Here is a 127,839-nt window from a genome sequence, read left to right as displayed (position 1 = left end):
TATGCCAGGAATTAATAGAGAGATAGCTCAACACACAATACCATTAATTCCAAGAATGAAACCTGTAAAACAAAAGTTACGTCGAATGAAACCCGACGTAGCTCTTAAAATAAAAGAAGAAGTGCAAAAACAAATAACTGCAGGTTTTATTAGGGTATCTAAATACCCCGAATGGGTCGCCAATGTCGTCCCGGTTCCGAAAAAAGATGGTAGAGTTCGAATGTGTATCGTTTATCGAGATCTAAATAAGGCAAGTCCAAAGGACGACTTCCCTTTACCACACATCGATATTTTGGTAGATAATACAGCAAATCATGCGCTTCTCTCGTTTATGGATGGGTACGCGGGATACAATCAAATCCTCATGGCTGAAGAAGACATGGAAAAAACAACATTCATAACACCTTGGGGTACTTACTGCTACACGGTAATGCCATTCGGGTTGAAAAACGCGGGTGCTACTTACCAACGAGCAGCGACTGCCCTACTCCATGACATGATGCATAAAGAAGTGGAGGTTTATGTGGATGACATGATCGTAAAGTCAAAAGACCGCCCAGGACACCTAATAGCCTTAAAAAAGTTCTTTGAAAGGCTAAGAAAATATAACATGAGGTTAAACCCCTCCAAATGTGCTTTTGGAGTTACCTTAGGAAAACTCTTGGAATATGTCATAAGCTCTAGAGGAATAGAGATAGACCCCACCAAAATCAAAGCAATCATGTCCATGCCACCACCCAAAACCGAAAAGCAAATTCGAGGATTCATTGGCCGGTTGCAGTACATAAGTAGGTTCATATCCAAGCTAACCACAATATGCGAACCAATATTCAAAAAGCTTAAGAAGAATGTACCGATTATATGGGACGATGAGTGCCAAAAAGACTTTGAAAAGATCAAAGCCTATCTCTCGAATCCTCCCGTATTAGCTCCAGCACTCCCTAGAATACCCCTAAGGTTATACTTAACCGTCACCAAAGAAACAATGGGAGCCATGCTTGCACAAGAGGTAGAAAATAAAGAAAATGCTATTTACTACCTAAGTAAGAAAATGCTCGAGTATGAAACACGCTATACACCATTGGAAAAGTTGTGCCTCGCATTGGTGTGGGCCACGACTAAGTTAAGACATTACATGCTTGTACATACCGTTTACGTAGTCTCACGGACGGACCCTCTTAAATACCTATTCGAAAGATCTACACTTAACGGGCGTATCTCAAGGTGGATAGTGAATTTGGCCCAATTTGATATAAGGTTCATGCCTCAAAAAGCAATCAAAGGGTCAGTGGTCTCGGATTTTCTAGCAGATTTCCCAATAGAAGATTCGACACCCTTGGAAGAGAATGAATTCCCAGATGAAAGTTTAATGATGACAGAGGATGATACATGGAATTTATATTTTGATGGAGCCTCAAACCAAAAGGGATGCGGCGTAGGAGTCTTACTAGTATCACCTAAAGAGGAGCATGTTCCTATATCCATTAAGTTAGATTTCGACGTCACCAACAACGCGGCCGAATATGAAGCATGCGTGGTAGGCCTCGAAACTGCTTTAGCCTTAGGAGTAAAGAAACTCCGGATATTTGGAGATTCTTCATTAATCATTAATCAAATCTCCAAAGAGATGGAAGGTTAGGAGTGAAAGCTTAGCTCCCTACCAAACATATTTGGAAACCCTCACTGATCAGTTGGAAAAGGTAGAATACACTTATCTACCTAGAGAGGAAAACCAATTCGCCGATGCCTTGGCAAGACTAGCCTCAATGGTTAGGATTCCTAAGGAAATTGAGCAAATGCCTTTAACCATAGAAAAAAGGCATAAGCCAGCATACATTCAAGCTATAGAAGACGATGAAGTGATTCAAGAAGAAGAACATGAAGAAGAACCATGGTTCACAGATATACTAAATTATGTCACCAAAGGAGAATATCCTCCTCATGCTGACAAAAGAGCGAAAAGAGCACTAAGACTTTTAGCTTCCCAGTTTGTACTCATAGGAAATGAACTACACAAAAGGGTACCTCAAGGTCGAGCTTTATTATGTGTAGGCAAAAAAGATGCTTAAAGAGCTATAAGAGTAGTCCACAAAGGGATATGTGGAACACATGTCAACGGCAAAATGCTAGTCCAAAAGATAATGCGAGAAGGGTATTATTGGACTACCATGAATAAGGATTGTCATCAATATGTAAAAAGATGTCCCAAATGCCAAATTTATGCAAATTTGCAACATATCCCACCATCTCTCCTCTACACCTACACTTCACCATGGCCTTTCTCTACATGGGGAATAGACATAATTGGAAAAACCACACCTCCCGGAACAGGAGGTCATGAATACATCTTAGTCGCAATAGATTACTTCACAAAGTGGGTAAAAGCACAATCATATGCTAAACTCACCGCCAAACATGTAGCACTCTTTATCGAAAGAAACATAATTTGTCGATACGGAGTCCCACATGAAATGATAAGTGACAATGGAACTCACTTTCAAGCCGAATGTGAAGAATTGCTACAAAAGTATGGTATTCAACATCATCATTCTTCTCCTTATAGACCTCAAGCAAATGGAGCAGTTAAGGCCGCTAATAAAAATTTAAAGACAATTATTGAAAAAATGACCGAAAATTATAAGGATTGGCCTGACAAACTTCACTTCGCACTATGGGGTTATCGCACGTCGATCCGAACATCAACTGGAAATACGCCATTCAACCTAGTATATGAAATGGATGCCGTACAACCTGTAGAGTTAGAAATACCTTCTCTACGAATTGCGTTAGAGAGTAAAATTGATGAAGTTGAATGGACTAGAGCACGGTATGAAGAGTTAATTCTACTCGATGAAAAACGACTAGAGGCTCTACATCACACCCAATGCTATCAAACCCGCATGGCTAGACATTTCAATAAGAAGGTCAAGATTAGAAATATCAAGGTTGGGGACTCGGTATTGAAAGCATTAAGGAAAAATGTTTTGGACCCAAGAGGCAAATTTAGGCCTAATTGGTCCGGACCATATATTGTCAAAACAATCCTGTCAGGAGGCGCGGCTAAGTTAACTGACATGGATGGTAACGGATTTTCAAACATGACAAATCTTGACCAACTTAAGAAATACTACCCATAAGTACTTGAGTAAAACTCTCAAAAGAGCTACGTTTGGCCTGATTCCTTACACAAAGGATACGTAGGCAACCCTGACGGGTGCGGCCACTTTAATTTTCCAACTTTCTGTAACCCAGAGATAAAAAAAATATATATATGTCTGCAAAATTTCAAGACTGGCGCCAGAAGATAGCCTCTGTCGCCAGACGACAGTTTTGTCGCCAGGCGACAGCGCCAATTCGACAGCGACAATGAATCGGATAACAGCGCCAAGTTTCTGCGAGTATCTGGGCAAATTTCGTATATTCTGGAAATTTATTCGACTTCCTTACTCGAATTAATTCTCCGAAAAATAAATATTGTAATTGTTTTCATTGCTTTAATTGAAAAGTTAATTAAAAGCTGAATTAATTAATAAAGAAATTACATTATTGATGAAATGAAAGCTGAAAAATTAACTAAAACAAATTAACTTTGTCTAATAAATCAAAATAAAAGTAGTGCTCTAATCTTTTTTCTCTTTCTTGATTCTCTTCCAATTTTTGTCCTCATTCTCTTCCTCCTCTTGATCCATAACCTTTGCTAGGAGACATCCATTAGAAGATCTACACTCTATTTTAGTATAGATAGTTTCCCCTTCCGCTAAAACCCCATGTTTCTTCTCTACCCAAGCTTTCTTTTCCGTAGAATCAATTTTCCTTTTTCCTTTGTCTTTCTTAAAACTTTTCTTCTTTGGCATAATAGAATTTTTGAATTCACTCCTTTCCCCTAGGCGTTCCTTAGCAGGGACCTTTTTGTCACCTAGACGATTCTTCACATCGGTCTTCTCAACTTTGACTTGGGATTTCTGAGATTTTCCATCAAGCCATTGTTTCACTTAGTTTGACAAACAAGGTGGATCCCTATGGGTAATCACCTCCCATAAGGGCCTACCACTCCAATATTTGTCAAAGCGCTCAATCTCTTGTGACACAGGAAATTCATAAGGACGGCGGAGATCTCCTGTAGGGATGGTTTGTGCAAGACCATATTGTCTCCTAACTCTACAAGGAAAATAAAAGGTCAATTTTGATAAGCTCGGGAGACGACAGTATGCTTGGCTATTACAACCAACCATCGTCTCAATCCTCTACCAAGGGATGACCCAGTTTATGGTAAAATCACCAGCAGCAAGCACCTTGCTCCATTCACGGCGACCTATCTTCAAAAATCGTTTCTTTCGCCGGACTATGCAATTTGGAACGTATGTGTGTATATCGTCAGGAGGATTAATAAATTTTAACCTCTCCATGAGCCATATCTGTAAAATATACATTTGATTAGTATTACAGTGTAAAAATATTTTTAGTTCTTTGTAATTAAGAATAGTATTATTTTATACCTGTAATAAAATTGGAGAACCTCGAAAGGGTGCTCTTGGATTCTTTCTCAATGCATCTAACCACAGCATGGTCTCTCCAACAATTAGCGGCATTGGATTTCTCCCGGATTCAACTTGTTCTATAACAGATATAATTATTGCTTGGCCTTCATTATCTTTACCACTAACTAAAAGGAGTTGGCTAAACATGCAAAAGAGGAAAGCTCTTCTCTTATGGACACGAAATTCAGGATTGGGATTGTCATAAAAATAATGTGCAAATTCTGTCAAATCAACTACATTGCCATGCACTATATTCTTTAAAGCCATACCCCTTAGATCAAAGAAGCGTTCAAAATCTTTATAATAATATTCACTTACTCTAGGCATTACCGCAAGTTCTGTGGAATAATAGCCTATAATGGCTCCAAATTCTTCCGGTAAAGGGCATATTTCATCATGGAAAAATCTAAAACAGTGAGTATTAATGTCCCAATAGTCTATGGCGGAGTAAATAAAGTCCATGTCAAGACTCACCCCCTTTATTCCAAACATACCCCCCATACGGAAAGCATCTAATGCTTTTTTCTCTTTAGAAGTTAAAAGACGACACCATTCATTCATGTATCCACAAAAGGTTCTTTTAGCTAAAGGCATGATTACTAGCTAATTAATTAATTAATAAACTGGTTAAATTATGCAGAAGACGAAGGATTCGGGTGCTATTTATAAGCCTTTTTTCACGGAAGAATTCAATTCCTGTAAGAAATAGGAAAAGTGAATCTGTCGCGTGGCGACAAAGGCTGTCGCGCGGCGACAGACCTTGTCGCGTGGCGACAGGTTTAATTACGTGGCGCCAGTATTTTTCTTCGCAGCGACACCTATTACGCGTTGGAAACCGTGTTTTTACTTGCTCGAATTCGACTTTGACTTGACTTATTATTTTCCCCTTTTCTATCCATACACTTTTCTTACCATTATTATCATTATTATTATTATTATTATTATTATTATTATTATTATTATATTTTATTAAGCTTAATTAATTTTAGGCTTATTTTTGGTAATTATACTTTTGTTCCTTCATTTTTTCATTTCTTTTTTTGGGGGAGAGAGTCGGTACCCTCCACTAATATTAAAAATGACGGAAAATTTTGCGCAAAAATTACACTTTCTCACACACTCACATGCACAATAAAAATTAATAAATAAAAACAAGAGATAAAATGTTAATAAATAATAAGTGCATATATATACAGAGTATCTAATACATAAGTCATGTAAATAAAATAGACAAAGTCCTACAAAAGTCAAAATAAGTAAAACACAGGTACAACTACGGTGCCGGAGGTCGCAAGTCGTGAGGGACACCAAATGTATCAAAGAAAGTCCTACTCCGTGGAGTATGTCCATCACCGTCCCCTGAGCCACCAGGCGGCGCAAACTGCAACTCAGGTCCAGGCCACCTAACCTCACCCTGGTACCCGACAGAAAGAGGCTGGGGCTGCAAAGGCTGCTGCGACGACAAGCCAAACTCGTACGTCCCACCACCCATCCCACCTCGAATGGTTGGCCCAGTCGGAGCATCCTCAGGCGATGACGCCGAGTCCTCTACAGCAGCGGCCTCAGAACGACCACCCCGACCACCGGAAGTAGTCCGGCGACGCCTCGAGTCGGACCTAGTAGTCTCTCTCCTAGGCTCGGGTCTCGACCGAGTGCGTGGAGAAGGAATAGGCTGCCCCTGCAAAAGTAAAATCAAAGTTAGCAAGTGCAAGTAAAAAAACAAGGCAAAAATGCTAAATGCAAGAAATAATACCTCCTCAGCATCGTTGCTACGACAGGTAGCACGGTTCCGCAACCTCACGAGCTGGCTGCGAAAGGCGTCTATGCACCTAGCCATAGCTGTCACCACCTCGCGAGAAAACTGCCAAAGTAACCAAGTCAGTAACAGTTGCGAAACAAATATAAAGATAAGATATGAGAAGTTACTTACTCGAGTCTGGTGACGAGGAATAGAACGCTCCACAAATTGCTCCCCCTCTGGAGCTGGTGGAATGAGCTCCTCGATCGGCCCATACATGCCCTGGTAGCGTATGGACATCCTCGGGGGAATGAACTCCCTAGGGCCAGCCTGTTAAGAATAAAAAGGTTAGAAAAAATACTTGGGGGCTACCTAAAGAAAGATAAACTAAAAGAATAAAAGCATACCGCTGCCTCCTCTGAAAGGACAGGAGCCGGCGCTAGCAACGGTAGCAAGTCCTCCTCATAGCTCTGCTCGAGGAGAACGTAGGACCTCCAAGGAGTACCCCGAGTAGGTCCACTGGCACGATCCCCGCTACAGGGAATCATGAAACATATGCCGGGGTGGAGGAGTAGGAACAACAAAAACATCTGAGGAGTGCTGGATGGCTACCCTCTCCCCTAGGTAGACCACCGCGTCATACGTCCCCAGAAAGTAACGACGCTCAGCTGTGTACTGCGCCGCCAGCGCAGGGATAGGAAAAGTAGCTGTAGGGAATATTTCAAGCATTATGATCCCAAACTTGAACCCCACTGTGATCATACACTAAAGTACGGTGGCGTTCCAAAGGGAAAGAAAAAGAGCAAAAAGAGTCGCCAACAAGTTTTAGGAACTTGTAAACCCAAAAGACAATCCAAAGGACCATCAACTACTCCATAAGGTCTTGAACCAAACAGGGTCCGGGGATGAGGGTACGAATCCAATCTACAAAAGAAAGGACCCGCCCTATAAAATAGGCCTCTACTTTGTTCTGCTCGTATTCATGCGCGCTTTTCGAATAACATACAAACATTATATTAAACCTACCCTGTTTATCTATGTTGGTTGAAATTAATGCACAAATAATACTATTATCGGCGATCACTTGAGTTAAAATCACATTAGCCTAAACCAAATTAATAATTATCTTATTAAGCGTGATTTCAAGTACAAATTCCCTTTAACAATCATAAAAGGTGTGATCAAACAATAACAATAAAACATAAATAATATCAAGCAACATAATAATAAATCGATAACAATAATGATAATAACATGATAAGGCATAACAAAGCTTAATAATAATAGCAAGATCCTAGGCATGATACTAACAAGATTAATAACAAACCCTAGCATGTCACTAAGCAATAAAGATCAAAGCTTTAAACCTAACATGGTACTAACATGATATTAGAAAGGATAAAGGCACCCTAAACATGATTCTAGAAAGCAATAAAATAACATCCTAACATGATACTAGAAAGCATAAAAACATTCTAACATGATACTAGGAATATTAAACAATAATAAACATGCTTTCTACATTGAAAGAGAGTAATAAGATTACATACTTTGAAGCCTCGTACCTCTTTCTAATAACAAAATACACAAGTTAGTAAACTTCAATGAAAATAATAAAGAACAATTAAAGAATTAAAGAATTAAATTAAAATCAAATTAAATAAAGTTTAGACTAGTTTTGGACCAAACCCTCAGAAATTATCAACCTTTCACGTCTAGGGCGAAGGTAACTTCGAACTTGGCTAAGAGACTCTAAATCTTGTGAATGCGGAATATTGTATGTAAAAATCTAGTTTAGAAAGAGAGAGAGAAAGAAAGCATATATTGCTCAAGAGAGAGAATAGAGAGAATTGATTGGGAGAATAGATGAGAGTTGATAAAAGATCATGAATAAAAACAGAGGTCGAGGACCCTATTTATAAGGAAAATAATCCGGAAAAACATAGAATTTGATAAGGAATAAAACTCCACGCTGTCGCCAGGAATTGACTCTGTCGCGAGGCGACAGACTTGTCGTTTGGCGACAGCCTGTATTAGCGCGTTTTTCTTCACGCGGAATCCGATCTTTAATCAACTTGATCTACGAAATCCGTACAGAAGATAAAATATATTTTTAAGATAACAAAACGATATTTTATTCCAAATAAAAAACTATTAAAAATAATTAATTATTAAATCTAACAATATTAGAATTAAAAAGAACCTTCTAGAAACTTCTAGAAAACTATAATTAATCCTAATAATTTTAGGAATAATAATTAGCATTGGACCCTCCTCTAGATCATTGGGCCGCATTTAAAATAATTAACCAGGTCCAGTTTAGTATTTTGGCCATAACTTCCTCAATATTCATCGGAATCGATCTTATAATATATCGTTGGAAAGATCTTTTCAAGCCCCATCCAACTACACTATTATTGGACCTTTATCATGGTCCAAACGTAAACTGGTTCGGCTATTTTCAAACAAATAAAGTCATTTTCAAAAACAGAGAGAAAAGAATTTAATTAAAACTAAACCGCAACACTCGACTTCCAAACCACTTTCACCTAATTCGATAATAACACAACGTGAAAGGCATTCATCACTGGGTTTGGTTTTGGGGAGACACAAATGGGTGTCTACAGTAGCCCAAGGCCGATAGACCGGGCTGGGCTCCTGCAAAAATCGCTATATAAGGCGCTAACACCAAAAGATGATAAAAGAAAAGTATGAGTTATGGGAACCTACCGAGAGGATCATCTCTCGAAGCCGTAGCACCTCCGATGGACCTCTGCGGCCTCCCCAACTGGCAGCAATGGGGAGCACGCGAGGAGAAGGCCTCGCAGGCGCAAGAGAAGGGAAGTACTCGTAGAACCAAATCTATATGAAAAGACAAAAGTCAGTAAAGACTATGCTTCTAAATCTAGAGTTAAACCTCAAAAAGGAAAAGAGATGTACCTCTACGACCCTCCGAAAGCTGGAAAGGGCCACCTCTCCAGACAAGGCCTTGTGACGACAGGAATGCCGCAAGCCCAGTAGAAAGTCCGCGTAGGCCATGCTGGCCCAGTCATATGTCCCGACCAAGTGAAGGTCGCGAACAGCGGACAGGTAGTAAAGAAGTACTCTACTACCTCGATCAGGGGAAAACGTCCCTGACAGCAGAACCAGCACAAAGATGCGCACCCGCTGCTCTCGGGTGGTGGCATCATCCTCAAAAGCTGCAGCCAGTGTGCAGCGACGAATGCATCGGGAACTCAGCTGTCCCGACTGAGCCTCAGCCTGGGCCCGAATAACGATCGGCCCCAACAACTCCTGAACCTCCGGCAAATAGACAGTAACACCGGCGTCGAAAGGAAGAGGAGTAGACTGGAACTCTATCCCCATGATGAGGCTGAAGTCAGCTGGAGTGACTGTCATCTCACCCCAGGGAAAGTGGAACGTGTTGGTGGTGTCCCAAAAGAACTCCACCAAAGCTCGGACGACGAGGTTACCCCCATCGTATGAAAACATGGCCCGGGTGGCCTGCAGGAGAGGAGTCAACCCACATGACTCCCAAAGACGACGAAGACCCTCATCACGACTGATGAAGTTGTCGTACAGAGAAATGATGGTGGAATTACCCGAGCGGTGGCTACAAGTCCTCCCACTCGCAAGACCTCGTCGGACTCGCTCCGACAGATGATGAGTCGGCGCGTAGAACAGGGTGCGCTCGTCCCAATCCGGCATGAGACCCAGCCTGGAAGTAGAAGGCACGTCCTCGCCCTCACTAGTGGGCTCGTACTCTCGACGCGTGTCTCTCGACCGAGAACCAGAACCACGTCGTCTAGCCATGCTAAAGTATATAAAAATGATCAAATTTAAGGCTCTACGGTATCTAAGGTTCGCCTAGGCCGCACGATACTATGTTCGCAAAACAGAGTACGTAGTACTAAAACAGAGCAAAAATTCAAATAAGCATGAAGGCATTTTTCAAGCAAATAAACAATTTCTTGCAAACATATGATGAATATTGTGACAAATTGTACAAGCAAAAGCAGTAAAAATGCAAAGAAATTGAGTCAAACAATTTCTTCACGACCTTAAGAGGTCCGACAATGGTGAAACGTTCGTTTCTTCACCAAATTGAGTCAAACAAATCTCAAAATCCTCCCAAGGTAATATACAAACATAATTAAACAAATTCAAGGCATAAAATTCAACGAACAAAGCAAATTAAGCAAAGTAAGTTTTGAATTTTTCGAAAACTCGTGAACAAGAGCGGATAATTCATCAAAAACCGAGTAGAGTTTCAGCAAAACTTACATAGATCGGGAAAATAGATGAGAAAAGCTTCGATTTGCAACAAGTTTGAGCGAATTTGGTTGAAAAAATGAGCAAGAACGGGTGAATTGAATTTTTTGCGAAAATTTGAGAAGCAGAGCAACAGCGGAAATGAAGAAGAAGACGGTTTTTTTAAACCCCGATTCTGTCGCCAAACGACAGAATTGTCGCGAGGCGACAGGAGCAAATGCTCGCGACAGGTGTCTCTGGCCGGCGCTGGAGCGGCGATAGAATGCTAGGTCCCTCATTATGACTTTCTGGGCCTATTTTAGCAGTTTGGGTTCCTTGGTACGCCAGTTAGCCCCTTTAAGCAAAATTGACTTGATTTAGTCAGCTTGATTGCAGTTACATTAAGTGATCGACTTGATGAAATACCGTCTCACTTAGCTTAAAGCGCCTAAGTATTGGCTCATAGCAAGGCACCGAAATAATGGTTCAATAGAGGCACCGAAATAATGGTTTACAAAGGCAAAAAGCACCGAAGTATTGGCACAAACACAAATAATAACAGTAATATATTAAGGGTCAATAAGTAGAATGATTCTTTGACGATATCCCAACATAGAGAGGAGTTGTCTAGTGGCAAAGTACGGCCGTGGCGAGGTAATGTCACAAATTTTGAAGATGGCGAAGTAAGGTCACCTTCGACGGTCCCTCAAGGTAAAGGAGAGATTGTCTTTAGCGGCGATGCACTGCCGTGGAGACATACTGCCACAACCTTGAAGATGACGACATACAGTTATTTTTGACGATGTTCCCGAAATACTGTGGAGGATTGTCACTAAGAATATTGAAGACGACGACACACGGTTATTTTCAATGATGGCGTTCGCGAGGTACTGTGGAGGTTGTCACAAACAACAAATAAAGCAACAACAAACGGTTACGTTCAGAGACGTGTGCTCGACGGTGCAAGATACGCGTTTCTTAACTCTTTTATCTGTTTAACTAACATTGTTTGCAGGTATCGGCGTTACAAGAATGATTTGGAATCGCAGAACGTTCTGAATCATTCTCCGTCCCTATCGCTACTTTGACTTTTGTTTTCGAAACCTAAGTTTCTCCAAACTCAGTCAAAGTGGGGGCTTCTGTAGACACCCATTTGTGTCTCCCCAAAACCAAACCCAGTGATGAATACCTTTCACGTCGAACCATAATCGAATGAGGTGAAAGTGGTTGAAAATCAAGTGTTGCGGTTTAGTTTTATAAAAATTCTCTTCTCTCTGTTTTTGAAAATAACTGTATTTGTTTGAAAATAGCCAAACCAGTTTAGTTTGGTCCATAATTAAGGTCCAATAATAGTGTAGTTGGATGAGGCTCGAAAAGACCTTACCAACGATATATTATAAGCTCAATTCCGATGAATATTGAGGAAGTTATGGCCAAAATACTAAACTGGGCCCGGTTAATTCTTTACATACGGCCCAATGATCTAGAGGAGGGCCCAATGTTAATTATTATTCCTAAAATCATTAGGATTAATTATAATTTTCTGGAAGTTTCTAGAAAGTTCTTTTTAATTCTAATATTATTAGATTTAATAATTATTTGTTTTAAATAGACTTTTATTTGGAGTAAAACATTATTTTATTATCTTAAAAAATACGTATTTTATCTTCTGTACGGATTCCGTAGATCAAGTTGATTAAAGATCGGATTCTGTGTGAAGAAAACGCGCTAATACAGGTTGTCGCCAAACGACAAGTCTGTCGCCACGCGACAGACCCTGTCGCCTCGCGACAGAGTCGATTCCTGGCGACAGCGTGTAGTTTTATTCCTTATCAAATTCTGTATTTTTCCGGACTATTTTCATTATAAATAGGGTCCCGAACTTCTGTTTTCATATCATCAACTCTCATCATTAATTCTCTCTATGCTCTCTCTAGGCAATATAGCTTAATTCTTATTCTTTCTCTCTCTTTCTAAACCAACCTTTTTACAAACAATATTCCGCATTCACAAGATCTTGAAACACCTAGCCAAGTTCGAAGTTGCCTTCGCCCTAGACGTGAAAGGTTGATAATTTCTGAGGGTTTGGTCCAAAACTAGTCAAAACTTTATTTAATTTGATTTCAGTTTAATTCTTTAATTATTGTTTATTATTTTCATTGAAGTTTACTAACTTGTGTATTTTGTTATTAGAAAGAGGTACGAGGCTTCAAAGTATGTAATCTTATTACTCTCTTTCAATGTAGAAAGCATGCTTATTATTGTTTTATATTCCTAGTATCATGTTAGGATGCTTTTAATGCTTTCTAGTATCATGTTAGGATGTTATTTTATGCTTTCTAGAATCATGTTTAGGATGCCTTTACCCTTTTCTAATATCATGTTAGTACCATGTTAGGTTTAAAGCTTTGATCTTTATTGTTTAGTGACATGCTAGGATTTGTTATTAATCTTGTTAGTATCATGCCTAGGATCTTGCTATTATATTTAAGCTTTATTATATCATGCTATTATCATCATCGTTGTTATTGTTTATTGGTTATTATGCTTATGTTGCTTGATATATTTTATATTGTTATTGCTTGATCACACCTTTTATGATTGTTAAAGGGAATTTGTACTTGAAATCACGCTTAATAAGATAATTAATAATTTGGTTTAGGCTAATGTGATTTTAACTCAAGTGATCGCCAATAATAGATTTATTTGTGCATTAATATTCAACCAACATAGATTAAACAGGGTAGGATTAATATAATGTTTGTATGTTATTCGAAAAGCGCACATGAATACGAGCAGAACAAAGTAGAGGCCTATTTTATAGGGCGGGTCCTTTCTTTTGTAGATTGGATTCGTACCCTCATCCCCGAACCCTGTTTGGCTCAAGACCTTATGGAGTTGATGGTCCTTTTGGATTGTCTTTTGGGTTTACAAGTTCCTAAAACTTGTTGGCGACTCTTTTGCTCTCTTTTCTTTCCCTTTGGAACGCCACCATACTTTAGTGTATGATCACAGTGGGGTTCAAGTTTGGGATCATAATGCTTGAAATATTCCCTACAGATGCCTTGCTTTTCAAGCAAGCAACGAGAATGCATCTTAATCCACAGTTGCTACTTTCAAAGGTGCACGGAGGGTGTCAAAAGTGTGGCATTTGCAATATGGTAAGACAATATAAGGGCATTGGTAATCCATCTTTAGGGAGATCTAGTTTGCAGAGATCCATTGAGGCCTTCAAGAAAGGTTTTTCCTGGAAGGTTGGAAATGGGATGAGTATCAAAGCTATGAGCTCGCCGTGGGTTCAAGGGGAAATTCCGACTGTTAACTCGACCCAAACCTTGAGAGCAGCAATGCATTGGAAGGTTAGTGATTTTATTGATACTAGTACAATGGCTTGGAAAACAGGGAAAGTGAGAGAATGCTTTGAGTGGAAGAGTGCTAAGGCTATCTTAGCGATGGAGCTTCCTCTAAATCGGGAGGATGATTATAGTTATTGGAAACATCATCCATCGGGGAATTACACTGTAAAAACAGGATACTATTTTCTCTCCAAAGGGAAGGGTTTGGAAAGGAACAACTTTTCACCTACAGATCAAGACTTTGTGAAGCTCATATGGAGATTAAATATTCAACCGAAATGGAGGCTCTTCATGTGGAGGCTCTTTCATGATGGTATTGCAGTTAAGTCAAATTTAGCTAAGAGGGGGATTCAGGTGGAGGAAGCTTGTGTTTTTTGTGCAGTGGAAAGAGAGGGAAGTCAACACATCTTTCAATATTGCAATCTAGCAAAGGAAGTCTGGGATAGTGGGTCCCTTGCTATTTGCTCTGAGTATCCCGAGTTCAGTTCATTACAGAAATGGATTCAGCATTATATCCTGCTCTTTTATAGCGAGGATGGTAAGCATAGTATGTGTATTATAACCTTTATAGCAACCCTGTGGGGACTGTGGAAAGCCAGAAATGAGAAGGTTTTCAAAGGGGCTAGTGGGAGCACAAGTCTGGTGACTGAATTCATCAACAGGGCCTTGCAAGACCATGACACTTTTGTTCAAGCAGAAGAGTGTGAGAATGGCATAGAAGGGGATACTATGAGGGATCATAGTCACCCCCCGGGTTTCTTTCAGGTAAATTTTGGAAATGACAAAATCGGATATGATAGGTTCATGGTGAAGGTTGATGGTGCATGGGATAAACACTATACACGGTCAGGGATAGGATGGGTTGTCACTGGTAGTGGAAACGCCAACACAGGTACGCATGGGGGAGGTAAGCATGGGGCTGCTTCCTCTACACTACAACGTGAGGCATGGGCATGCTTGGAAGCTCTAAAATGGGCTAAATCAAGAGGAGAACAAGGGATTTTAATCCTAACTGATTCAGTTGCACTAATCAACAATCTACAAGAAAGGCTTGGTAAGGATGTCTCGATAGCTTGGACGATTAAAGAGATCAAGGAAGTGGGAGGATCTTTCCAAAGGTGCGCAATCTTAAAAGTCCAAAGAGATCAAGTTCAAAGGGCTCACGACATTGCAAGACAATGTAGTCGAATTACGTTAACTAATTTTATGTCTAGTATTTAGTTTTGTTTGGTCTTTGCTCTTGTCAAAAACAAAAAAAAAAAAAAAAAACATACAAGAATTTGATCTAGTTTGTTTATTTATTGCATTTACACGTAGTCACACTAGTACACTACCATAGCATTTATAAACATGCCATGGCATAACTTATGTAGTAGTAATGAATTGGTCAATGGTTATTAGTTTAATGTAAATGGACAAATGGTGGTAGAAAATTCGAAATGACATTTTTGTGTGCCCCCTTCATTTACTCCTACAATGATATTTTGAAATGTGTATGGAAAAATCTTTTTTTTTCTAGTAAAACTCATTTATAATCGGGATAAATCTATTACGTATATCATTTTTTCAAATTGTACTTTATATCACAAGATTACATAAATAAAATGTATATCATCTAATAAGAGTATTCTTTTTTAGGAGACTAGTACAAGTGTTGTATATACTTTTATTAGTTTATACGGAGTATAATTTTTAAGATAGTAATAAAAAGGAAAATTTGCAAATCGCAGTCATTTAAAGTTAGTATTTTGTAAATTACAGCCATTTTAAATTTTTTTTGCAAATTGCAACCCAAAAGTTCTTATAAATTGTAAATTGCAACCCGATTAAACTTTTTCATTAGTTTATGTGTCGCAAAATATTTGGTTAAGGTTTAAGGGGCCATTTTATCCCTTAAGAATCCAAATTGAGCTCAGAATCAGCAAAAAGTTTATACATCAAAAAATAGTTGCCCACAAATAGATACATTTTTTTTACGCAAAACGAGGCACTTACGTTTAATTTCGAGTTCAATTCGGACTCTTAAGGGCTAAAATGACCCCTAAAACCTTAAATGAATATTTTTCAACACGTAAACTAATGAAAAAGTTGTTTTGAGCTGCAATTTACAATTTATAAGAACTTTAAGATTGCAATTTGCATTTTTTTTAAATGCCGCAATAGTGCAATTTGCAAAATATAAATTTTAAATGGCTGTAATTGACAAATTTTCCTTATAAAAAAAGCAAACATTCAAGCATGATAGATGATACATATTAAGATAATTTATGCTCATTTTTTTTTTACACAAATTTATGCTCAAAATTAACCATTCCATAATAATGGTTGCTACATTATTATTAGGGTTTTTCTACATAGTACCCCCAAGGTATTGCTTTTTCTATGTTGTGCCCTCCTAAATCTAAACTTCTACACGGTGTCCATTAATTTGATGTATTGTTTAATGTATGTCCTTCATAAACTATTTTGTTAACGATAATTAACGTATGGTTAAATTAACCACCCATCTTAGTTTAGTACTACTTAAATTTAAAGGAAATAATTAAAATTAAAATAGAAAATTAAAACCCTTCTGATCAAATCCTCACATTCATCCCTCGCCCCTGTTTATTTCGAACACTTATCTCATTGAATTCCCAATTGTTTCAAACCCTAAGATTATTGCTCAAAAAATCAAAGCTACTAAGGATTGATTAATAAACTAACATCTCCAGAATTCTTCTTTGCCTTTTGTTCGATCAGTTTTTTGGTGTTCATCGTTTGGGCAGAGGTATGATTGAACTACTTTTTTCATCCTAAATTGATAATTAATTTCTTGTTATTATGTGCAATAATTAAAAATGATTACATTAACTAAAAGAGTTGGTATTTTTCATATAAGTAGTTGTTGGTTGATAGTCCAATTAAAAAGGATTACATTAACTAAAACCATAAAAATATTGCTGATGCTATGTCCTGTTATCTAATGATTTTAGTTTTTATTTTTGGCTTTGATTTTCGTTTCTATTTTCAGTGTAAAAATCCTTGCATGTGTCCTTTATGTTTGTTTGAGTGTAGTTGAAGTGGCTTACAATAAGTATTGAATTTTAAGGTTTGTTGTTAGAAATTTAAGTTTGTACATGGTTGTTTGTGAATTTGATGCAGAATGAATAGGAGGGTATTAAAAATTAATCATGATGGTAACGTTGTCGATGTTGTGATTGATGACGTTGATCAATGTGTGCTACTTGATGTGATCAGTGATATGTGTGATGAGTTCTTGAAGAGAGGTTTTGTCTTGCCTTGATACCCAAGCCTATACTACTGTGCTAGGCAAAAATCAATTGACCTCACCGATGATAAAAGCTTGTTGAAAATGTTTGAGGATGTTAGGGAGAAGAGTATTGATTTATGGGTTGGTTGCTTGACAAAACCTTCTTTCATTTGGAATTTGGCAATGCAAGTGAAGGTGAACAACACACCAACTATACAACCTAATACCTCACAACCTAGCACTCATAAAATACCCGTTCGAAGGAAACCAACCAAAGATGCCTCAATTCTCCCTGCACATCAGAATAGAAGGTTACCTGCAATGTTGGAGGAGTTATCAACTTCACCGCCTCATATTTCTCATTCACAAAATCAAACAAATGTGACACTTGACACTCTTAAAATTCCTCCCCACACTGAATATAATGATGCCATTCCTATTTCCCTTGATGAGTTGAATCCCTATCATCACAAGTGAGCAACTCACCTACAACCACAAATCTTAATATTGTTGCCTCAAAACCTAAGTCCTCTAGGTTTTTGTGTTTTCACTCATGGTAAGAAGATGCCTAAAACAACAGCTATCCACAAAGGATTATGGAACCCTACTAATGACAACATAGAGGTGGAAACACAAGAGGTGTCTGGTTCAAGGACTAGGTACAGGGTTAGGGAGAATGCACTTGTTGGTCGGTAAATTGTGGAAGTACATGAGAGTGGTAGTGGGAGTGGAAGTGATTATGAGTATGAACCTTTGGAGTCTGATGAAGGAAGTGACCAATTACTTGATGTTGACTTAGAAACTGAGGAGAACACAACGGAGCTGCTTAAGGAAAATTATGTAGATGGTGGATGGGAACCTTTCAGTTTGAGAGATGACGTGTATGTGGACGACAATGGGTATTTGTCAAGGATGTATAGAAATGGGGAGGTTTATGATGATGCTGACATTGGAAAAATAAAGTTAAGAGCATGGAAACTATTCGTGGATAAGGACCATTTCAGAGATGTCCTTAAAGACTTTTGTGTGCAAGACGGATTCTCGATAGTGGTAAAAAAAACTGATAATGATAGGTATACTGCTGAATGTGAAAATATTAGATGCTCTTGGAGAATTCATGCAAGTAAACTAGTAGATGAGCACACTTGAGCAATTAAAAGCATTAGAGAAGGACACAAATGTGACCCCTTGGTTAACAACCCAATGTGTAATTGTGATTGGGCTGCTTCAAAACTTCTTGAGGACATTAGGGCCAATCCAAATATTAAGGGGAAAGCTATGAATGCTTTGATATGGGAAAGGTACGGAGTGACTATGGCTACCTCTACAATTTACAAAATGAAGGGCAAAGCGTTACAAATTATTCAAGGGGGGCATGATGAATCTTACAAGAATCTTGTAGCCTACTGTGAGTTGATTAAGGATAGAAATCCAGGATCCATAGCTTTATGTACATGGAAACAACTTCAGGAGGAGCTTGAGAGACCACTACAGTTCAAGTCAATCTTCATTAGCTTTGTTGCACAATTCAGGGGGTTATTGAATGGATGTAGAGGTCTTGTTGGGGTTGATGGATGCCACCTTAAGGGCAACTATGGCGGCATCCTTTTAAGTGCCATATCACTTGATCCGAATAATGAGATATTCCCGGTAGTTGTTGCAGTGGTTGACTCAGAGAACAAGACTATTTGGTCTTGGTTTTTTCATCACTTGAAGAACATCTTGACTAAGGATGGAAGAGATGACTGGACGATAATGTCAGATAGACAAAAGGTATTGTGTACTTCTTACATTGTCTTTCTTTTTGTGACACTTGATTATTTGTTGTTTTAACAATGTATTTGCATTTGTTGATACAGGGTATTGACCCTTCATTGGATGAGATTTGGGCCAAAGTTCCAAGGAGATATTGTGCTAGACATTTGTGTAAAAACTTCAAGAAAGATTACCCCGGAGTATTAATGCACAAACTTTTTTGGGGAGTTGCAAATGCATGCTCTGTGTTCACATTTTGAAAGTCAATGGAGCATATTCAGAAGTATGGTGGCCTAGGTGTTGTGAAATAGCTTAAAGAGATTGGACCAATGGAAAGGTGGACCAAATGGAGGTTTGATCCTCAACTATGCTCAGATGAGAACACAAACAATTTTGTAGAGAGTTCTAATAACACTATAGGCGTTGAAAGGACTTACCCAATCTTGACACTTCTTGAAGGTAATTAATTGTGTTTAACATGACTTATTAACTTGTATAAATGACATAAATCTTATAGCAACTTGTATCATCATATGTAGGTGTTAGAAGAATCACAATGGTTAGACATGCAACTAGGGAGCAATTATGTGAGGATTGGAGAAATGACGGAGTTTGTCCTAATGTTGTTGCTCGAGTTAGGGTCCTGACAAAGGATTCAAGGCAGTGCAATGCCTACCTTGCAGGAAGAGGTGAGTATGAGGTGTCAGATGGGAGAAGTATGCTTCTTGTATCGTTGAACAATAAGAGTTGTGTTTGTGGTAAGTGGCAAGTTAGCGGTATTCCTTGTAAGCATGCTATCAAAGCTATTTTGCATGCTAGCAAGGATCCACTAGACTTTGTTAGGAAGTGGTACTATGTGGCTAGGTACAAGGAGGCATACAAGGAGAATATTTTACCAATTCCTGACTATAACCAGTGGCCTGAGCTTGCCATCCCGAAGTTAATCCCTCCTACTATGAAAAGGAGCGTAGGCAGGCCTTCAAGAAACAGGAGACGAGAAAAGGGAGAGCAAAGGACGAGAAAGAGGAGCGGCATAGTTCAATGTAGTAAGTGTAAGGAATTTGGCCACAGTGCTCTCACATGCAAGGGAGGAGCAACACGAAAAGAAAAACTGATGCAACAAGAAACCACAGATATAAGTTCAAAAAAGGCAACTTCAAAGGGGAAAAAAATGTAAGAACAAGAGAGGGCACAGATAATGAAATGAACATGATTGACCTCATGATTGCAGAATCACAAGCATCTAACCACATGACACAACCAAGGTCAAGCCATCAGCATCTGCATCTGCATCAAACACGGTCAAACTTAACTCAACCTTCATCAAGTGTTCCTCCCACAAGTTGTGCTAGCAAGAGACAGAAGACAAGATAGATTTGGTTTCCCTAATGTGTTGGTCTTATTGCTAGTACTGTATTTCCTTGTGTTTGATATGCATAAGGTGTTTTATATGCCTTATTCTTGTTGGCTTTTACAGTTTTTAGACCTGATTGTTTTTTGGATTACAATGGTAGTAGTGATAACTACTATATTTTTGGTCAGATACCGTGTTTTTGGTAATTTACTGTGTTTTTGGTCTATAATACTGATGACCCAAGCATAATTTTTTTGAGTGTTTTGAATTGCTACTGTCAAAGATAGCTAATGTCTAATATTGCAGATATATTTATTCTAATATTGCAATACGTAATCTACAGTTTTTTTTAGACAGATTTTTTGCCAATCTGTAATATGTAATCAGATTTTTAATGACTTATTTTTTTATTTTTTTTATTTTTTTTTTGTGCAGATATCTTGAGTCTAAATATAGCATATAGTTGTCATTAAAGAGTAGAGTATTTTGCATGTATGATTAGTAAAATTTGAATCACAGTTGGATATTTACAGATTAACTTTTTGGCTCAAATTTTAGGTCTTGAATCACTGCTAACACAAGAATAATTGATATGATACATATATCAAATACACTGACCAAAACAAATGGTGCGTTAAATATGATGAACAAGGCAAAGAAAACCAAAATGACAGAGAAAAATGAATTAGCAAAAATTTGAATTTTTCCATTCATGATGTTCACACAAATCCACTTACAAAACAACCATAGCTAAATCATCCTTAACTGTACTTACTACAATCACAACTAATGCATCCCTAATTTACTTCCACAACAAAATAACCAACAAAATACTATACATCAAAAACTAACTTTACAATTTCTTTACTAGATGTGACTAATTGAGCCCTCCTCTTTCAATACCACAATTTCTAACTTCAAACGAAATTGCGATCTCTAGAATGATGATGCGGCGTTTTGGGGTTGAATTGGAGTCGTTTTTGGGGCTGAATTGTATTCGTAGCAATCGTCATTTTTCGCATATTTTGGTACTCCGTATCTTGCAATTACATTTGAGTCGCTTTGAAGTTGGAGAAATGAGTATGCGACGAACTGTGGTGTTGAATTGAGAGGTTTATAGGGAGAGAGATTTCTGGGTTTTTGGGGAAGGTTGCAGGTATGGGAAATGAATTGGTTGTGGTTTTTGGGTTGTTACAGAAGAATAAGAAAGAATAGGAAAGAAATAAGAATGGAGGAGGGTCATGACACGTGAGTTTGGGAAAGTATAACCACTCTTTGTTTTAAGAAAAGGAAAAAAATAATATAATGCTAACCATAGTTAGTAGTTAATTAAGAGTATTTAACATTAATTTAAAATAGGGTTAAAATGGATTAAGTTAATTAAACTTATGGGTACCGTGTAAAAATTTAGATTTAGAAGGGCACAACATTGAAAACGCAATACCTTGGAGGTACTAAGTAAAAAAACCCTTATTATTAATAAAAAATTAGGAGAAGGGAATATTTTTAAGGAGATTGAAAATGGAAAGGGTGGGAAAAAAAATGGAAGGAAAAATAAAATTTCGAGCGAAATTTCAGAATTGCGCCAAATGTCTTTGCGAAAAAATTGAAATGGCGGGAAGTTAGCGGAGACATTTATTAATCTCAAATTCTCAAAAACCCCAAAAAGTTTTTTTCTAGAGAGAAGAAAGATACAGAGAAAATAGCTAGAGAGAAAAAGTTTAAGAAGTTCAATCGCCATTTCAAGGGTTTTTTTTCATTTCATTTCAAATTCTCTCTCCTCTTTTTGTTCTTAATTTTGCTAAAATTATCTCTCAATTTCTTGTCATTTTACTGTTTTTCTGCTAAATCTTCGTATTTTTCACTTGGAATTCGGCCATTTTTGTTCAAATTTTGTTAGCTTTGGTAAACCCTAGATTTTGTAGTTTTTGATTTTCGATTTGGGGAAGTTAGGGTTTCTGAGCTTTAATGGCGGATCCGATGGAAATCGATGAGGCTCCGAATCCGACTCCGAAGCAGCCGCCATTGAAGCGAAAGAGGGAGAAGCAGAAGGTTCTAGTGTTGAGTCTGGAGGAGAGAGAATCGAGGTTGAAATCGTTGAATGAGGAACTTGAGAGCTTGTTCAGGTACTTTGACGAGGTTTTGAGCATCGATTTAGGTTTAGCATTGCATTTCAGTAGTCTTTTGTCGAGTAATAATGTGAATTCGATGATTGCGGTATTGTTGGAGGAGAAGAGGTGCTCGTACTCGAAGTTGGTGGGAGAGATTTACGAGAAAGTGAAGGAGAGAGAAAATGAAATTACGATTGCGAATGTGAAGAGCAGTGTGTTGTTTGCTGGACAGAGAGTTGCCTATGGAGTTCCGAATTCCGATGCCGATGTTTTAGAGGATGAGACTGGATCTTGCCTTTGGTGTTGGGAGGTGATGGTTTTTTTGAATTGTTCTTATATGTTAATTTATGTAATGAAGTACTTTATTGATTCGTATTGATAGTTTGATTGTGCTTGCTACAATTTTGGTAGGTGATGGTTTCTTGAAATGTTCTTAAATGTTTATTTATGTAATGAAATACTTTATTGATTTGTATCGATAGTTTTGTTGTGGCTTCCTATAATTTTGGGAGGTGATGGTTTCTTGAATTCATTACGCTTTATAATTTGACAAGAAATAGTTATCGATACCGTGATCTTGGATGATTTTGATCTTTAAGTTCGGCATGCTTCATTTAAATGATATACGTATTTCTTATTTATATAGAATTAAATTAGATATGATAGAATAGGTCACTGTTTTGCGATTTTTTCTCTAATTTGGGATTTTGCAGATAATTTTTACGCGTTTATATGTCTGGGATCCTGCACATTGCCCTGGTGCATATTGCTGCTTTGTTACACTTATCCAGTAAAGTTGTTTATTTAATCAACAGATTTATTGTGGATTTCGTGGTAATAGCATTTGTCTGGCTTGTTATTTTGGGAAAGTGCTAATGTTATACTTTCTGCTTCTAGTATATTGTAATGACCAATTGGAGACTATTCTTCATTTTTGTTCCTTGAATGAATGGATGAAGATGGTATTTGTGAATGACCATGAATGATGAATTCTTGTTTATGCAGCCGATCCTATTCTTTTGGGAATAGGGCATTGGTTTTGTTGCTGTTGAATTAACTTGTTTGTAACTTTCTGATGCAGACTAGGGACATGAAGCTATTGCCAAGTTCTTTGCGTGGAGCATTAAAAATCCGCCGCACTTGTCGTAAAAAGATTAATGAGAGGATCACTGCCGTCTCAGGTAAGAATCTTTTGCTGTCTAGGGTTTACCCATCTACTACGATCATGTTATATATGGATCCTTGAATGTGAACTTTTACTAATCTTCTGGCCCGACAAATAAAAATAATATTTTTGAAATTAATGAAAGAAATATAAGGTTTTAATGCTACTTTGAATTGGATATATTATTAACTTTCTGCCTTTCTGGAAGCTATGTCATGTTATAACTTTCTCATTTAGGATCACTTAAACTGATTGCTCTAACCCTGCATTCAACATTCTTGAATATCATAATCAGTAATTACTTTTGTTTCTGACATTATATATACCTGATCTCAGACGTAATATCTTTTCTGCAAAAATCCGAGGGTGACCCAACCTGCAAAGCTGATATGACAAAAGCAGCAGAAAAGCTCAGTAAAGTTTTAGCAGAAGCAGATATTCGTTTGCTTGTGGAAAGCTTGAATCAGAAAAATGATTCTGAACTGTAAGTAGATCCAGTACTGATTGTTTGGAGTTGGACTGCAAATTTCCATTTGTAAACCATTATATTGTTTTTCAGAGCTGAAAAAGAGGCAAAAAAGAAAGATTCAACCCTTATCAAAGAGTTTGAGAAAAGTAAACGTGAAGTAGAGAAGGAGAAGAAAAAGATGGATCGCGAGCTTCAGAAGGAAAAGTTACAGAGTGTATGTGATACTCCCTCTCTTGTCCAAACCCCTTCACCTAATGTAAAATACAGTTAGGCAATTAAAGACTGAGTTTGCCTTTTGAAAAGAAATATCGCAAAATAATTACTGAATCACATTTCCGGGCTGTTGCTTGAGTATTTATGTTGTATATTAGGAAGAGGTGGTATCAATAAACAATAGCCCTTCATGGAGGAAATTTATGTTGTGGCTTGTGGGTCCACAGATTATGTATGCTTTCCACTTCAAGAGAAAATGCTTGCCTTCTCCATGGGCATCAAGCCAACTTTGTATTCATGAGACTATAACAATATTCAAATAACAATACAACATGTAAATATGATGGAAGTTGAGAAGGTTGCTCATGATTTATATTTACAGCGATGCTTGTTATTTCTTGTGTATGGACTTCATTGGTGCCTAAACTTAACTTTAGTTTAGTTTTTTCTATAGCTTGACGTCTTTGAGCTTATTTATTCACTGAGTGGATCTCTACACATGATTTTATTTAGCATTATTTACCTTCTTGCAGGAGAAGGAGAAGAGGCGTCTGCAACAAGAGGCTGAAAGGGATGAAAAGCGTCGTGAAAAAGAGGAATCTGAAATGAGGAAACAGCTTAAAAGGAAGCAAGAGGAAGCTGATAGGGAACAGCGTCGAAAGGAGAAAGAAGAAGCTGAAATAAAGAAGCAACTTGCCATCCAAAAGCAAGCTTCAATTATGGAACGATTCCTTAAAAAAAGTAAGACGACACAGACATCCCAGAGTGATCAACCACCAAAAGCTGCTACTCTCAACTATCCACCAAATGAAAGTGCTCTTAAATCAGTTTCTCTTCTGATGGATTCTGCTCTGCAACAGCAGGAAGAAATTGACGTGGATGAGATTCGCAAGTATGCCTATATGACTTAAGTCACATTTGTTCATCTTATTGATCCCCCTTAATTTTTATTTCACTTTTCTTGTGGTAGGTATATATGTGATTGGTTTTGGTACATGTTAATTACTTAAAAAGCTTTTATCCTTCACAGGTCTCATATGAGTTCTTGGCGCTCCCTAGGGCATTCTATCCGGTCAAACTCCAAGCAGAACTGGGGCTTACGTCATAAACCTAAGGGCGATCTAATTAAAGAGCTAAAACTCACCTCTAACAAAGGACCAGCTCGTGATGATGACTTGTGGATAATAGATAGCATTGCAGATGAATGGGGACAAACAAGTACTGATGATAAATCATGCCAAGCTAACATAAGTGCTTCACCTAGTACCAGCAAGTACATGGGAAGAAAACAGCTCCTGCAGTTTGATAAGAGCTGTAGGCCTGCATTTTATGGTATTTGGCCAAAGAAAAGGTAAGGGTTAGTTAGTGGTACTTGTTTGACGAATTTTCATATTCAAATTGCTTGCTAAATACTTGGTGTTTCATGCTTGACTTTTGATGCATATTGCAGTACTGCATGTTTACGTTTCCTGACTAATACATTTACTTAAATGACTAAAAACATGAGAATATGAGATGCCTTGTTGAGAGAGAGGAAGAGGAGAGGGATGGAGGAAAACAAAAGTAGGAACCCCCTTTTTTGCTGGTTGTTGGGCTAATGTTATCACATAAGATTTTAAACTAAATTTTTTTAAAAAAAAAATCAAATCACTGTTTGCTATTATCAACGTCAAAATAATATGAAATGGGGTTGGGCAACCTGAACAAGGAGGAGAGTTTGGTTCACAAACAAGGCTAAGGAGCTTCCAAACTAAAACCAATTGGCAATAGTAGGAGTAACTCCTCTACTTTATAAAGTGGAACCACCTCTCCTCTTTCTCCAATATGGGACACTCACAAATGGGCTACAATGGGTTTCAACACTCCCCCTCATCATGCTCTCTCTCTCTCTCTATGCAGGGTCCCAGACTCCCAGGGGTGATTTATGTGTTAATCCTTCCCCCTCCTTATGATGGATTATTTTTGCTTGAGTTTATTGTTACTTTTTCCTTATACGATCATATGCAAGTGAAACATCTTACTAGTATTTACTTAAATTCTGGAGAATAACATGATTTTTATTGACACTTGCAGTTATGTTATTGGACCACGCCATCCATTAAAAAGGGATCCTGATTTGGAATATGAAATTGATAGTGATGAAGAATGGGAGGAGGTAGTTACATATTTTTTGTTTTAACTTTTTAAATTTGTCTATCTATAGCACAGTAATGTCCATACTAATGTGATGTATTAAATTTGTCATGGCAGGAGGATCCAGGTGAAAGCCTATCAGACTCGGAGAAGGAAGAGGAAGAAATCTTGGATGAAGGATCTTTGAAAAATGATGATGATGATGAGGAGAGTGAGGATGACTTTTTTGTACCAGATGGCTATCTCTCGGAAAATGAGGTACACAACAATCAGCACATTTTCCTAATCTTATCCTGAGAGCGCAACCCCCCCCCCCTCCCCCCACAACCACCACCACCATACACACACACACACACATGAAAATTGATTTGATAGATTTTATTTCCCTTGGGTGTGTCTTTTCTTTTCTTTCCTTTTCCTTTTGGAAGCAAGATGAGAAAGTTCTTAATGGTTTTTAAGTAGCTTTAATTTATAATATTTTTCCCTTCTACTGTGACAAGGGTTCAGATTGAGGAGTCAGAAGGGAGTCTATATGATTCATTTTATAGGCTTGTGGACTTGTGGTAAAGAGATGCTACTTGTATTTAGAAACTTCTGCTTTCAACACATGAAAGTTTTGATGATGATTGTTGACATCATTAGATTAGATGATTTGATCATTTGGGTATCCACAGGTAATATTAGAAATTTGATCTGTATGCAATGGGTGATAGCATGCCCTGATATTTTCGTTGTAGTTTGTAAGTAGGGTTAGAGTCCTTAATCCTTCCCAATCTCTGTCAATAGCTTTAGTCAGTGTGAGGGAAGTGTAGAGAATGGGCCAAAAGTTCCATTGAACTCAAATTGGCAACATCAGTCTCATGTCTGTGGAAATTTAGCTCGCTTGAACCTTGGTGATGCGTAAAACAGGTAGACTACACATATCACTGAAGGGTTTACCTTTTCAGGTGGGATAGAGATGGTTTTCAGAGCATACTAGCATAGTTTTGAGCCACCTTCCTATGCTATTTATATAGATTATCTTAATCTCAGAGCTTCTAAGAACTTTAAGAGGTGGGCTGGCATATTTATTGTTAGCATGACAATTTTTTTTATGTATTTGATCTGCTATTGTATGGCTCTTTGGATTTTGGTAGATCTTTGCTGAGAGAATGTCTCCAATGCAGGGAGTTGACACCGATAGAAGTCAAAGTAACCTTGAGGCAGGTGTGACCACCAGTCCACTTGGTTGCAAGCCAGAAACTCTAAGTGAAGAGTATTCATCTTGGATGCGACAACAGAAATATCTACATAATTTGACTGAACATGCTCTTAGAAAGAACCAGCCTCTTGTCATTGTAAACATGATGCATGATAAAGCTCACTTGTTATCAGCTGAAGATCTTACTGGCAGTCTCAAAGTTGAGCAAATGTGTTTGCAAGCTCTAAGTATGCGTGTTTTTCCTAGTGGGATGTCTATTGAGGTACCATCTGACAACAATTTGTGTGAAGAGAATCAAGATGCTTGCACCTCAAACAGCAAGGGAAGCACAGCAGCAACAATGGTTGTTACACCAATACCAGATTCTGACCTTCCTAAAATTGTAAGAGACTGTGCTGGCATTTTCAGTTTGTTTGAAAGATATCAATGTTTCCTTGAGCTGTAGATTTAGTACATTGTGTGGTTTATTGTGTTTGCAGGTATCAATTATTCAATCCTGCCCTCAGGGTATAAACAGAGTGCTGGAATCCTTGCAGCAGAGTTTTCCTGATATCCCCAAGACTCACCTGAGAAATAAAGTCCGTGAAATATCTGAGTTTGTAGATAATCGTTGGAAGGTTAGTGGAATTTATGCATTAAATTATTTTTTGTCCTAATAGTCTGTCGTATTCTTAAGGTTGGTTGCATAATATGAATGTGTTTCAGAAGTCTTGTAGTATAAGTCAGAGTGCCTTTTTTTTATGGTTGTGGTCTCATAAGGTTGTCAATATGAGGCCAAATTCACCTGTGTAATTCTTGTGGCTGTAAAACAAGACTTTTAGACCATAAAGATTAAAGCATCAGTTGACTGAGCCATTCTTAATTAAAAATGAAACTAAAACATGTTACAATAATACTCTCACTTTCGTTCAAAAAAAAGTGAACATTACTGTAATTTTCACAACCACTTAAGATCTTTGAATAATGGCAATGTAAGATTTTATTTCTGCAACGAAATCCTCTTTTCTTGGCAGTTAAAGTGAGAATGTTTATTAATTATGTTACGGTAATGCAGGTCAAAAAGGAGATCTTGGTAAAGCTGGGAATGTCAAGCACACCAGGTACATATGCTTATTTTGTCTTTAAAGACTATTTTTTAAAAAAAAAGAAGCAAAAAGTTGGACTATTTTCAAAGAGCTTCAAGCTCCCTCAATTCCATAGCACGCATTCACATTTCATCTTTCCTATACATCTCCTTTCTCCAGCTAATTTTGAGAAATTGGCTATTGTTGTGAGTTTTGAAGACTAAGCCAGATGCTTCTACATTTTTTATTTTTATTTATTTTTTTTTTATTTTTTTTTTTTGAAGACAGATGCTCCTTCAGTAATTATTGCACATATAACATCTTTGACAGATTCCTCATTTGGGAGAAGGGCTATCTTCATCCTGCCATTACTTGTTTCCCACCCATCCAATTTATAACCCACCTCAGCGTCTACACTTCCACATGTCCATTGGTTCTGATCAAACCCTGTTTCTATTATATGCTACTACCACACCCTAACTCTTTGATCGAATAGCAGTATTACCATGGTTGATAATTAAAATGAACTAGGGTATGCTATTGGGCATTCCACAATGTTAATCACTACCTACCTATTATAACTTGGCCCTTGGACAGTGCCAATATGAAGGAGTTGAGGAATGTACTTAGCATTACACTACTGTAACCAGATTCCATTAAAGCTGAAAGTTAAAATAAAGCAATAAATGGAATTTTTAACTTTCTGAATTTCTAATGGTTTGTCCCAAAGCTGTTTAATTTTACTAAATAGTAGCTTTTTGACTAAACTTGCAGAGAAGAGTGGAGGTAGAACAAGAAGCATTGCCACATTTTTTTCAAAAAGGTGTTTGCCACCAGCTGGTAATGTTGGCAACTCCTGTGACTCATCCCCTGAGTCCATAAAACCCACTTCGTCCAGCCAACAGCCGCAGCAGCAGCAGCAGCAGGTACGCTCAGAGAACGTGTAATCTCCTTGCCTGGAGGGTTTTCTTTTACGCTTCTGGTCCAATTTTTGCTCCTGATATATTCTGGGGCTTGTATCTAGATTTCCTATATCCGATGTAGAATTGTAGATTACCATGGTTCATTTTGTTGCTTCTGATAAAGACGGATGGATTTTTTTTCTTTCTAAAGAACCCTTTTTTCAACAATACAACTACTAACTGGTTAAGCATAATATGTGAAAGTAGTTGAAAACAAACATGTATAGTATATACTTTATGATGTGAGGCTTTCCCTACCTTGATTTCGATGTCTTACTTACGTGCTATTGACGTAAATCTTCATATGAAGTTGCCCAATTTGGGAGTTCACACGATTATGCATTCTAATATTGGGAGCTTTGTTCATCGTATATAGACTGATGACATGATGTAACGCTAGTTATAATTATACAAGTACACTAGTACTTTAGTTTTCCACATTTTTTTGGCAGGAAGCATTGCAACTTTGCAAAGACCACTTTAAGAATCCTACATTAAGTTCATATACAAGTATTTACTATGAGCATTTAGTACAAGATTAAGTGACTATATTAAGACAAAGGTTCATAGGAAGCCGAATATAGGATATATTTCCTCAATTTTTAAATACCTAGTTTTTTTGTTTATTTTTGCTCAAAATATGTATTTTTCTATACATAAATATAATCATATAAATCAATATCATACAAGTATGTTTTCTCATGTAATTATGTATCTTGATTTCACACAAGGTTAAAGTTTATCCTTTAATTTGTTCAATCCAAAAATATTTCATGAACACTTAAGAATCATATAATTTGCATGAATTATTTGTAAAGAAATTTATTGGATACAAGAAACGTATAGTAGATACTAATATTAATCATGGGATTATCATGAGGGCAACCTAAATTGTTAAACAAATTTAATTTAATCTCCACATCACAAACTCTATTCCTTTGGTTTAGGAATTTGTTGACAATTTTTTTATTAAAAAATTTTACTAAAATTGCCACTAATCGTCTCAAATCATCATACTACAAGTCACAAACCCAAGATTAGAGCATTTTTCCAAATGTCAATTTATGTAATTGCTTGAAATAAGATGGATGCATGGTTTCCACGTAACAGGTAATAAGGCTTGAAATATGGACAAACACAAATTAGAACTTTTATTGTTTGGGTATTTTGGCCTTTTGCTAGAAAAAGTTGCTGTAAAGTAAGATCTTTTAAGCTGATATGATTGCATGTGTTTTTTTTTTTTTTAGTTACAAAATGTCATCATCTTCACCATTAATGTTTCCATTGTTTGGTTATGTAGGCTATTAACGAAATACATAAATCCATTGTTGAAAATTGACCGAGTCGTACTCTTTTTATAGACTAGGTTTTCTTTCTCTCTGTGAGAGTTTAGGGTTAAAGTTTTCTCCTTTCATTACTAAAAGTTAGATTACTTATGGAAATTTATGTGGTTTTATGACAATAATTCTTTATCTACATTTACTGGTGGATCGATTGATACCCGGTTCTCTCACCTAAAAAATAAAAATATTTAGTAAAAATAATTTCAATTTAGCAAAAAAATTTAAGTTTAATAAAATTCAGTAATTTTAATGAAGAAATAACAGAAAATCAACAAAAATAATTTCAATTTGACAAAAATAATATCAATTCAACAAAAAATAATTTTGGTTCAGGAAAAATAAGGTGAAGTGAACAAGACCCTTTTCTCAACTGATTAATAGAATGCATCCTTTTTAGGTTCTGTTCACATTTATAGAACTGAGTTGAACTGAACTGATTGGAGCTGAACTGGACTGAGCTGAAATGAATATTTTTTGAGAGAAGGAAATTAGGAGTTGAAGTGAACAGGCTCTTAGAATGCCATACAAAACAAGATATGTGAAAATGTTGATCCAATTTACTGGCTCATCATATATATTGGTTTCTATCATTTTATTATCTTGTAAGACGATGAATAATATAGGTGAGATTTGATCCCATAATTCTCATTGAAAACTAATAACTTAAAGTCGTTAACATCCACTTGTTAAATAAATTAAGTTGTGGAAAGCTGGAAAGTATATTGCATGTTTGTGTGACATTGTGAGGCTGTGAGCTCATCAAAAATCAAAAGTTTGGTCAACCTAAATTACTAAATTACGATATAAAATTTCCATCCTACTTTGTTGGATTTTTGTTAAAAAATAAATAAATTTGTACAACGTTTTCAGCTAAATAGTACTGTATGTACCTGTGGGTACTAGTAGATGGACTTAAATCTGTGGATGGTTTTACACTTTTACATCATTTTTATTAGGAAATTAAATTAAATAAAAAATTAATTTGAAATGGTCTTCTTCTTCAAATTCCCTAAACTGTGGACTCCTGGAATATTGGTTATAACTCTTATACATACCTTTTTTGGTACACTGAAAAGTGAAAACTGTGGGTGGTATTGTCCTTAGTTTTTTGAGCTTAATTGTACTTGAGCGAAATCTCTGATAGTAAGATCTTTTGTCGGCAGTTGCATGGTTTTCTTTTAGGGTAATCGTGAATTCGTGAGTAGCGCAAAAGTATTGAATAGGACAATGTTTTATGAACGAGTATGTGTAAGAATCACGGTATTATAATAGGACAATCTTTTATAAACAGTAAAATAGAGTCTGTGTAAGAATCACGGTATTATAATAGAGCAATTAAAATACTACTTCTCCTGTATTTTATTACTTGTTCTATTTTTTTCTGGACAGGAATGTCAATTTAAACATTTAATCGGTAATATCTTTAATTATTAATAAATATAAAGTAAAATAATTGAAAATTAATAATTTATTTATTGAGACGATTCTAACAAGTATTCATGATATTACAATTTTTTTTCTTCTTATATTTAAATCACAAATATTAGTTAAAATAGGTTAAATGCAAATGAGCAAGTAATAAAACGAGAAAGTATTCCGTATATGTACAATTGGTATAAATATGCCAATGTTTTAAAGACGGAATGAGTACTAAACTTCTAAACAAGTGTAAGCTTTCACTTTCGGATTACAAGTGCCAGGCTGCCAGGTTGTAGTAATCACTTGTTCACCTGAACTATATAGCGGTTTTTTACAATTCCATGAATTTTTTTTTTCTCTGTAAAGATTTTTGTGTGGTAATGTATGCATGCAAATTTAATGTACCAAAACCGAAAGCAAGGTGATTATTTATAAGTATTTAAAAAAGTCAATATTGTTGTTTGTAAACTAGTGTATTAGTGAAGAAATTAATTTTACTATGGCCCACAAATGCTTCAAATTCTCACCCTTGAAACAATTTCAATTTCTTCATACATCCATTAGTAATGTTTGAAAAGAAATTTTAGGCGACAAAAACTATGATGTGCTTTGGATTTGGGGTTTAAGCCAAAGTTTGCTATATATCCGGTTGTAATTCTAATAGGAATAGAGGATACATTATCAGTAAAGTAAGCACCACGCATATACAATTTTTTTTTTATTTTTTTTTGTTGGTAAGGAGAATGATCCTATTAGGTCGTCCTCCCGATCGGGTTAGTGAACTAGACACTTTGAAAGTGAGGGAGAAAGGTAAGGGAATCCCCACCCCCAAAGTGTCTCTAGTAGGGTTTGATCCCACAAGCTCTTAGTTTTGAGATACAAACTTGACCATTAGACCAAGCTATGCTTGGTTATGTCAATATGTATACATATATATTTTATACACTAGCACATGTACAACACGTATACGACCAAGCTAAATTTGGTTTAATGAAAAAGATTGTAGCTTTTAACTTTGAGGTTGGGATTCAATCCCCATCAGAGGGACACAACACCCATGCACTCCAATATAATATGATCCTTTACTCATTAGAAGATACACTTTGAGGATGGTGATCCCTTACCCATTAGAGGATACACTTTGAGGATGATGATCCCTTACCCTTCCCTCTTTACTCTCAAAGTGTTTGACGCAAAAAAACTGGACCAAAAAAACCGTCAAGGTTGATATACAATCAGATTAGAGTCTTTCTCTTTGCCTTTTAACACAAAAAAAAATAAAAAAAAATAAAAAAAATAAAAAAAATAAAATAAAATACTACATATATAACACATACAGAGGTACTCGACATATAATATGTACACACCGATCCATGATCCATACCAAACAAAGGTTGGTGGAGTTGGTGGGGGAACTCACCTTGTGACTTTGAGGTCACAAGTTCAAGCCCTACCAACTACAAAATGCTTGGGAGTAGGGGGATTCCCTTACCTCCCCCCTCTACTCTCAAGCGACGACCTGCGGAGCTGGACTGGCTAAATTTGTGAGAGACGCCGGCTCAATAGGATCCTTCTTGTTACCTTGAAAAAAAAAAAAAATCCATGATCCATGATGTGATCGCTTGTCATGCACACAACACCCATGCACTCCAATGTACAATAAATCGAATCGAGGGATTTGAAATTAATAGATTTAAAATTCATTTATATTGACTAGAACCCAAGATGCCAAGCATACAACCTCAAATTAATTGGACTTTAATTTATCTAATAATATGCTTGGAGCATATATTGGCAAATGTTGAGATTGATGTTGATCAGAAGTGTAAATTGAAATCTTAATACTGCGTATATATGTAGTATCATCTAAGTCATTATCTTTTTCTTTTTTTTTTTTTTTTTGAAAAGAAGTCATTGTCTAATTAAGGATCAATGGAGCCTCATAATAATTGAACCCATATAGTACCATAATCCCATTTTAAAAAAATAATTTAATGTAGTACCATAATTATTCATTGACTCTACTAAACATAATACATGTCCTTGAACCCATGTAGGTGCATGCTAACAAGTTACAACAATGTTCTCTTCATACACACAAGGTCACACAGCCATACACCAACAATTGTAAACCTCATAATAATACACACGTCACATTATTTGTCATACCTCCCACTTAATATTGCATAGTGATCGTAATTAGGTCGTTAGATTAAGGAATTAATCGAGAGTTATTTAAATTCGGAAGTACTCGTAGTACTTTTACTATGACCGATCAAGTAATCAGTTTAGGTCGAGTCATTTTCTAATCTATTATTTTTTTGATGAAAAATTTCTAATTTATTACTACCTCCGTTTTTTTTTTTTAAATTGTCACTATTTGACTTTTACACTATTGACAAACTACACTTTGACTATTTGTTGTGATTTATAGCTACGTAAAACATAGTCGAGTGGGATCTTGTTAAAATCGTCTCAATGTATATTTTATTAATATCCACTTTTTATAATTTACAATGTTGAGAATCAGAAATATTAATCGTTAAAATAGTGTGTTGGCAAGCATGGAAAGAGAAAGATGTCAACTAAATAAAAACGGAGGAAATATTAATTACAGTATAAAACTTGATTTTAAATTTTAGTGTTCACATTGTGTAGAATACTCAATATTTTTCTAATTCTGTTCAGTTTAAGCTTGAGTTATAAGGGCCTATTTACATTTACTGAACTGATTGGAGCTGAACTGTACTGAATTGAACTAAACTTAATTGAATATTTTATGAGAGAAGGAAATTAGGAAGTGAATTGAACGGAACGGATTGGAGTTGAGTTGATTTTTTTTTTTTGACGAAAACAGGGGACTTTTACTACTCAATTAGGGAAATATCATGCAGTACAACAGAATTAGCACAAGCAGGTGTTTTCTCTATCCACACCCGTAGACCCTCGTACTCCCTACTACATTTTGCTAAAACATGAGCCACTCTATTCCCTTTCCTACCCACATGATCGTAACTACAATGAGTACAGAGAGAAGCAAGATGTTTAATGTCCCTAACAATCGCACCATAACAGGAGGGCTCGTTTTTATCCTTCACCAAATGATTGAAAAGCTTTATGTTGTCAATCTCAAGGATGACATTCAGCAACCCAGCTTCTATAGCAATCCCAATCGCATGTCTTGCTGCCATAGCTGAGCTGAAATTAAGCTGAAGTGAAAGTCGGATTAATTTTACAAGGTTTGCCCATCCAAGTGTACATTACAATTTACAACGTGACAAATTGTGCCTAAAACAAATTAGGGGCAAATTAGTACTTTCACAAAGTATGAGCATTACAATATTTCCATTTGAAGGCGCAACCCTTTCCTTTTTTTTTTTATAAACCGCACTAATTTGCCTCTCTTTCCTCCAAAAAATCCCAACCATTTTGATACTCTGCTCTCTGCTCTCTCTCTCTCTCTCTCTCTCTTCCTTCCTTCCTCGTTGAGATCGTCCTTCTTCTCTCTTTCTCTCTCTCTCTCTCTCTCTCTCCTCTTCTCATTTCTCTTTCTGGAAAATTTAATCAAGCAAACCTTTTTCACACCCAAAAAATCTAACACTACTCAAACACACAACAAACTCTAAAAAACCCAGAAAAAATGGCATTGAAATTTCAACACCCATTGACATTTCAATCATCAAAATCACCTTCTTCCTTTGCTATCTCTCGATCTCGTCTCCCCAGATCTTCTCATCACGTTTCCATGGCTTCCACCATTGGAATCACCTCCAAGTTAGCTCCCTTTTCTCTTCTTCTTCTTTCATTTACTGATATTTTTCTTATTTTCATTGATTTTCGATGTTTTTTTCATGTGGGTATTACTGTTGTTGAATTTATTTTTCTGGGTTTTGAATTTGTGATCTTGGGTTTTAATTTCTGTCATTTTATACCCCTCTTTCAATTGGGTTTATGAATTCGGAGCTGAGTATAAGCATTAAGTACTGTATTCTGTATATTTTATTGTAAATCAGTATTCTTATTAAGTTATGAAAGAGTCACGTGTTGATCGGTGTTATTTATGCTAATCGTATCGAGTTTTAACATTCAGGTTTTGATTTTTGATTTTTGATTGTATGATCGTTGTTCAGTCTCATAGTTTGTATTTTTCAATGTTGATTTTTTTTTTTATTTTTTTTTTATTTTTTTATTTTTTTAGTATTTCATTATTTGGGAATTTAGTGTTTTTGCATGTGGGTATTTTAAGTAACCTGGAGAGTGTCTGCTATGAATGTTAGGTGAAGAAGATTCATTTCGTTAATTTCTAGGTGTATTTTTTTTTAATTATTAATTTTTAAAAATTTCATCCTAATTTTTTTTCTTGCCCTGTATATTTTGCTTAATTCTGTTAATAATAACACGGAGTAATATTTCTTCCCAATATTTCTGATTTTTTTTTTTTTTTTTTCATAAAATATGTATCTTAATTTGAAATACGCCAATTTTGTGGAGATATCGTATCAATGGATTAAATACAGGTCGTTTTTCTATTAATAGCTCAATATTGTCATTGGATTTTACTTGATGTCATCCTAATATGACACATTAAAATCTTGATTGCGAGCTTATATTAAAATGAAACAATGATTTTCTTATTTGTTATTTGGGGATTGGTCGTGTTCCGTTGTCATTTTCATTGAAATTTATGTATGTCATTTGCCGACTCAAATTGCTGCATTTTGTGACTAATTAATTTTGATATGTAGTCCTAATTATTAATATTGGTGTTAATGGTCTTGGTTTGTTGACCATGTTAGTTGTTTACTTTAAAGTACTTGGCTATTAAGTAATTATAAGAGGAAAATGACATCAAAATCTACCTTCCTTTCCTTGTGACACGATTGTTTTCTGATTTTGACCGAGTTTTAAATTTTTGGGATTTTGTGTTATGAAGTTTGTTGATATGTAGGGAATTAACTGTCTTTCAATGACGGCGATGGGATTCCGTGCATTAGTGTCTTGCTTACTTGCTACGACGATATGCTTTCTAAATCAATTGTCTCTTCGAGTTTTTTGTTGGAGTATATAATTTGGACTCTTTAATTTACCTCAAGAACCAATGTTGGATACCATGATAGTGACAATCTGCCTTGTATAGAATCTTTGACACATTATTTGGGCGAAACCACACAAAATTATCAAAATGGCCGGGTTTGACTCTTGGACACGTACCTTGTGTTCAATACTCAGAGCCAAATCTAGGTGACATAGCTTTGGTAGAGTATGTATATTCTTGATCTTTATTTGATCTCCCTTTTGCTCACTTGGAGCCTTGCAGGTTGTGATCGTGTCCTCATTTGAGATTCCAAACAAAATGAATTTGACATGCTATTAACTTATTTGTTAGACCTAGCTGATTATAGTGCCTTCATAATACGTCCATTGTAAAGGACTCCTGGTGATTAGAATCAGTAGCAGAATTCTGTTGTTAAGATTCATTCGATAATTTAATCTTGTCCGCCTTCCTGCTGGGTTTAGAATACAACCTCCGCATAGCCCCTTCTAATCCTCCTCCACCTTTCCTTTACAGGAGGGAGATGGAAACAACTACCAGTGCTCCGTCCTTTGATTCTTCGTCTTTTTAGTTTAGATCACTTCTAGATGCTGTCTTATTGTCACTGGCTATACTTTACTGTTTTGAATTCATACTATGCTATGCTGGTTTGTTTGGGATTATATTATATTTATTAAACAAAATGACGGTGATTTTTGTCATGCGTATGTAGTTCATTGATGTTATTTGTGTTGAATCCTTTGCCCCATTCGAGTTTCATATATTGCTCCACAAATTCTCTTACCCCTTAAGTTGCCTGATGAGTCTTCTTGATTTAGGGAAATTCCAAATGGTAAAAAGCCATTCATGCCTCCGAGAGAAGTACATGTGCAGAAGACTCATTCATTGTCTCCACAAAAGATTGAGATGTTCAAATCTTTAGAAAATTGGGCTGAGGAAAATATTCTGGTGCTTCTAAAGCCTGTAGAGAAGTGTTGGCAACCACAAGATTACTTACCAGACCCTGCATCAGAAGGATTTGATGAGCAAGTCAAGGAGCTGAGGGAAAGAACTAAAGAGCTTCCCGATGACTACTTTGTTGTTTTGGTTGGGGATATGATTACAGAAGAAGCCCTCCCAACGTACCAAACTATGTTAAACACATTGGATGGAGTTCGGGATGAGACTGGTGCGAGTCTGTCTCCTTGGGCTATCTGGACCAGAGCATGGACTGCTGAAGAGAACAGGCACGGTGATTTGTTGAACAAGTACCTTTACCTCTCTGGACGAGTTGACATGAAGCAAATTGAGAAGACCATCCAATACCTGATTGGATCAGGAATGGTGAGATTCTTATCCACAGTTGATTAGGTTTCTATAAAATCCCCACCCCCCTCCCCCCCAAAACACCCAAAAAAAAAATCGAATCACACATGCTTTCACTTCTGTTTACACATAATAGTGTCTCTTCAAGGCTTGTACACGTGGCTTAAATCATCACCAAGCTGCAGGTTTGAAAGCACAGTTAGAAATGGTGCACTTTGTGACTTGGTATGAATGATCTCGAATTATGCATAACTTAGATCCATCCCCAAATCACAAAAGAAAATGTGTGATTGGAGTGGCTTTTTTTAATTACAAGTTCACATAGGCGTTTTTCAGACAGAGAATGAAAGCCTAAAGGTAAAAGTGATTCAGCTTCTGGTGGCAAAATTTATTATGTAGTGAGTAGTTGTATGGTTTGAAAGCTTTGCCTCTTCTGTGAGTTCTTATGATCCCCTAAAAGCACATCCCTCTCTCCTTCATGGAAGTTATTCAGTAATTCTTTTTACCTTCTGTTTGGTGTACTGATTTGGTTTCATCTTTTAATGTCTTTGTGTTGTTTGCAGGATCCACAAACTGAGAACAACCCTTATCTTGGGTTCATCTACACTTCCTTCCAAGAAAGAGCTACCTTCATCTCTCATGGTAACACTGCTAGGCTAGCCAAGGATCATGGTGATCTGAAATTGGCACAAGTGTGTGGAATTATTGCTGCAGATGAGAAGCGCCATGAAACTGCCTACACTAAAATAGTAGAGAAGCTCTTTGAGCTTGACCCAGATGGCACAGTCTTGTCCCTAGCTGATATGATGAGGAAGAAGGTGTCGATGCCTGCCCACTTAATGTATGATGGTGTGGATGACAACCTTTTTGATAACTATGCATCCGTTGCTCAACGCATTGGAGTCTACACTGCAAGGGACTATGCTGACATCCTGGAATTTCTAGTTCAGAGATGGAATGTAGAAAAATTGACAGGGCTTTCAGGTGAGGGACGTAAAGCGCAAGATTTCTTGTGTGGACTAGCTCCAAGGATTAGGAAACTCGAGGAGAGAGCTCAAGCTCGTGCTAAACAAACATCCCTTGCTCCGTTCAGCTGGATCTTTGGCAAAGAATTGACTGTTTAATAGTTATGGCTGTAAAATGAAAAGAAGACTACATGCATCTACCTTGCCAGTTTCTCTTTATAGCTCAGTTTAAGTGATGTAATCCTTTGTCTTTCAAGATGATGTTGGTTGAAAGAAGTAATAGTCATTGTAGATACTTTTGTTTGTCTAGTGAAATGCATAAGCATTTTAAGAATAGGGAAACCTGTAGTTTTAGTATGCTTAATTTTGTCCCCCACATCCTGAGATCTGTTGTATGAGTGAATTGAATTTATAATCTATGTTGGATCGTGCCAAGCTTAAGTTAATGACTTGTAAAATTCAATCTGCAATTGTTTTTTTTTTTTTTTTTTTTTTTTTTTTCTCTTACAATAGAGTAGTCAAATCTCGAACGAGTTACAATTATGTTTTTTTTTTTTCTTACACCATATGTCGACTAGCCTCCCAAGCTCAAGGTACTAGAGAAGATGGTGATTTGTAACTAAATACATAGCTATTGAATGAGCTGAACCATTACCATTCCTCAGACCATGATGAAAAGCAAAACTTAAAATTAAAAGGCACAATTAAGACCAAGAGCTGTGTTCCGAACATCATGTTCAAAAAGCTTTTGAAACTAAAGGCAAGCAGTCACTCTTGAAGCAGTACGAGTCGCAAAGAATGAACATGCATGCCCTTAGTTTCTTCCACTTGATCCCTACTCCAGTCCATCATACTGCAAATCGTAAGCAGCTCCTTTCCAACTCACATTGTGTCGAGTCAAAATTTTATACTCTGTATTTTTTCTCATGAAGTATGCAGCAATCAACTTCAATGTGCTTTGATCTTTTTTTAATTCGAAAGTACTAAAACTGGCAAGGCAACTGAAGCACAAGCTTATTTCAGATTCACAAGCAGATGCTGATTGTCTACAATAGTTTCTACTCGAAAGCTTATTTTAGCTTTGCTTGTCCTGTACAGTTATAAATGATAAAACTTAATCAGATACTGGCACACAGAATTCAGCCCAATTTTTATCACGGCATTACTTTCATTGTAATACAGAATGTCAGAATACAGACAGCAAATCAGTTGATTACGAGTAATAATCATGAACAACAACGCTGAGATTCTGAAAAAATTGGTATGATTGGTGATCTGAAACCAACTCTGACTTAGCTTTCAGATTGGTAACTGGCCAGATTCTGAGCTTCTGAAAGCCAAGGTAATCAAAATAGAGTATAATACCGAAAAATCTGAATTCAACAAGCGAAAATAGAGTTGAACATAATTTACTTGTAGGATATATCCTTATTGTACACAGACAGCAAATCAATTAATATAAACAAATTGGAATTGAAATTGAAATTGAAATTAAATTGAGATAGCTATTGATCATATATAGCAAGCAAACTCATATATTGCTCATAATATATATAGCAGTAAAATAACATTACAATCTCTATAATAGTAAGATCATTAACCAACATAATAAACTTACAAAATTAATAGCATAAAAAAAGATTCAAAGAATAAAAAAATTCCCAACATTTTTTCCTCTTAGACATTGAGAGCACCAGCAGAAGGGTAAGGCAAGTACCCCATCTCTTCCTCAGAAGATCCAACTTTAGCAGTCTTTCGAAATCCTCCATTGAAATCACTACCAGATCCTTCGACGACAGCGTAGTACTTCAAGAAGAAGGCAACGGTAAGAACAACCCATTCCAAGCAAAACATCACAACACAAAGACCACCTGCCAATTTCAGAATCATCACACCACTATGTTCCTCAACATAGGATTTTAGGCTGACCAAGAAATCATCACTCCTAGTAAAGATCAACACCGCAATCGATCCTTGAAAGATTGCGGTGAGAACGGTGGCTGCCATGTGGGCACCGTACCATCGGGTGCCACCCGTGCTTGCGGCGTGGCACCCGGCTAAGGCGCCGAGGATGGTGAGGAGATGGAGGCATATGAAGAAGAAGCCGCAAAGCGAAGGGATTAGTCGGAGAGAGAGTGTGAGGAATATGCAACTTGAGGCTGCTGCTAAGAGGATGTAATTGCTGAAGAGGAAGAGTTTTTTGGTTTTGAAGTGGGGTTCTGAGTTTGATGGGGAAACAATTTTAAGACCACCCATTTTTTGTATTTTTGAGATTTTGATGAAGATTTTTGGTGATTTTTGGAGAGAATTTAGGGGAGAAAATGAAGGGATTTTTGATGTTGTTCAAGATGTCTTGAAGCAGTGAGAGAGAATTGTGAATTTGTGAGGAGAAAGGTGGGAATTGAGGGGAAGAAATAGGGGGGAAGGTAACGGTCAAATTTGAAAGTTGGGGGAGAAAGGGTGTAAAATGTGACCGTTGGTGGGGGCAGAGTGTTGGAGGACAGCAAAACTAGCAAAGTGGTGCAACGGCTAGAATTACAAACAAAGTGTGGATTTGGATCTTGGTTTTTGTCTTAATTAATTTGATATAATCACGTTATTAGTTTGTGTTTGTTGCTGGTAATAATTGGAGCTTTGGGATCTAAAATGGTTATGTAGGGGAAAAAAATATTTTAAACCTTTAGTTTTTATCAAAAAATTAGGGGAAAAAAATATATACATATATTAACTAGAGTATGAATTGATAGTTTCAAATTTGGGATTTGTACTTTAAAAAATATCCAGCAACTCTAATTTGTGTTTTTGGAAGGTAAATCTCTCAATAAATTGAGGAGTAAAGCTGAGCATGAGTCAGATCAATACGAGTTTGATATACTCCGTATTGAGTAGCACAAAAAGCACGTTAATACGACATAGTAGTTTATACTAAGACACGTTAGCACAGCACGTGGACCTTTATAGCTTAGTGTGTGCCTAGCTCTAAATGAGGGGTATTTTGACAACAATTTTAAGGATTATCTTCCAAAATAAACTCAAATCAAAATTATTATGTACATAGAGAATGTAGAAAATGGAGGTCCCAACATAATGAGAACCTTAAATACTTGCTTTTATTACTTGTTTGATAGTTAATGTAAAATGATGATAGAAATGTACTTGGTGAGTTAATCAAGTATAGGTCAATAATATACCTTCAAAAAAAATATGTACATTAATAATAACACTAAAAATTACTACCACAGCTACCTTCATATTTATATATTTTGTCGAACATGGCCTTAATATTGGGTTGTGATAAATGACCTTTATTAAAAATAATAATAATAATAATAATAATAATAAAAAAAATAAAAAAAACATGATCAATGAGAAGTGTTTCGGGTTTTTTTAGAATCCCTTGGGATACTGGTTACGCTTCGCTGGCAATGAGACTCGGACACCTGCAAAACTACGGAACTCCGGTGATCGGAGATCCGCCTCCAACGATCAAATTAGTGATCGGAAAACGGAGTAAGACTAGAGAGAGAAAGTAGAGAGAAGTTGGAGCAATTTAGTGCTTTATTTAATGTTATGTCACAATTCACCCCTCTCATCATCAATGATTGTGGTATTTATAGAGGTGAAAATTTGTGCCTCTTAGGATAAGTGACCTAGGAATATGTGCTCTGATTGGCTGCGCAATCAGTGTAGGACACGTGTTCCTCTAGGGCGCCGTTTTGCGGTTTTCAAGGGTAGTTGGGCCTCCTGATGTAAGGAGACCTTTACTCTCTTTATTTTTCAGGTGCTCTCACGCTCTTTATACGTGTCATCTTCCTATAGTGACATGTGTCGCCTCTTGATTGGGTCACGTGTCACCATGGGATTAGACCACGTATTTGGGGTATTTTTTTACCCTAAACAAGAAGGGTATCTTTGAAGTTGTATCTTGTATTAATACACTTAAATAAATATGAAAGTACTTTAGTGCAAATTCAATAATAATAATTTTTCTATAATCGATATGATATTTGAGTATAGAGGATAAAAAAAAAGTTCATAATCTCTATTATTAATAATAAAAATAGAAAATTATTTTAAGCAATATTATGCAAGACACTTAGATAATGAAGAGACATGAGTATGAATTGATAGTTTTAGATTTAGGATTTGTACTTAAAGAAAACTCAATAGCTCTAAGTTGTGTTTTTGGGAGGAAAAGCTCTCAATAAAATAAGGAGTAAAATTGGACATGAATTAGGCCGACATGAGTTTGATCTAGCACAAAAGACACGTTGATGAGGCATATATAAGACTTATTTTGACCCATTCGGCCATGACCTGTTAAAACACAAGACACGTTAGCAAAACACGTGGACCTTTATAGCCTAACATGTGCCTAGCTCTAATGAGTGGGTATTTTAACAACAATTTTAAGGATTATCTTCCAAAATAAATTCAAAACAAAATTATTCTATGTACATTAAGAATGTAGGAAAAGGAGGTCTCAACATATTGAGAACCTTAAATACTTGCTTTTATTACTTGTTAAGGTAATAATGATGATAGAAATGTACTTTGTGAGTTTGCAAGTTAATAAAGTATATGTTAATAATATACTTTCAAAAAAATATAGATTAATAATAAAAACACTAACAATTAATAATTATTCGCACAACTAATATTTATTACCACATGTATCTCCACATAGCTACCTCCACATCTATATTTTTCTAAATAGGGCCTAAGTGTTAGGTTACGATAAATCTATACTACAGTATATATTAAAAGGCGTTCCTAAAGAAGTTTAGATGTCCCCTCATTTAATCCGATTTTCACTCCATGTCTAAAAATATGATTCTTACAAGATTTGAACCCACAACCTCAAGTTTAAATTTCAACGCATTAGCCACTAAGTTATTATCATATTACATGCCATTTAATAAAAATTAAATATTAATAAAGATTTTTGTCATGGAAATAATGCAGTAACTCGGGACATCGTCCGGGCCTAACACTAGTTAGCCAATGAAAAGGGTATTTTCGAAGTTATATTAGTACACTTAAATAAATATGAAAGTGATTTAAGTGCAAAATCAATAATAATATTAGTTTATTCATATTTTCTATTACTAATAAAAATAGAACATTATCTTAATCAATATTTTGCAAGCAATTAGGTAATAAAAAAAATTTATCATGAGTGCAATTGAATTTTTGTTTTAATTATTAAACACAATGTTTTACATATTGTTAGTTTGTTGAGATCCGTACTTTAGGGATACAGGGTGTACCTTGAATATCATTACAAATCAAGGGTCTTCTTCCAAATATCTTGACAAATTACAACATTGATTCATAATATAAGGTAGTTGTCTAATTGTTTTTCGACATTTCAACATTTACACATTTATCGGAAAGGTGATTAGATAGCTAACTATGGTCCTTTCATTTCCTCTAATAATCGGAATTTTTTAGATGATGTATTTTCCTACTTAGTTTCTCATACGTGATACAAAAATAAGTCGTCACTTAAGGACTACATAATATGGCGTGACTGCGTGAGCATTACCTCATAGGCTGACATGTGTTTTAGGGACGACACGTCATAAACAAACACCCTCCAAAAGAGAGATATCAATAATCCAAGCACGACACGATCGATCCATCAGAAGAGTTGTGTTGTGCATAGGGCCTGGGCCGGTACAGACACATTTTTTCTGGCCCAAACATGGTCAATCTAATGCCAAATCTAAACTACCACAGTAGTAATTTTTTCCAGCAATTAACTGAAAAAAAGGGGCTCAATTTTATTGTTCTCCAATCTCCACAAAACACACTACCATGTCGAGGTTTCCAGAAAAACCATAAACACAAAGAAATCGCACTGCAAATTAATCGGCAAATACCCATCTTCAAACCCACCTCGCGTTCATCTTCTTCGAGTTGAATAACAATGTCGTCGGTTGATGATTCGAGCTTACAGCACCCCCAACAATTTCTCATAGGCAAGTGCTTTCTTTTCCCTTTCATTTTCGCTATCTTATTTCCTTTAATTTATGCTTTTAATTTGATTTTTTTGATTATACCCTTTAATCTGCCAAAAATAAAATTAAAAATTGATTCTTGATTCTATTTATGCTATGGTGTGTGATAATTTAATGTTTTTTGACTGCCCCTTGAGTTCATATTCAATATATTCAATGAATTTATTGCTGTTTTGTCAATGTTATTGCGGTTTTTTTTTTTTTTTTTTTTTTTTTTTTTTTTTTTTTTTTTTTTTATGAATTTGTGAATTGGGTTTTGTACTTCGATTATATAGAACCCTAAAGATGAATTATTTAGGTCAAAATCAGCATGTTATGTTGGAGATATTGTTATGTGTACTATTTTAGGACGTTTGGAAAACCTCGTGATTATCAATAATGTGGGAATAGTGGTATAGTGAAATCATGTCATGTCATATCGTTCGTTATGGGGGGTTGGGGTGATGTGACAATTATTTCTAGATGGAGGGAGTAGAATGATGTGTGTGAAAATGATTAAGAGTAATAGGGCTTTGCTTCTAGGGTTTACGGTTGCTACGGGTTTTAATGTAATCGGGTTTTGTTTGAAACATTTGTGTTTCGTCGAGGAAGGTCTTACTTTCTTTTCACATGTATGGGGTTTTTATATTGTCTATTGTCTTTGTTTGTTATCAGGGACTGAGGGTACAACAACTCAGCATTTACCAGAAAATGCTCTAGTGGGATGGTATATAATTGATCCAAACCAGCAGCAGATCGGCCCATACACATTGTCAGAATTGCAGCGTGAGTTTTACCTTATCAACTGTGTAGTTATTTGTGATTGATCACTTAGTTTATGGTTCTGTTCTGCTGGAGCTTGTAGCTCAGGGTACTTAATACTTTATTATTGTAAATTAAATGAGATTGTCGTGTATAATGATTTGCTTGTGAAGTAGGATGTGACATCAAATGACTTGTGTGTTACACTCCTCGTTCATGTTGTGTGTTTCCAAAATTATTTTGGTTATAAGATGAAATATTACCTGTGTGTAAGTCATAAGCTAGTAGTCAAATTGCAGGTTGTAGTTATATAGTCTTTGAAGTTTGAACTTTTGATGTAGTGCTACCAGCAAATCTAGATTAACTCAATTTAGGGATTTCTCCAATTCTCCTAAATGGAAAATTTAGCTAAGAATAATAGAATTTTGGAGAAGTATGAGTGCGGAAATGACTTGGGAATTGAGAAAGTCTAAGCAGGAAAAAGAAGTTAGTAGTATCTATATTCATGCTGGAATGGCTTACAACCATTTAACTTACTCTCACTTTTCATCTCTTTGTACACGAGGAAATTAAGAAAATTCAAGATACTAACCAAGAAGCTTGTAAGTTATAGACTAGTTGAGAGGCATGAGTGAGTAAATTACTTGAAATTAAGAAAATGAGAAAGGAATATTCCTCATGCCTAATCTGCTTACCACCACCCAATTTTTGTTCTCAAACTCTAAATTTTCTTTTGTGAATTATGGGTATGTATCTCCTTCTTCTTCTTCTTCTTCTTGAACGCCTTTATCCCATAAGTGGGGTCGGCTACATGTAACCAATATGAGGACTTTCTAGGAGGTTACCCATCCTAGTACTACTCTCTATCATTATGGCTCATGAATTATGGGTTTGTATGATTCAGTTAAATAACCATGCCAGCATAACTAATCAATCATATTCATGTTTTCTCTTAAAAATTTCAAACTTGGTTATTTTGGTATCAATTACCTGCACATAGGCTGTAACCATTCTCATGTATTCTCGTATTGCCACTTCTTCATTTCCACTAGAGTAGCATTGTATTTGCATTGGGTTTTCATTGGCTTTCCACGGTGAAATTTGATGTGTATATTTGGTTTATATTCACCTCTTATATATATAATCACAGATTTTCCTTCAATCATCAGTTGGTGTCACTTAGAGGCATATCCTGTCCTCAAATATATCATTTCCTTTTATTCTTCTTTTGGTTGTGTTTTTTTGGTCATCTGTGTTGGTCAGCATTTGCCTTTTGGAATTTATTAGTTCCTCTTGTGTCTCTTTCAATTACAGTTATACCAGTTACCAATAGCACGGTTACGTGATCTGTATCATGTTGAACCAACTACTTAGCTTGTTTACTTCGCCTGAGCAGAGCATTTTCTAAACGGATACCTGACAGAGAGCACCTTTGTATGGGCTCAAGGAAGATCTGACTGGCAGCCACTTTCATCGATTCCTGAGTTGATGACTGGAGTACAATGTCATGCAACTGATTTTTCAGCAGGTCAGTATTTTTATTCTCATTGTTATCCAGGAAAGACGGGTCTTATACATAGTGATTTCCTTGCAGTACCTGCCATCAGAGATGATGAGTTCGAGAAATGGCAACAGGAAGTAAAAGAGGCAGAGGCTCAAGCTAAAGCTGAGATGCTGAATAATGGTTCAGCTTCTGTTGATTTAGGTGGACTTGATCAGGAGAGACCCTCAACTCCACCTGATGGGGAGGAAGAATTTACTGATGATGATGGAACTACTTACAAGTGGGATCGTAGTCTTAGAGCATGGGTACCACAGGAGAATCAAGGAAATGAGGAAGAGGGATATAGATTGGAGGAGATGACATTTGTTGAACAAGAGGAGGTTTTCCCAATACTAACTGTGGATGATACACTTAAAAATATAGATGATAATACCATTGTTGGGGTTGTAGAAGAAAAGGAGACAAAACCTTCTAAGAGAAAAGAGCCAGATACAAAGACTGAGAAAAAGGTTAATGCATATGCTTTTAGTTGTTGCTACTATTCTTTCACATAAATAGCTAGCTACTAATGTTCATATATTATAGTCTAGCATCACTTATAGTTTACATAGAACCCATGATATATTAAAGGGTAGTTGTGTGTGTGTGTGGGGGGGGGGGGGGGGGGGGGGATTGTAGGGATTGAAGATGTTATAATAGCTAAACCTTTTGTGCAGATAAAGGGCAGTTATGCTACCGATACTTTCTCAGTGTTTCTTCTGTACAGTACCTCTTTGATGTCTTCAATTTTGTTACTTGAATTAATTTGTCCATATTTTCTTATAATGCTCTTTAACAGGAAGCAAATAAACCACCAGACAGCTGGTTTGAGTTGAAGCAGAACACACATGTTTATGTGACTGGATTGCCGGATGATGTTACAATCGAGGAAGTGAGTCCTTACCCATTAATTAGATTTTTTTTTTTTCAAAAAAACCTTAAAGCTTACATAGAGTGATAAATAATGTATGCTTGTATTAGCTTCTGGATAAGTTTTGTTTGACATATCTGTTAATTTTGTGCAGATAGTAGAGGTTTTCTCTAAGTGTGGCATAATAAAGGAGGTAAAAATACGATTTCTATAGTTCTATGCATAAAATTAAATCTACTCTATGACATATGGCACATGTACAATTCCTTTGCTTATTAAAGTTGGCTTGAATGCTGAAGATCGTGTGTATATATCTTAATTGCTAATTTTGAAATCATCATTGTGTAAATTGCTAATAAGAAAGTTTAATTTGTTTTAGTGTATGTAGGCTAGGAAATTGGTGTAGTGCGGTTCTCTTATGTTTGGGCTCTTATGGGCTTTTTTTTTTTTTTTTTTTCCTTTCCGGGTAAACTGTGTTCTCTCTATGTTGTCTTTTTGCTTTATGCTTTTCCAACAATTCTTAGCAAAAATATTTTTCTTCTTTCTCCCTCCGGTAATTGGGATAATGCTATGCACTTGATTAAAGTGTCTTGTTTACTTTTTTTATTCATGATCTAGTCACTTTTGGGATCAACTGTCTAATGTTAATAGCCTCACATCATTTGGGTAGCACATCACGCATCCAACCTACCTTACCCACATTGGGCGGGAGCCTTTTTACAGGAATTGGGCTAATGTTGATGTTGTAGGCGAAACTCTTTATATGACTAGATTACAAATTCGATGAAGCTGTATAGAGCAGTGTACAAAATTTTCAGGCACTTCAGCCTTTCCATAAGTATCTGTTCCTCTTTGTTTTAAGATTTAGAAGAACTCCATTGAGGTATTAAGTGGCTGCAGTTTTGAGCATGCCATCTCCTGACACCAGGGACAGTATCATTGAAGGGCTTCCTTTCCAGCCTTAGCATGTATGCAAGCACTAGATGCTGCTGATCGAACTTTAATCTTAGCCATCTTTCTCCTTTTTGATCCTTTAAAGAATCCAAACTCTTGTGTTTGTCGTACTGCTTAGGCAAGCCAAAGTTTATCTGAATCCTCACTTGCTTGAGTATTTTGCTTGAATAAATGCTCAGGAAATTATAATCCAATGGTTGAAGGGGTACAAAGCCTAGAATAATATTTTTTTGTACGACTAACAAGCTTCACTCTTGTATTTAGAGATTGATCCCAGGTTATTTCCATTAATTCTTCACACTGTAACTGGCTGCTTGCTTTACATATTGAGATGTTTGGATGCTTCTCAGCTTTTGAGACAGTTAAATAATAGGCCATAACTGGCTGTTAGCTGTTTTTTTTACCTCCGATATCATGTGCTAAAATGACGGTGAACTGAATAGTGATAAAGGCTGAAAGCAGACTCATCTTGCTTCATGAATGTAGCCTCTTGTTTGGAATATTAGATGTTGACAACTTAAATATTTTGATTCTGTCATGGGTTTTTAATATTTGCATACCGTTATATTATTGCTGTGTTAGCTTTTAACTTGGAATCCCATTGACACCAATTATCCCAGGATCCTGAGAGTAAAAAGCCTCGTGTGAAATTGTATTTTGACAAGGAGACTGGAAAAAAGAAGGGGGATGCACTTGTTACATATCTTAAGGTATTTTTTTTTTTTTTTAAAAAAACATTTGTTAGATACTAAAATTAATGCGCAGTAAAACTTTTTTAGTAATTCATGATTTTAAATATGTTCACGTTTTGCTAAATCTTACTAGGAGCCATCAGTAGCTTTGGCAACACAAATATTAGATGGGACACCTTTCCGGCCTGAAGGGAAGATACCAATGTCTGTAACCCCAGCAAAGTTCGAGCAGAAAGGTATATGTGGGAATTAGTACTCAGTTTTCAGATGGAAAGTTTTTCTTTTTGGTCACCCCCCCCCCCCCCCTCTCCTTAATATGCAATGCCCTTAAGGCAATATCTGGTCTTGAGTTGCAAATTATGATTGCTTGAGGACCACATGTTTTTGATGTGTTTTATATTATGTTTTCAGGGGAGAAGTTTATTCCCAAACAAACAGATAAAAAGAAGAAACAGAAACTAAAGAAGGTTGAAGAGAAGATGCTTGGTTGGGGTATTATTCTTGTCCTTTCTCATCCTTTTTTGAGCTTTACTATCAATATGGCAGGAAGGATCTTGAACTTAATGGCTGCTGAAAAGCCGACTAATAGAGTAGTAGATGTTTAATTGCTGATATATAGGGCTATATTATGCTCTTGTTTTGGCATCTCTTTTCAGTGTTGGGTTGTTTCCTGGTATTACACCATTGCGCTCTAAATCTGCTGAATTTGATGGGCTCATGGATTCATGTCCAATTATCCTTAATACTAAGTGCTTCTTGTACTTGATATTCTTTGTCATTATGTTTTTCTAATTGCTGCTCCTTTTGGTGAACACTACTGCTCTTGCTGTTCCATTTGTGACTCTCTGTACTATCATTTTAATTTGATGAGGAAATACAACAAATAATTCCTTATTGTTAATGTTGCCTTTAGGTTTCTTGTGTGTTTAAAAGCTATGCCTTTCATGTGTGTTTAAAAGCATTGTTTTGGTGCTTCACTTATGCATTAATCTTGGAATATTATTGGAAGATGGGATGAGGCCCTGAAACCAAAAAAAAAGGTTGAAGTTGAATTCTAAAGCACGATCAGTTTCTTTTCCCTCTTAAAACCTACCATGTGGTTGATGCGGATGTTTCATTTTGGACATGTCATTGCATTTTTCATGGCTACCTTCTCACTTCAACTTACCATCTTTATTCTCTGCATTTATTAGGGGGTCGTGATGATTCAAAGCTTATGATCCCGGCTACAGTTGTCTTGAGCAACATGTTTACAACTGCGGAAATGAGAGTAAGTCTAAGTTACTCTATGGTTCATATTTCTGTATCTCATCTCCATTATCCTTAAACCACATGTTTTAAATTAGTTGGTGTGAATAATAGTACTGGTCTACTGGACTAGTCAAGCCTTTGTGGGCCAAAATGATTGTCGCAAGCATTTTCCTTAATGCTCCTCTCCTGACATAAACCAAAGATAAGGTCCCTTTGGAGGAAGGGAGAGAGAAGTAAATGTTTGCATGAGTGGATATCTTTTCTAGGGCAGACTCTGTTAAATCATTCACGCTCAGAACTTTAATTTGTTGATGATATTGCTGCTACTTGTACAGGAAGAATTAAGTTTACGTGATGAATTGGAGGTAGATGTCCGTGAGGAATGTGGAAAGCTTGGTCCAGTGGAATCTGTCAAGGTACGTTGCTTTATTAACTCTTATAGAATTGAGACGACGAGCTTGTTTGCTTTATGTTCAGTTTGAATGTAATTGCTCTCAACGTAGTCATCTTATGAATCTCATTTTACTTGTTTTATGGGTTTAACTTGAGATTCTTATCATTGAAATTTTTGCGAATTGCATACATAAACAATGGATCTTAGAGCTTTACCTTGGGTTGGGGGGGGGGGGGGGGGGGGAGATAATTTTACAGTTCCATTTTAGCTCTAACTTTATAACACATGATAATGAGGAATTATGAGGGCAATAAAGTCTACCAATAACTCTGTATATAGTATGGTTCTTGATTTCCCTGGTTCTTGCATTTTGTTAATCATTTTATCGCTTTCCTATTTTATGTATAAGTTCCTTGAGAATTGTCCGACAGCTTTCCATTTACCCCATGAAACAAAGAAGGTTGTGATGTTGTCTTTTTGATGCTTTATTGAATGAAGGTAGTAATTTTGTCTATTAGTCATAAATTTATCTCTAATTAATTTCCCACATCATGCATGTTGTCTGTAGAACTCATGCTCGTATTATGGGTTTTGTGCACAAGCATATGATAATGGTGGCCATCTCCACATTATCCTTTCACGCTTCAATTTTGGTTTGTTTTGATATCTGATTTCCTTTGATTTGACAGGTCTGTGAGAACAACCCACATGGAGTTGTGTTAGTCAGGTACAAGGACAGAAATGATGCTAAAAAGTGTATAGAATTGATGGATAGAAGATGGTAAGTACAGACATTTCTTGTTTTTGAATGAAATAACGTATAGAATATTTAAAAGCTTTTGAAGCAAATATCGTGTCTTGCTAATTGTAGTTAAATGGTACCCCCAAAATTCTTTCACGTGGATACAATCCTCAATTGTGTGTTTTTAACCCAAAAAGTATGATCTCTATAATCATCATATGGTAATATGATCAAGAGTAAGAGCAGATTATTCTAGGAAAATGTTTTGGATGTTTTGCCTCATAAGACAACCTGGACTTCTGAAGAATTAAGATAACTATTTAGGCAATGCTTGCATTAGCCGTCTTCCTGATATAACTGTCTTCACTGAGCCTCTATATTGCCAGATGGTCCATTGAGAGTAGTCACTGTCTGCACTGAGCCTTTAACTTGTATCTTTATAAATAACTTAAATTGATTCTGCTGCTTTTGTAAGCAAATTTTCCTCTACCCGTTTTTTCAGAACTTGTTTCCTGGCATCATTTATTTCTCATAATTCTTTCCGTTTCTGTGAAGGTTTGGTGGGAGGCAGATACATGCTGTTGAAGATGATGGTTCTGTTAATCATTCTTTGCTCCGGGACTATGATGATGAGGGACAACGACTCGAGAAGTTCGCTGCAGAACTTGAAGCTGAATGAAACCATTATGTCCAACTTTTTTAAATAGGGATGCTAAAAATCTACAGTTTTTTTTTAAGATGCCAGTTCCCGTTTCTTGTTCCAGTTAATGTAATTAATTTGTATGAATATATAGACTATAGTGACTGGAATGGATTTGAAGTGCTATGGAAATAGGTCAGAGTCGAGATGTACATACTTGAGGAAGCTGATAATTTTGTACGTTTGGCTAGCTTAAATATTCTTGATACTGCGTATATGATATGCATACCTTCGCAATCATATTAACATCTCGATGAGATTTTTTTTTAGCAAAGTGGTTGGTGTTTATCTAGCTGAAAGGCTGCTGCTCATTTCTTTGAAGTTCACCGGGCTAAGTCCTCGTTGCTAGTCTTTGACACGGCATGCTACTGTTCAGCCCCCTCTTAGCATAAAGTTGCATACATATGCGCTGTAGAATCAATTATCGACTGTCTTTATGCCATTGTTTCAGCCTTAATATTAAACAGTGCCATAAAGACAGTCCATAACTGATATTATGAGTTAACGAGGATATGACATGATTTTATGAGTGTAATTTATCTCTCTTCCCCATCACTTATTTCAAGCAAGGGCAATAAATGTTATTCATATATCCTGTCTTGCTACAATATATGGGATTACAGCCATACAAGTTAATTAAAGAGAGGATTTATTTATGGGAATTGTACGCTAAAATGCAACTATGCTAGTGTGTCCCTTAATCATATACTTTGTATTGTTGCAAGTTTCACAAATACAATAGAGCTCTATTTTCCTTGTATCCAAAGACGTGATCTATCTGACTACATCATTTACGTATAGCTTAAATTCATGCTTTAAATTTAGTAGATCAGATCCGATCCGATCCATCATATGAAGTATATCAGAGATAAAAACAAAAGAAAGTCCCTTCTTTCCACCATCTTAAGTATCACCTTTTCAAGTTATAATCCTAAAACAAAAGAAAAGATTATAAATGCCAGTCTGATACTGTAAAATAAAGATTCTGCACCAAGTAGGAAACTCAATTGCTGAAAAATACATAATGTGCAAAGAACAAAAGAACTAAGCTTTATTTTTGTTTAGACTGTGCATGAGAATTATGAAACAATACATCCAGCCTACAAAAAGGTAAAATTACACGCGCAAAACCTTGCCGCAGAGGGGAAAAAAAACACCCATCTATAGGGGACCTCATTTGTTCGTCTATGCCATATTGCGAGCCTCAACGAGCTGACACGCATACTGTTTATTAGGGGATATTGAACAACAATCAATCATTTAAACATATCATAAATATCTAATGACATAGTGAATCCGCCTAAGCACGCTGATATCTGCGTAATTTCTTCGGATAAATACATTTCAAACTTGCAAAAAGCTTGCATACTTGGCTCCCAAGAAAAGCCTTTGAATGCAGAGTAAAGCATTCTTGGTAACCTCAGCGTTTTCATGATTCATTAACTTCATCACCCGCTCCTTAGCCTTGAGATCATTGACAATAAATCTCCCGGATGGGTGATGTTGAATAAACTGTGAGAGATCAAAGCAAGCCACAGCAAGGGATCTTGGGTCATTGGAGGTGTCCAAAATAGTGATGAGGACTCTCAAGATCTGCATCCATGAAGCAATGTAATAACCAAGACGTCAATAGCTAAGTTGAGTATTAGTCAATCAATGAGGTACATTATTGAACGAAGTTGAAAAGAGGTTTCAAATATAGATATAGTGTGCAATATCGATCAGATTAACAGCTGGAAAAGAGATTCACCTGGAAATCATTTTCCTCAAAGTTTTTGATATTCTCTCGCCAGAAGAAAGCGTCTTTGTGAACTGGGGACCAGTCAAGATGGCCAAGAAGTACTTCCTGTTTATACTTATCAAATGAACTCAATAATTTGACATTGTCTTTCAGGCCTTCATCTAGTTGATTCAAAGCCTCCACAAGGTCCTGAATTAAATTAAGGATAAAGAACAGCAAAAAATGAATATTCACGAAAAAGAAAGTGTAGAATCTAAAATAAAAAAATTTCAAAACTTTAATGTTCCTAATGAATAAGGCAAGTATCACAGTAAATTCCGTAGTGACAGATGCAAAAGATGTTGCACACTTTAAGTATTTCTTGTCAGCCATTGTAACAACATGCAAAAATATTCACCTCATCACCCCAAGCTTGAGCTTTCAAGTTTTGGACAATCTGAGGCAACCCAAGGTCCACCATCTGAGGGCCAAATGTCCCTTTTGGAAGCAGATTCTTGAAAGTCATGACAATAACCCTAACAACCTGACAGAATTACAAACATACAACTCACTTAATTGATATTTAATAGTACAATCTACAATGCATACAAAAATAAACCAATACATTACAAAAGCAGAGATATAAGACGTGTTTGCTATTTGCAAGACTGACTTTACAAAATCGCGAGATTAACCAATTAAGCCAATAGGATTATATGTCCTTGGTAAATCCTCCAATAAAAAAACTTAAAAGCACTAAACATTACCTTCTCCTTTGTAGAACTCTTGACAACCTCTGTCATCCGGGGCAGGGATCTGGAAGTAGCCAAGTACTCAATTGCAGGTTCGTAGAATGACAATAGCCAGATACAGAGACAGGTTTCATAAAGGAGCTGTTGATGTAAAAGGAAAAACCATCCACATAAGAATGTGAAGAAATATACAAATGTGCACTCATAAGTTGCCATCAGCAAAAATCAATGGAGGAGCATAGATGCACTGACAGAAAGGATACTTGGTTCTTACTGAAATAACAAAAGCATTACCTGCATAGATTGTTGAGTGGACTGTGTAGATGTTAAGGGTGTAGATGGATTGGCTACCGGATTAATAAATGGAATAAGTAGCTTTACTCCATCTGCTTGAACAAATGACGATCTGACCAAAGGTTCTTTCAATAAAGTAGCAAGGCAGTTCACAGCAGTAGGGATACCACGAACCGGATGAGAAGGATTCCTTAGCTGCAGAATATTGATAAGCAAAGTTATTATTCACTAAGACAAATCTAGAGCATCGATCTCACTAGATTTTGAATACTTAATAAGACTAAGCTGACTAAAGTAGACACATAAAGCATTGTTTAAAAAGAAAAAAGAAAAAAAGAAAAAAGCCAAAAAATGACAAACAGGCTACAGATATATTAAGACCACATCAGCAAATTTGTCCAGATGCATGAAGTCATATTAAAGCAAACAGATTTGCAAGAAGATATTTATTTTTATTAAAAAAAAAATGATCGAACCTGTGTGCAAAGCCACTCCACCAATCCTTTTAAGACATCATCTATGGTGGTCAATTTGCTTTTGGAATCCGAGGCCTCACCATTCATAGCTCCACTGTACTGAGTTTTAGGTCTAGCACTAGAATGATCAGGCAAAATTACTTACAGGTACAACAAGAAAGTCATGTAGCCACAAACCAATTATTAGCAAACAGATTATATTTCAGTACCTTACAATCAATGCAAGTATCTTGCAACTCTTTTCTTGTATGAACCATTTTCCTTTCCATAGCAATCTGGAAGAATTCATACAAGAATGTTAAAGCAGAATAAGGAGACTTTGGAATGAAAAATTGTAAAGTATAAACCAATAATAGAATGTGCAGAGTGGCAATAGTCTCACTACAATTGCAAAGGTAAGGCTAAGCACCTCTTTAATAGTGGCTTGACATTTAACCCTTGGTTCACTCTCAACCTAGGTGCCTTCACTGGAAGCATTCAGATAACAGTATGGTAATAGAAACTAGCTTCATTATAATTGCTACTCTTTCATTCATAAACAATAAAATCTAGTATGAATCTATCACAAGCAAGGTATGGCAAAGGTCCAAATGTAAGCAAACTCAGCTTTAAGACAACCCAACCAGTTCAGAGTCTGATTTCAGATGCTACCCTTTCTACTCTTCTCGTAACTTTAAAAGCCAACAAAAATATCATTCTCGAAATATGGGGTTTCCTAGCTCCAAGGCAGTCAAGAGAATCGCAAATGTTAACAAGCTAAAAGGTGAGCACAATTTTTATACGAGAAATTTAATTGTAACCTTTTAAACGGCACTATCACCTCAAGAATTCCATAAACTCTACCAATTGATCGCCACATAAAATAATTCCCTCATAGTAGCAGCCCTTAAATCTTAGTGGTAGCAGCATAGAAGAAAAATCCATGAATTTATGACGGTTCCATAGATTCAGCTAAGAGCTGAATATTTAACAAGACGTAATTAAGAAAATTAGAAGGTGAAGCTATGATTGAACAAAGAAAGTTGTTACAATCTACAAGCTTTTAATAGGGTTTGTTCCCTCCAAAATGCAAAAACAAAAACAAAGCTTTTGATAGAGTTTGTTCCCTCCAAAATGCAAAAGAAAGTTGAATGACTCTCTCAGTCTACACTCCAATATTTATACACAAATTAGATTCCCTCTCTCCCCTGTAAACAACTATCCATCTTCCTTCACAAGCTTCTCATAAATAAAGTATAACCTTATAATGTGCTACCATTGTAACAAACACCCCGCCCGCCCCGGGAGTAGGCCAATTTCCGTCCAACATGCTCCAAACATTTTCAATTGTCTTTTGTCATAACCCACGGCCTGTTCATCACTAAAATATAGCCACTTCAAGCACATAGGTCACATTCATTATCACATTGCCACAACATGAATCACTCACATTCAACCATGCACTCCTGGTTTCAAAATGATTTCTCTTAAGTCCCTAGTCATACCCTGCCCTCACCAGGACTCAAACCAACCATTACACATTTATATCTACTGGTCGAACTGGGAATTCCAAATCTAATTGGTTAAAATTCAACCATAATTAGATGATGCTGTATCATTAACAGAAAACTGATATTCAATCTTCTCAACAAAACCATCAATAAAGATTACTAGCTCAATGAGGATGCAATTCTACATTAAGTGACAACCAACAAGGATCAAACTCCTATTTGTTTGTACAGGGTGAGGAAAGAAATGGACCAGCAAATTTATTTTCATATACTTGCCTTAAAAATGGTTCATAGATATCCTCACTTGCAAGTGATTTATCATGAAACAGCCGAGCTCTTTTTGGGTTTGCTGCAGAAGGGGGGAAAACAGAAAATTAGTCTATAGTAAGTTATACAAACGCAGATGGCTTAAAGTCTCAAGCATTTACCAGCGAGCATTTCATCAATTAAAGAAAGTACATATTCCACTGTCTCTTCTTTGTGAATATCACGCAGAATGCTCACAAAAACCCGAACATAAGATGGACCATCCTGTTAAAAGTACAGCCAGAAATTAGAATTATATATACCCATTAGCTGAAGACATCACAATGCAAAACCATGTTCTTGTCCAAAAGCCATATTACTGGTTTCAGTATCAGAAAGATTAATTTTGATGGTAATTTACTGGGCATGTCCCTTCTCTACTGAAACACAATTATTCAATAGAAAAACAGGGTAGGTCATGACAGATAACACCAAAATAAAATTTCTTGAAAAGCCAACAATTTCTAAGAAGCAAAATAAAACATTACATCATCCAGCAAAGAAGCTCTCTGGTTCTCTGGTTTTTTATCATAACGCCTTAGAAGTTGGAGGGCTGTCCCAGTAATCAACTTTGTTGTCATGTATGTCTCCCATGGAATATCCCTTTTGAGAACCTTTGAAAAAGACAAGGAAAAATATACAAAAACATAATTAATTCACACTTTACACCAACATAATAGATTACATATAATGAATTACAAATCAAGCACAAATATACATGGTGCCAGGAAACCAAAGGATTTAAAGTTCTCGTGTTCATCTTTAGAGAACATCCATGTACAGCTTAACACAAGATCAACAAGTAGTACAATTAATAAACCAAAACTACCTCAGGCTTTCTTTTTTGGCAATAGATAGTATGCAATCAAATGGCTTGACTCAATGTGGTTAATCTAACCATAATTTTTAAGGGCATCATTAATACAAAATGAAAAACACAATGCAATTCCTTACAAGCATCAATAATAGCTCGAGCATCAAAAGGTAGAAAATTTTCCATCAACAACATATTTCTGTTGCCACAACACTAATATGGTAGTCAGCATTGCTAGACAGCTTTAAAGTGTTCACTAGTCGAATCAAATATGGTAGTCAGCATTGCTAGACAGCTTTGAAGTGTTCACTAGTCGAATCGAATGCTCTCGGACCACAAACCCCCCCCCCCCCCAACACACACACACACCCCAAATATCTTATCTATTAAGAACCATTGTAAAAGCAATGCTAGAGTTTCCAACCGCTCAAAGCAATTTCTAGAGTACAACTTAAGGCGTTCATTTATTGCATTTTACCCGGAATTTGCCCGAAAACCGTAATGTGGATTGACTGAGACAAAAATTAGCCCCATCAAAACAATGACAAACTGCTAAATCATTGGTAACTTCCTAAATTTACCAAAGCAAAAAATTGACACCATTAACTAATAATTCCTGGAAATTTCAGCAACATTACCACTAACAATCAAATTCGATTCAGATCAAGTAACCCTACAAAAATTGAAAATCCCATCATAAAAATTGAATGAGGTCAATTAATTAAAAAAATCAACAATTCTGAAGATAACCCATACAAATTGAAATCAATAAACTAAAAATTAAGATCAAAACAATAACCAATCAAACCAATTAGTACCAAAATCAAGAAAAAGATGAACCAAGGTCAACGAATCAATGATTCAGGAAAATTTGAAAGAGGGTATTTCAGAAATTTTAAAAAAAAAATAAAAAAATCAAACCTGGTCAGTGGTGAGTTCGGCATGATCGATCGTCATTGATTGGGTGCTGAATTTCCAACTTCAAATGCTAAAAATACAAATTAGAAAAAAGGGTTAATCTCAAATTAACAGAGAATGAAGAAGATGAGAAGATTGAGGGAAGAGAGAGAAAGATAGATTGAGAGTAGATCGCTCACCAGAGGAAGATGGAAGGGAAGAGAGAGAAAGGGATATGGAGGAAGGATACCAGAGTGTCGTCGTGCTTTCGTGGCGATACTTGTATGATTAAATCTTTGTTTTTTTCTTGTAAATTGCTAAACACCGCCAACAATTACTAACTACCATTCATTTAATTTCCAACTATGCCCTTATCTCCCCATTTCTCCTATGGTTAACTACAAATTCTAGTATGGAGTAGCTTTTTAGTCACGTGACATCTTGTTAGTCGAGTAGCGCATAGAAACGCGATATTTATAACAGTATTCAAAATTATTATTTTTATTTATTTTCACGCATTAATATGTCAGTTATAATTTTACACTCTTATACACATTTTAAATTATCTCCATTTGTTCCTTTCCCTCTCATCTGTTATTCTGAAATATAATATTTAGAGTTAAATAATAGTTTTACCCCTACAAATGTGTCATGAAGCATGGGGGTCATAAGCCAACATTAGGCTTTCCTCCCCCAAGTATAGATGAATAATTTGATCCATAATTGGGTCTATCTTGGCTACTATTTGTTTTTCAATCTTTGGCCTAAATACATTATCAAATTCTCTACAACCTAATCTTAACTTGCATGGTTTGAACTTTGAACATAAATCTTTTGGTTGTAGTGACTGTGTGTTTGTACACCATTGTGATATCACGTGTGATCATAATCAAAATTCACTTGATTTTATTTGATATAGGGCCAACATGAACATGACCAATTCTATACACTATTTCATGAATCATGGTAAGCTAATGATCACAAACCCGAATAAAACTCATACATAAAGCAAATTAGAATCAAATATTTCGAGGTTGAGTACAAACAAAACTTAACTTTCTATAAACATCCCATTTTAACACCTCGTTATCGTACTTAACTTACAATCACATTGAAATAAAGATAAGAGATTTTGAGGTAAAATCGTGAAAATTAACGCGACAGTAATAATTACACACAGGGAGTGTAAAATGAGGGAGCCCCCATTCATCTTGATGATAAACAAAATTTGTTTATCTAATGGCATTTTCGTAAATATATCAACAAATCATTCCAGTCAGCATGACATATTTGTAAATAAATGAACAACTTTTATTAATAAGCGGGTCCCATAAATGTTGACTTATCTACGAAATTACGAAAATATCATGCTGACTGAGATTTTTTGTTGATTTAATTACGAAAATGCCATTAGATAAACAAAATTTGTTTATCATCAAGATAAACTTGTATTTTCTCGTGTAAAATGCCTAAGCAATCAAATTTGGATTAGAGGCCTTTTTTTTGGTGTTTAGAGAGCCACAAGGGCGGGGGTGAGAATCGATCCCAGATCTCTTGGAACCGAGAGAAGCTCGAACCACTTGAGCTATCTCTTACTCGGATTAGAGGCCTTAATGCCCCTACACTTAGGCCTTGTTTAGTTCACCTTATTTTTACTTATTTCAGAAAAAATAAGTTTAGATCAAATCAGAAAAAATCAGATCAGATCAGTTCAGAAAAAATAAGTTTAAATCAGATCATCGTTTTATGTGCAGTTTTTTATCGCTAAATATCTTAAATTTCGTAATGAAAAAAATTATGAAAATTACATATTAATAAAATACACATTATTACGAATCTAACAAGACCCCACTTAATGTATTTTTTTTATATATATATTATCGTATATTTAAGATTAAAGTTTAGACAAATTTAATATTCAAATCAAATCAGATCAGATAAGCACAAATAAAGTGAAACAAACAAAACCTTACACTACCAAAGTAAACGGCAAGTTGCGACATTGAATTACACAGCCAACACAGGACTACTCCCAAAAATCCTACTCCGATGGTTCAACCTCGTTGCATAGTACAAGCTCACAGAAATCGAGCGAAAGAGGAGAGAGAAAAGATGTGGAGCTCCATAGTATCAACTATCAAGATCTTCGTTCACCAGAAGTTTTGGGCGAAAATTGATTTCTTCTACCCAAACCCCACCATCTCAGGTATTCCATAACCCCTTAATTTCATCACATTTTACGGTTATCGAGAATTCCGGCTAGTTTTCATATCAGAATCAGAGGTTTTTCTCTCATTCTTCTTCTATAAGTGAAATTGAAACTTAGAATCATGATTCCACTTCTTCTGAGGAAGTTGTATTGAGAAATGCTGGATTTTTTTTTTATTTTTTTATTTTTTTATGATACCCATGATGTTAGTTCTTCTCTCAAGAACTTGAAATGAACCCTAATTTTGATGAAATTAATGAAAGTAGTGATGCCCAGATGAGTGGTGATGGGTTAAATGATCAGGAATTAGAAGGGGTTAGTGAGGAAATTACTGGGGTTGAGCTTACAATTGGAAAATGTATTGTCTTTGCTTCTAAATACTGTAGATGGGTCTTTAGAGTCTAGCATTGATAGTATGGATTTGAAGTTGATTGAGGAGTTTGTGGTGAGAGTGCTTGAAACACCGCTTATTCTTGGGGATTATTTGATTAGGTTTTACAAATGGGTTTCGAGTCGAAATGAATTTAAAGGTAATATTTTGTTGTTAAGGGCATGCTTGGATTGGGGGTAAAACATTAAGGGGGTAATAAAAGTCAAACTTGAAAAAACAAAATTAATTAGAGATGTTGTTGTAGGACATGGTGCTTACAAATGAAATAAACTAGTTGTGCCATGAGGAAAAGAGAGAGATGGAGGAATTATTACTCTCATAATGAGGGTAATAGTTACCCACCCTCCCCCTAGTGTAACTATTACCCCCAAAATGAGGGTATTGATTTCTCTTTCTTCACCTCACACCATACCATCACTACATAATCTTCTTACAATCACACCATCACTATCTCCTTCTTCCCTATTTTCACATTCATTTTGCTTAGTTTGACTTTTATTACCCCCTTAATGTATTACCCCCCAATCCAAGCATACCCTAAGTGAACTTGTCCGTGCTATTTGCAATGATTCTGAACCCAAGAGGAAAGATGTTTATGCTTTGTGGGATTTGGTGAAGGAAATGGGTGAGAAAGAGAGTGTGTGGTGTTGTTAATGCTGAAATGCTAAATCAATTGATATCGGCATTTTCAAAATTGGGTAAGGGAAAGGCTGCATATGAGGCATTTGGGGAGTTTGAGGAATTTTGGCTGCGTCCTGAATGTAGACAGTTAGTATCTTACAATTGAGGTGCTTTGCAAGAGGTCATTCTATGACTGGGCTACATAAGTTGTTCAGAAAATGCTCGATGCTGGAATGCTTCCAGAGAGTAAGATGGTTGGTGAGATCATATCATTCTTATGCAAAGGATACAAGTCCAAGGAGGCCCATGTTGTCTATCTTGCTGCAAAGATGGATAACAAGTATCCTCTATAGAAGGCAGTTAATTTTTTGATAAGTTGTCTGTCGAAGGTGGATGAAACTGTGGACTTAGCACAGGAGACGCTGGTTGATTTTCCTGATGAAGTTCGTAAACATGCTATCAATCCGTTCTCATGGGTCATCTACGGTTTGTGTAGGAAAACTGACATTGAGGGTGCTAAAAAGTTGTTTGCTGAGATGACGGAAAAAGGTCCGCCTCCTGGGAATGCAATCTTTAATATTATCATTAACTCTCTTTCCAAAGCTGGAGATTTGGAAGATGCCAAGAGGTTACTGAAACTCATGGAGACTAGGGGACTGAAACCTGATGTCTATACTTATAGTGTCTTAATTAGTGGTTACGCAAAGGGTGGTATGATGGAAGAAGCTCACAAAGTCTTGTCAATGGCAAAACTGAAACACTCCAAGCTCTGCCCTGCTACTTTCCATTCACTCATTCGAGGATATTGCAACCTTGTAGGATTTGACAGGGCTATGAAGCTGCTGAGTGTGATGAAGGACTCCGAGGTTGAGCCTAATGTAGATAAGTACAATAAGTTAATCCAATCATTTTGTTTGAAGGCTTTAGATTGGAAATCAGCAGAGAAGCTTCTGGAAGAAATGAAAGAGAGGTTTGTATCTACCTGGTTTTACGCGAGGTCTTGTAAGTGCAGTTAAAGAGTTGGAGCAAGAGGCAGTTGGATCTGAAGATGATCATACCTAACCATAGATTGTTAGTGGACCATGATCAGTGCTGTAACATGAAGTGGCTGTAGCCGTTTTTGCTCCTTTTTCTTGTGGTAATATTTCTTTTTGTTTTATTCTTTTCATTTCCATTTTGTTATCAAATTTTGGAGCTCTTAGGCATTAATCTGGATGGCATCGATTCCAGAACTGTTGATCAAATAGTACATCTTCTTTCGTTTGGCTGGCTATGCCATTTCGTTTGTAGCTGGATCTGTTGGGAAGTTAGTGCTTAAATATTTTTGGGGGTTTTCACCAGTCTTTATTTGAGAATTGAGTAGTAGTAGTAGAGGTATTTAATTTAAACTCTGTAATCATTCCCTTTCTTTTGCTTTGAAGTGCCAAGCCTTTTACTTGTATTTATCTGTCAAGCAGGTTATTGCCTTGCTAGTATCATGGCTGCCTTTCACACAGATACTCTAGGTTTGATTGCTCCAATTTTTGTTTTGAAGCCTTGAAGGAATATACTACCTCCGTTAATTTTTAGTTGCAACTTTTTTATATCTCACAAATAATACCCCAAAGTTGCAACTAAAGTTAACGGAGGTAGTATACTTAATGGGAGGGGATGGCCAACGATCCAGCCTTAGGTAAATCTAACACACAAGGTAAATCTCTACATTTCTAGGAGACTCTTGCAGTTGAAGTGCTGACAAATTTCGGAACTGAACTGTATGTAAGTCTCAGACCTCTGAGACTTGCTAATAGCACCATTGCCCTGTATTAGCAAAAGAAATGCAAAGAACTTCACGAATCCAAACCACCCCCCCCCCCCCTTTGTTTTTCTTGTACTGGGCAATGGGTGATGTAACAATAACGACGAGTCAATGGCATGAGTAATGCTGGTTGGTGGTTGCCTAAATATTTAAAGCAATGATCTAGTTTACAAAACTGTAATCCATTATCGCATCACATACCCGAAATGGTCTCATGTCTCATCTCAAATTATTTGTTTAATTTGTCATGTTACAATCAAAGTGTACAAGCTTTGATCATATTAGATACATTAATTATTAGTGAATAAAGAGTTAATAGGGGGTTGCACATCATGATATAGGATAAGTTGGAGTAGAAAAGAGAAATTGGTGAAGGCATCTACAATTCTACATAGCTACACCTCATGTTTAGTGAGTTATTTTAACCACAATCATTCAAAGACAATGAAAGTAGCATTTATTGTAATTATATAAAGTAGATACTGGCAATCAAACGAGTGTCTTAGAAACCATGAAAAGTACCTTAGAATTATAATTTGAGGTAGGACAATACTACAAGCTAACTTTGTCCATAATGTTAATTTATTGTTGATGAGAAAATAATACTTTGAATTAGGACAATCAAACCACCTTCTTAAATAACACGTAATATGGACTAATTAGTAATTACACATCACTTTACCCAACTTTCTGAAATGTATAAAACTGAATATTTCAAGTGCCCATAAAAGGCCCCATCCATGTTCTTTTTGCCCCAACTAAATCCAAATCCCATGATCATGTCACATGTTCATCATATGATATGTATTGATCAAATGATAACTAAAATTTTCATTATTGAAGAGATTGTTTGATAATCTATACATATTTTCATAAAATGGAATTATTTCTATATAAGTTTATAATTCTCATGGACAATCTTTAATGTTATTGAAGATGTTGAAGGGGAATGATATCTGTTGATATACTTTCAAACCTTATCTCAGTGGTTGTTTGAGATGACAGACCTTAGTTCTCTGAAATATTTTTTTGGGTGTGGAAGTACTCTAATCAACAAGATCGTTTTTTGTGTCAACGAAAGTATACACTGGACATTATTTCTAAAGTAATGCAAGTTTATCGGGAGCTAAGCCGAGTGGGTTTCCTATCAAGCATAATCATAAGATCGGCCTAGCTAATGGGGAGCCACGCGCAAACCCAGAGTTATCGTAAACTTGTGGGTCGATTAATTTATCTTGCGGTCACTCGTCTCGATTTGACATACTCAGTTCATAATTTGTTTCCGTTCATGCATGAGCCCCAAAGTGAACATTAGGGTACGATTTTGGGAGTGGTCTGCTACTATAATATACTCCGTACTACGTATTAATTTTACCATTACCAAAAATACTAACATTATCCATAAATTTTTTATCAAAAAATAAAATACTAGTATTAATTTTGCTATCATGTTGCTTTTGATTCGAAAAGAACTCACTATAATTGGGACATCATCAACCGTCTTAGACTTTGTATCTCTTCTCATAGAGTAGAAACTTTATTACAAGTACTTATTATCTTGTCAAAAATTAGAAATTAGACTAAAATGATTTAGATATTAGGTTAAATCAAATCAATCAATATTTATATGTTTACTCTTCACTCACCAAATATTCTACTCCGTATTACAATCTTTCAAACATCAATTACGTATATGATCACAAATATAACAATTTAATTATTATACATTAATGTAAATATATGATCAAATTTCAGTTTGACCAAAGCATCAAATCATATGTCAATAAATTCCATCATTGTATAACTTTTGAATAAAAAATAAGGTGATGTTATATGTAGCTCTTAGGGTTAATAATAAACCTTTAATATCATTTATAATTTGATATTCCGTATTAATTTAGAAATTTATGACAAAATCATCCGCAAATTAATGTAATTAATATTTTTTTTTCATTTGTTTTTTCTATTTTTTTCTTTTTATATGTAGTCTTAAGGATTATGTATAGCATTAACCTCTGTTTTTTCAGTTGTATCATTTTTTTCAAATTGAAAATTTCAAATGAAAGACATAACTTTATTTAAGTAAGACCCTGTTCACTTCACCTTATTATATTTACTAAACTGAAATTATTTTTACAGATGGTCTATTAAATTTTCATCTAAAAGTTACTGATTTTTTACTAAACTAAAATAATAGGATCTTACTTTAATAAACTTTTTCTATCTCTACGAGTACGCAATTTACAAAGTGATGCAAGTATTACATCCGTTTCATATTATTTGCAATGATTAGACATTTGTTCTCTCTACTTAGTATTAAATTATTGCAAATAATATAAAACGGACAAACGGTGGTAGTAAAATGAAAATATTAAAAAAAAAAAAAAAAATCATTATAGGACTGACATTTTCAATTTTAGCAAGTTTTTCAGATTCCCCGCAAAAATAGTAGGTGCAAACATGAAGTATATAGGAGTAAACCACTGCTGCTCCAAAATTAGCACTTTCCCATATACTAATTTCTCTCTCCTTTTTCACAACTCTTCTGAGAAATCTCGCCATTTTTCTCTGAAATCTCAACTCAAAAACCCTGAAATTAAAATGACCAAGAAACCCAGTATTATCAAAGATAATAATAATGGGTCTACTTTGATTCAAAAAGAAGTTACTAGAACTGATTTTCCTCCCGATTTTGTGTTTGGTGTTGCAACTTCTGCTTATCAGGTTTTTTTTTTTTCCTTTTTTAAATGATTATTTATTAGTTCAATTTTATTTGTTTGAATTCATTTGATTAGATTTTCTGAAAGAGGGAGAAATACCCACCAAAAAAATTCAATTTGATCATACTAAATTTAAGCTATATTTGATTGTTTTGTTGTTGGATGATAGGTTGAAGGAGGGTGGAATGAGGGTAACAAAGGTCCTAGTATTTGGGATGCTTTTACTCATATTGAAGGTAATAATGAGTTTGATGGGATTTTTTTAATGTTTGGATAAGATATATTGATTTGATTTATTTGGTATTTTGTTGTTGGGTTAGGAAAAATTGTTGATGGAAGTAATGGTGATGTAGCAGTTGATCAATACCATCGTTACAAGGTTGGTTGATTCTAAATGTTACATTTTTATGAAAAAAACTTCTGCTTTCGTTTATATCTTATATAGTTATATGTATGTAATATGTATACTAAGCTACTCCAATTGGTGTTAGACATTGGTATGTGTCCAAGTGTTAGAGTTGATTATTATATGAATAACTTTCGTGTTTTTGGTACAAAATGAAGAGTTTGAGTGATATAGGTTATACATAGGCCTGATTGTTTGGTTCTCATGGTAACAGGAAGATGTAGAACTCATATCTACATTGGGTTTTGAGGCGTACCGGTTCTCAATATCATGGTCCCGCATATTTCCCGGTACAAATTTTACTAGTATATATTTGGTGTATAACATTTTACTAGTATCTTCTATTTTTATGTTAATACTTTGTTTGTCTAGAAATAGAAGTCCTATATGATTGTGTTAAAATACAAGTATATATGAAAAAAAGTTGTTGCATTTCTTGGAATAGCTGTAGTTTGTAATTGGCTTTCTTATTTTAAACTTACTAAAATTGTGTAAAATGGGAAATTGCAAATTTAAGTAACTATTGTGAAGGAATTTTGGTTATATTGTGCCTTGTGTCAAGACAATCAATACTGCACGGAGGGGAGTTTTTAGTGTGTCAATTGTTCTCACATGAAATGGTGTTTTGCTATGCTTTCAGATGGTCTCGGGACTAAGGTTAATGATGAAGGGATAAATTACTACAACAATCTTATTAATACTCTTCTCGAGAAAGGTATAAATTCCTGACTTTACTTGAAATAGTTTAACATCATGGAGCAATGAAAACGATGTTATGTACCAATTTGCAGGTATACAACCTTATGTTACTTTGTACCATTGGGACCTTCCTTTACATCTCCAAGAGTCAATGGGAGGATGGATGAATAGGGACATTGTGTAAGTACTTCTCATGAACTTTAATGTTAGGGGTAGAAGCGAATGAGCCTCTAAAATGAAACTCCATGCTTTGAAACTGAATGCATATTACTTAATAACCAACCACAGAAGAGTATTAGCTTTTATTACATTATTTTCTGCTATCTTGTTTAGTTCTGCCAAGATGAATTGGTGTTCTCATGCTAGAGTTGTCTAATATGCTTTCAACAACTGGCAAATACCAGAAAATATTTTACAATGTATGCGGAAGCTTGCTTTGCAAATTTTGGGGATAGAGTTAAACACTGGATTACATTTAATGAGCCTCTTCAAACTTCTATCAACGCCTATGGTATTGGGATATTTGCCCCTGGAAAATGCGAAGATTCATATTTGGTAGCACATCATCAAATCCTGGCCCATGGTTCTGCTGCTTCGGTCTATAAAGACAAGTACCAGGTATCAATTTTCCTAAATTGACTCACCACTATGAATAGCTGTGTGAAATGCATTGCTTGAAGCTATAGCTGATTAGTTGCTGACGAGTTCCATAAGAAACCGAAATGATTGTCAACGCTTCCAACTTATCTCAATGATGTCACCCCATCATTTACTAATCAACTGGTTGTGTTATTGCCCTGATGACTGAGATAAGCTGGAAACCTTAATCATTGAGATTCGAAGGAGGCCATGAGAATGACTGATTTTTTTTATTGACAACAATTAATAATGCTCTTGGTGAAGCTTTTTTAATGCATTATTACCCAGGCCTTTACTGATATGCAATTCTTTTGTCCTGCTTTTCCCCCCTCCATCCAGGAAAAGCAAGGTGGACAGATTGGGTTGGTGGTAGATTGCGAATGGGCTGAAGCAGCATCAGAGAGTGTTGAAGACAAAATTGCTGCTGCACGACGCCTTGATTTCCAGCTAGGATGGTATCTTACCTCCTGTTTCATGCAGTTATATTTTTTTTGACACGTTCATGCAGTTATATTTGGTTATCAAGCTTAGAGTCAATCTTTGATTGAATGATGGACCTGTATTATTTTTTTTCTAGTGTTGGAGCAGAGCTGAACTAATACTCTTTCCTCTTGTTGGAGGAGCTGATCATTTAATATCCTGTTTGCCGTAGGTATTTGGATCCAATATATTTTGGAGACTATCCCCAAGTAATGCGCGAAAAACTTGGGGAGAGGCTTCCTAAATTCTCTCAGGAAGACAGAGACTTGCTTCAGAACTCCATAGACTTCCTTGGTATAAATCACTACACTACTAGGTACATAGCACATTCAACTGCTGATCCTGAAGGGCATGAATATTACGCAGCACAAGAGATGGAGAGAATTGGTAATGCTGAATCCTTAAGGACCTTTTTATTTATTTGTTATCTGTTCTTATCTGTCTTCTTGTTTCATAACCAGCTGAATGGGAAGAGGGTGAATCAATCGGTGAGAAGGTATTGTTCAGCTCCTTCAGAAGTGTTTTTTTTTTTTTTTTTTTGACTTGTATCATTACTGATTTTCTATATTCACTTGACTGGCAGGCTGCATCATCCTGGCTATATGTAGTTCCTTGGGGATTTAAGAAACTTCTTACTTACGTAGCAAAGAAATATAACAATCCTACAATTTATGTTACTGAGAATGGTATAGTTCTTCCTTTGAAAGATTTTATTTAGTCATTCAATAATTTGGCTAAACCAACCTTCTCCCCATCACTTCCCCAAACTTTAAGGAAGAAATAGAAAGAAATGAAGAACACATGGATAGTGAAGAGATCAACTTGTGAAGCTATTTATATGGTGACAGGTATGGATGATGAAAATGATGACTTGGCTGAGCACCATGAGGTGCTAGATGACAAGTTGAGAGTCACTTACTTCAAGGGCTATGTTGCCGGAGTTGCAGAAGCAATCAAGTAAGCATCTTAAATTTAGGCATTAGATGTTCTAATGGGGATTAGTTCCTTAATCACCTATGTCATGGATGGAGTTTACATGTCATTTGCTTATTCTCACTCGTCAATCATGTTATACATCTTGTGTGATTTGTGGAGAACTGATGACTGATGATTGGCATATTGAGATTCTAAAATAGGTGTATTATAGCTGCCTACTTACTCATAGAATACTGGTTGATTGGTTGTATTGTGTGTGCTCTTTTCACCTGATTTTATTTAATTGGACTGCTTTTTGCTCAACTAAAGTGACATTGAATTTTTATTTATTTCAGTTTTTTGCTGTTTTAGACTGACCTGTACTAAATTGGTACTTTTTTTTAGATAGATTTTACACTGAAACTTTTATTAAATCAGTTGAGGAGAATGAGCCTTGCCCTTTGTTGATGAGACATAATTTATATTTTGTTTGGATCCAATATATTTTGGAGACTATCCCCAAGTAATGCGTGAAAGCTTGGTGTGAAAAACTTATATCAAGTATAAAGTTTAATGCCATCTTCTAGGGTAAAATCTTGGCCATTCATTATGTTTTTCTATGTAAAATATGTTACATGTACTTCTACTAACAATTGATCAACAGGGATGGCGTCAATGTGAAAGGATACTTTGCATGGTCTTTGTTGGACAACTTTGAATGGCAACAAGGTTACACCAAGCGGTTCGGTTTAGTTTATGTAGACTACAAGAACGGACTTTCTCGGCATCCAAAATCCTCCGCATATTGGTGGATGCGATTTTTGAAGGGCAACAAGGGGAAAGATGGTAAAGAAGAGTGATTTTTATTGGGTCCTCGATCTCATTGAAAACAGAGTATTACAAGTTTACAACTTACAGATTATAACCTAAACATTCTCTAACTAGTGCTGTGAACTTGTGACACTTGTGAAGGCTACCAATATACATTCAGCAAATTTGGTTATACTTCTTTTTTGGTCCTTTTAGTATGGCTTTGTTTTCTTTGGTGTGTTTTTTTAATGTTTTTGTTAGAACTTCCTGCCAATAAAACAACAAGGGTTATACTTGGATTGCTTACTATTACCAACTTATAAGATCCAACATGTTTTTCTCCAAATTTCCTTCTGAAAGTAGTTATGGATCAGCCAATATATGATGAAGTTGGTCAATGTATTGTCCAACACTCCCATGACTTCTAAAGTTCGGATAAATTGTCTCACAAAATGCAAATATTTCAAGCTATACTCAGAAACAGTAAAGAACCTTTGAAAGTTGCAACGCTAAAAAATCCCCATGGTTGTAAAATCTACATTAACAGATGTCTTAAGTATAAAAACTACTGCAGTATCAACCCTGAAGAAAGTTCTCAAGTCCTCAGAAGATGGTGTAAATAAGGGGATGTGAAACGCAGGACATTTATGGAAAACTGGAAAACTATTAGGTTATCAATAAAAATATCTCAAATTGCATGATTATCGATTTTACATATATATGATATATACAAATATTATTGCAGGATTAACATTACAAGACATTCTACAATGCCTACCCATGATAAATGTGCTAAAAACCTTACAATTTCCCAGCCCTCAGCCTCCTTGTTAACCTACTAATCACCCAAAAATATTAAAGTAAAAAGCATAACTTAGACAAAGAATAAATTATGGGAGATCCATGCCCCAAAATCTAAGCTACGTCAACTAACTAGAACTACACGGCTATTCACCAATCTACCTTCCTGTGTGTTTGGGATCAGAATTCTGATTTCAGGAGCTTTCCTCTAGGATTTATTTTAATGTCGCAGAAAGCAGTCTCCTGCTCCGCTTGTACGTAATCCTTAGTTTTGAGGACCTGTAAAACATCGCCAAAAGCATTCATTTTCCATTACGTAAAATCATTTCAAATAATTTGATCGTTTCTTACTAACAGAGTTTATCTCCCTTCTATCTTATAATATGATAGTTGACGTACCAGTGTCTCAAAAAACATTCTCGAGGCTTCTTTACGAGTTTTCCCAACCAACAGGCTGTCCAAGGAAATAGCCTTCTTGGCTTGATCAGATTCCTTTTCAAACAAGCCTTGAAGATAGTTGGCAACAGCTCTGACAAGACAAAACAAAACAATACATATCAGAGTTAAACATACCAGGGTCAAAAAACAACCTTTAGATTCAGATTTTGAGTTTAGACCAATGTCAATGTCAATATCCATTTCATTTCTGCCCAACTCAGCTTTTGAGTTTAGATCTGAATCAAGTTGAAATTCCAGTCTTCTTTAGACCAAGTAGCTTATATGTTTGCTAAATTCAATATCCACCCTAATTTGAGCATCACAGCAAACACCCACTCCCCCACCCCATGTCACATTTTATATTTATATATGATATAGAATAAAAGATGAACACACACCTGGTACGAGACGACCAGCCACTGTTGTCTAGAATGCGTTTCTCTTCTGGATTAGGCATATCACTTTCATAGTCTTCAGCAACATCGTCATCATCAACATTCAAGAAGTCTGATTGGCCAAGAGCAGATTAGATCATTATTTTTAGCTATAAACTCGTTTAGCACCAACAATGGTTGGAATATAGATTTGAACAACAATAACAAAGCCTTAATCCCAAAGTGATTTGGGGTTGGGTATGGAGTTTAACATTAAAAAAAAAAAAAAAAAAAAAAAATTCTAAAAAAAAGCTAGTTAGGGCCAACTATAAATAAACATAAAAAACAACCAAAGGCAGGCTTTATGAAGCTCGGCTGCACACCAATTTTAAATCCAAAATGTAAGATATCACATCTGCTTGTTTACATATCACAATAAATGTAAACATAAAAACAGCCATCTACAATTATGGTTAAGGTTAACTAACAAAAACACAAGAAAAGAACATCCAACCTGTATCATGCTCAATGGCATCCGTCCCAAACTCCTGCATCACAAAGGCAAACATATTAATATCTTAGTAACTCCTTAAAAGAAAAAAAAAAAAGAAATTGTAAAATATAAGAAAGAACTTCACGTGGGCATATAACATCAAGGCAGTAAGTACCCTGTTTCAAATAGATAATGCAAAATTTAAGCATAGGTAATTCAAATTCACTAATCTTTTATATATATACACATAAGCAAGATACAAACATGTTGTCCCTTCTAAAACATATATGCTACACATTAAATTACGCAATAATACATCTATTTAAAAATAATGCTATACAATTGGCCAAGTAATTGCACTAAAATCTAAAGTGCATTTAATTAAGGTTTTCTTTTTCCATAAGAGTATTTAACAAACCGACCATGCTTCAAGTGCTACCTAAATTGACCTTGTTACTATTAAGCACTGACTACGCAACTAAATTCCAAAACTTTTCCTTGTCATGGCTTTTTAATCTTCTGATGTAGACAGTAGACTAGCAACACAATTTCAAAGCAGAAAATAAAAACAAACAAAAGAAGAATTTTATAAACTACCCTTTTTTGATAAATTTTTGATATGAAAAGACATCTCATCGTACTAATTTTATCGTATGATTCTCAATCACCACAATAAAAACCAAACAAGCAATGAAGCAAAACACTGACTTTGAATTCTTGAATAATCACAAACGACTGATTTAAATTGCATTCAATTATGCCTTAAGTTGGATGTCCCTGCACATGCATTATGACAGCATAAACAAACAGCAGCAAGAAAGGGAAAAGTACCCTGAAAACAGACCATTTAGAGTGCAAATAAAGTGATAAGCAGATACCATCAGATGATGAACCCCAATCCAATTCCAATGTCCACTAAAAATACAAAAACATGCATTCAACTTCTCCATATTGAGGATAAAAGTTGACTTAAAAAACACTTACAGCATTGTTTCCAGTGTCAATATACTCAGAAGGAATGGAAGTAGAGTCAGTGACTATATTTGGGTCAGCTTCCCAATATTGTAGGCCCTCCCTCTCATTTGATGTTGTAACTCGAGAGCTTAAATCAGCTTCTACTGAATGTGATAAATCCACTTTCACATCCTCACAAATAATATTTGAAGATAGGCAACTACCATCAACTTTTAGACCTGAACCAGAGGTATCATTCTTGTTTGTAGTCCCAAGCTCATCTGGATGACAATTGTCAACAGTTTGGTCCGAAGTCAGGCAAGCCGTGTCTTCAAGGGCTAAAGACTCAGAGACGGTGGAATTTTGAACAGCCAAAAAGCAAGTATCCTGGAAACCCCTCATCTCTATACTGGAATCAACACCTTCCCCTTTATACATCACATGTCCACCGTCTGACCTCTCGTCTAAATCAACATTCCCAGAGACACCAACATCCACCCCTACATCTCGTATACCTGATCCAGAAACTCCCTCTGCTGAAGAAGCATCTCCAATTGTACAGTCTGCAACACACCTCTGATCGAGTATTTCACCTGATGCATCAATATGCATAGGAATAATTACATCACTCGATTTATTTAGCAATGGTGAACAATCTATAGTATCATCCGTTGATTTACAATTAATATCAGGAGCAGATACTGGCTCAGCTTCTAAGGTAACAGAATGAATTGCTTCACCACCAACTGGAGATCTCACATCATCAACCTTCATATCGGCCTTTTCTACAGAAACATCATGCGGAGACAACTGTTTTGTAACCTCATTATCTACAATCTCTACCTCCTTAAGCATAGTACTACCATCTACAACGGATGCCAATTCTTGTTCAAATGGAGTCTCCAACAGAATCCCGCCACCCTCACCTGCAGCAATAGATGGAACAAGAGTCCCCATGGACTCAGTCTCCTCATCGAGCTTTGACCTTGAGATATCAGCATTAGAGGGTACAACAGTTCCCAAATCTTCAGTTTCCTCACCACGTGCTGACTTAATACTGATGTCTGCCTCACTTGCTCCTTTAGTTCCTTCATCACGATAAATTGTGATTCCATTCAAATCAATTGCCTCATCATCCAATGATCTCAATACAGGGAACATTCCTGAAGCAAAACAAACATCCAGACATATTAAGCAATCTCTTGATGGAGACTTAACACATAAGCCAACAGATAGTTTCCACCAGAATTGGGTGCAGTATAAGTTGAAACATGGGCTAGAAACTAGCAAACTTCAAAAACAAAATAGATCTATTACAAGAAAGAAACAAGCAGATACCACGTGTTCACAGAAAAAAGTAGTCCCAAATTGCCAATCATTCACTAACATAGACGTAAACTATATTAACTATAAGCCTACAAGCATTGCAAGAGGACACGCATACAAAGAGATAAGAACCATATAATAATCAGAATCTATAAGCATTACAGAAGGGTACTAATACTGTCATACACCTACAGTACCATGTTAAACAATTTCACCATGCCAGCTAACAGCATCAACACAGAAAAGAGAACAAGAAAAGGGCAAGAGAGACCAACACTAGCTAATCATAATATTAGACCTTAGGTGGCAGTGCAAATTGCAAATATCCCCTTACTACCCTATTATAACTTGTTTCTGACAGGTAATATTTAAGCTATGTGACAAGTTAAATTTTCACTGTTTGGTCACATGATGTATTGTTTCCCTGCGACAGTTCCAAATTCCAAGGGTAGAGTAAGTTACTTCCTCCTCTTTGTGGGAATAAATCACAATTCCCAATTTCCCAGCATAATTGCGAAAAGGTTCAAGGCTCAACAAAGCAAAAATAAGTTCAACAGAGCACAAAACTATCTACTAATGCAATTTTGCATAATAATTCATAGATCACACAAATGATAGCAATAAGTTCAACAATCCAACCCTCACTTTCATTATAGTAGAGCAACAAATAATTGTTTTCTTATTATTTACCTGTAAATACAGGTTCAGTGAAAACCTCGTCCTCTAAAAACTGTTTCTGAAGCATCCAAACTTCAAGTTTCGTACACGGAGCCTTCTTCCTCACACGGCGTATATCATCAGTATCTGTTAGTTGCTGCCTTATTGTGCTGAGAAAATAGCAATCAGTGTTCAGAAACTTAAACGTGAAAAATAAGGCATTACCCTTAACAAGTAGTATAGAAGACAGATGATAGCCTTTACTATAGAAGACCAACACACATAATAAAGCCTAGTGTCAAAGTAAACCCATAAAATACATTCCCAAAGTAAAAATATGCACACTATTATGCTCCAAAGAAATCCTAGGAATGAGTTGATACAAATTACAATACAAACCCACAAATTAAAGCCAACTAACAGCAGATAACACTACAGAATGACTGCAGATGATAAAAGCCAGAAATCACAATATAGAACTCATATTTATCTACTTTAGGTTTGAAGAAATTTTCTCCCAATAAGCACTAATACAAAGTCTGACATTTATCTGGGTATAGATGAACCTCAAAGAAAAAATCCAACATCAAGCAAGCACAAAGACGTGCCAGAAAACCAAAACTTACTCGCCGTGCAGTACGGTAGAATCATCCACAAGCACTTTCCGCTTGTGAGTAAGACAGCGGGCTGCAATCCGCTGGCGCTTTGCCCGAACTGTATCAGGAATGGGCGGAGTAGGCTTCATTTTGAATGTTGTAGACCTTCTACCTACTGTGAGAAAAATTTCACAGCCAAAAAAAATACACACTCAGATCAGCCAACAAAAATCTCGAGTGAAGGAGTTAATGCCAAGTAAAAAAAAAAAAAAAAAGAGTCCACATCAATAGATTTCCAAGGACAAAAGTTCAATACCTAGTATCGAAGATAAAAGGTCATTGTCATCAGGAACTGATTCCACAGTTCCTTTTGACTGAGCTCCACCAGAAGACTCAACTGAATTAAGGCTCTGTATTGTCAAAGTACTCTCGGCAAAACTTCTTTTCCTTCCAGATAAGACGTTTTCATCAATATCATCATCCTTTGCAAAGAATTCATTACCAGGAGTAGAGTCAACAAAAATATTGCCAGATACGTCAGCAGGCAAATTCGGCATCGAAAGCAACATTTCAGTAGGTGGGAAATCAGAAATTTGTAAGTTATTCTCTTTTTCGATATGATTTTCTTCTGCGATCAGGTTGTCTGACTGCTCTCCTATGTTACTGTCAATGGTACAAGCAACTCCATGAGCTATCTGGTCTGCCTTCAAAGTTGGTTCCTCAACATCTGTTGCATGGAATATGTGAGCCAAGAACATTGAAAAGCCAATGAATCAGTTATCAACTTATAATAATCGATCCCTAACAAATTACTAAAACCCAAGACTAACAAACCTCTGTCAATTATAGAAATCCCAGCAACAGTTGCATCTTCCCTTTCAGAGATCACAGCTGAGTTCATCCCATCTTCTTGACCAGGGATCTTGGAGTCACAAGCATTAAGGATTTTGGTAGTACACGCCTGAAGCACTGGAGTAGCAAAGCCTGATGACTTTTCATCAATGTTGGATTCAGACGTCTCAGCATTTTTCAGGTTTAGAAAATTTTGATGTTCAGAACCACTAGTAACAACATCCACAGTACCAAGAATAACAGGACCAACAGATGATTTATTATTTTCTGCTTCACAATCATGTAGTGGATGATGATTGTCAATCCCATTAAGATCAGTTTTGCTGCAGCCAGCATAGGATTCACAACCTTGAACCTCCAGGCCATCTTTGGGCACTGGCACAGCAGTCGCAATTGTACCTATTTCATCAACATCACAGCATCCTCTGGATTCCACGTCAGCACCTATGATTCTTTGATTCTCCGCATTATCCTGACCATTGGTTGCCTCTATGTGCTTATCAAAGGTAGCAGGCTGAGGTAAGCCAGAGGATATGAATTCCATGGTTTCAGTTCCAAGTGTTTTCTCTTTTTCATCATCCAGCTCATTCATAGAATGAACATTCCCGTTAGAATGGAGCTCAGTGCCACCTACGTCAGAAGGCTCCACAGGACTTGAAGCAGTTTCTTTTGCGGCCACTTCACACGGATTCTGATCCTCATCCATATGATCATCACTGACCTGTATTTCTTCTTTAGCGCTAGGAAAGTTTGGCTCTTCTGTTAATCCTGGAGTTGAAGGTGCCTGGATATTTAACAATATAAACAATCTAAAGGAATTCACATTTTCTTGAACATACAGATGAAAGACTAAAAACGTAATTATAAATTGAAATAAGCAGATAATTGCATGAGCATGAATGCGAGCACACAATAAAGGAACCCTGTCTTACCAGATAAACAATTACAAAGGTCTCCAATCCCCGAAAAAAAAAGAGTTAAAGAAGACTAACAGAATGGGTGAAGCAGAAACCTAACCTGGATAATAAAATTATTAGTGTTTGAAGCCAACGGAGGATCAGAAATCCCCTCATTATGGTCATCATCATCTTTGAAAGGTGAAGATTCTTTAGTGGATTCCTGAGGACCAGCACTGGAATCAAAGACGTAACAAAAATTAGGCGAACTGAAGAAAAGGTCAAACCACCAATTTTTTTATAAAAAAAGAACCTTCGTCAAAAACTGTCAGAATTTCTAAGCAACATATAGAATGTAAATAAGCAAAAAGATCAATCTTCCAAGAGGGACACAGCATACAGAAAGGAAGACTTCCATCGAGTCTCTCTTGTCAATAACAATCCAGCAATTAAAAAAAGCAAACAAACATATCAATAACACTTATTACTAATACTCTCACCCACCCCACTCCCTTGGTGGCACTGTATTGGAAGGAATATGACATTGTGTCTATGGTAGAAAACATCATTTATATACAGAATGAAGTAAAAAAGAAAAGAAGAAACAAGTTTCGGTGTACTTATATGACTTCCACAATCTCCTAAAAACAAAATTATCAGCATAAGCACAAGTTAATACAATAAACTTATCCACACCCCAAGCTCCAAATGCTTTCAAAATCATCAGCATTTACCATTAGTATGGGAAAATTAAATTGACTACTAAAATTATTTTAAAGCATAATCTTAATGCAAGTGGATGATAGCATAAATGCACATTGAATCTCTTACTCTGTCTCAACCAAAATTCCACTTGTTCCTGCAGCATCTCCCTTGTCCATAAATAATTCCTGCATATGGAGCAGTATTCAGTTAGAGAACACAAAAGACCAAAATAAGCTCTATCAAGCCAAGCATATGATAGCTAATATGGAAATTCCCATAAGTCCTATACATCCTAAAAGTTCTAGCCTTACAATATAAAGATCCAATATATGTTTTGAAACTAATTTCCATCACTTAGGAAATAATCACTAATACCACCACCCTGTTCTATACAAGCCATAACTCGTGAGTCGTGAATCCGGCATATTCCTGTTTTTCATCCCCAATTCCCGACTATAATTTACCCATGAACAAATACATTAAGAGCATCACTCTCCGTCCACGCAGGAAACAATTGCATTTTAAGTGCTTGTAAATTAAGGGTACGGCAAGGATTCCAAAGAACTTAGTGTAACTCCCATCTTCAGAAGATTCAATAGCTTTGTCAGTCTCAACCTAATCGATACAGCAACTGCCTTCCAAATTGCTCTTCCTTGTAATAAATTGATCCTGATTTACAATTACTCCACTCCCTTCCTCTACTCCCCTATTCTCAGGACTCATAGATACACACAAATAGTATAATTGTCCCATATATGACTTGCAAAATAGTTCAGCATGTGCCAAATGTAGCTCCTCCCCACCACCCACCCTTCTCCTAATTGCCATCTCTTACTGTTCTCCCTTTCTTAGCCCTCTCTCTTGATGAAAATAAGAAAGAGCTTAGTGAAACTTAGATTGCAAGTATAGAATAAGTGCTACAACTAAACCAACAATAACCCAATAGCCCAAGTGAACTAAACAATGCCATTATTGAAAGGCAATGAATATTTTATACTCAAACCAATAAATTCATGTTTAGTGACGTATCTAATTGGAAAAAAAAAAATTAATAGTCAACTTCAAATAAGAGTCAAATTAGTAATGTAAGCAAATAAAGAGATGAGCATGTAATTACCTCATCAAGGTCTAAACCAATCTGAGATGCATCACCATCACCAAAACGCTCTGTAACACAGCTAAACTGAATGAATTAAAACAAATAAAACATGCAAATACATTTAAAAATAAAAAAAATAAAAAAATAATAAAAAAAAAAAAAGAAGAACAATATTCTGAAAAAAAATTAGTTAGTAAACCAAGAGAAGGGTACTGACCATCAGGACCAAATTGTGATGTTGTAAAAGTCACACCCTCCATATTGTCCTGGAGAGTAATTTGTTCTCTTGTACTAACATGATGATCAACAAAGTTGCTGTAAAGTATGACTAATTGTTAAATTCTGGCCAAAGTATCAACTAATTACACTATAAAATTTACTTCTTGCGCACTCCCCCCCTCCCCTCAAAAAACCCCCCAAAAAAACAAAAACAGAAAATCAACCTACTACAAGTAGATAATGCAATGATGGAATACAAATTAACAATAGAAACCAACCCCTGAAATATATCATTGTCAGGCAACTCAAAATCATCCAGATCAAAGGTCTCTGGCAAAGTAATAGAATGGTATGGTGCTTTAGACTGTTCAGGAGGTAAATCAACTGCTGTAGAGCGAAATGCTTGCTTGACTTTAAGCAAGGTGTCACTGCAATCGTCAAAGAGATAGTTGACTTTCTTTGAATATATCCTAACAACACCAAGCAGCAGATGGCTAGACAACCGGAGAGCGATTGGTACTTCTGGGAACAGTATTGAATCTGTAATACCAGAGAAAGGGGGTAAAATGAGCAAAACATCACGAAAGAATTAGGAAGGGTTAAACTTGCCAGGTCTTAGCAATTAAAGATCTGAAATAATTATTATCAGCCAGAATCACGCCTGAGGTTCAGTTTTTTAAAATTTACTACACTTGACACTTATTACAATCTAAGCGACTGAAAAAGAGAGGGGGGGGGGGGCAAAACAAAAAAAAATATGCGTAAAAAGCGTTGAAATACTCTATCCATCCTATGATATACGAAGTTTAGACATACAAATTATAACAGTCAAAGGGATGTTTTAGCCATCTAAAATATATTATATACAGTAGTAGTGAATAAACGAAGGAAAACTTGAAACTTTGCATATATATTGCAGTGTGCATTGCCAAACCCAGGTGCAATGTTGTTAAGCAAACATGAGCCTCAGATAAAAGCATCAAATAATGCAACAACAGCCTCCCCATGTACTTGAAGAAAAGACAGCGAGGGGAATTGCAAATAAATCTAGGATTTCCATGTTAGTATTATCAACAAAAAAATTACCAAATTGAGACAAACCACTAAAGAATCAAAGAAGCACCAATAGCCTCCCCAGTTTAACAGTCTCAGCCTATGGCAACATGAAACACTAATCAACAAAATATTTTTCTTGCAACCATGCACAAAATTAAGTAAAAGAGTGACCAAAAACGACCCTTCAATCAGAAAATACACTTCAATATAACCAGGAAATTTAGAATAAATAGGACTAGCCACCCACATCCTTAGTCCTTATGCAAGTTCTCTGGGAAATGGAGGCTGAACAATTAAATTTAATTAAACTCCCTTCAATCATACATAATATAATAAATGAGACGTATGCAAAACAAAAACACAAGGATAAAACAAGCCTCAATAAATTATATAATGTACAGGAGGTAGCATTCATGTTCAAAATGGTTATTAGGCACAAAATAGCAAACAATCAAGACCTACCACTACACAATTTCTAATTGCAATCAACCAAAAAATCTCAGCCATCCAAAAATATTTACTGATGAAAAAAAAAAAAGGCAAATATGTCCCAACATGCACAGCCAAATCTTTTCCACCCTATATGGCCTAAATATTATTGACCTAGAAATTTACTATATTAACACATATATTCCACCAAGGGATTAAGTAACCTTATCTGTATCCTCTTAAACCATGTAATAATCATTATCAAGGAAAGAAGAATCAGCTGCTGCAACCTGGCATAGCAGGGTGACTTAATAACGGTGTTTGAACTTACAGTGGCCACAAAACCAGGCAGCGCAACAACTGTAAACAATCTACATTGACTATAATAATGGTCCTCAAACTGTCATTCCAATTGCAATCATGACTGGATTGAATTCCCTTCTTATCATTGCAAGGTTGAGACATGAAGTCCTATTTATACACATTTCAAAAAACCTTTCCTTACTTGGTTGGTAATTTCCATCCCCAAATTATTCTTCTAATATCAAGACTTCCTAATCATATCCTTCTAAATTCTCCACTTAGAGAGCCAAATAAACCTTATCTCATCCTTCACAGCTTCAACCAAAAGAAAGAAAAAACTTCTTACAAGATCATCTGCGAGTTCTAATAAATAGTCATATTTTTATAGGGCTCAAAATTGAAAAATTGTTACACGGAACAATAAAGTTCTTTTCTTCACTCTAATTAAAATTGAATACCATCAATGTCAGAACAAAACAAGGTGAGACCTTTATTATTAGAACAATGGAAGCTTTTTCTTTGTCTATAGTTCCCATAATATTATGTCTAGTGCCAGCCCTCCTCCATCCAAACCATTATTGCCCCGGTTTCGAATCCCACCAATTTAGGAAAATAATATCACACGATCAATCATCAGCCTGTTATTTTGTGTGGGACATCCTACATAATTTCAACCGCAATTATAATAAAGCAGCAGATGCTCATAGCTAATTTAGCTTCGTAAAGATGGAAAAAAATTAATAAACTTAAAAAGAACCAATTCATTGTCAATATGTTTCCTTTGGGGGTAAAACAATTAATACTATCAATTACTAACATATAATCTACCATAAAATACATATAACTACCAAATATAACGAACATAAACCACCAGTTGTATATAAAAAAATTCGAACTCTTAAATTAGAACAAAAAAAAAAAAAAAAAAACTGATTAAATAATAGATTGAACTAACCAACAGAGACGCCAATATCAGTATCAGCAACTTGATTCTTCCGAAGCTTTCGTTCCAGATGAGCTGCAATCCATATAGTCCCCAAAGGCCCTTTCTTGGCCAATATAAACTGCGAATAAAACATTTTTACTCTTCTTCAATCACTTCAAAAACCCTAATTCATCAACTTCAAGTTACCAAATCCTCGAAAAATCATTAATTCACTTGATAATTCTTCAAATTCAGCAAAACCCTAGAATTTGCTAAATTAAGCTAAAACTTCAACACCGATAAAACCCGATAAATTGAACAATTAACTAAGCTAATTCACCGAAACCCTAACCCGAGTAACTGAAAAAACTACAGAATCTCACAAACACCATGCAAATTCCTCAAACTAACAAATCCTGGAATTCACCGAGCTACCATAAAAACCTTTCCTCTCCACAAAATAACATCAAAATTGATCAATTCCATCAAATTCAACCAAAAACCAGCAACAAATTGAGCTAATTTCGCCCAATCCCTAACTCCAATAGTTCAAATTACACAACAAATTCAACTGATAAAGTACCAAAACCAAGCTCAATTTCCAGATTTCAGTTGAAATTTGAAGTATAATTTATGAATTGAGTTGAAAAGTTGAGAATTTGGAGGACTGAAAATCGAGATCGAAAAAGGAGGGAGTTTTCGACGACAAAGAAGAGGAGAGAGAAAATGTCGAAGAGAGAGAAAGTGAAGAAAAAATAAATAAAAAAGGGAAAGAAAGTTAAGTAAGTAAGAGATAGAGAGAGAAAGAATCTAATAAAAAAAGGAAAATTAGAGTTAAAAGTTATCTTAATAGATCACCGTTGATTTGGTTGCGTGTGAAGATTTGGGAAGTAATTGACGGTTGAGATTGCAGGAAGAATGCGCGCTGTGATTTTTAAGGTACAAAATTTAAGTTTTAGATTTGTAATTGGTTTGAAATTTTGGTGCAAATTTTCAATTAAGCGCCATGAATTTAATTTTTCCAAAAGTTTGATTTTTAATAAAAAAAAATTGGAACTTTTATTAAGTGTACTTTTAATGTAAAATGAGAAGACAATAATTGTTGGTTGTAGACTTGGAATGGAGGGAGATTTTTTTTAAAAAAAGTTTGTTAGAGAAAGTTTAAAGTAAAAAAATTATTGTGATTTTTTATGTATAAAATTAAAATGTAGTTATAACTTTTCAAATTGTTTAAGGTAAACAAATGATGGATATTTATGAATTCATGTTTTATCACTTATTAATTCCTTATCATGATATGATTTACGTGAGGGACAAGGTTGTGAATTAACATATGATAATCATACTGTATTATTTTTATAATAATAGTTGCAATTGAAAGTTTTGATATAAACGCAACACATTGATTAGTATTGACAATTCGACATATCGATCTTATAATTAATAGAAAAATTCTCAATTTTCCCACATAAGCATTAAATGCACATTTGTTGAATAGTATTCACCAGCTACGCCACTTACAAACTAACATTCTCAACTTTAACGGCAAATAAATAAGTTTGTGTCAAACTCCTAAACAGTGGTATTTGTATATTTGATGGAGTAGCTAGAACGATAACTATATACCAACTCATAATTGCAGTTTTCTCCATAAATGTCTCCTATAATCCTGGATAAGCAAAGGTTTCCACACATATGTCACCTCTACTTATACTATAAGAATCAAGTCGCCATCGTCTTCATGTGAGAGCAGAGAGAAAGTGAGGATGAGTTAGAGAGAGTAAACGCGAAATTGACAACATTAATCCACAACAAACTTTGGTAAAATCGAAACAAAATTGAAGATTGACCATTAATTACCGAATGAAAAGCTCAAATTTGGTAAGCTGAATAAATGGGTAAACCCTAGAAAATTACAGAAAGGTGGAGTTCTAAAGAGGAGGAGGTCTCAACTTCATAAATTTAAAACGAAAGGTAATAAGGAAAAGATGGAAAAGGAAAGGGGAAGGGTAAACTGCTCACACATAACGACATAAATGAAATTTTTGTGGCAAGGGCAAAAACGGAAATTTACCAATGTTAAGCTATAGTAGAAGTTTGCATATTTTTGTAAAGGTTTTAGATTTAAACAAGTACAAATGACTTGCGTAAAAAAAAAAAAAAAAAAAAAAAAAAAAAAAAAAAAAAACCTTGTTACATGTTGAATTACATAACCAATCAAATTATCTATCAATGAACACTAAAGATGCATAAAATAATGAACAAATTACCAAACACTACCCTCCATAATTTTTTATTAGGCTATATTATATTTCATGAATAATCAAATACTATTAATATTTCATAGCATTTGGAAAACAATCAGTGCAGTGTGCTCATTGTGTTAGTTTATAATCAATGCATTGTCTATTAGCAAATAAATAATGTGAAATGAGTAAAAAGAACTTCCACAAGCTTCACACGTTTCTTTTTAATTTAGTATTTATGGGCCATACACTTGAGAGTATAGGGAGTAAGAGAATCCCTATCCCCAACTATATTCACTTGATAAAATTCAAACCCCAAACCCCTAGAATGTGAAATAAGAGTCTTTCCAATGAGCTAACAATCTGGAATAAAATTAGGTGACTGTTACTTATCATAGTCTAATAAGTCAACAACATATGTCATTACTAGCTGGTTGATACTTTTAAGCAAATTATTAAAAGCTTGATATGAGGCAATGTTAGAAAATACAATTACAGAAAATATGAAACTAATTACAATGAAAATACAAACTGAATAGGACGAGATTAATCTCTGTCCTTAGGATAACATTAGCCCTTCCATCTAAAGCTGTAGGAAATAACTATGCTAATTTACCCCCATGATTCTCCTATTATTTAGAATGAAAACACAACATAAATTTCCATTCTCCATGGACATGAAAATGTGGAATTAATTTATAGAGATTAATATGATAGTTAATTTTATACAAAACATCTGTCATATAATCTTATCCAATATTATTAATTTAATTAATTAAAAATAAAAAATTAACATAACCGACAATGTTAAAGTGCTAGCCTATGATTAGTAAATATTTTGATAAATATATCACTAACCATCAACCAGTAAAACCATAACTAAAGCCCAATCAAATAGGCCCAAATCAATTATACATGGCACACTCAAGTTAATAAAGACATCTTACAAATCTCAATCTTTCCATGTGGGAGAATATTTCCACTCTAAAACCACAAATTGAAGACTATATATAACAGGCAATATTCACATATACCCATGTCATGTGTATACATATATTGAATCAACTTCTAATTTGCATAATTTTTCATTAAATGAGTCGCATAAATTATACAAAAGTTCATATCTAACGAGTAAGTGTTAACTTTCCCAAAAATCATAAAATTGTATTGCTTAGTCTCGACTTATTAGTTATTAAGTTCATATCATTCATTCATTTAAATCCAATTATGTATTTTTCACATATTTATTTGCAATTGATCAAGTTCAACTCGAATTATAATATTCTACTTGTTAGCCGAGTCTGTTTAACAAACAACATAAAAAAACTAGAAGAAGCAATTTAAAAGTTCAATTAAGCCCAACTTGAGCTCAAACTCGCAAATTTCTTATCAAACCTAGACCAATCAACTTAATACTTTAGAGTCGAGACATCCCTATCCTTAGCATTATTGTTAGATGCTTGTTTTCGACAATTTTACAAAATATCAAGATAACTAATAAAGATAAAGACTTTGAAAATTTAAGCAAAATAGCTTTTTAATGCGAGGCAAAAGGATCATTTTTTTTTAATAAAATTATAGAACGACTACACGTGATGTGCGTGCCACATATAGCTCGCCATATGGAGGCTTTTTTGATTTTACCTTATGTCACAAATTAGTTGTTGTGGTAGCATCAGCGAGGGACAATATATAAGAAATATTTCCAAGGGTATAAATGTTTGCACACAAGTTTTAAAAGTTCAAAAAAAGAAAAAAGAAAAAAAAGAAAGAAGTCAATTAACGACGATCAATGAGGGCAAATAATCGAATAAGCATTCACAGGGATATAAATATCCACACACTATTAATAAGAGTTTACTTTTTTTTACTAAATTTTAGGTTTAATAAAGGCAGATAAGTTTAGTTAATTTTTGTTTAGTTTAGTTTAGGTTTTTTTTTTTTTTTTTTTTTTTTTTTTTTTGATTAGTTTAGTTCAAGAAAAATAAGATTTCAAAAGGGTTATCCAATTCAAATTACAACAAAAATAAATGTTAATAAGATTTAATACATTAGAAAAGTAATAACACACACCCAAAATAGTAGTTTTTCATGCCAATTTTTCACGTGTGATATAAAACACAATTAAATAATTTATTTTAAATACTTCATATCATTCAACAATTTGATTTGGACATCATTGTTGCAACATAGATTAAATGGTGGACCTATTTGCGTGGACACCTATTTAACATCACAATACAATTAAGATTTTCAGCAAAGACATCACTCTTCACTCATTCTAAGTATAATGTATTCCTTCAGCCCGATAATATAACGCATCTAATTTTCTAATAATGACACCAATAATTTGGCACAAGAAGATCCTTCAGATTTTGTAAACAGGGCTTAATTCCATGTCTTAGATAGTCAAAAATCACCCCCAAAAATTTTAGACTAGCATCCCATCATCATTTTTTTACACTCAAATACATAAACTAGACAAAACAAATAAATTTCCAGCCAAACCGAACATGCAACCGCCACGTATAGTCGTATAGACAAGCACTAGGCATGGTCATTTTAACACTTCATTGCAAAGTGTATTGCACTTCAGCAGTTAGTAGCAAACTAGCAACTAGCAAACTCTTCTTAACAATACAATCTGTTATGTGGTCAATATTCATACTAATACGATCCAATTTACAAGTTTTATACAAGATGGGTGTCATATTGTTCTGAAATCCTATAGTCGAAACATAATAGTAAGTTAGTAACCTGCAAATCAGAATTTTATGACTGCCAAATACAGAAATACTACTAGGACGTAATAAATCAGTCTTATTACTTGCACACCGTTACACTTGCCATTCCTTTGATATAGATGTGTAATCAAATATATATGCACATATAACATTTCCTTTGTATTAATATGCACTGTAGCAGCAAATTATCATCTTTAGTAATGTACCTACAAGGTAACTGAATTATGACGGCAGAGAAGGTGGCCTAAGCAAAAAAATTAGGCACCATTGTCACCAACTCAAAAATTGTTTTCCCAAAACTAGCGTAGTTATGCCAGTGTCCAGGCCTACTCAAGACCTGGTCGGACAATGACCTCTAACAAATCCAAGCGGATAAATCTTGAATCTACTCATCTTTCAGATTCATCTTTCAGATTCATCTTCCTCACCGTTCTTCTGACTGCCTAGCCTAACAATGTCTTCAACGAGTATCTTTCCCTCTGATAAAAACAATCACACAGAATCAGTAAAGCAAAAGAACTGTAAGTCAGACAAACTTTAAGATGTCTTCTAGTACAATAAATGCTAGTGCCAAATTAATAGAGAACTAAGAGAACTCATACGTGACAACAGATAACACTTTCATGCTAGGAAAGAAAATCAATCCCTAGCTTATATGAAGTATATGTTAAAAATATTACATTTCAGTCTAAATTATAGGGGCTGAAATTGATTTTAGGCTATTTAAAAACTTACAAGTAAATATACTACAGCTAACCTTCATTATAAAAAACTTCAAATATACAACATAATAATAAAGAAGAATGGTATAGGGTAATTTGGGTAGGTTTAAAAATTACGCTCTCATTATTAGAAAGTTATATACTATTCAGACAGTTTGAAACAGATACGTAGTTTATTTAATAATTACGCTCTCATTATTAGAAAGTTATATACTATTCAGACAGTTTGAAACAGATATGTAGTTTAGATTTAGAGAAGGAGGGAGTGTATTAAACGAACCTCTGTCTTTTGACAGCTTGCTGATGAGCTCTTGGATACCATCTTTGTCAATTTTGTTTTTCAGATAGGCAGCAGCAGACGCTACTTCTTCTGGAGTCACCTTCCCATCGTAATCCCTAGATGTCAAGCAACAGGTCTAATATCAGCATTGTGTCTCTTATGCAGCAGTTAAACTAAAGGTCATATAATACAAGAGCAAGCTTACACATAAAGAAAATATAAAGAAATATAATAGTCTGTGCAAGAGAGAAACATGTGAAACAACACTACGGCCTTATTATAATTTATATCAGTGCCTTAACTAGATCCACCTCACTTATGCAGAAAAATTTCTGACTCAATATTCTCAAGACCTCAACTACAATCATACAAATAAAATACCCAAAAAAATAAAGGCTGGAATTTGCCTAGCTTAAAATAACAGCATATCACAAGTACATTACTTAGTCCAATTATTTAACAATGTATACAAAACTACTCAAGGGATTTGCAATTATGCCCTTGGTTTCTAGCCGGGGGAGAGAGGGCCAGGAGGTGGGAAATCTCAACATAGATCAAGTCCATAATTTAGATAATTTCATAATTGGCTAGCTCAATCATTCAACAATGTTTACACAAGAGATTTGCAGTTAATAATGCCCTTGGTTCCTATCACCAGGAGGGGGCCAGGAGGTGGGAATTCTTTATATAGCAAGGTAAATCGCAAGTCCATGATTTAGGGGTCGTTATTATTGCCAGATATCATAACATCAAGAGTAAAACAATGATGAATAACGTCAGCCACATGCCAAAACAATTCATCATTGTTCTAGCCTGAGAGCCACAATCCATATAGAAACATAGTTATGTACTCCAAGATCTCCACAGGCTAATAAAAATCTAACTAAAACCTGCCAGATAATAATCTTAATAGCATACCTATCAAGCAATCGCCATTCACCACCAATCTTCTCATCCACATCATCAATTTCTTTTTCAAGTTTTTGAAGAATAGCATCCACCTGATACAGTAAAATAGAAGAATCCCAGTAATTCAACAGGTACAGGAAATACACAGAATTACAGATGCATCAGCCAATGGAATAATATTATCTAGTTTAAGAGAATCTGGATCAGAAAAATAAAACTCATGCAGACCTTGTTTATCAGTGCTGAAGAAACTTGAGCAGTATCTAACTCTTCTTCATCACCCTCCCGGGCAGCTTTGTATGCCTCCTTAGCTTCAGCTTCCCCCTCTTTGCCCTCCTTGTCCACCATAGTATTGTATAACTCTATCTGGAAAAGAGAATTAGAGACATAAATCCTGCGTCCTAAAGTGGTGGAAAAATTTGTTAGAAGAAACTAGTTCCAGCTGTTCGCTTACCTCCTTATTCACAAGTCTCAAGAATTCCTCCCGTTCCCTGCTCACTGACTAAAGAAAGTAAAATATAGCAAAAATTAGTAACATACAACAATACAAGGCTCCGCTGTAATACACCTAGCACCATAATATTCTTACTGATGCGGAAGCCAGAACAGCCAATGCACGACTGAGCTCACAAAGCTGATCATCTTTATCTGACAATGCAGCCTTTTCGTAATCTTGTGCTTGCCTGTTAGTTGCATCCACCATCTCTTCCAAGGCAACATCCTTTTCACTAACAATAGACTCCTTAAGTTTCGCCTTTTCTTCTTCTGCTTTCATTTTCTCCTCCTCTTCCTACAATTTGGTAAGTTAGAACATAAATATATTTAAAGTCTGAAACCCAACAATCGAATAAACTTTAATACATTTATCCTCAGACAGGTGAAGCAGGTTTTAGCCTAAAGGAGAGAGCATAGGGAATGCTTTACATGGTGTTCAGAAGGTTAGAAAGAGGAATGAGCAGTCAGTAAAATTTAACATTTTAAAACCTAATACGTTCGGAGGGAGTAAAAGGGACTAAAACCTTGATCATTTCTTCCTGCATTTCAAGGAACTCTAACTTTCTCCTCCTTTCTGAAACTGCATCCTCAGAAGGCAAAGATGTTGCTCCAATGGTATCAACAACCTCATCTGGCAAAGAGGAAATAGCAAATTCCACGGCTTCCTCAGGCTTGATTGTTCCAGACACATTGAAGGCTCTGCCAAAAGAAGTGTAGATCAGCACACAAAGTTTAATAAGCTTTATTTAATATATAATAAACAAATATCAAGTGATGAAATTCCTATAAACCAGAAGAATTTCCAAGCAAAACACTGCCTACCTGGAAAGAATAAGAAGAGATGACGGAACAGAGTGATTAAGAGATAAGTCCAACCAATCACGCAGCTGCACATACATGAAAACTTGAATGAATGGACATTGACCAGAGCCAGTACTATAGATAGCCGAGAACCACCATGGTTAAATTAGATGACAAGCACAAATTATTCTAAATCATAAGATTAGCAATTTGTATGGGTTCAAAATTACATCATTTCACTCAGGAAGGCACAAATCTACTGCAACCATAAATAATGGTTAGATTAAAACAAAGATCAACACAAGTAGTGCATCATCCACTTAAAAGTCAGAAAGAAATTTGGTAGAGCACTGTGAGCAAACCTGTTGACGCATCTCTTCAACAGAAAGCAAACCAAGTAAACCTCTATCTCTACATGCTTGACGAAGCTCTGCCTCTGAAAGAGACTCAACACCCTCGGCTTGTATCATCTTATCATCCTCTTTAATCCTTCCAAAAGAAAATAGTTAGTGTCCACTATCACAGTGCAAAACTCAATTATGAAACACCAACATTATTTAATAATTTAAAATGGACAACGAATTTAAACATACACAACCAACTAAACAATCCATGGAAGCATTTAGCCCAAGTTAGTCAAGTCCATGAATTCACTTAAATGAGACAAATTCAGTAAACAAAAATCTAAGTCATAGGAGTACATGTTATGAACTGGAAATTTCTGCTGAAATTCTGAAGAATTTTGATAGAAATTTGCATTAAAAGCTAGATATAAAGAGTAATACAAGCTTTTGAGCTTCTACTCTCCCAAATTGTATAAAAAGAATAAAAAAAAAACTTTAAATAGTATTCTGACTATTCTCCATAACAATCTCTCCCTATTCTTCTCTTATTCAAAGCAATTAATCCTCTAATTCACTCACTAAAATAAAAATATTGCATTACCTAATACGCTTTTCCAAAAATGCTAATTCATAGCAGTACTAATCAGAAAATGGATTCGGAATGTGACACTAAGCAAGACATAAGCTAATGACAGCAGGGGACAAAAGGTTAAACCAACCAAAAAATAAAAATAAAAATTTTTTGTTGGAATTTAGGGAATTTCATGTTTCAGACCTTTGAACAAAAGCCAACCTCACCACCCCCCCCCCCCTCCCCCCCAACCAACCTCATCCACCCCACCCCCAAGGTATAGTTTGAGGAATGGTGAAAGGTTGAAGGTAAAAATCAACATAATTATGATCAAGAAAAATCTAGCCCCATACACCAACACATAAAAATTATATTTAACTTTTCTGCAAAGTTTATCAATATATTAAAGTATTGAACAACTTTGGAAATAAATTTTAAGAAATCTACAGGTCCTGTGTTATTACAAGTTTACAACTGTCCTACTACGTAATTTTTTATTTAAGGATGCTCCAATAGTAGCATTTAAATGCATTATACTCTACAATAGATGCATAACTTCACTAAAATATGATATAATCACATCAACATTATCTCAATACCTTTAAATAGGCTTTTGCTAAAGAGTGCAACCTTACAACATATTATTAAAAAATACTGCTTTTCATTAGACGTTCACATCCAAATTATACGGAGTACAGTACAAGAATTTTGCTACTTTAAAAAAAATGAGAAGCTTATAGAATGATAAGCCCATTTATTTGTCCATTGTAGCCCAGAAATAAAGAACATCAAGGGTGATTTTTAATCAACAGGGCAGTGAGAGTGACACAGAGCATGTATATTACCAAAATCAAGGCCTCACCAGAAATTTACCCCCAGGTGTTATGGTATTACTATTTGATGATTTACAAAGCAAGTACTCCCTCTGTCCCTAAAATATTGCTCCACTACCTATTAAGTAACGCAGTTCCGTAACGCAGTTCCCACAATTTTTGTTTCTACTTTCTTCTACCCCACATACAAAAAGACAAGATTGCCTACCCACTCAATAAAACTATTAAAAAGGGTAACAAAAAGTAGCATATATTTCATCCAAGATCATAAGTCAAATACCAGCCGTCCAGCAGTGTCTTGCTACTTAAAAGGTATAAAATTAACAGCACTCTATAGACTCAATCAGCACTGATTTAAAGCGAAATATACGCAGTATGTTTCTTCAATGCCATGCCCCCCTCCCCCAGCTAATAGTTACACATAATATAATCATAAGAAATACACCTAACCAAACAAGTATAACGTCTTATTAAATATGAATTGGTAACTTACTTCCGAAGCTTGTCTCGAAGCATAAAACGTAAATATGCATCAGTCCCAAATGGCCTGATACCCATATATTTGCACATATTTACCAATCGAGGCCTGTAACAAAGAAACCAACTTCACTAAAGCAAAAAAATAAGGAAAACAGATGACCTGGTTTCAACATATAAAACAGGTCATATATGCTCCGGCAAAAAAGAAAACACCACCAACCTGCTAATGTTGTCAAGAGTCAATTCATCATTAAACAACTTGGCAAAATTCAGGATTTCTTCGTTGGAGACATCTTCACCCCTCCTAACCTGTAAATATTATGATTATGATTTAATTACGGAAAATAAAAGTAGATGTGAAGATATTTTTTACAAGATGAAACAATGATAATATCGTTACTTTGTTCACAAATTCATCAAGATCTTCTGCTGTCTGTTTAATGTCTCCACTACGAGAATTTTTTATTTCCTTTGCCATTTCTTTCACTGTATCCTGAAGAAACTTGGCATACTCAATTCTAGCATTTAGCTTCCTTTTCAGTTTCTCCTGTAAAAAAGCTAGAAGATATGAGAGCATAGACATAGTGTTAAATTCCAATTTACATTAAATGGTAGACAACAAGCACCATACAGCAGCTCACAACTCTCCCCATCTGCTAAATGAAGGGTACAGAACGAAATCTGCTGCACCAGCAGTTCTTGGTGGAAAACATAAAAGGTATATGCAAAGACAAAGTGGGAAACCTAAATTAAAGCTACCCACTGCCAATCATATTTTCAGTAGAACAAAAATACAGTTTAATGAAGAACTTTTCTGTTCTAGGTAGTACTATGACTTACTTCCAGTTCACTTTTCACAGGATTTTCAGTTCTAATGCAGAGCACAAGTATGTATGGATAAATTGCAAATATCAAATTCAATTAACTAATATGCTAGAAAGTAGAAACATGAGAATAAGTACAGCACAAAGATATTGCTAACAGTAATCCAAAACATTCAATAAAATTAAAAAATAGCTACACTACCACAATGCATCAATAAACAAAGATGCAAAGTATAAAGCATGAAATATAGCAAGATCCCTATGCAGTTCAAAGTCTGCAACAATACCAAATAGTCAACATTACTAGAAAATGCCACCACAACAAATTAAAATTACCTGTTCCTTCATCTTGTCTTGGAAAGTTGATGGCAGCATGTTGGGAAATAATTTCAAAAATACCGGCAGTAAGAATTCCATGAATGGTACAATAATAAAAACTGCAACTGGAACTAGCCTGAAGATATCAGCTGTAGTTCGGGTGAGTTGTTGTCTCTCTCTCCTTGATAGACTCTTGCCCTTGGAAAGCTTCGACAGCAACCTCAAGCTTATTCTAACATCAGCCCAAAGTAATTTTGTGCCCAACCAATAATGCTTCATAGCAGATACAAATTCATCCTTCCAATGACGAAGCTTAACAGCCCAATCCGCTCTACATTAACGGAAAACCTACATAAATATATTTACAGAAAATTTTGTCTAAGGAAGATTTAAAATTTTACCTGCTCATTGAAGCAACAGCCCTCAATGCAGGCCCAATCCCTAAAAGGGTAGCCCAAACCTTTTGCATTATTGTTTTTGCACTCTTTTGATTTTCTTGCATTTGCTTAGCTATGGCTTTAGCTTTGGCTGAGCTAAGACCCTCAACAGCTTGATCACATTCTTCAGGTGAAGGTTCTTTTGATTGAGCAACAGCTGTTTCTTCATCTTTGTCATTACTATTATGGAGCTCTGGTTGACCTGATGCTGCTGATGAAGAATAACGCAAAAGTTGTGACCGCCAGCCCGATCCTAAAGGCGATCCATAGTTGAGATGCACATTAACTGATGTCAAAGCTGAACTCCGAGCAAAATGATTGTGTAGATACCCAGCAGAAGAAAAAAGTTGCAATTTATCTTTGGTTCCTGATTTTGATTCCCTCTCGTTCCTTGAATCAATTTCCATAGAAGGAAGAGCAGCAGCCCAACTCTGTGAATGAGAGACGAGAGATGATTGCTCTTGCTCAAAACTTGAAAAGCAACGGAAAGAGCCATTGTGTTGAGTCCATGCACTGGCAAGGGCTTTCCTCCGGCGCAAAATAGCTCTTGTTGCCATGAGGAATTCCCTTAAAGTTAAAAATTAATTTAAATCTCCCCTAGATCACTACTTCTTGATGCCCATGGGATGATGAATTATTCTCCAATCATGCAATATTAGCGAGTGCCAACGCCTGATGAAACTCGTGAAAAGAATAAAATCAATCAACAGAAACAAGTTTGATTGAGCAATAAACATATCGAGAAACCATTAGAATGACAAATTCCCAAGAGCCAACTATGTACAAGAGTTGACGGGTTACAATAGCAACATAGTAACATGAAGCTTATAGAACTACTCCATAACATAGAGTGAAAAGCTCATTTTGACCTACTAATTAAAACACTATCTTGTTTCTAGCACACTATCCCTTTCCAACCCAAACTCTGCATTATGAAATAATGATAAAAATTTGATTTGTTACTTTGCAAATCAGTCCTGGATGAATCTCGAATCTCTCTCCAATACTCTAATCTAAAATCAAGCATGGAATAGTGCAATATTTTCATGTATCTTCTTGGTGCCTAATCTTGAGACAGAAAAACTTAGTTTCAAAAAAATATATGCAACTGCCGAATTGCTAGGTAGCTCCAACTAATATTCATTCAAAAATCAAAATAACACAATATCTCCTACATTTTTCACAATTAATTTCCAAACAACAATAAACATTATAATAACTAAAATTTGACCTCAAAACCAAACTTCCACATTATACTACAGCATTCAAAGCCTACTACATCAATGTCTTATAAACACTAATATACCAAAATTAGCATCGAAAAAACAAATTTAATCGGAAAAAAATACGATCAACAAAGCAAACGCACACATTTTCAGAAGAAATCCAAAAAATTCCAGTTCTAATTTCAACATTAATTAGCTATAACAGTATCATCGCAACGAACTCAAACAAATTGCGAAAAATATAATCACCATTTTTCATTTCTCCAGAAAAAAAATCAACTAATCAATTATAATTGTAAAACATACTTTGCATTAGCATAAAAACCTTACAAAAACAAAGATTACAATGAAATAAAATTGTGATTCGAGATTCAAACCTTGAAAAATCGAAATCCCTAGCAATGGAAGAAGAAGAATTAGAGAAGTGTTAGAAAGTTCTAGGCGGTAGAAATGGAAGGAAGGGTAAGTGAAAGTGTGCGGAGTTGAGGAGAGAGAAACTTGAGGAAAAAGTCAGAAATAAAAAGAGGGGTTTTTGGTTTTAGGCGCTTCGTAAGTTTTTTTTTGAGAGAGAAAGTTGAGTGTGTTGGAAAAATGTGTAGTACGGAGTAAGAAATTGATTTGTTAAAATTAGTTTCTCAAAGAAGGTCTCTCCATTCTCCACGTAAGGCTTGAATTTTATTCTCTGTCTGTTTATACACGTCCAAATGAGATTAAAGTGTAACGTTTCATTGTTTTAGTCTATCTTGCATCACCTGAGTCTACGACGATATTCTCTTTGCATATTTCCTTCATTTTATAATAATTACAATAATAAAAATAGACATAAACACTAATCTAAAAATATTTTATATAGTAACATATGTTTTTTGGAAAATTTGTCATAAACAACCTTTTAAAGTGCCCACTTTACTTAAAACAACCTTTTAAATTTTTTTTTGCAACTTCAGACCACATTATAAAATTTTTTTATCAAAGACAACCAAGTGCTACTTTCCGGCCTTGATTCTATTTTCCCCGATGTTGACCACTAGTGTGCAACGCACATGACCTCATGTATTGCTTAATACACCAATTTTCCCTCCAATTCACTCGTACTAAAAGAGGGATGAAAGAGAAGCAGGGGTTTTGATAGGAGTTAATTGGAGGGAAAAGGGGTGTATTAAGCAATATAGGAGGTCACGTGACTCGCACACTCGTGGTCAACGTAGGGAAAAATAGAGTCGACGCCGGAAAGTAACATTTGGTTGTCTTTGATAAAAAAAATTTATAATGTGGTCTGAAATTGCAAAAAAAAATTTAAAAGGTATTTAAATAAAGTAGACACTTTAAAAGGTTGTTTCTGACAAATTTTCCATGTTTTTTTAATTTTTATGTATCGACATTAAATATAGTTTATAATAAGCATATAAATGGATCAAAAGTCAAACTATTGCAATTATTACGAAGTAATGGTAGTAATCCTAAACTTATACGTTTTTTTTTTTTTTGTTGATTAAACCTTATTACACTGATTCTTTATTACAGTATTTGTTCTTTAAATTATTTTAGCCAAGCTTAATTTGTATTGATCGGAAATTATGGTCAAGAGAATCGGGCAGGCAGGCATACAAGGTCCCCTTTCATTTGGGGAAAACCACAAAGTAATCAAAATCTACTTGGATATGAAAGAATTTAAGTTCTAAACATAAATCTAGTCTTGAAGCATTTATGCACTGGTGCAGTAATAGATCTTGAAATGAAGGTAAAATTTAGCACAAAAAATGAAGGTGGAAAGACCAAATAAACCTGGGAGATGATAAAAGATAAAAATGTTCATACTTGTATTATTTTCCAGAATTTCCACCCAACCACATACAGCTCAAGAGTAAGAATTTCAATTCAACTACTAGCTAGTTAGAGTCCAATATCATCTGTAATACCCTTTCGGCTGCAGTTACTGAGCATTTAAAAGCCAAGTTTCTCTACCTTCAATGCTCACATGGAGCTCATAATCCAGACTTCAAAAATATTCTCCAGTTTGAGAGAAAAACAGTGCAAATATTCAAAGAAAACAAGAGATGTATTTATGCTGTAGAAAAAGGTCCAAACAATGGGGAAGAGAATCACTACTTGTAACTATGCTGTAGATTTGATAAATTTGGTCCTCACAGAAAATTTTGACGCAGCAACCGTGATTGCCTTGCGTGCTACACTTTCTGGCACTCCGTTTATTTCATAAATTATTCTGCCAGCTCTAACACCAGCTACCCAATGTGCTATGTTTCCTTTCCCACGACCCATACGTGTTTCTGCAGGTCTTAGAGTAATCGGTTTGTGCGGAAATATGCGCATGAATAGTTTTCCACCACGCATGTTTCTTTTGATTGCTAGCTGCCCTGCTGTAATTTGTTTTGATGTGATCCAAGCTGGTTCAAGTGCCTGAAGAGCATACTTACCAAAAGAAAGATCATTATCTGAAACTCCCTTCATTTCACCTCTATTTCTGCGTTGTTTGCTGAATCTCTTCCTTACATTTGCGTATATCCCTGATGTAGAATTGTAGCGTACAGATACTGCCATCCTAGGAACTTTCAAAGAAAAACCAGATCGTGGCTGAGCAATAACTGATCCTAAAGCAGGACTACAGCCTGAATTTCTCCATAGAGAGCCCATTGTAGGAATAAGATCACTGGATTTCTTCAAAGTAGTTCCCAGAGAAGAAGGTGACATGGTCCATCCTGAGCTGTATGAGCCAAGAGTAACAGATGGCTGGCCCTGTGTTACAGTTGAAGAGCTGCGAATCGGAGAACTAGCCTGCCTCAGTGTATTGACAAGGAGACTGTTTTTGATTCGAGAGAGCACTCTAGCAGCCATCAGTAACTTCTAGCTCTCTCTGCACTCAAGAATAGCCAAGTATATTAATGTCTCAACAAATCACAAGATAGAATGGTATACTGTTGATGAATTGCAAAAAGAAGTCATGACACGGCAAGAGCATTACTCTATGTTAATAAAAATCCAGATAAGCTTAAGGTAATACTTCTTCCGTTTTCTTTTAATGGCAAAGTAGAGGGGATGCGCAATATATTAGGAGATGAGAGAGATAAAAAGGGGCTCCAAGTGTTGAGGAGAGAGATAGAGAAACTCATTGGCCAACAACTTCCCAAAAAGGAGCAAGTTGCAATTATAAAAGAACAAAGGAAGTATTACAGAGAAACTGCCTGGATAGAAAGGCAAGTAGGCAACAATAGCCTTCATTGTCATCAGAATGAAAACCATTATATAAATTACAAAGCATAATCTCTCTGGACTTGACCTTCCCACACATTTTCCCAACCTTCTCATCTTCCAAGAAAACGCTATTAAATCATTGCAATATTATGTGAATAAGATGATATCAAGGTTTTCAAAACAATATACAAGTCACCAATAAAGGCAATAATGACTAGACAACCAGACAGGTGTGGCTCAAAACAAGTATCACATACCTCACTGTGTTTCAAAACCTAAGCAGAAACAAATAAACTCAGTTTCACATACATCAAGTGCAACCAGTACAATAGTAAATTCTATAGCACCCATAGCTACAAAGTACGAAACTGGATACACAAGCAATTTAAAAAAACGAATCATTGACTAAGGTTTGACAACTTGCCCTCTAAACTCTACTATTGATCATCAGCTAATTGAAATTGATTTCAAGTCACCCTATTTCTTTGTATGGGCAATGGTTATTATCGGAATCCATCAAACATTTCCCTCATAAATACGTCAAATTGCCACCACAGATACCTTCATTATCCTCATGAAGTTTCACAGGTTATATGATATGGTTCCTTTATCTATGGAGCAGCTGTAATTTGGAGTAATAACAATGCAAAGAATAAGTGCCTTGAAGTTTCATTTCCTTAAGCACAAACGAAAGTTGAATTACTTCGCCATGGGTTTGGGATTCTTTAATATTTTATCATTGATCCGATGCATTTTCAAACCACAATGAGAAAGCCAAACACAAACCTAGCCCTCATAGCATCCCCACCAAACTATACGGAACCTTTCGAAACAAAAACCATAGCCCAAATTCTAAAAGGCAATTCCACAACTGCAATAACTTATCTAATGACAATTGTAGAAGTAAAGCACTACCAAGTTATCACAAAATTATGCATAGCATTTCACTGTGAATTCAGTCAAGATACTAATCTCAAAAACAAATTACAAGCAACCCGTATATTCGGTCTCAGCTCGAGCTCAATAAGATTTAATTGTGCTCGGCTCGAGCTCACCAAGCCTTAAAACCCAAGCTCAGCTCAAGTTCCAAATCTTCCAATACCCTCATAAAAAATTTGGCATTAAGCTCATAAAATGCAACACATTTGCAAGAATTGCAACCAAATTAGACGCAATTATCAAATTAGGCTCGAAAAATCACATAAAATTCGTCTCGCTAAAGAAAATTAACGCCAAATTGCACATAGCAAACTTCTAGCAACAAAATTGATCGTTCTAATCATTCATAACTTCGGTAATTATAATCAAAAGTTCAAAAATCCATCTTAGAAGAACCCTAAATCGGCTATACTGACAATTAAATTAACAACAGTGTGAAACTAAACCCTAGATTGTGAAATTGATATTCGATGATTAAATAGATAAGGAAAAAATGTACCTCAGAAGCTCCTAAAATGGAGGAGAGAAAGGTCGGAAGGCGCTTCAATGAAGAGCTCGGAGTACGCCTTAATGGAGGAGGGAGATGGGTGCAGCGTAAGAGTAATAAGCTTCAAAGGGAAAAATGAAAATGAAAATGAAAATGAAAATATATGAGGATTAGTGAAATAATGTGATGCTTTGTCAACCATTAGATCTACAATTTTTATTTATTATTTATTTTAATACTGTGAGTGTTCATAATCTATCGATAAGACTAAATTTTATATGAAGGGTTTGTATTTATATTTGGACTTTGGGCCTGTTCTGATTTACTGAACTGAGTTGAGTTGAGCTGAGTTAAACTGAACTTATTGGAACTGAGTTGAGCTGAATTTGTTATGAGAGAACGAAATTAAGAACTGAACTGAACTGAACTTATTAGAGCTGAACTGAACTGAAATTAAGCTGAAAAGAATAGGCCCTTTATCTCTCACATTACAAAAATACCCCGTAAAATAAAGGTCGTTTAAGTTTTTCTGACGTATATGCTATTTATATAGAATGAGTTTGCTTATTAAGTGCCTATGGTTAGTTGATAGCTTATTATTGGCCCTTTATCTATCACATTACAAAAATATCCCGTAAAATAAAGGTCGTTTAAGTTTTTCCGACTTATCTGCTACGTAAATAGAATGAGTTTGCTTATTAAGTGCCTATGGTAAGTTGATAGCTCATTAGAAAAACCGTCAACTAAAACTTTTTAAAGCATATTTGGATCAACTTTGGATGTATAGCAGTATAGTTGGTTATATTAGTAGTGAGCTAGTGAATATGAAAGGAAGGTATGACATACTTGAAATATTGGGGTTGATTTGGTTGATTGCAAGATTTGCAACTTACAAATGCAAAAGTACAAAATGAACTTATTCCTTTACTTCAACTCTCTAATTTGGATCATAATTTTCAAGTCGGAGCCATCATGACAGTCGAACCAAGAACACGGAACACCTGTTCCTCGTCCTTTTGGAATACATGGAAAACACACACTAAACAGCAAACAAGAATATCTACAAAAATAATACTCCTATATTGTTCATAGTTTCATACATAGAAAATGATTCAGAGAAGAAAAATATTGACCACGGAAGTTGGGCATGGACAATTGTCGTGCCAAGTCCAATTAGATATAACTCATATAAGCACTAAGCTACAATTACATACAGCCATCCAAAAGCCTGTGAAGAGCCAGAAGAAATTAAGAACATTCCAGCTGCCCCTCCTAATACGAGCAGCCTTCAAACCTTCCTCGACAAGACCAAGTGTGATGATGCCAGTAATCTTCCGCTGCAAAGAAAGAATCAGCCTCTGCCTTGTGTCCATATCTTCACAGTCTTGTCATTCTCAAGGGCACAAGATGCAATCAAATTTTCAGTAGGGTGGCAAGCAACTGATATGACTGTGTCAGTATGACCTTCTAATTTTTGGACAACTTTTCTTGACTGAAGTTCCCACAAGTAAACACAATTATCCTCGGAACCACTAACAACGTACTTTCCATTAGTTGTAGAAAATGCTGCTGAAATGCAGTACTTTGAATTTACATGTCCTGTGTATGTCTTCAAAAACTTTCCATTCTGAAAATTCCACAGCCTCTGCAGATGCAATATAAAGTCACGTAAATCGCAAGAGAATGGGACACAGAGAAAGTACAGCAATAAATCCCAATAAGATTGTCACTTAAACATCAAAGTAGAATATCTACAAAAAGATAGTTACAACAGTATCGGCACAACCATTGCTTCACTACACTGTATGTTACATCATTCCTGGATGACGTAACTGTTACTATTCAGCTTTCACAAATAACAATAACAATAACAAATAACAGTAAGAGCAAAAGATATGCTGAGAAACGGCAGCAAATTACTCAATGAAAGTAAAGTAACAATTACAAATGAAGATGAACATCAAAAAACTTTAACACTGGCCTGAGATAAATGATAGGCAAAGATTTTTCCTGCAAACTCAATAAGAAGAAATCTGCATTTTTGTGTTGGATAGCACTAAAACAATAGCAGCTACAGAGGCATGAAGTACTTGGAGTTGTTCAAGGTATAAACAAAAATACTATGTAGTTATAAGCCTTCAACAGGATTGGGACTGAACAAGAATTTCGGAAGTTTATAAGCTATCAGGACACAATATTAACATGTATAAAGATAACCCAATTACACTTCATAATTTAAATCAACCCTGTTGCCTATGCTCTCAACCCTAATGGTGCAGGTATAGCAAAAGCTTCTCCAAGCGATTTTCCTTTGCAGCCATAAATGCATTTTGTTACCAAACAACAGTGATTAATAGTCCCTAGTCAAATTTGCTAAAAGGAACTCATCTATCAACCCAAAGATCCATACTTCACTGCAGATTTATTCCACTAATCAAGCCCCGATAATCAAACTCCCACATTTAGTCAAATGTATCAGATTTTATTCCCTTAATTAACACATGGCAAGTACTATACTAACATCAAAAAGGTCCCAAAGTTCATGTTACATTGATAAATAAAGCTTACTGCTAATGAATTTCAACTTATAATTTCATCGACGAGGGCTGAGCATACAAACAAATTGGAGCTTAATTTTTTTTTGTGAGCAAATGGTTACTGAAAAGCATAATATATCTCCAGAAAAGATGATAAGACACAGTTTTCTGGTGTTTAAACATTTGAACTCCCAACTGAGAAATCTGTGTTTCGTGTTGTTTGAATTGCTTCCTTGAAATCAATAGCCAGGTGTTAAAGAGAACTAAAACAATCAATCTACACAAGGTTTTAAGTCCTTTATAATTCCAATCATGTACACTAAGTTATCCCCATCAGAACATGTTTCAATTACAATAACAACTTCAAGTTAAATGCTGGGAAACCCAATGAATGCTCTCCTCCAAAATGTTTCAAAAAAGCCATCGATTAAGCAATGACAAACAGAATCCAATCCCACCATAATCAGACAGCAATTATCTCCAACGACATTGGGATACTACATAATTCAACAGGCCAATTAGAAATGAAACCTACCTAAATGCAACAGAAGAAAAATATATATCCTTTCCTACCAGTATACCTTAAACACACAAAGGTACTGTATAAAAGAGAACAACTGGGCAAAGAAAATCAAACTCATACTATATTCAGGAAGATGAAGCAACTAAATTTAAACCACTACCATCCTAGCAAGCAACACAAATCAATCAATCCCAAAACAACAACTTTACCTCAAAAGTCATACGTTAACCATGCAAAAAGAGCAAAACAAATTGAAAAAACAACAAACCAAGACATACCCATGTAGCTTATCAGTTTTCTAGGCCTCCCAGTCCCAAGCACACAAATTCACAAGATACGAGAAATGGTTGATTCTATCTGCTGCGATAAGAATCAGAGACGTAATTGACTGCATTGGTCTCTGTTAGCCCTGGTTATTGGACAGGGTATTCCAATGGGAACCAGGTTCGGGCCAAATTAAAAGGGCTATGACCCTCTAATTATCTAACTGGACCACCTAATTACCTAAATAAATAAAAAGTTGAACGTTCCCTCTCCTCCATTCCCTCTATCCTCTCTCTTTAATACAGATTTACAGTTACAATGCTTTTGCTTCGCCGGAAGATTCTTCGTCGTCATCGTCTCATCGATGTGCCGAAAGATCCGCCACCTGCTATTGCTTTACACAACCTAAAATCCTTCTTTAAGATTCCTTTCTTAATAATCTTAAAGATCTGATTACTTTTTTCGAATTCCCAACTTCAAAAATTTAGATTTAGAAATCATTAACTCTCAAATCTACAATATAAGTTGATGAATGTATATTTTTTGCTATTAAAACGATTTGCAAATAACTGGTGTTGGGATTTAGTAGTTAAAATTATCATGGATTTATTTATCTATTTTCTTTTTATGAAACAATTATGGAACTTTATATTATAAAGAAGAAATATTCAAATGAATACTCCGTAGTCCGTATACGACTTCTTGACCCATTAATGACCCGTTTTAATTTTACTTCAGACCCTGACCCGCCCCTAACCCTCTTGGCCCTGACCCTCTAAAAAAGTAAAAATTACAACTGGCCCGCAAATGACCCACCCCATTATTGACCCGCCTCAACCCTCCCAATAACCAGGTCTAGTCTATGTAGCCACCCCCAGAAAAAGATAGAGACTCACAAGTCACAACCCCCCTTGCCACTCAAACCAAGACATAACTCTTACTTTTTCAAGATAATTGTGGCTCGTAATGAGTCCAAAACAGTACAATTTGAATTTGGCAGACAACAGTTGGGCTCAACAAGTGAGTTGCAACCTTCAATCCCAACTGATTAATGGAGAAAAGCTTGGCCGAACCCCTGAATTTTAAACCTATGATATATGGATTTGAAAAGTCCCTTTGACAAAAACAGAATCTTTTCTATATTTTTTTACTTACAAATTCCTTATCATCTTGATTCTAACTCTTTAAATCTCTAGCTCATAACTTCGTATGATTGTTCGACTGATACAAAATCACAACATACTATTTTGAAACTGAAACAACTAAAAATAAACCAATAGTAGTTATCATACCAATCATCCAAAACAGCAACAAAATCAAACTCTCCCTAACACACACACACACACACACACAAAAATCATACCAATGCCAAGAATACATTACCACACCAATTAAATCAATTACCAACATCCTAATTCAACAATCAAAACTAACACACACATACCCAACATATCAATAATCCCTAACCTTATTATAAAACACAATTAAACCACATAAAATGCAAACCAACCTAAAAATCAACAAACCCATAAAACCAAATTCCACCAACATACAAAATTCAAATTAATAACACCAAATAACAATTTCCATACCAGATTATTATCCAATGTACCCACAAGAATAAACTTCCCGTTCGGCGAAAACTTAACGAACGACACCGGAGGATTCTCATCATCAATCAAAGTCTTGACACAATGCCCAGTATTAGTATCCCAAACCCTACACAATCCATCATAACTACTCGAAACAATCAAGGAACCTTCTCGATTAATATCAACAGCAGTAACAGGATCAGAATGAGCAGGCAAAACCTTCAAACACCTCCCAGTCTTAACATCCCAAACCCTAACAGTCTCATCAAAAGACCCAGAAACAAGCATATTCGATTGAGGGTTAAAATTGAGGCAAAAGACGTAATTGGTATGACCCAGAAGGGTTTTGATATTCTGACCGGTGGTGACATCCCAGAGTCTGACGGACTTGTCGTCGGAGGCGGTGGCGAGGAGGCGGGAGTCGGAGGAGAAGGCGACGTCGGAGATGCCTTGATCGTGGCCGATGAAGTGTTGGGCGACGGAGAAAGGTGGGTCGTCGGAAGAGAGGGAGTGGACGACGGCGGATTTGTCGGCGGAGGAGGAGGCGAGGAAGCGGCCGTCGGAGGAGAATTTGACGGCGGAGATGGCGCGTTTGTGGGGTGTTAGGGTTTGTTTGAGGGTGTATGGTGTGAAGGATTGAGATGGGTCGGTTGTTGAAGACATTGTTGTGGAAATTGAAATTTGGAGAGAGATTGTGAATGTGGGGGGTTTTTGTGGAGGGGTTTAGGAGGGAAAGAAGTTGAATGAATGTTGGAGGAGCATATTTGGGCAAATAACTTCCATTAGTATAAGAGAAATGCTCATCCTCAACTAAGTTGAGGCATGAGTGACTCAACTAATATTAAAAAAAAAAAAAAAAAAAAATTCTGAAATCAATAAAGAGAGTTGGTCCCCACTGATAAAGGTAGTCAGGAAAAGTGACATTTCTCATTTTCTTTGTTGTCTGAAGAAACATCAAAGTTTCTACCACACACCAAGCCAAATTAATGGCGGGTAGGGGAATTTTTTCCCCAAAATTTTTTCCCTCAAATTTTTTCCAATAATTTTCCCTCCTTAATTTTTACACTCAAAATTAAGAATGTAATTCCTTATGCTTTACTCATTTACTCCACAATAAATTCCTGCTTTCATATCATTCATATTACCATTTATTTACACTAATTGCAATTACTCCAAATTTGTCCCAATAATTAAGAGGAAAACCATTTAATTTTTCCCAAATTTAATAATTCTCGAGGGATTGGAGGTGATTGCGCGGGAGGGAAGCTTCCAAGTAAACCATATTGCTGAGCTGATAGAAACGAGAGGTGGGTGCTGGCGAATTGCGAGCTTATTAGGTTTTGGAGGAAATGGATTGTGATGGTGAATGTGTGAATAGAGAAATTGAAATAATTGAGGTATGTTTTCAGTAATTCAGATAGTTTAGTGTATGAATTCATGTTTTTTAAAGTATTTTAGCTAATGTATATGGTGTTCTTTGTTGATTAAAATTCTGAAATTGAAATTATTGGATAAGATTTGTATTAGTTAGGTTAATTTGTCAGTAAATGAAATTGTGTAGTTTGTGAATTGTAGCTTGGGAATCTGTATTGGTGAAATTTTGCAAATTGCTTAGGGAGCATGATAATTTTTGCATCTTGAGATCATATTGGTATTCTGCGTTCTTGTTTTCTATTTAACGCCTGTACTTTTTTGCATCTTTCATGATTTGTTCTTTGTTTAGATTCAGAAACTGAATATACTCATGGTTCTTGGTTATCTTATTCATTGTACATGGTATCCTACAGCAAAACTAATGCATACTATCGAGTATCAGAATGGTATAATAACCATAGATGATATCCGAATGAATAAATCAGATTAGGCTCATACTAATTTTTCAATTAATTGAATATATGGCTATTGAGCTTGAACCAATAATGGCTGATTTAGTTTTTAATTGATTATGTAAAGTATGCTTGCTTATTGGGGCGATCATGTGTTAGGTTCCTTTTCCCACTATGTTTGGTGGTCCATATCATCAACAACAACTGTTCCAGCAGCAGGTAACGTTTTTTGCACATATGCTCTTATTTGTGCCAGCAAAGTAGTCGTTGTTACAGTGTTTGTTGTTTTTGCTTCCACCAGGGACAATATGGAGCTAGAAGTAATTGTAGTGGGCCGTCAGCGTTTGGTGGTGGAAGGATTTTAGCAGGTGGAATTCACATGAACGAGCACAGTGATGCAGTTAGGTACTTCACCAACAACGTGTACCATGGCCAGCAACATTTCCCTCCCCCTCAAGCCTTTGTGTACAACAACAATGGGTTTCCCACCAATATGTCCATTCATCATTTGCAACAGGATTCTAATCATTCAATAATTAATTGATTTGTATAATAATTAATTCAATACATTTGTTTGAAGGAAACTAACTGTTTTATGACAGATACCATTTGTAATCAGGATGGTATCCATAATTAAGACCATTACACTGAGTTGTTGGTAGTGTAAAGGTTCCATCAGTCTTTGTTTAAAATCCTACTAACTGTTAAAATGGTAACATCGTGTTATCCCACTATCTGTTACAATGGTACCATCTGTGTTTCTTTAAAATCCCACTATCTAAGGTGCCTTTATGTCTTTAATGTGACGGACTGATTGCATTAGAGATTATGTATTGCAATCATTGCAATCCAAAAAAGTTGTACTGTGTGGATAATGTAATCCAATAGATTCTTTTTACATACATATAACAATAGATTCTTTTTACGTATAACCTCACATTCATCTTATAAATATTATAGACCGCATTCCACAAGACAAGACTACAAGGTTATTCAAAAATGAAACAAAAATGTCGAACCAAATGTCAAAGAACAGATTTCATGCTTGACGGTGGAATTACTACTGACATGTCTTTTGTGTCCTGACGGTGGAATTACTACTGACATGTCTTGACGGTGAAGTTACCGAAATTTTTGGTGAATCCGGGGTGGGCAAGACCCAGATATGTCTCCAAATGCTATTGACATGTCTTTTGTATCCGGGGGATGGCGGTCTCTATGGATCATCCATATATATACAAGCATGTCCAGTTTTCCCGGCTCAACGACTACACAATCTTAGTGTGCATTTGTGTCCTCCCCAGTCAATTGATGAAAATCCACTTAGCTTGGTGCATGTTAAAAAAATTGATAACGCTGAACAAATATTTCTAGTTCTGAACCATGTTGAGTTGATGATTCTTAATCCCATGAAGGATGCAAGCACACTAGGGTTGTTGTTCTAGATTCTATTGCATATTTGTTCAGGCATGACCACGACAACACATATGAAGGCTTTATGGAGCGTAAACGCACGTTGCAGGCAGTAGCAAGGAAAATGAAAGAAATAGCAAGTAATTATAATCTGGAGGTCTTTAGTTGATATGTTTGTGACTGACACGTGGTATGATAAGCGGTTATTATACTATTACAGGCCGAGATGGTAGGATCATTGAATTGATCCACTCCATTTTTCTCCAGGATGGTATGACGTATACAATATTAATTACTGTTATAATAACATTAATAGATAATGGGGGTATGATTTTTACACATTAATTTAATTTATGGAAAAAAATAGGAGACGTGAAACATACACATTTGGTCAACGAAAACAAGAATTTCCAAATAGATATTAGTACCACTAATGCTTAAACATAATACCAGATCGGTTTAGTAGATTAGTAGATATGATCCTCTACTTCAACTAAAAGAGAACTACAAAGAAATACTAAAAATCTTAAACCACATATAAGGGTAGTGGTGGTGTAGTGGTGTAAGGTAAGGGTAATCGGGATGAAATCTTAAACCACATATAGCACCCGATCCTTTACCACTATAGACGGCAAGTTGAAATGGCCGGATTAGACTGTTTGACCAGTTCTCGAGAACAATTGAGCCGATGGTATTCTTCACATCCCTTTCTCCCGGTTCTTCAAGTTCCTTGCATATATCAAAGTCTTCCAGTTCCGAAAACATGTAATTGTTGTAATCGTTTTAAGTTGAATGGAAAGCAACCGTTTGCATTACTTGATAATATTGTCTTACAAAACTTTACAAAAGGCTTAACATATTGTCTTACAAAACGGTTACAAAATATTGAGCATCATTCATCATATTGTGAAGTCACCTGCTGTTACAACTACTTGTTACAATTACCATAAAATAATGCTTTTGTGATTGACCTTCTGCTTGGGGGTGGTTGTGAAGCTGTACCATTTGCCTGGGAAGAAATACCAACACTTAGTTAGATGGTGTCTACTGAATACCATGTAAACCACCCATAATACGCATACAGTAAATTGAGTAGGATATAATACATTTGAAAATATACAGTACGTACGTGGAAGGAAAAAGATCTAACAAGTGGACCACGAAAGGTTCTTCTCGATGTTTCGGTGTAGTGACCTGAGGTATTAGTTCGCCCTTCTTCCAAAATATTTGGAGATGTATTAGCCATGTTTATAACACTAATTCCAAAAGCATGACATCTAAGTTCTTATTTATACACAAACATTTTAGCATTAAATGCATTAATGCACTCCCAACGACTTTATTCTAAACACCATCACTGGTAAAACAGATACCAAACTGAACTACAATGGTATTTCCCTGCAACTATAATGGTGTGCACCATCACCAACTATAATGGTATTCACCTGTGAACACAATAGACTCAAAAACAATAACGAAGGTACTCTTATTCCAATTGACTTAAACATATACCAAGACATACAAAATAAGAGGAAGTCCAAATACATGGGAAATATGAGAGGTGGAAATAAGGAGGAAGTGAATATACACACCTCCTCAGAAAAGGTGGACCTTTTATTAAAAAGATGTAAGGTAATGAAAACAGATCAATCAATCAATAAAAGTAGTGAATATACCATGTGCACACAACTCAATACCATTAAGGATACTAGTGCGTTAAAATGTGCCTGGTGCAAATCTATAGTATACCTACTTGTTTGATATGCCTGTGCCATTACAATGTAAAATGGTATACTAGTGCGTTAAAACTGGTATACCATTTGGCTATAAGTTGGTATACCATTTAACCTGTAATAACAACATAGTATGTACTGTAATTACTGAACAAATTAGATTATAATAGTATCTTACTTAGCATAAAACATAACAGACATAATCAACTGCATGCTAAAATCCACGAACAATGTACTATGTAAACCTAACCAAAGAAAATCCACAAACTTATAGTTTGAAACCAAATAAAATCCACAAATCACATGTGAACCAAAGTCTATCTATCTAGGCAGAACACATATTCCAGAACTACAAGACTACTAATCCATCCAACTCGTCCTTCTTTTCATTGCAACTGGAGCGCAAATCCTCGAGAAGAAGTGAAGCCCGGGCAAATTCCATGTCTTGGGAATCAGCACCTCCGTCCTGTGCACAAACAAAACCAAAAACTAAGTTCAACACCACACCAACAATCAACAACTCATAGCCAGAGTCCATACATAACTACAACGACAGCAATGTCACATTTACCACTTGAAACTTAGTCTGAAAACGCTCTGTGCTAGCCTTAATGCAAGCCAACATGATAAGACTGCAACAATTTCAAAACTTACAGTTTCAAAAGACTAAGTTTATGTTTACACAACACGGCAGCAACATACAAATTTCAACAAATATAGGAGCAACATACAAAGTTCAACAAATATAGGAGCACCCTAAATGCAGCCCCCTAAATGCATATAACATTCACAAAGAATCAAAACCATGCATTGATTGCATTCAGCATTCAGTAAATCAGTTTTTGTGACAAATTAAAACTATAACTAGGGCCTTCTACTATCAAAATGGTATACCATCTACTATCTTGCTGGTATGAAAACAGCTGTGGATGGTATCCTACAGCAAAACTAATGCATACTATCAAGTATCAGGATGGTATAATAACCATAGATGATATACAAAGAAAACTAAACAATACTACAACAGGTATCCACACTAAAGCAAATATCAAGTATCAGTAACATCAACAAGTTATCAAAGCAAAGGTTTTGGAGAGATTTGCAAAGGTTGCCAGAGGCAAAATCAATTATTCAAAGAAAAAGTAAAGCTATTCCTTATATAGTAAATTTGGACACATAATTCATGCAATATGCCTAAGTACATTCTAGCAAAGGAAACACCTTACAAACCTAAGTTTTCTGAAAGAGCACATATGCCACTTTCAAAATCCAATCCCCACCATAGGATGTCATTCTGCCACAAAAAATAGTTACACACATTAAGTAACCAGGAGGCAATATGCAAGGTAAGTGAGCATGTCATTCTGCCACAATCATACATCATATCTCATATACTTATCTACTTTTAATTTCAATAATCATTAGGATGTTGTCATATCTAAAAAAGAAAGACATTATTCCTTTCTATTCTCTTGCATGTAATTCAGGCAAATTAATGGAAACAGTCTCTCTTGCATGTAATGGAGTTTTGTAAGTCAAAAACCACAATTCCAGCATATAAAACTAAATAACAGATTATTCCTTTCTATGGTTCATAAACTTTACCTTCCAGCTGCAATTCCTCAGCTGTGTTGCAACTACCAGCCCTCTTCTCTGGGCACTCTCTCCTAACGATTTCCCCGTTTGTCCTCCAACAACATACTGCAAATAAACACAAACAAAATAATCAACAAAAAAAATAAACTACAACTGACATTAAACAGGACAACTCATTCACATAAACTCTTCACCTCATCCATCGTAGCATCTTGTTCTTCAATCACTAAAGGCCTCTGCACTCTTCTCACAACTCTAGGCTGAGGGGGTGGTGGGGGTCTTTGTGGTCTCTGTGCGGGTCTCTGAGGGGGTCTCTGAGGGGTTCTCTGAGAGGGTCTCTGTGAAACGAGTTTTCGCTTCTTATCACTGTGCTCGGTAACAAAGTACTGTGACTCCACCTCATAGTCACCACCAAACAGGTCATCCTCTGCATACTGATGTTCCTCAGCATCCACCTCATAGTCTGCATCCTCCGAATCATCATCCCCACTAAAGACGTCGTCGTAGTCATTTCCTTCTTCGTCGACATCCTCGACAACAGGTGCTTTAAACTTCCTTTTCTTGCTTTCAACTTGTTCATCTGCTTGTTTACTAGATGAAGCAGCAGGCGTACCACTTCTAGTCCTCATAATTTGCTTCAAAGTACACTGCAAAATTCATACAACAAACAGCCAGTTATATATACAATTTTATCTTCTACATACACATATATACTGCTTAAATTGACTGAAATCAACCACAGGCTAACTACATACCCCCCAATTACTTCTGCAACCTACAGAAGTCTCATTCAACTGCTCCGACATCAATAACTACATTACACCACATGCAAACAAAAAACCTGAATCAATTTACTACACTTTGGAGGAAAAAAAAAAGTCTCTTTAGCTACATAATTCAACATGAATTATCTCAAACCTATGAGTTCAATAGTATCAATATGCTTCAAAATGGTACATGCGTCCAAATAAGTATTACCAACAAGGTACAACATGGTATCATCTCAAGTCTATTCATAATGGTATCAAACAACTACTAATACACTTTCATCTTCAACCAATTTCAACCAATTTCTAATACATTCTAACAGGAATTCAAGCAAACACACACATACTTCAAGTAAATCAGTTGAACCGCATGTAACTTCCCCAACCCAAAATAGCAAAAATCTTTACCCCATCACACACAACAGTATACATGCCATAGATTTTACAAATTTCACAAATTTCGCAACATGTAAATTTCAAACATGTTTCACATACAATTCAACAACCACCAAAATTTCAAACCAAACCCATAACAATTTTCGAAATGTTAATTACACATACAATTCAGAAATATCAACTTGCACCGCAACAATATCAAAGAACCACCACAATTTACAAATAAGGTCCATCATTTCAAGCAAAACCATTAATTTCGAATAATTGGACACAAATTGAAACCCTAACTTTTTACAAAATCATCCCAACAATTTAAGCACATACTACTACTACATTAGTCCAAATATCAAACAATAAACAACATTTCATACAAATATCAAACAATAACAACATATCATTCGAACATTATTAAACTAGGGTTCATACTTACAATGCTCCTGATTTTTCTTCACTCCGACCCACAGATGAATGCTCCTGGTTTTTCTTCAATCCAAGCCCAAATCAACGCTTAAATTCGGAACTGCAACTCCTAATTGGCGGTTTCTTTGCGCCTCCCACTCTCCAAATTTGCCGTCTTTTTCGCCTCCCCACTCTCAATCCTCTACAATCAGTTTTTTTTTTTTTATAAACTTCTTTTCTCTCTCCTCTGAAATAGGTTTTATTTTGAAAATTTTTGGTTTTTTTTTTTTTTTTTAATATTACAAAACGTGTGCTGAGTGGGGGGGGGGGACCACAGCCTTTCCAACATCTTTTCTGAGGCAAATTGTGGAATTCCACAAATGCCCTTAGTTGAGTCTCTCATGCCTCAACTTAGTTGAGGATGAGAAATGCTCTTAGTATAACACTTATAACACCGATTGAGTAACAAACTAACAATGATAACACTAATCCAGTTATCTCTATAATTAAAGGAGGGCCTTTTTATCAGGGTCATTTCAAGGTTTGCCCCGTATAATTTATTGTAAATAATTAGTTAATGAACTTTTTTTATTAACAAGAAGAAAATAAATTTCATTAATATAATTTAGCTGAAGGGCACTTACATATAATTCCTAAAAAATCAAAAATTCTAGCACAAGTGCATAATACCTTAAAACTAAAATACATTGCAAATTTGATAACATTTGCCTTAATAAAAAAAAATTCATTTGAAGCAGTGCAATATGTGAGTTAGCACTTATTTGACTTGAAATCCATTGATGAGTAATCATTTGAGTGAAAATACTCATGTGAACTTCTAAATTCTTATGGAGATCACGAAACCCTAAATTTTCAATTATCGCCTTACAAATATCTAGACCAAGAAAATAACACACAAGTAGTAAATCCTAGACCGTTTAATATTTTCGGCTAAGATCCTCCAATGCTTACAACACTGATGAAATAACCCCTGTAACACTGACCGACTAATCCCTATAACACTAACGAAGTAACCCATATAATGGTTGGCTACATGATGTGGTCAACCACATGTAGGAATTTGTGTTGCTAAAATTTCCTGCATACGGTCTACATTAGCAAAAAAAAAAAAAAAAAATAATAAATAAATTTATAATGATATATGTAGCCCTCATATTTACTTATAAGCATTTAATAAATTTCCTAATTATTATTAATTTTGTAATACACGACAAAATTAGCATATCTAATCACAAAAAACTCTTATTCAATCAAAACTACAAAAAATCAAAAGGGTTTTCTATCCTAAACTTTTTATTTTATTTTATTTTTATTTAAAATTTTAAATATTGTACTACGCAAGTTGGGTAAACATATTACATCAATTCCTATTTTGAACAAGACCACTATTTTGCCTTGCTCCTGTGCGACAAGCTTAGTACATTTGCTACTACAATCTACAGTATATAGAAATCAACTAATGTACGATAAATCTATAATGACTCCTATTAGAGTAGTTTAATTTATGCATCCATCTTTTTAAAAAAATACCTCATACTTAGACTTTGTTACTTCAATTCATTCTCAATAAAATCAAATTAGACTAAATCATACTTCACATAAGAAAAATCCAAATTAGATTAAACTTTTTACTCTGCATCATTTTTGTTAAGATCAGAGTAGAGCTACAATTACTAGACCATTACACAATGTACACACCATATAAAGACAAAGCCAAATCATACTAAAACTTAGATTAAACCTAACCTGATTATATGAATAAAATCTACCAACAAATTATAAAAAAAGACCAGCAATTTACTAGTTTAGATTCCAAACCCACCTAAGTATGAATAATTTAGATCAAAATACTTTACAACTCCATAAAATGAAGAGTCATGGAGATAAAGAAAGCCACAATAACAAAAGTTTTGTTACCCCAGCAATAACATATTTAAAGAAAACTATTTCTTTTTGACAAGAAAGAAAACTATTCCTTAGTTAATTGCTTAACCAAAATTAGTGTTGTACTTTAGTTTATGTGGCTACTGGCTAGTGACTAGTGGACCACTCTTCCCAATTTATCACATGCTTTAACAATGGCCGCATTTACCACAGTACGCACACTCTTATAATGTTCTGCCAACCTAAACGATTTTCCTAAAAAACACTCATACAACATTACTTTATCAAACATAATTGAAATTAAGAAGAACAATTTCAGGACCCTTATTTATTTAATTTTGTTGATTTTAAGAATTGGGTGTTAAGGCGATTTTTTTTTTTTTTTTCTTTCCAACTTTTACCTCTTGTTTGAGAGACTAGTGTTATCTTCCTCAATTTCTCTCTAATGGCGGCTGTATCTTTGAATGGTAATGGTGGAAAGCTTGGAACTTTGAGTACCCGACCCGAATTAGGATGTGGGTTTTTGAGAAAACCCGATTTTGGAGCTCAGACAACGGTTTTGGTAAAACCCATGTCGATGAGTTTAAGGTTGAAGGCAACGAATGCTTCTGCTAATGCTACAGTCAATGCAGTGCCTGTTTCAGTTCATCCCAAGTAAATTCAAAATCCTGTCTTTTTTGGTTTTCCAATTGTTACTTTATTTTATTTTAATTTATATAGTTTGATTCTTTTTACTGTTAATTAGTGGACACTGAAAAAAATAAGGAATTTTGCCTGTTGAATGGTGTTTGTTTAGAGATATTTGTCTAAAATAAGTTTGTTATTAATTATTCTGATTATATGTTGATGATTTTGGTTATTAATTGATTGTATTTTGGCTTGATTGATGTTATAATAAGGTGTTGCTATTGTAAATTCTTGTTTATTTTTTTTTGAAGCATGACATAAGAACTAAAGAATCTAATTTTGGATTATGATATAAGTGGGATATTTTTATTGGATTCTTGATGAAGTAAGAGAAGTACGTGTCTAAAATTTGTGCTCTTGCTTGATTGTACAATGATGGCCTGATCAAAATTGTCGAATATATGTCGTTGCCAGACTTCCTTTTTCAGCTAGTTTACTCACTTATGGAAAAGGAAATGATCTTTTCTAGGTGAATAGAGGTTTTGCCGTTTTAGTAAAGGAATGACTTCAATGATGTGTTTACTTAATTTTGATGGTTGTTTGTATTTGTTTATGAAAGAGTATATTCTTGTCCTAATATGGCCATGTAATTGTTATGTGATGATATCTATGACTGGCCTTTGGCTTCTTCAAGTCATGTGCCTTTTTGCCTATTTATTTTTGTACCTCAAACCAGTTTAGGAAATGATATTCCATTTAGTGATTATCGAAAGGAAAAATTGTGGTGAACAACGACTAGTGGTATTATGCTCTCATCATACCAAGGAAAGGGATTATATGATTCAGCAAGCAGTTATCTGAAATTTTAGTTTTTATGCCAGAGATTGGTGATTGAGGAAAGTCGATTATTTGCCAAATGGATCGTCCGTTCACGCCGTTGGACAAATATTGAACTTCTATTTTCTGTAATTATGTGGTAGTAGTTACTGTCATCAATATCCTGACTCTTATTAGAAGCTTTATTCCTGATGCAGTTATCTCTTCTTTATTAGCCCTCCCTCACTCCTTGTTTAGTTCTAAGATAGGGGAGATGTGGAGGGAATTACTTCAGCCGTCAGGCAGGTTGGAAACGTAATTTGCCTAATACAATATACTCTGTATTTCTTGATTACATGTGAGTGTTCACTCTGTGAAGTTATCTTGTAGTGATAAGTGATAACACTAAATTTTTTTTTCATTGTTTCCTGTCATTCTTTCTGAGGTATTTGAATTTTTTTAGTTGGAAATGAAAATCGTATTAAATCTGAATATCTAATTATTTTTTTCCATATCTAGGGTGATGCGCCACACGATTTCAGTCTTTGTTGGGGATGAAAGTGGGATAATCAATAGAATTGCAGGTGTTATTTCTAGAAGAGGATACAACATTGAGTCTCTGGCTGTTGGTTTGAACAAAGATAAGGCTCTTTTTACCATTGTAGTGTGTGGGAATGAGAAGGTGTTGCGCCAAGTAATGGAACAGCTTAATAAGCTTGTTAGTGTCATAAAGGTAACTGGTTGATATTTCTTTTAGTTAGTCACTGATGATGCCTTGATAAGATATGTCTCAAAAAGTCGCATTGGTTACTTATATGACTGGTTTGTGTTTCTTTTAGTTGGTCATTGATGATCCTTTTGTAACACTTGTCCTCTTTTAATAAGCCAGATAGGTGACTTATATGCTAGTAATTTTATGAATTAGTGGGCATAGGGTTTGGTTTAAATACTTTCATGGCTTCCCTGGATTAGATAATATACTAAGGTCTTACAGTACCAACTGGCTGATACGACCTAAACAAATCTAAATTTGCCTAAACCTCATTTTTTCTGTCATCTTTGAGAGAATTATGACCTCTAGATCCTCAACTGCAGGTCCTATCATCTTATCATGGTATTGCAAATTGAGCAGTGAAACATTCACATGTTTATCTTCTAAATAAATTTAGAGTGATGCTTGTAAATGAAAGTATGGTCGACATGATACATAGTATTGCAATTGTCGTCCTATAAAAATGCAGAATATGAGAAGCTGCTGAACACTCAATCTTCATGGAGCATTCTACACAATTTAACAAGTTTGGCAAGACGGATAGTGTGTTTCAACTTGCATTTGTGCATGAATTAGGCTTTATGTCCGTCCGTTAGGTACACTGTGTAAAGTTTGCAGTTGTTTTAAAGTGCTAGCATTGTCCATCACATGATGCACATTTTAGGATAGTATGATACTGATGCAATCAGTGCCTTCTTCTGTGTAACTTGTATGCCGTTACTTATGCTCAAATATGTGTTTCTTAATATAATTTCCTTTTATTTAATTGTTCCGTATGGATTCTTACGTAAATTACTTTATAACAGAGCATCATATAATGTTTATGGTACATGTCCTTGATAACATCCTTGGATAGCTGTAGTCCTTGAGTGCTACTGACTGTCTTAGTTACTGTCTTGCAGGTTGAAGATCTATCGAGAGAACCACAAGTGGAACGTGAACTCATGCTTGTAAAGCTTAATGCTGATGCAAATACCCATGCCGAGGTAGTTTCACGAGTTAAATTGAGTGCCTTATGGAGGCAATATATTACTTTAATCTCTATTTTATACATTACTAATGGTCAGCTAGAAAGGAAGATATCAGGGAGATATTTATTACATCTAGGGTGTTAGAAAAATGTTTCAAAAAAGTTTAGTATACATCTTAATGCAAATTTTTTGTATTGAGTTACCTTTATTTTAGAGGAATATTAAAAGTTTCCTCATATCTACCAAAAAGTCACCCCTTCCTTGTATTTACACCCTTTTACTCAAGACCTGCTCAAGTCATGTCTTAGTAAGTCAATCTCCATATAGTATTAGAGTAAATTCTTGATTATCATTTCGTACATGCTGATATTGAGAGTTTTCTGCTTGAACTTGAAATCAGTTTGTCTAGGAATTATTACTTCATAACATCATGGGTGTTAAAAAATACAAATTATTGATAAAATTCTATAATTGGTAATCATATTTCTTGACATGTCCATCTTTAGGAAAAGGTGGTTTTAGAATTTGTTATAGTATCCTTTGGTTATCATATGTGACATGCTCTGCTAATTAAGAACAAGCTTGGATAGTTGCTTTTTTGCTTTTGTCAGCGAAAGGTGTATTGGTGAACTATCTGATTCTTGACTCAAATGTTCAAGTTTTCGGTCTTCAGATAAAGTGGTTAGTGGACATCTTCAGGGCAAAAATCGTGGATATCTCAGAAAACTTGGTGACTGTGGAGGTTAGTTTTTTTTTTTTTTTTTTTTTAATTTTATAATTTTTTACATCTTGTGCACTATTGTAAGTAGGTTAATCAATGTTGCACTCTATTAGGGAGCTGTTTCCATGTTTGATACAAGAAGCTTACCATCATGAAATTGTCTTGACGCCTAAGCTCCAAAAGTTGTTTTTCTGTCCAAACTGTTCCAGAAATGATCATTCTCTCCTGCTTACTGTAGAATCTCCATTTAATTGGAATTTTATTTGTTGTATTGCAGGTGACTGGAGATCCTGGTAAGATGGCTGCTGTCCTGAGAAATTTTAGCAAGTTTGGAATTAAAGAAATTGCAAGGACAGGAAAGGTAAGTCTTTTAGACACTTGTACTATCTTCAGTGGAAGATCAGAGAAATTTGCAAAGAATAAATGTTCATAGTCATAAATTGGAGCGGAAAATTTGGAATAGCTAACCAAATGTTGACTCTTCTACTAATGTTTACAATCGTATTCCATCTGAACTTATGGAAAAGAAGTTTACTTAGCTATTTTCATTTTTGTTCATGTGATAGATTGCTCTAAGGCGGGAAAGGATGGGTCAGACAGCTCCTTTTTGGAGATTCTCTGCTGCTTCTTATCCTGATCTTGAAGAGAAAGCTGTTAATGCTCTTGTTGAGTCTACAAAAAGAAGTATCAATGGTGATCTGGGATCATCGTCCAGTGTAAGTGGATTTCTGTGCTAATCTCATTTCTCCTATTAAAGTAATATTTTGTGGTTATAAACATATACTGATTGTCAAGCCATATGCTTACAATGTCCATCATTTCGCAAGCACAAATTGATTATATGGATTATTGCAGTATTAGTTGTAACTCATAGATTAAAAAATAAAAATAGATACGTTGTGCTTAAAATAAGACCTTTGAACTTATATAACTTTTTTATTCTCTGAAGGGCGATGTTTATCCCGTGGAGCCTTATGATATCTCCATGGTTAATCAAGTACTTGATGCTCACTGGGGTGTTCTTTATGACGGCGATGTAAGACTTCATATCTATTATTATGTGATACTCAAAAATTTTAGTTTGACATGACAAACTTGTCTCAGGGATAGCTCTTTAAAATAACTTAGCCTCATTTGAAGGGTTAAGGTTAATGCCTTTGGTTTTTCTGATGTTCATCTTTCTGAACTTTCGTGTTTGTTTGGTTTGAAGAATGAAAGTGTGATTTGAGTGTTCACATTCTATAGCTGCACAATTTTGCTGGTTGATTGTAGTACAACCTGCTCTGCTAATGCTCTGATGTGCTTCTTTCATCATTTCAGTCAAGTGGACTTCGGTCACATACTCTGTGCATGGTAGTAAATAATGCTCCTGGAGTTCTCAACACTGTTACAGGAGTAATTTCTCGTAGGGGTTATAACATTCAGGTTGGTATGGATTCTGACTACATTATGTATATATATATTTTCTTTTGTGTTATGTTATTCATATGTCCCCTCCTTTTTTCTAATTATCCTCAGAGTCTTGCTGTTGGCCCTGCTGAAAAGGAGGGTCTTTCTCGTATCACAACTGTTATTCCTGGAAATGAGGAGTCGATTGGAAAATTGGTTCAGCAACTTAGCAAGTTAGTAGACCTTCACGAGGTGAGTATCTGAATTCTGAATGTATATACTGTTGCCCAAATACGTTTAATTTCAGGCAGACATATATGTGCTGTGAGAGTTTTAGTATTTTTTTTCTTGTTATTTATGTACCATTAATGCAACGCAGTAGTAAAACGTAATTTGAACTTTGCTTTTGTGCGGAGTATCAATTTGTGAGATCCTTGTTTTCCCGAAAGCCCTGTACAATGAATGCAGTCAGAAGTTATGAATTTCTTCCTTATATAGTGTCTTGATGCTCGATTTAATCACATATTTTTTTCGGTATCATTTTGGTAAAAATAATCTGGACATCTTGCATGATCTCCCATCTTTACTGTGGAGTTACTTTTTTTTTTTTTTTTTTTTTTTTTGGAAACAAGTGGAGTTACTTTTTTGTTCAAGTAAAGGTTCCATTCTTAGTCAGTGGCTAGATTTCATTCACCTAGTGTAATGCATAAGGTTTAAGCTTTATCTCAGTACTAGATTTTCAGCAGCTTCTATACCAGTATCTTATTCATGAAGCATGAAAGATTTGACAACCTGACTATGGAAAGTTTATTGCTACAGATTCAGGACCTTACTCACCAGCCATTTTCAGAGCGAGAGCTTATGTTGATCAAAGTAGCTGTAAATACTTCTGCCAGGAGAGATGTCCTTGATATTGCCAATATATTCCGTGCAAAAGCTGTAGATGTCTCTGATCATACCATCACCTTACAGGTACATGTGATTTTCCCTTTTCCCCCTCTTTCTTACTCTCAACAAAGCAGTGCTTCTTGATTTAAAGTTATACCCCCTCCTACTTACAGTAGTTCCTTCCTATATTATTTTCCCACTTTGTGATTGGTGACTTGTAACATTTTGCATTACAGATAATGAATTAGGGAAACACTATGGGCAGGCGAATTAGTATAGTTTGTGAAAATGGCCTATTTTAAAGGGAACCTAAAGTCCTAAACTAAGCAATTTAGAATAGAATTACACTGATATCAACAATGGTAGGGATTTGGGAGTTTAGGGTATTGAGGATCTTTCTAACATTTCTGACTTGTCTTTCCAGCTTACGGGTGATCTAGACAAAATGGTTGCGCTACAGAGATTATTGGAGCCTTATGGAATTTGTGAGGTCTGTATTTTTTTTCTTCCACTTTTGAATTATTAATTTTGTATCCCCCCCAACCTCCCCCTGGTTCAGTATATTGCCTTAGTTGGTTAAGTTGGTCTGAAGACGAGCTTGCAGTTTTCACTTTACAGTGAGTTAGTGCATGACAGAATGCGGTTGGTAATGCCTAAGCTGAAGACCTGTTGCTGAAATATGGTATAGTGTGGTTTTGTCTTGTAGGTGGTGTGTTAGTCTATAATAGTCCTCAGATCACTATAAGTCTATAATAGTCCTCGAGAGAATGGAAATCAAAATCATTTAAAGAGCAAGGTCTCTATACTTTTGTATCTATACACCAAGTGCTTTTTGGGGATAGGGGTTTGACACTGTGTCAAAGATATATAGCGCTACAATTTCACTGCATGTACAATATACTAATCATGTTTAACTGTGTAAATTTGTATGATTTAGCATTCTGAAGTCTTTGGGGTTGGTAACTTGGTATGTGAGACTTTAGTTTGAGATCCTTTCATGCCTTTAGTCCTTCCCTCTACCTCTACTTTGGGTCCTCCCCTCTGGCCTCCTCCCTCCTCTGTTGGTTGTAGTCTAAAAGATGGGCAGGCTCACAGTCAACAACTTAAATTAATTTTAATTAAGTAATACTCCGTAACAAACATCTATGGTTGTTACATGTTGGCTTACATTACCATTTATGATGTTTCTTGTAGGTGGCACGTACTGGAAGAGTGGCATTGGCCAGAGAATCTGGGGTGGATTCCACATATTTACGAGGATTCTCTCTTCCCTTGTACGAGTGAAAATCTCTCTAGTTATGTCTCTGAGACTTTGACATTACCTTGTCCAATTGTCTTTTGCTCTTTTTTATTACTTGGTAGATAAAATGCAAAAAAATTGGAGTCGCAACCAAAAAGCAATTTCAATCTTTGCTTTTGATTATGCTTTGTATTATTAGAACTATAGAAGTAGGTTTTATATCAACAAGCATTTGCCTATCTTGTAATAACAAATTGTTTTTGGTACATGTATTTTTGTGCAATGGAAATTCCAAATAGCTGGACGGTAAGCCATAATATCCCCAGCAAAATAAGGGTCTCTAACCAATATTAGCAGAATAAGGTTCAAACCCTCATAAATTTTTTTGACATAACAAAAGTAATCAAACAAATCTAGGCAACCTCTCTTAATTTCCTTCATTAGTAGTGCCGGGTCTCTAACTAGAATAGAATTGTTTGTCCACCCCCGCATAACCATCGCATGACTCGAATCCTCCAAATCGGACAACGAGTATGGTTCTCTGGAACGGCGACATCTCTTCACATCATTGCGATTCAGGATAATTGATGCGATCAAAGGCTGTTCTCGCAGCTTTTCAAAAAGTTCATTTTCCTCTTCGGGTTGAAAAAACTCAACTCCACTCACTTTAATTACTGCAGCTTGCTTGCGGGCTGGACCATATTCAATTCCCTTGACTCGACTAGCAAAGTTCAGGGAGCATAGAGTCTCACATCAGGGTCTTGCATTCACCTCCTGCAATGCCATTGAATAATAGAGATGGGTAAGATGAGAAAAGTAAGCCATAACACGCTGACTTCCAGCCAAGTCCACCAATCAAAGGTTGCCTTTTGTCCTTTGTCCATTCATTAAATTTTCCCCTTTCACAATAATCCGCAGCAAGCTACAAGCATGGCAAAATTAATTATTTCCACAGTAACGACTGTTCCAATATTTCTACCATCATTGCATTGTTAATGTAGTTGCAGGAGTCCATTATATAGCATTCAGAGCGTGAAGACAGACATATACAACATTGCAGACAATAATAAGCTAGCATTCGATTATATCAGAGAAAAAATTACCAATGGGAACGGCTACTAAATTCATTAAATTAGCATTGGTTGATCCAACAGATCTCACTCGGCTTCCAGTCTTGAGTAATTCCCATACTTGATCTGTACCATAAACATGAGCTTCAACTAGCCCAGGAATTTGTTGTGGAGCTTGTTTTATTTCCAACCTGAATAAACAAAATGCAACCCTTAGACATTCTAAACCCTATACAAGTGAGCCTTCCATACTAAGACATTTGCATGAACAAAATCAACAGCTTCCATTTAATAGCTTTCATTCAACTTTCTGTTAAGAATCACTTACTTCTACTGGTGTTCTCCACCAAGACAAGAGGTCCCTTATTTTTTCATTGTAGACCTCCAACATGCTGACAAATAGTTCATATTTCACAGTACCGCTTCTCTGATTAGCAATCCTAAACAAAGTTCTATAGTTAACCCCTCGGTTCTCTGGTGAAGCTAAATTCACTATTAAAAAGGCAATCAGGTACCTTGGTCAGCTTGGGGCCCAAATACATGGTCGAACTTGAATTGTTTCTTTGAAGAATCAGCACAAGTAATATTCAAGTCATGGTCCTGGGAAGGAGGAATTTCGACAACAGAAGTCGACCCACTTGCCATTTCATCTTGGTTCAAGGTCTGCATCTACAAAAGACCCTAATATGGTTGGATTTTGATTTTATGCTTTTGTAACATGGATAGCTATTGGGTATGGCCCAAATTTTATAAGCCCATTATTTTGGTGGAGTATTATGTATATTCTAGAGGTTTTCGGAATCTCTAGAATAATATCCTACTTGAATGTTCTAGAGCATTATTGACATTGGAAGCTATTAGCTAGAATATAATACATGGTTCTTGAATTTTTTAGAACATTATGGATAAAAGAATGATGGAAGAATTTCTAGAATATTTCGGCCATTTCTTCCAAGCTCCATCTTTACACCTATAAATATAGGTCATGGGCATTCAATCATTGAAAACAACACAACACAAGAAGTCATACCATACATAAGCCTTCCTACGTACTACACCTCCTTGTACTATTTACCTTTCTTTACAAATCCCCTATTCTTACTTTGTAATACTCCTTAGAGAGTAGAGAGTAGAGAGTAATATAGGAAGAGTCCTATGGTAATATAAATCCTTAAAGGGATACTTGTATTCTCCTATTTTTCAAATAGTGGAATAAAAAAAGCTCGTTGTTACATAAAAGTATTCATTTATATTAATTATCTTGTCAATTATCAATTCAATTTATACTTCTCAATCAAACACATCTTCACTTCCGCTGTGCACTCACCAACCCTAACAATAGCTCTCTTCAAGGCAAAACCATGGTTTTCAATCCATTCTAAAGTAGTGATGATAACGAATGAGTAAGAATCTCCAAAGTCTGTCTCATTCCCTAAATTGTCAAGCAATTCTTGCTTTGCTAATTTAATTCTTCTATTCCACTGTTTGAAAAACAGTGCCTCTAAGTAATCGCAAATCGCATATAACCAACATAGGTCTGGTTCTTGCTCTAATAGCTCCCTGAAAAGGTTGAAAAACTCCAGTCGAAATCGAGGCTATAATCGTTGAATCTCCCTGCAAATATGAAAGGAATTCAACATATTATTTTGCTGTAAAGATACTCAAAAATAGGCAGTAGAAACCCTATTATTCATTCTATGCAAATAATGAGGGCAAGCTGAGAATTCATTACTATAGACATATTTAATTACGGAGTATTTCCTTATAAATATTGGTACATTGATACTATTATTTTAAAACACATCTAATCTATATCTATCTATACTTTATTATTTATATATTAAAAAAAGCGTTCCTAAAAACGTTTATGTGCCACGTCACTAATCAATATCCCTAATCTCATGAAATGAACACCACATGCCTTGAAAAAGAAATTACTCAAAGTAACGCTCGAGAGATACACTAGTTTATTTAGAAATTCCTATGTCCAAATCTCTAAAAGAGCTCATGTGTCATTAATTTCCTCGGACACTCGAACTCTAATCCGGTCCTTTTTCCGAGTGCATGGAACATATGATTGTCAATACTTATGCTGTCATTTATACAATTTAATTGAATGATACATGGATCATCATGAAAAGATTAATTTCCTCAAGTTCTAGGTTTATTCAATTAGATTTAAATTGATACTTCTTACAATTAAAACTGTAAAAAAATCCATATTAGCGTTAGAACACTTACTAGCAGTAGTGAATTCGTCACTATCAGATTCCGAATTTGGTTCAGCGAGGAATTCGTCGTGTAAATCTTCAAAATCATCATCATCATCACAACATTCAACATTAACCTCTGTAAGCTGTTCTTCCTCCACCATTGGAGCTTTTCCTTTAGCGATCATCTTCCTCCTCT

At 35.5% G+C, this 127,839-nt stretch overlaps 13 protein-coding genes and 2 pseudogenes across 15 annotated transcripts; 9 read left to right on the top strand and 6 right to left on the bottom strand.

Moving 5' to 3' along the window:
• The first annotated feature begins 18,339 nt into the window (after nucleotides 1-18,339).
• Nucleotides 18,340-20,068, top strand: LOC145577079 (uncharacterized). The gene is made up of 4 exons (XM_081634758.1): nucleotides 18,340-18,909; nucleotides 18,996-19,091; nucleotides 19,203-19,350; nucleotides 19,431-20,068. The coding sequence occupies exons 1-4, from the start codon at nucleotides 18,340-18,342 to the stop codon at nucleotides 20,066-20,068; spliced, it is 1,452 nt and encodes a 483-aa protein (XP_081490884.1).
• Nucleotides 20,069-21,807: 1,739 nt separating this feature from the next.
• LOC145575982 (chromatin assembly factor 1 subunit FAS1-like) lies at nucleotides 21,808-29,812 on the top strand. The gene is made up of 12 exons (XM_081633766.1): nucleotides 21,808-22,666; nucleotides 23,438-23,537; nucleotides 23,858-24,005; nucleotides 24,081-24,204; nucleotides 24,737-25,095; nucleotides 25,234-25,554; nucleotides 26,277-26,358; nucleotides 26,454-26,594; nucleotides 27,503-27,919; nucleotides 28,017-28,154; nucleotides 28,592-28,637; nucleotides 29,376-29,812. Exons 1-12 carry the CDS (start codon nucleotides 22,214-22,216, stop codon nucleotides 29,546-29,548), a joined length of 2,502 nt encoding a protein of 833 aa, XP_081489892.1. The 5' UTR covers nucleotides 21,808-22,213; the 3' UTR covers nucleotides 29,549-29,812.
• A 5,926-nt stretch (nucleotides 29,813-35,738) lies between these two features.
• Nucleotides 35,739-40,106, top strand: LOC145574255 (stearoyl-[acyl-carrier-protein] 9-desaturase, chloroplastic-like). The gene is made up of 3 exons (XM_081632003.1): nucleotides 35,739-36,099; nucleotides 38,197-38,701; nucleotides 39,247-40,106. Exons 1-3 carry the CDS (start codon nucleotides 35,966-35,968, stop codon nucleotides 39,805-39,807), a joined length of 1,200 nt encoding a protein of 399 aa, XP_081488129.1. The 5' UTR covers nucleotides 35,739-35,965; the 3' UTR covers nucleotides 39,808-40,106.
• A 1,219-nt stretch (nucleotides 40,107-41,325) lies between these two features.
• LOC145577078 (uncharacterized) lies at nucleotides 41,326-41,655 on the bottom strand. The gene has a single exon (XM_081634757.1). It carries the CDS (start codon nucleotides 41,653-41,655, stop codon nucleotides 41,326-41,328), a length of 330 nt encoding a protein of 109 aa, XP_081490883.1.
• Nucleotides 41,656-45,422: 3,767 nt separating this feature from the next.
• On the top strand, nucleotides 45,423-53,854 carry LOC145575981 (uncharacterized). 2 transcript variants are annotated; one of them, XM_081633765.1, is made up of 13 exons: nucleotides 45,423-45,632; nucleotides 46,326-46,436; nucleotides 47,809-47,940; nucleotides 48,007-48,425; nucleotides 48,755-48,847; nucleotides 48,981-49,019; nucleotides 50,401-50,490; nucleotides 50,606-50,708; nucleotides 50,884-50,964; nucleotides 51,666-51,742; nucleotides 52,059-52,139; nucleotides 52,807-52,898; nucleotides 53,415-53,844. In XM_081633765.1, exons 1-13 carry the CDS (start codon nucleotides 45,581-45,583, stop codon nucleotides 53,536-53,538), a joined length of 1,494 nt encoding a protein of 497 aa, XP_081489891.1. In that variant the 5' UTR covers nucleotides 45,423-45,580; the 3' UTR covers nucleotides 53,539-53,844. The 2 variants fall into 2 exon arrangements, with proteins under 2 accessions (XP_081489891.1, XP_081489890.1); XM_081633764.1 differs by having other exon boundaries at nucleotides 47,809-48,425; nucleotides 53,415-53,854.
• Nucleotides 53,855-54,584: 730 nt separating this feature from the next.
• Nucleotides 54,585-60,595, bottom strand: LOC145575980 (V-type proton ATPase subunit H-like). Of its 2 annotated transcripts, none has more exons than XM_081633762.1 (12): nucleotides 60,509-60,595; nucleotides 60,333-60,399; nucleotides 59,086-59,211; nucleotides 58,720-58,822; nucleotides 58,568-58,640; nucleotides 57,011-57,076; nucleotides 56,802-56,919; nucleotides 56,326-56,520; nucleotides 56,047-56,172; nucleotides 55,698-55,823; nucleotides 55,310-55,489; nucleotides 54,585-55,152 (listed from the first exon to the last, which is right to left on the bottom strand). In XM_081633762.1, exons 2-12 carry the CDS (start codon nucleotides 60,366-60,368, stop codon nucleotides 54,904-54,906), a joined length of 1,398 nt encoding a protein of 465 aa, XP_081489888.1. In that variant the 5' UTR covers nucleotides 60,369-60,399; nucleotides 60,509-60,595; the 3' UTR covers nucleotides 54,585-54,903. The 2 variants fall into 2 exon arrangements, with proteins under 2 accessions (XP_081489888.1, XP_081489889.1); XM_081633763.1 differs by having other exon boundaries at nucleotides 56,802-56,913.
• Nucleotides 60,596-62,357: 1,762 nt separating this feature from the next.
• On the top strand, nucleotides 62,358-63,883 carry LOC145577077 (small ribosomal subunit protein mS80 (rPPR6)-like; annotated as a pseudogene).
• LOC145577076 (small ribosomal subunit protein mS80 (rPPR6)-like) lies at nucleotides 63,141-64,922 on the top strand (annotated as a pseudogene).
• Nucleotides 64,923-67,771: 2,849 nt separating this feature from the next.
• On the top strand, nucleotides 67,772-72,214 carry LOC145575979 (beta-glucosidase 42-like). Its single transcript, XM_081633761.1, has 13 exons — nucleotides 67,772-68,051; nucleotides 68,217-68,283; nucleotides 68,368-68,426; nucleotides 68,668-68,743; nucleotides 69,094-69,168; nucleotides 69,245-69,332; nucleotides 69,557-69,770; nucleotides 70,131-70,246; nucleotides 70,444-70,658; nucleotides 70,733-70,767; nucleotides 70,855-70,957; nucleotides 71,120-71,228; nucleotides 71,851-72,214. Exons 1-13 carry the CDS (start codon nucleotides 67,788-67,790, stop codon nucleotides 72,044-72,046), a joined length of 1,617 nt encoding a protein of 538 aa, XP_081489887.1. The 5' UTR covers nucleotides 67,772-67,787; the 3' UTR covers nucleotides 72,047-72,214.
• Nucleotides 72,215-72,667: 453 nt separating this feature from the next.
• On the bottom strand, nucleotides 72,668-84,886 carry LOC145574254 (sister chromatid cohesion 1 protein 4-like). The gene is made up of 15 exons (XM_081632002.1): nucleotides 84,150-84,886; nucleotides 81,685-81,946; nucleotides 81,405-81,502; nucleotides 81,206-81,255; nucleotides 80,215-80,273; nucleotides 79,505-79,619; nucleotides 78,470-79,271; nucleotides 77,952-78,362; nucleotides 77,666-77,810; nucleotides 77,073-77,209; nucleotides 75,087-76,219; nucleotides 74,124-74,157; nucleotides 73,634-73,742; nucleotides 73,197-73,326; nucleotides 72,668-73,076 (listed from the first exon to the last, which is right to left on the bottom strand). Exons 1-15 carry the CDS (start codon nucleotides 84,271-84,273, stop codon nucleotides 72,978-72,980), a joined length of 3,708 nt encoding a protein of 1,235 aa, XP_081488128.1. The 5' UTR covers nucleotides 84,274-84,886; the 3' UTR covers nucleotides 72,668-72,977.
• A 4,361-nt stretch (nucleotides 84,887-89,247) lies between these two features.
• Nucleotides 89,248-97,923, bottom strand: LOC145574253 (uncharacterized). Its single transcript, XM_081632001.1, has 15 exons — nucleotides 97,727-97,923; nucleotides 96,088-96,795; nucleotides 95,705-96,017; nucleotides 94,945-95,091; nucleotides 94,765-94,853; nucleotides 94,558-94,650; nucleotides 92,679-92,805; nucleotides 92,338-92,402; nucleotides 92,040-92,214; nucleotides 91,610-91,810; nucleotides 91,475-91,522; nucleotides 91,249-91,386; nucleotides 91,030-91,112; nucleotides 90,112-90,227; nucleotides 89,248-89,588 (listed from the first exon to the last, which is right to left on the bottom strand). Exons 2-15 carry the CDS (start codon nucleotides 96,678-96,680, stop codon nucleotides 89,512-89,514), a joined length of 2,265 nt encoding a protein of 754 aa, XP_081488127.1. The 5' UTR covers nucleotides 96,681-96,795; nucleotides 97,727-97,923; the 3' UTR covers nucleotides 89,248-89,511.
• A 1,219-nt stretch (nucleotides 97,924-99,142) lies between these two features.
• On the bottom strand, nucleotides 99,143-102,147 carry LOC145575978 (large ribosomal subunit protein uL16c-like). The gene is made up of 2 exons (XM_081633760.1): nucleotides 101,998-102,147; nucleotides 99,143-100,221 (listed from the first exon to the last, which is right to left on the bottom strand). The coding sequence occupies exon 2, from the start codon at nucleotides 100,200-100,202 to the stop codon at nucleotides 99,465-99,467; it is 738 nt and encodes a 245-aa protein (XP_081489886.1). The 5' UTR covers nucleotides 100,203-100,221; nucleotides 101,998-102,147; the 3' UTR covers nucleotides 99,143-99,464.
• Nucleotides 102,148-103,044: 897 nt separating this feature from the next.
• On the bottom strand, nucleotides 103,045-107,669 carry LOC145575977 (COMPASS-like H3K4 histone methylase component WDR5A). The gene is made up of 2 exons (XM_081633758.1): nucleotides 106,902-107,669; nucleotides 103,045-103,630 (listed from the first exon to the last, which is right to left on the bottom strand). Exons 1-2 carry the CDS (start codon nucleotides 107,562-107,564, stop codon nucleotides 103,337-103,339), a joined length of 957 nt encoding a protein of 318 aa, XP_081489884.1. The 5' UTR covers nucleotides 107,565-107,669; the 3' UTR covers nucleotides 103,045-103,336.
• Nucleotides 107,670-107,826: 157 nt separating this feature from the next.
• LOC145575976 (uncharacterized) lies at nucleotides 107,827-109,421 on the top strand. Its single transcript, XM_081633757.1, has 3 exons — nucleotides 107,827-108,298; nucleotides 108,887-108,946; nucleotides 109,029-109,421. Exons 1-3 carry the CDS (start codon nucleotides 108,251-108,253, stop codon nucleotides 109,269-109,271), a joined length of 351 nt encoding a protein of 116 aa, XP_081489883.1. The 5' UTR covers nucleotides 107,827-108,250; the 3' UTR covers nucleotides 109,272-109,421.
• Nucleotides 109,422-117,165: 7,744 nt separating this feature from the next.
• On the top strand, nucleotides 117,166-124,643 carry LOC145575975 (acetolactate synthase small subunit 2, chloroplastic-like). The gene is made up of 12 exons (XM_081633756.1): nucleotides 117,166-117,590; nucleotides 118,899-119,112; nucleotides 120,054-120,137; nucleotides 120,796-120,864; nucleotides 121,121-121,204; nucleotides 121,410-121,559; nucleotides 121,793-121,879; nucleotides 122,164-122,268; nucleotides 122,362-122,484; nucleotides 123,052-123,204; nucleotides 123,545-123,610; nucleotides 124,315-124,643. The coding sequence occupies exons 1-12, from the start codon at nucleotides 117,382-117,384 to the stop codon at nucleotides 124,402-124,404; spliced, it is 1,434 nt and encodes a 477-aa protein (XP_081489882.1). The 5' UTR covers nucleotides 117,166-117,381; the 3' UTR covers nucleotides 124,405-124,643.
• The last annotated feature ends 3,196 nt before the right edge of the window (nucleotides 124,644-127,839 follow it).

Source organism: Chenopodium album, chromosome 13 (assembly GCF_948465745.1).
Source record: "Chenopodium album chromosome 13, dcCheAlbu1.1, whole genome shotgun sequence".
NCBI classification, from domain to species: domain Eukaryota; kingdom Viridiplantae; phylum Streptophyta; class Magnoliopsida; order Caryophyllales; family Amaranthaceae; genus Chenopodium; species Chenopodium album.
The sequence above is the reverse complement of the archived record's forward strand: the minus strand, read 5'-3'. Positions and strand labels throughout refer to the sequence as shown.

Bases quoted from the DNA above. Each gene is read 5' to 3' on its own strand.
- LOC145574254 (XM_081632002.1), bottom strand. From the start codon at position 84,273: ATGTTTTATTCGCAGTTTATATTGGCCAAGAAAGGGCCTTTGGGGACT. The intron at 81,256-81,404 runs GTCAGTACCCTT...GCTGTGTTACAG, and splicing joins ATCACAATTTGGTCCTGATG to AGCGTTTTGGTGATGGTGAT. The intron at 78,363-78,469 runs GTTTGTTAGTCT...TCCATGCAACAG, and splicing joins GATTTCTATAATTGACAGAG to ATGTTGAGGAACCAACTTTG.
- LOC145577078 (XM_081634757.1), bottom strand. From the start codon at position 41,655: ATGGCAGCCACCGTTCTCACCGCAATCTTTCAAGGATCGATTGCGGTG.
- LOC145575975 (XM_081633756.1), top strand. From the start codon at position 117,382: ATGGCGGCTGTATCTTTGAATGGTAATGGTGGAAAGCTTGGAACTTTG. The intron at 117,591-118,898 runs GTAAATTCAAAA...TTCCATATCTAG, and splicing joins CCTGTTTCAGTTCATCCCAA to GGTGATGCGCCACACGATTT. The intron at 123,611-124,314 runs GTCTGTATTTTT...TGTTTCTTGTAG, and splicing joins AGCCTTATGGAATTTGTGAG to GTGGCACGTACTGGAAGAGT.
- LOC145575981 (XM_081633764.1), top strand. From the start codon at position 45,581: ATGTCGTCGGTTGATGATTCGAGCTTACAGCACCCCCAACAATTTCTC. The intron at 48,848-48,980 runs GTGAGTCCTTAC...AATTTTGTGCAG, and splicing joins ATGATGTTACAATCGAGGAA to ATAGTAGAGGTTTTCTCTAA. The intron at 50,491-50,605 runs GTATTTTTTTTT...AAATCTTACTAG, and splicing joins CACTTGTTACATATCTTAAG to GAGCCATCAGTAGCTTTGGC.
- LOC145575979 (XM_081633761.1), top strand. From the start codon at position 67,788: ATGAAGTATATAGGAGTAAACCACTGCTGCTCCAAAATTAGCACTTTC. The intron at 68,427-68,667 runs GTTGGTTGATTC...TCATGGTAACAG, and splicing joins ATCAATACCATCGTTACAAG to GAAGATGTAGAACTCATATC. The intron at 68,744-69,093 runs GTACAAATTTTA...CTATGCTTTCAG, and splicing joins ATGGTCCCGCATATTTCCCG to ATGGTCTCGGGACTAAGGTT.
- LOC145575978 (XM_081633760.1), bottom strand. From the start codon at position 100,202: ATGGCTGCTAGAGTGCTCTCTCGAATCAAAAACAGTCTCCTTGTCAAT.
- LOC145575980 (XM_081633762.1), bottom strand. From the start codon at position 60,368: ATGACGATCGATCATGCCGAACTCACCACTGACCAG. The intron at 59,212-60,332 runs GTTTGATTTTTT...TCTTTTTCAAAG, and splicing joins CCGAACTCACCACTGACCAG to GTTCTCAAAAGGGATATTCC. The intron at 56,521-56,801 runs GTTCGATCATTT...AATATTCTGCAG, and splicing joins TGGAGTGGCTTTGCACACAG to CTAAGGAATCCTTCTCATCC.
- LOC145575982 (XM_081633766.1), top strand. From the start codon at position 22,214: ATGGCGGATCCGATGGAAATCGATGAGGCTCCGAATCCGACTCCGAAG. The intron at 26,359-26,453 runs GTAGTTACATAT...TTGTCATGGCAG, and splicing joins GTGATGAAGAATGGGAGGAG to GAGGATCCAGGTGAAAGCCT. The intron at 27,920-28,016 runs GTAAGAGACTGT...TTGTGTTTGCAG, and splicing joins ATTCTGACCTTCCTAAAATT to GTATCAATTATTCAATCCTG.
- LOC145574253 (XM_081632001.1), bottom strand. From the start codon at position 96,680: ATGGCAACAAGAGCTATTTTGCGCCGGAGGAAAGCCCTTGCCAGTGCA. The intron at 91,523-91,609 runs GTAAGAATATTA...TACTTTCTTTAG, and splicing joins CTGTTCTGGCTTCCGCATCA to TCAGTGAGCAGGGAACGGGA. The intron at 89,589-90,111 runs GTTCGTTTAATA...TGTTTTTATCAG, and splicing joins CAAGCTGTCAAAAGACAGAG to AGGGAAAGATACTCGTTGAA.
- LOC145577079 (XM_081634758.1), top strand. From the start codon at position 18,340: ATGTGTAATTGTGATTGGGCTGCTTCAAAACTTCTTGAGGACATTAGG. The intron at 19,092-19,202 runs GTATTAATGCAC...GTTGTGAAATAG, and splicing joins TCAAGAAAGATTACCCCGGA to CTTAAAGAGATTGGACCAAT. The intron at 19,351-19,430 runs GTAATTAATTGT...CATCATATGTAG, and splicing joins AATCTTGACACTTCTTGAAG to GTGTTAGAAGAATCACAATG.
- LOC145574255 (XM_081632003.1), top strand. From the start codon at position 35,966: ATGGCATTGAAATTTCAACACCCATTGACATTTCAATCATCAAAATCA. The intron at 36,100-38,196 runs GTTAGCTCCCTT...TTCTTGATTTAG, and splicing joins ACCATTGGAATCACCTCCAA to GGAAATTCCAAATGGTAAAA. The intron at 38,702-39,246 runs GTGAGATTCTTA...TGTTGTTTGCAG, and splicing joins ACCTGATTGGATCAGGAATG to GATCCACAAACTGAGAACAA.
- LOC145575976 (XM_081633757.1), top strand. From the start codon at position 108,251: ATGGATTGTGATGGTGAATGTGTGAATAGAGAAATTGAAATAATTGAG. The intron at 108,299-108,886 runs GTATGTTTTCAG...ATCATGTGTTAG, and splicing joins GAGAAATTGAAATAATTGAG to GTTCCTTTTCCCACTATGTT. The intron at 108,947-109,028 runs GTAACGTTTTTT...TGCTTCCACCAG, and splicing joins AACAACTGTTCCAGCAGCAG to GGACAATATGGAGCTAGAAG.
- LOC145575977 (XM_081633758.1), bottom strand. From the start codon at position 107,564: ATGTCTTCAACAACCGACCCATCTCAATCCTTCACACCATACACCCTC. The intron at 103,631-106,901 runs GTATGGAAATTG...TTGCATCTGCAG, and splicing joins GTACATTGGATAATAATCTG to AGGCTGTGGAATTTTCAGAA.